At 42.9% G+C, this 139,561-nt stretch overlaps 8 protein-coding genes and 1 long non-coding RNA gene across 9 annotated transcripts in view; all 9 read right to left on the bottom strand.

Annotated features, from left to right (window-relative positions):
- Positions 1-4,599: 4,599 nt before the first annotated feature.
- Positions 4,600-8,932, bottom strand: LOC5518815 (TIP41-like protein). Its single transcript, XM_001638691.2, has 7 exons — positions 8,699-8,932; positions 7,720-7,899; positions 6,987-7,089; positions 6,718-6,849; positions 6,367-6,462; positions 5,883-5,945; positions 4,600-5,606 (listed from the first exon to the last, which is right to left on the bottom strand). The coding sequence occupies exons 1-7, from the start codon at positions 8,782-8,784 to the stop codon at positions 5,469-5,471; spliced, it is 798 nt and encodes a 265-aa protein (XP_001638741.1). The 5' UTR covers positions 8,785-8,932; the 3' UTR covers positions 4,600-5,468.
- A 6,321-nt stretch (positions 8,933-15,253) lies between these two features.
- On the bottom strand, positions 15,254-25,504 carry LOC116602254 (cartilage matrix protein). The gene is made up of 8 exons (XM_032363582.2): positions 25,366-25,504; positions 24,920-24,981; positions 21,935-22,112; positions 18,297-18,532; positions 17,783-17,986; positions 17,141-17,364; positions 16,502-16,690; positions 15,254-15,633 (listed from the first exon to the last, which is right to left on the bottom strand). The coding sequence occupies exons 2-8, from the start codon at positions 24,969-24,971 to the stop codon at positions 15,463-15,465; spliced, it is 1,254 nt and encodes a 417-aa protein (XP_032219473.1). The 5' UTR covers positions 24,972-24,981; positions 25,366-25,504; the 3' UTR covers positions 15,254-15,462.
- A 2,555-nt stretch (positions 25,505-28,059) lies between these two features.
- Positions 28,060-30,947, bottom strand: LOC116602267. Its single transcript, XR_007306597.1, has 3 exons — positions 30,243-30,947; positions 29,325-29,373; positions 28,060-28,158 (listed from the first exon to the last, which is right to left on the bottom strand). It is a non-coding gene; the product is annotated as an uncharacterized LOC116602267 (long non-coding RNA).
- Positions 30,948-34,014: 3,067 nt separating this feature from the next.
- LOC125559924 (contactin-associated protein-like 2) lies at positions 34,015-37,334 on the bottom strand. Its single transcript, XM_048722210.1, has 3 exons — positions 36,722-37,334; positions 35,803-35,851; positions 34,015-34,949 (listed from the first exon to the last, which is right to left on the bottom strand). The coding sequence occupies exons 1-3, from the start codon at positions 37,070-37,072 to the stop codon at positions 34,345-34,347; spliced, it is 1,005 nt and encodes a 334-aa protein (XP_048578167.1). The 5' UTR covers positions 37,073-37,334; the 3' UTR covers positions 34,015-34,344.
- A 7,778-nt stretch (positions 37,335-45,112) lies between these two features.
- LOC5518813 lies at positions 45,113-63,185 on the bottom strand. The gene is made up of 3 exons (XM_048722064.1): positions 62,826-63,185; positions 58,806-58,854; positions 45,113-46,011 (listed from the first exon to the last, which is right to left on the bottom strand). The coding sequence occupies exons 1-3, from the start codon at positions 63,174-63,176 to the stop codon at positions 45,722-45,724; spliced, it is 690 nt and encodes a 229-aa protein (XP_048578021.1). The 5' UTR covers positions 63,177-63,185; the 3' UTR covers positions 45,113-45,721.
- Positions 63,186-69,421: 6,236 nt separating this feature from the next.
- Positions 69,422-73,289, bottom strand: LOC5518812 (contactin-associated protein-like 2). The gene is made up of 3 exons (XM_032363614.2): positions 72,541-73,289; positions 71,455-71,503; positions 69,422-70,367 (listed from the first exon to the last, which is right to left on the bottom strand). The coding sequence occupies exons 1-3, from the start codon at positions 72,889-72,891 to the stop codon at positions 69,763-69,765; spliced, it is 1,005 nt and encodes a 334-aa protein (XP_032219505.2). The 5' UTR covers positions 72,892-73,289; the 3' UTR covers positions 69,422-69,762.
- Positions 73,290-79,462: 6,173 nt separating this feature from the next.
- LOC5518811 (contactin-associated protein-like 2) lies at positions 79,463-102,848 on the bottom strand. Its single transcript, XM_032363613.2, has 3 exons — positions 102,498-102,848; positions 95,933-95,981; positions 79,463-80,518 (listed from the first exon to the last, which is right to left on the bottom strand). The coding sequence occupies exons 1-3, from the start codon at positions 102,846-102,848 to the stop codon at positions 79,914-79,916; spliced, it is 1,005 nt and encodes a 334-aa protein (XP_032219504.1). The 3' UTR covers positions 79,463-79,913.
- Positions 102,849-108,006: 5,158 nt separating this feature from the next.
- LOC5518857 (contactin-associated protein-like 2) lies at positions 108,007-124,355 on the bottom strand. Its single transcript, XM_032363504.2, has 3 exons — positions 124,005-124,355; positions 120,934-120,982; positions 108,007-109,439 (listed from the first exon to the last, which is right to left on the bottom strand). Exons 1-3 carry the CDS (start codon positions 124,353-124,355, stop codon positions 108,835-108,837), a joined length of 1,005 nt encoding a protein of 334 aa, XP_032219395.2. The 3' UTR covers positions 108,007-108,834.
- Positions 124,356-138,946: 14,591 nt separating this feature from the next.
- LOC116602214 overlaps positions 138,947-139,561 on the bottom strand; it is a 5,766-nt gene continuing 5,151 nt past the window's right edge. Inside the window, exon 6 of the mRNA XM_032363478.2 lies at positions 138,947-139,442. The gene's annotated coding sequence lies outside the window, so the exon portion shown is untranslated. The remainder of the gene's footprint in view (positions 139,443-139,561) is intronic.

Genomic DNA, 139,561 nt, shown 5'->3' with positions numbered 1-139,561 from the left:
TTACCTGGGATTCGGATCGGGTTCGTGTGGTTGGAAATAGTTGTGACGTCATAGGAAACTCCCTCAGACCCCTATCTGCCTCTCGGCTCATCTCCAAGGACAGGAAACCCGGTAAAACCCCGGTGAGACTAGACTTGACACAGGAAACCCGTTAAAACTACGGTGGAAACTAGGCTGAACACAGGAAAGCCGGTAAAACACCGGTGGAAACAGGGCTGAACACAGGAAACCCAGGAAAACCCGGTGAGACTAGACTTGACACAGGAAACCCGTTAAAACTCCGGTGGAAACAGGGCTGAACACAGGAAACCCGGTAAAACCCCGGTGAGACTAGAATTCGAAACAGGAAACCCGTTAAAACTCCCTCCCGTTAAAAAAAAGTGGTGACGTCACAAGAAACTCCCTCAGACCCCAATCTGCCTCACGGCTCTTCTCCAAGGCCAAAAACCCGGTAAAACACCGGTGGAAATAGGGCTGAACACAGGAAACCCTGGAAAACCCCTGGTGAGACAAGGCTAAACACAGGAAACCCGGTAAAACCCCGGTGAGAGACAAGGCTAAACACAGGAAACCCGGGAAAACCCTGAGGAGACTAGACTAAACACGGGAGGCAATTTCCCACGGACGTAGGTTGAGGCCGAGTCCGCGGACTCCCAGCGGTCATACCCAACCTGTCAGTCGGAATCTTCTGAACAACATCTTCGGAAAGTGCGAGATGGTCGGAGCAATCCAAGATGGCGATCCGATAAAAACTTTATATGCTAAGAGGTACAAATTAAAATAAGTAAAATTTTTACTTACTCAATAAATTAAGCTTACTTTAATACTTATTTTAGTATAATAGAACAAAGGGAAAAAAAGGTAAAAGCAGCGGTCAGTGTCATGGTTCTAAAGTTTTAAAGATACATTATCTGAAAATTTAAATTAAAAATGGTTGGAAAATTCATTCAGCATACAACAAAGGCAGGACTTGTCCCGCTAATGCTCGTATGGGTACATAAGAGAGAGACGTAACTCTTTCGTTGTATGGCTTCCATTTTGTTTTATGATGCTCGTTACCGAAGATGTTTATTCGGAAATCTCCGAGGGAGAGGTTGGGTATGACCGCTGGGAGGCCGCGGACTCGGCCTCAATCTACGTCCTTGGGAAATTTCCCCACTAAACACAGGAAACCCGGTAAAACTCCGGTGGAGACTAGGCTAAACACAGGAAACCCGGTAAACCCCGGTAAGACTAGACTATACACAGGAAACCCGGTAAAACTTCAGTTAGGCCTGGTGCACACTGGCGATATAACGACATAACAACATAAGAATTTGACATAATGGCATAAGGAAAAAAACATGTTTTTTTCTTTTATGTCGTTATCTCCACGTTATTATGTCGACGTTATTGCCATAAGTCGCACCCTTCACACTTGAAAATAAGGACATAAGAATGCGCGCGCCTATCTTGTTATGTCATTATATTGCCAGTGTGCATCAGGCTTAAGACTAGACTATACACAGGAAACCCAGTAAAACTTCGGTTAGACTAGGCTAAACACAGGAAACCCGGTAAAACTCCGGTGAGACTAGTCTAGCACAGGAAGTCCGGTAAAACCCCGGTGAGACATCCGGTAATTTAACCCCTGTGAGACTCCCCCCGGTAAGACTAGGCTAAACACAGAAAACCCGTTAAAACCCCGGAGAAAGCCGTAACGTGTTCTTGCGTGATGTACTGTTTCGTATTTTTTGATAATATTTCAACAACAGTTTTTCTTGTGGTTTTTATATTATCACGAAATCATAGAATTCTTAAAGAAAAGGACGAGTTGTTTTTATCGCGAAAAAGTACATTGGTTCCCTGCTAGCAGAGGCTTCTTTTCTCTGTATTTCGCTGTGCTTGCGTTCGCGAGGAAAAGAGACCTCTGCCATGGGTCGAAACTGTTTTCGTTGCGCATGCGTGTGCGTTTCTAAGCGACCGCGCTTGAAGTGCCAAAACCCGTACCATCGCGCGAAAGCTGTCAATATGCTTTGCATGGGGTTAGTCGCAAATTATGAATCAAACTCCGGTTAGTTCTGCTCTTCGAAAAATGAAAACAACTGTTTAATATCAATCACCTAAAACCTCACAGAAAAAATTGAACAGCATACGCAGCAAAGACGCGTTTTGTCTTGTTTGTGGGATAAATTTCAAGACATCTGGGCAGGCGAGTTTCAATGTAAATATCGCCCAGTTGGACTCGAAAAAAATGTTACAAAATTTTTTGGTAAACTTAGATCAGCTAATTCCAGAAAAATATGCAAAACCTGTAAACGGAAGATTGACTCGTTGGTCAAAAGAGAGAAAATTCTGAATGAAGATAAGGCATTGAATGACTTCTTTTATAATTCGTCGTTTCGAATGCGGGCTTATTATCCCGCAGCGGATATACGCTTCACGCATGCGCTAGTCATTGTGGGCTCAAATAGTGGCCAGTAATTCATTAACGGAGCATGCGCTCTTGATCTCCCGTCCACGATCGTGGACGGCGGTTTGATCAAACGAACTTGCAATCCATGGCAGAGGTCTCTTTTCCTCGCGAACTCCAGCCCAGCGAAATACAGAGAAAAGAAGCCTCTGCTAGCAGGGAAGTACATTGGCAAATGAAGTTCAACTTCTTTAAAAAAAAAAAAAAAAAATACCACTGAAGGTACAAATGCAGTAATTTTCTCTAAGCGCGGAAAAGGTCGTGGATGGATTTGGAGTGGCAAGGTATGCGCCATTAAAAAAAAAACATCGAAGCGAAAAGACGAGACGAGAGAGCATTCGTCCATTAAAGAATGTCGGCCAACCACTCCTTTGTTTACTATATAAAATACAGGGCTTTTTCGCAAGGAAAATTCAAAATAACAATTTACGAAAAAAAGTCTAAATATGTTATTGACGATATTTGATTAAAAATATCTTATCGTTACATGCTTTTAAAATAAGCCAATGGAAAATATGCAAAACCTGTAAACGGAAGATTGACTCGTTGGTCAAAAGAGAGAAAATTCTGAATGAAGATAAGGCATTGAATGACTTCTTTTATAATTCGTCGTTTCGAATGCGGGCTTATTATCCCGCAGCGGATATACGCTTCACGCATGCGCTAGTCATTGTGGGCTCAAATAGTGGCCAGTAATTCATTAACGGAGCATGCGCTCTTGATCTCCCGTCCACGATCGTGGACGGCGGTTTGATCAAACGAACTTGCAATCCATGGCAGAGGTCTCTTTTCCTCGCGAACTCCAGCCCAGCGAAATACAGAGAAAAGAAGCCTCTGCTAGCAGGGAAGTACATTGGCAAATGAAGTTCAACTTAAAAAAAAAAAAAAAAAAATACCACTGAAGGTACAAATGCAGTAATTTTCTCTAAGCGCGGAAAAGGTCGTGGATGGATTTGGAGTGGCAAGGTATGCGCCATTAAAAAAAAAACATCGAAGCGAAAAGACGAGACGAGAGAGCATTCGTCCATTAAAGAATGTCGGCCAACCACTCCTTTGTTTACTATATAAAATACAGGGCTTTTTCGCAAGGAAAATTCAAAATAACAATTTACGAAAAAAAGTCTAAATATGTTATTGACGATATTTGATTAAAAATATCTTATCGTTACATGCTTTTAAAATAAGCCAATGGAAATGGATTCTTTGAGTCACTCACAAACCGGGGCATAAAATGTCGGCGCGGTTGGCCGCGAATAACGACATTCCGTTACACTCTTCTTGACACTGTGACATATTTCGTGACGCATCGATGACAAATACACAAAGTGTTTACCCAGTAGACGCGCAATACTCAATTTCTTAACGGCTTGACCGCCATAATATCCATAACGTTCGCAATTTCAAATAGTTCATCTACGCTGCTACGATGCCTTTTTTCACCGAAGTTGGCCTCACCATGGGGATAATTGGCGTTGTAATTATTCTATTTGTGATGGGAGCTATTCTTCAACTCAGATACTCCGACTAAAATCTGAACGGATCATACTAAAAGCTGAGCAGCCGGCGCGCCGAGGTCTGACTGAGACATCGACAACCAAGAATATGGTCGAGGAAATTAGTAGGAAAAGCTGCACAACGTTCGCAGGACAATCGGCGATTAGAACCGAAGAATTCCGAGGGCTGTTCTGGTGACAATTAGACATACAAAACATGCGAATCATTAAAGTTACGGCAAACAGTGAAATAACTAGATGACTAACCATGGCAAGGAGCAAGGAGTGCTGGAAAAAATTGAACAATTTGAATATACAGTCGAACCCCGAAAAATAAAACGCTTGAACGGACAGCTAATTCATGATTTGTTTTCCCGATTTAAATTTGAGGACCGATATATTGCCCCGTTTCCTTACTATACTATATACCCTGAGATGCTGTAAGTAGTTTTTCACAACGTGAACTCGAGATGATTTAAAACAACCAATCAGTCAAGCAAGCAAGCAATTTTTCTTTAACTCTTGATACCTATGTAGGCTGAGTAGAAGAAGGTTGAGGTATTTTCTTGATAACCACGACATACGATACGTGCTAGAACCAAGCCATGTGGGGTGACTTCTCATAAACTTTGTCACCATCATGACAAAGGAGAAAGCACTGTGCGACATTTATTTTACGTATACAAAAAGAATAATAAAATATATGTATTTGAGCCCTCAGGAATTTCCCTGCTAGCAGATGCCTTTTTTCCTTTGTATTTCGCTGAACGCCAGCCCAGCGAAATACAAAGAAAAGAGGCCTCTGCTAGCAGGGAATTAGGAATGAGCTACGGAGTGTATAAAAAATACTACAATTTATTCAGTGAAGGGGGGAGAGGGGATTTGAAGGGGAGCGAAGAGAGGGCAGAGGAGGTAGTGTGAGGGGATACATCTCAATTTGGGAGATGCTAGTCGTATTTTTTAGGATAGAATTAATATATTTCATTGGTGCTAGGAAATAAGTTACAAAACGAGTTCAGTCAGTCGAGTGGAAAATTTAACCGGCAAACTTGTCTAAGCACCTACTTAAACTTCCATTGTTATCAGAGGCCAGTCGGAGATAAATCAGTAAAAGATCAGAAAAATTAATCTACAAAACTAGTTTAAAATGTATTTGTTTTTTTTTTCCACACACACACACACACACACTTTTGGGTGTACTCGATGGCCCGTGAGGCATTTTATTGCAAAGCTGTTTTCGACTAAAAGATAAAGTGACATTTAATTGCATTTCACTTTCACACACCACGTTTGTCCCTTTATTCTAAGCGCGTACATTGGGGGTTGCACAGACCCCCCTTCTTTCCTCTCCCCTCCTTTCTTTAACGTGTTTCCTGACGACGTTTTACTCTCCCTATTCATTTGACTTATTTTTGACATCTTCCCTTCTTTCCTCAGATTGTTTCTTTTTACTGTAACAAAAAAAGACTGACCTGACTAAACTTAATTATCCCTGACGCTCAGGTGTCTGGTCAGGTGTCTGGTCATGTAGACGCTACTGCCCGTGCGCTCGTTTTTACCCCATTTGTGCAATCTACACCCTCAGGAAATTCCAGCTTCTCAAACAACTCCAGTTTAGTGTCTAAATGTTCGTTTAGCTCCGAGGGGTCTACGAGAGAGCACTGAAAGACACAAAAAGAAATATCAGGGTGGAGAAGACTTTTTGTGAAAAAATGAAATTTCAGGGTGATGGGGTCCGATATTCAGTGAGATTTCCAGGAGATTTCTTGAAAACGTTATAATCTGGTTTTATATTGGGGACTGTAAATTCTCGGATGAGGATGTACAGCCGAAATTTCCGTCTTTCATAGCATTTTTTTAACTTGTATTGGGGGTAAAAAAAACATTGGGAATGCTGGCCTGTGTCACCATCTTCAAAAGACCACTTATGTACACACCTTTAGTTTTGAAACTTCTTTCTCTTTTGAGGAGTATTCTCTAAGTAAGTACGATGTGCCAGCCTGAGGAAGAAAGAAAATACACTCTCTCTTTCAAGATCTAGGAATGGACTGTTTTGTAATATAAAACACAAACAACATCCAGGTGCATACGAGTGTAGGTTTTGCAAGTTGGGGAGCACTGTTTTGGAAATTTGGTCCACCATATAGAAATGACCAGCTTTTTGGTAGGGGTGGGGTCCTAGTTTCCTCCTCTGCATCCCTCTAGCTACTACATGCTTGACAGTCAACTCTTGCTAATCTGTATACACCAACTGGGTTGTGTATTTTAGTGCCGCAATCATGAGTCTGTAATATTTGTACAAGTCTTTGTACAATGCACCAATGTAGTAATCCCTACTAGCAAGGTGTCTGAATATAATGTGAGAGTTGACTAGAATTATTAAAAAAACTTGAAAAATCAATATATCTTAAATGCACAAACCTCATGATACAGCCTAGTATCATTAATTCTGACCATGACATTGTCAACTCTTAGAAAAAAGCGAAGCAACAGGAACAGAGAGCTTTGCATCACACGCTGTAAAACAAGAACTTATATCATTTCCGAATCATTAAACTATACAAAACTATAATACACAGGTATAATTTGTTGTATAATCCTGGGATGATGGTAGAGAAGCAAAATAAAAGTTTTCACAACAAGTTTCCTTGTGTGAATATTTCATTGTTTATACAAATGTAAACAATAACATAAAAGTGCCCGATCAACACTCTTTAACAAATATTTTGTAGGACCCATTTGGGTAGACACAAGCCAGCATTAGCCTCTTACCATTTTGACATTCAGTTTTGCTGTTCCATTATCTGCAAGCTCATCCTCAAACAGTACTAAATCCTCATAAAAATATATCTTTTCTTTCACTTTTAATTTTTCAATATCAATTCTATCAGTTGTTGGCTGGATCTGAAAATAAAATCAGGTTTTAATAACACTTTTTTTACCTTCAATAATCTCAAAAATTAAGAAGTGAGAGTTGAAATATGAATGAAAAGAAATTAAACAATTTGGCTATTATAATACAGAGTACAGTATTATCTTACCCTAAGGGAATTATCTGCCTCTCCAATCAGTGTTCCTTTGTAATCTGTGGTGTAGGTCCAATCAAATGGCTTAATCACTTCCTTAATGAATTCAGAACCCTGTCTGAGGAAAATACACACTTTATATAACATAGAATCCTGTCTAAGGAAAAAACAAACTCTTTATATACCACTATCTAAAAAAATCATTATCAGTGTAAGTGGCAAAAAAGCAATAAAACTGACTGCTGCTTATGAGTTCCACTTACTTAATAAGGTAAAAAATAGAAGTAAATCAATGGCATGATTTATCATATATATTTTCCAGAATACCATTAAAATAACCCCATAAAATAAACCCATAATGTTCTTCTGTATACAGTATAGTAGAACAGAACCCACAGCCAGAGGAGTCCACAAGAACCACCCCATTAGCATGGAGGGTCTGCCCAAATGAAAGAAAATTGAGTACCACTGTGAGGTAGGAGGATATATCTAGGAGAAAATTTTCCACTAAATGGCCAAACAGCACCATATCCACCCCCCCCCCCCCCCCTCACCCCTCCTCAGGTACAGATCCAGTGCAGTACATAGTCTATTAGAAGTATCTTTGAGGACGTGACTGATTAGAGCGGATGACCTATTTTATAGCGCAGATTTCAATATATTCTTTTGTCTAATGGATTCTTTTGTCTTTTGACATTTGAGGTTTGTGGCTTTAATAATTAGTGTTATTTATTTCAACTTACTGTACCTTTCTCTTTGCCATTGGTCAGCCACTGCTACCTTCATCAGGTCGTGTTTATTGTCAACTAACTTTATTGCATCAATGGCATTAAACTGGATACCAAACCCAGACGCATGCTGAATCTTTAAACAGTTATCCCCAAACGTCATTTCTGGTAGGGCCGGTAAGGAGAGTTCAGCAGAGAGCCTAAGAAACAAGTATTAAACCAGGAATGAATAAGGAAAAATAACCCTGTTTAAATATCCAGTCACTTAGAGTTCCCAGTTTGAGGTACAGTACAATTAAAAGGCCACCCATTGGACAATGCTACATACAGTATGTACACTTAATAGTATGCTTAATATAGTTTGGCCCCTTGATAAAAGTTGAAAAAAAGCAATGAAACTGAAAATATGGTAGTATGTATGAGTAAGGCATGGTCCATACATCGCGCTCGTGCAGTGACAAATAAATTTTTTTTTATCTGGCACATGGACAGTTCAGCATCTGAATCAATTAAGTTCAGCAAAGCAGAATTAAGTTCGGCATTGCACAAAGCACGGCTTCACCAGTTGTTCTGCAAGGCCAAAAAGCACAACACAACACAACACTGCAATCATTTGTGTGCGACTAATTTAGAGCAACGTCTGAATAAGCGTTGAGCCAATATACTTTTGTAGATACAAATAGACATTTAGATTCTAATTATGATACAGAAGGCTACTGTATGAAAATAAATTTCTAAAAAATAGATTCATCATAGATTTTCACAAAAAAGTTAAGTTAAGTATGGCAAATTCACAACCTATTGTAAGCACTGTTCTCGACCATAAGCAATCAATGTGCAGATCTCATTTGTATATCATAGCTGTCAACTCAACCGCATTAAGCAAGTGTCACATTTTGGACCTCATCGCAACTCTTATTTTTGTGAGAATGTTCATACATTCTCTGTATTCCGCCGCATAAACTCTCTTGGTGTTTTTCACATACTATATAACGTTACCTTTCTGTGTCATTTGCTTTGAGTATCGATCCCTTGACAGATGAAACCGACCAAGGACCAAACTGAAATCTCTCCGTCTTTTTCATTCTCTCTACACAGAATTACAACGCACAAACCTTGAAAATAAACAAGGTGGATGCTATCTTACCATGCTGGAGACACAAATAAGTACAGCTTGCCTTTTCGATCAAGTACTGTCGAAAGAGACAAACTATGTACTGTGGGCTCAAGGGCAATAAGCGGTGTGTTTGATTACACAGGAATCCCGCTTAAACCGTTTTCCACAAACAATGAAAAATTATTAAAAAGTGCGCAAAGTTTGTCGCGGTGCATCTCCGACACAGGAATCCCGGTAAAAACGCCTTGGACTAGGCTGACTGGCTCTCATTTTGGAATATCTCGAATCCTATGGGGTGAGGGTGCAATCACCTCGGTCTTGCGCTCGCCACAGAAATCCCAATATTCGAAAACAAACATTTCCGAATAACCCCGACTGAGAGCCGGCTAGGTATAAATCAACACAAAGTTGAAAAGGTATGTTAAATGCCTTTGTGAAAAAGTAGTTGCGCTGACGTTTCGAGCGTTCAAGGGCACAAAAGGGGCGTAGCCGTGGGGTGGCCTTGCCCCCCCCCCCCTTTTACCAGCCAAAAATACAGTAAATGTATGAGACATTATCTAAAATAAATTTTTTCAAGTAACTTTTAAAATGGATATTTTCGGCATCAGAACATATTCGAACGACGAAATATGCCATTTTTAACGTGTTTCGGGAAGGGGAGGGGGCGTTGTGTTCCCTCAAGCGTTAGCCCTTCGTCGGGGCATGTCCACACACCACTCCAACGCAGACCATCTAGCTTTTTTTCTAATGCTCTGTAGTCTTTCTAGTTATAGCATGAGAGCCGGCTAGCTGGCTATGCGCAAGTAAAAGACGTAACTTTATTAGAGATCAAACATATTACACAAAATGAGAAAAAAAAATGAAGCTACAGGCTTGACCGAGATTCGAACTCGTCAAGGTATTATATTAAGATTAATTGAATTGAGAAAAAAATAGACCATACTTCCAGACATGTGCTGAATAACCGTATGGCTAGGCAGGAGATTTCGGTCAGCACCTCTATCTAGCGAACTGTACAATACAAAACCACTTGAGGTACACGCGTATTAATAGGGAGGCAATAGCCAGGATCCCAGGCCTGTCTTAGTCCGTTACGCAACGCACAGCTCGCTAAAGATGTAGAGTTCAAAATATTGGAGTCCTTTTCACGCTTATGTCTCTGGGAGCTTGTGGGATTTCTATGACGATGTAGTGATATCGTCATCACGCTTAGATATGCTGTGACCCCTACACGGCAAGAAAAATTTTGCCAGGACTAATTTTCCCCGGCACTTCAGACGATTACGCCACCACTCCTCGCTATGACTTTAGCTCCACCAGCGTGACCATCGCCATGTGGGTCAAAGTGTTCAAGTAGACTAACATGCATTTTTACTCGCACGTTTTCTTCCTACGGATGCGAAATGATGGACAACTTGAATTTTTTTTTTTAGGACGGTTTTAAATTGAGTGGAGGGTACTACCCTGCGTACCAGGGGGTGGGTTTTATTATTTTTTCGTTGCGTTATGCTATTTTTCGTTGCGTTATGTTTTTTTTTTGTTCTTTTTTTCAGCCCTAGTTTCGCGCTGCATAAAACACAAACAAACCGCCGCTACGCAGGTTAGGAGGGTGCGTAAATAAAAAGCCTACGTTAAGCCACTGACTCGATAAAAAAAAACTTGTAGCTACGAGTAGGCTTGTAAATAAATTGTTACGCTCTTTATCTGTTAGTTAGAAAGGGGTATTGTTGGTGATTTCGGTCTCAAACTAGAAAGGGAAAGATTTGATGCGATGATAGGATGAGGGCCTGGAAAAGGGCACCTTAAAATAGCGGGGCTGGGTTGGGGGTGCCCTCGGAGAGGGACAGTTTTAAATAATCAGAATGGGGTCTGAATCTCGTTTATTATCACCAAAACCATTTCTACAATTATTGTCTATTGTCATCTGTTGCTGTTAGATCTTCGCACATAGTCTGCAATGCACTTGTACTGCGGAGGGCTTTTATTATTGTAATCGTTATCATCATAATAATCACTATTATTATTATCATTAAAATTATTATCTTTATTATTATCAATATTACAGGTCAATCAACATAAATAGGTGGCATTTCATAGTTGGAGTGTGGGAGAGGTATAGGGGAACAGCAAAAATAATGCAGGACGGCGACAAGGTTGCTATAAATCAGAGCACTGATATAAAACCAATGGCTATAAGCACTGGTGTTCCAAACTACTTCATCGGGCTGAAGAAAGACGTTGAGGTGCCTATACATGCCTGTCTGTCGCATCTGATGGTGTTCGACAAGAAGCTTGAAGGAAATGAAGTGCGCTCTATTCAACGTGAGTGTATACATTAGATGAGATTAATGTCAATGTACTTATAATACTAGACCGGGGTCGTAGCGAGGAAAGGGGAGAGGTGGGTACACTGGGGTATATGCCCCCACCACCCCCCCCCCCCCTAAAAATGATAATATTAATAACTAGTGGGAGCAGTGTCTGCTACCCCTCCCCTGAAAAATAGTTTGTAGCATGAAAGGGAAAGAAACATTAGCCGCTATAAAAATAAACCGTCACATCTAAGCGGGATTGCGTTTGCTAATCCAATTTTCTTTATATCTTTCATAATGCAGAAGCTACCGTCCTTGGGAAAGAGACGTGGATTGGACTCAATGACCAGGTAACCAAAGGGGAATTCCGTTGGTCAAATTCAGCCCCCGTGAGCTATCTAAACTTAGTTCAAGGCTATAGGGGATGGCTTAGACTGCCTAGGTGATGGCTTAGACTGCGTGGTTGCGAGAGGGTGTGACTGGGGCAAGTGGGAAGACAAAAAATGATACCCTCGAGAAGCGGCCGTACATCTGTATAAAGCCAGCGTGAGCCTTACCATTGTATGACACTGTCATGACGATTGCGTGACGAACGATAGCTAGCTTCCAAAATTTCCTGCATGTTGAGATGATAATGTTAGAAGATAGCACGTTTATCACCCATAGATGTAATAACCCCAAGAAATGTAATTACACCCATCAGTGCAGCACATTACCATTTTTGGTAATATCGATTTACCTACTTATAATGCAAATATTCAAAATGGACGTCGCATCGCAAAAAGTGACCAAAACAGCAAAATATCCTGCTTTATACCAAGTTTGATATTTGATTTATAAATTCCTGTGTTCGAAAGTAGTATCGTTTGGGAAACCTTTTCAAATTGAGCGCTTTTATTTCAGACTGCCGTAAAATCGATCAACTCTTTTCGTAATGTTTAAGTTTAGAAAAAGAGGAATATTAGTGTGATGGACCAAATTCTACGGCTTCGAACCTTGACAGGATTAAACTAGGATAAATGAGGATCATGGCATACTAAAACAATTTTCACCACAAGCCGAAATGAGTGCCCACAAGGTATGGTGAAAGTTGAGGAGAGCGGAGGTTGAATTGTGAGAACGAAAGTGCGAGTCAAGGCCCAACGTCTATACTTCAACAGGTAAAAATCGCGGAAGAACAGGTATGAAAATCCGTGTAAACATTTAGCCGAAAACCATTTTACCTTTCCCTTGTCTCTGGGGTTCACTTCTCGTTCTTTGCCAAAATGTCTTGCCCTTCGACCACCACAACAACAAACTCCACCAAGAATAGATAGTCCCCCCCTTCCCCCCAAAAAGTAACCCTTACCCGAGTTCTACTCCTAAAACATACAATAGCTTGAAACTTGCCAGCCCCGTAAAAAATACTATAGTTGAAGCTTCAGAAGGAAAATTTGCTTATCAAATTTAATTTATTTATTCCCTTTTATAAAAAAAACTCTATCCTCCTCACCTCCAAGGCCCTGCGTCAGCACACCACATGTGACATGCCCTCAGTTATCACAATCTAACTCCCCTTACCATACATTTCTCAACCTTTAATTTTACACCCCTTGCCTTTTTCCAATTGACTGCACACACCATAAAATATCCCTCATTGAGTAAGCGCATTACATAGCCACTCAAACCAGTGCCTCCCTCTAAAATCTAATGCTAGAGGTGCATAATATGTTCAAATAAGCATTTGCGATAAGAACTTTTTGATAAATTAGCCCCCCCTCCCTGCTCATCCCCGAAAATACCCAAACCTGAGTTCTATACATAAAATATACCAAGCTTAGAAACTTACCTCCCAAACAAATACCCAAACCTAAATTCTATAGCCCAGGCATACAAAATCTTGCTATAAGGGAGCTTCAACTCTCAGATTTTATTCCATTTTTTTAAAAAAAAGACAACAAACAAACTAAAAAAAAAAATGGGCCTGAAGTATCACCAAATATAAATATTTATATTCCATACAGTATGATATCTATGACTGCACCCCATACTCCTAGAATCTTCAAGGCCTAGTAATCAAACCTGGTACAAGAGGGGTAAAAAGAAGGGCATAATATGCTAAAATAAGCATTTGCGAAAAAAATACCCAAAAAAATACCCAAACCTGAGTTCTATACATAAAATATATCAAGCATAGAAACTTACCTCCCAAACGAATACCCAAACCTAATTCTATACCCCAAACATATAAATTCTTAATATCACTATAGTTTTAAAAGGGAGCTTCAACACTCAGACTTGCCGATCAAATCAAATTGATTTAATTCCTTTTTTATAAAAAAAACTTTTTTAGAAAAAAGAAATGGGCCTGAAGTATCACCAAATATGAAAAAAATGATATTTTCTATATGATATCTGCTTTAGTGCAGCTTGGAGCCTCTGGTACCCAGGGTATGACTACACTCCCATTCTCCTATAATCTCCAAGGCCTAGTAATCAAACCTGGTACAAGTCTACTTTGTCTTCACAACCTGTGTCAGCACACCCCATGTGACATACCTTAGTCACCACCGCTTTGCCCTTACCATGCCTTTTCCTCGCCCTAGTTTACACTCTTTGCCTTTTTTCCATTTTCCTGCACACACAATGAAATACCCCCTCAATGGCTCTACCTTGGTGTTAGAACGGGTCAGTACGCAGCTCTTACAAGCTGCAATTTGATCGCACCTCGACACAAAGAACGAGAAGAATAAAGACAAAAGGACTCCTTTGTAGAGCAAAGATAATAGGAGACAAAGCAGCTGCGTACTTACTCGTTAGGACCTTTGTATTGTGCACGATTTGTGTCACAAAACTTGCTTTGTTTGATAAAAAGAATCATGATGAAAACAGAATTGAATACAATGAAGTCCTTTGGGGATGGTTCTAACACCGATGTTTACATACACCCCTCATTGAATAATCACATTAGCCTCTCAAACAAGTTCCCCTCTCTAGAATCCATTTTTAAAAAGCCATAATGTGAGCATTTGTGGTAATGACTTTTTTTACATCGACTAATAGCAAACTAGTGCAGCAATGTATAATGACTGCCATCCCTGAGATTTACTAATCATAGCAAATCTATTGATTCCAGGATCAAATATAAACGTTTAAACATAGTAGTTTCATCTAAGAAGAACAGGTATGAAAATCCGACGGAACCGCCATTTTGTTTTCCTACTCTGAGTTGTGGCGTGTCCGCGTGAGACTGGGCATAGTAATACTCATCTCCGATTGGTTAATCAGATTGTTTATCAAATATAACCAACAATGGTAATGTTCCGCACTGCCCATAGACCTGTAACAGTCTCTATACCGTTCATTTCTCGCATACTTTCACAGAAACACCTCCCAAGACACCCATTGGTTAGTTTTACATTTATTAGTTATGATGTTTTGGGCGTTATTTCATATATGGCTGTTATTATTCCATTATGGGCGTTATTATTCCATTTATTGGCGTTATAATTTCATTTATGGGCGTTATTATTCCATTTATGGGCTTTTTTTCCATATATGGCTGCTACTATTCCATGTATGGCTTTTACTATTCTATTTATGGGCGTTATTGTTCCATTTATGGGCGTTGTTCCAAATATGGCTGTTATTATTCCATGTATGGCTGTTAGTATTCCATTTATGAGCATTTTCATTCCATTTATGGGCGGTATTCCATATATGGTTGGTATTATTCCATTTATGGGCGGTATTCCATATATGGTTGTTATTATTCCATTTATGGGCGTTAGATTCCATTTATGGGTGTTATAACATGGATATTGTTAGCATTGTTAGAATGACATATTACATTTCTGATGGGGTATTTATTGGCATTTATGGGCTTTGGGAAATGCCTGCTATAACATTTAGGGCGATTTGCTATTACATTTATTGGTTAATATTATTTTTATGAGCATTATTACATTTATTGGTTGACGTGTAAACTTGGTCTGGGTAAAGAGTTAGTAAAAATCAGGGGGATTTAGCGTTAAGTGACTGGTATTTGTGTCTTGCTTTCAAAATTTGTTATATTTTTTTAAGGGAGTATCAAACCATTGGCTGAGCTTCTCCCACCACAATAAACAACAAATCATCAAGCAAGAATTGCGGAGAATCGTTTAATCATCTTTTTAACTAAAATTACTACAATTCTGATACCATCCTTAAAGCCCAATCTATCAGACACAAGGCCTAAGCCTACCGGACACCGGACACAAGGTCCTAACTTATAACGGACACCTGGTGTTACCCGCATTCTAAATTAACATCAGTAGCACAAAAATAGTATGTTAAACCACATATCAAACATCTGCTTAGAATCTGGCCATACAGAAGGCTTGCATGATAGAGTTTAGCCGCTTTACGAGGTCATCGAATGAGTCAATTTTGAAGACATTGTCGTCGTGTTGAAGAGCGATGATCTTGAGTTCGTCTTCGCCGATGGAGTATCCGACACCAACTGCAACAATCTTGATGCCTTTGTCCTATGACAGATTTAAAGGGCTTATGTCAGCCGCAGGTTGAGGGCTCAGAGGCCACATAAATAGGAAAATACCGTTTGGACAAAGAATCTTATCTTCTGATTTATCATTTAACGATTTTAACATTTTCGATATAATTTTATGTGAAGTGTAAAACTTCAGATGTGATCTGTTATCCAATAAGGAGTAATAAAAACAATAACAAAAGTGTGACTGCGAAAGTGGGTTTGTGGCTGTACCCCCAATATTTTCTTAATGTCTCTGCCCCCCCCCTCTAAATTCTTTTATAGGCTGTGGAGTATAACTACAATATCCCGAGTGAAGATCAAAAGTTTTATCACAGAAATAGAGAAAAATATTTTTGTTTCATTGAAAAAAAAGAAAAAAATCGTTTCGTTTTTTTTTTTTGAAAGTCAGCTCAGTCAGTCGGTTTAGACAGTCAGTAGTGTGTTCATTTATTTTTCGAGGTGACAACCAGTAGTGTGTTCATTTATTGGTCGAGGTGACAACCATTATGCCGTCCATGGCAGAGGCGTAGCCAGAGGCGTGACCGAGGGGGCCCGGGCCCCGCCTTCTAGCAGCCAAAAATACAGTAAATGTATGAGACTTTATCTAAAATACAGGAGAAAATGCCTTGAAAGAGCCTTTTGGGACCCCTCCTTTTAAACATCCTGGCTACGCCACTCTATGGATCGAGATAGACGTCCAGTCAGCCGTCTGTCGGTCGATAATCGTTTTGTAAAAGTTTGTATTTGGCTAATTGGAAGTCAAGTAATCGGGCACAAAGTGGTCGGAAAGCCGTCGCCCCATCTCTCCAAGCCCACCATTGTTTTCCATGTTTCTACAATGTGTTTATATTCACCGAGATTACCTGAAGGGGTTTTAGGACTTGGCTGTATGGCTTGCTATTTTGACTGGTCTTGCCGTCAGTGATTACCAGCAGTACATGCGGGACGCTGCTCCTCACTCCACCCTCCTGGCTGAAAAGTTCACTGTTGGCCACTTCAAGGGCGACATCAGTTCGTGTTCCGCCGGGCTTGAACTCGATCTTGTAGATAGACTAAAAAACACACGCAACAAAATGAGTTCGATTTCCGCAGTTGCGTACACAAGGGGGAGGGAGGGGGAGTTGGGCGCAAACTCTCACCTTTTTGGCGGCCAAAATACTTGGTCATATAAGAAAAGGAATCTTCAAAAACTATGCTTTTACCATACGATACAAAAGACTGCGCACACCCCCTCAGCCAATCCTTGGTACGCACCTGTCTCGAGGCGTAAGATAAAGTGGTAGAGGGCTTAGGAGGCGAGCGAACCGTGGACACTTCAAGGGCGACATCAGTCCCTTTAGAACCATATGTACAATATTATACAGGGATGGAGAGGAGCAAGGGGGGTGGGGTTGGGGATGGAAGGAGATGCAAGGGGACGGGGGGGCTTAAGATGCATGTGGCCCCTCTTGAACACCTAAAGTAGAGACGTTAGATTCTCGTAGAATCCACAAAGTACTTACGTCTAACAGAGCATTCAGGTCTTTGTTCTCTGCACCGTTGAAATCCCAGAGTTTGTTAGCCACGTGACTATAGCGCACCAATCCCACGTGAGTCTTGGCGGCTCCAATCTCGAGCTTGCTAACAAGGTCAGCAAGGAAGGTCTTGACCTTGGCGAAGTTTTCACGACGAACGGAAGCCGAGGAATCCACGACGATACCGACATCCAGTGCGCGCGTGCATTTTGCTAAAAAAGGATAGTTTTATTTGAATAGTGCTATTTTCCCTTGCGATATACTTGCGGTATCCCAAAATTGCAAAACTCTTCTTCTAAAATTTGGAGGCTGTAAATCAATCGGCAATTTGTTAACGTTTCACATCAGACTTCAATAGTGTAAAACAGGAACCGCTGGGGACGCTGGAACGTGGTTCCCAGTTAATCTGAGATTACATACACTAACTCACACAAAAAACAGTCCGTATCTATCCCAATAAACATAGTTACCAATCAGATATTGCGTATTTTTTTACAAGGCATTGAGAGTTTAAAGTTCAACTGTTTGTAGACAATTAAAAGCCTACAAATAAGCACTGACTTCAGACATGCGCAGTACCATTCTTTTTACCTTTCTTTTTATATACAAAATTGTTTTAAATGAACTCACATGGACAGTTGGCCAAGTGACATTGCGCAGACTCAATGGGTTCGCCCAAGCGTGGGTTGCAGGGGCGACCGTTTCCCTTGGGGGTGGGGTTTGTGCATGTTCGCTCGCGACTCTTTTCTCCGAGGCCGCATGTCTTGCTGCACACTGACCAGTCCGACCACTTGGTGTATCCACCATCGATGTCGGGACTCTGAGGCTCGGGAGCTGAAAAAATAAGTACCGCCGAACACATTTTCAAAATTCGAGTATGACTAACCCAACCATGATGGGAACGTCTTGAGATCTAGCAAACTACAAGTGTACTTTAAACACCTCAGATGAAATCCTCCAAAAAATGTACCTAGCCTATCGTCCGGCATAATGGCTATTTTTTTTCTGGACATCATTAAAAATGGCGGCTAATTCTCATTAAACATTCATGACTACATGATTGAAATGTGATTTGCTAAGTTTAATAACTGCTTGAATTTGAGCTCCCGTAGGTAGTATATAATTTCAAAATAGATAAACTCACTGTTGTCGGTCAGCATGTAGACATAGTTAGTTTCTTTGCCTCCGACGCATTCGCTTAATGGATCGCTCTTCACGCATCCGTAGGGGGCGGTTAACTGCTGGAAGCAGTGGTCTGAAGGCCCGTCCTTGCTGTATCTAAGCGCGGCACTCGGCCCAGACCAGCATTCACCGTAAAACTGCAGACCAAACATCCGGTATCCGCGGGCGCGGGCCTTCTCGGCGCATCGACAGGCAAGGCTAAAGACAACGACAAAAAGAAAGAAAATATTTGCTTGCGAATAGACTTTTTATGCTTTCCCACGGGTTATTCATATTAATGCTATAATATTATGATGGGAACCCTGTGCAGTATAATTCATTGATGGGGACCCTGTGTTATTGTTATATAACAACTGTCCACACGTGACTCCTGTACATTGCATTGACCCCTATCTATTAGCACTAGGCTAGGGAAACACTCGTGCACGGTGTCATTTGCTGCCAGTCGCCGAAGGATCCGTTAAAGATTTTATGCCATCATTGATAGAAATCCCTTTAGGGAAAGAAAGATGATGTATAAGCCTAAATTCACCGGGTGTTTTATTAGGTACAACCCCCAACAGAGATTGAAACCCTTAGACAGATAAGCAAAAATGGCTGGTTCATGCCCAGAAAGTAAATGGAAAAAACGTTCACTTTTTACCGGGGTTGGGAGATTGGGGCCTGGCATGTTCAGATTATCCTCCTGGATGTTGCCGTTGGGGACGAAAACATTTAGTGGCAGGGTGGCTACCAGCACTGCAGAGATAACATGCATGCTTGAAGTCGCAACCCGAACATGCCTTGCCACTGTGGAAACGGTAACAGAAACCTTTTGGGATAGCCTGGTGTGATTTGTTTGGAATTCTTCCGGTACTGGCAGGTTTAGTTACCAAAACATGTAACCGAAGCCACAATTCGGAATGGATATTGGCCCATGGGAACAGGGAGGGGTTTACCTGGCGCAGCGTACGGAATGTTTCATCATAATAAGGCCAATTGTGGCCACGATTAGCCAAATCATGGATCGTTTTCCCATATTTCATGAGGGCTGGGGCCTCATTGGGATATTTCTGGGTATAAACCGCCACAAAAATTCTGAAGGCTGATACCCACATATCCATAGTCAGATTCCGATTAGGCCGAGTAGTGGGCTCTAGACAAATTGAGGGCTGCCGGCCCCCACTACCTGATGAGACACTTAACTTTAACGGATCCTTGGTGACGAATGGTGCTATGGGCAATGGCCCGATACATGGGTAGGAAAGAATATTGCTATTCTGGAATTCTATCCCATTGTCCTTAGTGTACATTTATGGGGGCATAGAATGACCAACCAGTGCATTTTATTTTTTACTGATAACGAAGCATTGGTTTACGTGATCAATAAACAGAGCTGCCGGGATAAATCTCTAATGTTATTTGTCCGCCACTTGGTCGCCTTTTGTTTCAAACATAATATTCTTTTCATACAAAGCATATACCAGGTGTGCATAACATTTTAGCAGACTCTTTATCTCGTCTTCAGCTTCAGGTTTTCAAAGACAAGGCCCCAGCAACCATGCATTCCAACCCGACGGAAATTCCGTTGTCTCTGTTGCCACAACATTTGGGCCTATAGTTGAAACACTCATCCATCCCTACCTATAGACGGGCTTGGCGTTTATTTAACCAGTTCCTCAGCGCTACCTTCCAGAATTGTGTTGTACAGCTGCCCATATCGCCAAGTATGGTAGCTCTTTTTATTGCATACTTATTCGATCATCACTATGCCCCTTCAACTGTTCACACTTATGTTTCTGCGCTGGGCTATTCACATCGTTTATCCAATCTTCCTGGTCCAACTAAGGTTTTTTATGTGATCCAGATACTCAAAGACTATAGCAAAATTGGTTTTAAACTCGATACTCGGCTCCCCATCACCTTGCCAATACTACAACGTTTGGTTACAGCAGCTCCTGTTATTTGTTCCACGAAATTTGAATCATGTCTTTTTCAATCAATGTGCTGTTTTGCCTTTTATGCTTTCTTACGAGTTGGGGAAATGACTCAATCCAGCCACACTCAGAATACAGGAAGTCTGTTAACAATTTTTCAACTATCCCAACTCAAAGAGGAGACCGGTGTGGTTAAAGCTCTGAAACTGACGTTCCATAATTTTAAACACAGCTACAATCAGCCCTTGCCCAGTTAATTTACTGCTGCAGTTCTTAGTTTTGAGGGGTACACATGCTGGCCCCCTATTTTTGGACAGTTTTGGTAATGCTGTTACTAGAGATAAATTCACTAACTTGCTGTCACTTGCTATAAGACATTCAGGTCTTAATCCATCATTTTATAAAGGGCACAGCTTTCGGATTGGAGCTGCATCTCATGCAGCAGCGCAAGGGTTATCTGATGCACAGATCAGGATTATGGGACGCTGGAAATCTAATGCCTTTCAGAAGTACATACGGGTCAATAGCCTTGTGAATTAGTACAATTTTTTGCCTTTTAGAACCGGCCGATTGCTGGGGAATCCATTGGTTCTCGAAGGCATATGATGGTATACTGTATACAATCCACTACTTGCAAGGGCGGTAGATTGAATGTGTGCAGTACATCTCATATGTAGCAACTTGCATAGTAGTGTATTTCTTGCACATCCTTGAGTTTAGTACAGCTACAATCCAGACAAGGCAACTGCTTACAAGGGTAGCAGTTTGCTTAAATCCATTTAACTTAAATTGTTCTCTTTTCTTGCATAGTACTGGCAATCACTTGCATGGGCGGTGTCTTTGCGGTACAATTGCTTTGTTAATAGCTTGTTTATAAGGGCGAAAGTCTGCCACCTTTATCAAATTTGCATTTGCTTTTCTCCTGTCACAATACAGGAAACATTTGCATGGGCTGTGTCCTTGTTGTGTTGTGATTGGATAACTGACAAAGCATTTTGTTTTTGTTTTAAGTATCAACACTATGCGAAGGTATGATTGTAGCTTATATGTGCTATCGTTCTCGAGTGCTTTTTTTCCCCTTGGGTGCGGCTGCATTGTGGGTAATCACCCACCATGCATTTGGCATTGTTTGCCCTCACCTTTACTGGGCAATTTTTAGATTTATCAGAGCAAATTATATATTTTGACAAATTTTATTAATAAAGCGGCTTTGGGATAACAGCCCATCGCCATTATGATTCAAACACTGTCTTGTTTTGTATCCATGCTCAGTAAACAAAGCGCGGGTTAAAGCAGCTCTCGTTCTATGGAAGCTATGTGGGGAAGGCATAAACGAATTCAATTATAAGTGCAAATGGAATGGGTAGTTTTCTAGGCAATGGGGGTCCTGTGGAATTCGTGAACGACAGCGAGGCAATAATATGAATGATTACAAAACCGTAGCCCCCCCCCCCCCCCCCCCCCCACCCAACCTACTCTTTAATGGCTTGTTTTGTTGCTGAACTTGCCTTTATTAGATTCGGGATTCCTGCGCTAACGCCGGAGACTGGTACCTATTCTTTGCCCCCTCCCCTACCCCCCCCCTTCCCTCCTTATTTTTCTCCTGTGTTCGCAACAGGAAGCCCGCATTAAAAAAAAACCAAAACCGATAACTTACACTGATGCTGGTGATGACTTTACCCACCTGTGCATTGACTGTTCCCATTTGTGCCAGTCGAGTAGATGGCCATCGTTATTTTTGCTGTACACGTCACGGTCGTTGAGGAGCTCGTACGGGAAGGGCCTGGGACTGAGGGAGTCATGGAAACAGCCTACCTTGACCCACTTCCGAGAGCAGGTCACGTGGGGCTTGGGGATGAATGCTGCAATAAGGAAAGAGAACGGGAACATATATAAAGCTTCCTCTCTCGCTCAGTTAATTCCTTATTAGGAGATTTATACTTTATCTGGAAAAACCGCCGCATTCATATTTTCCATTTAATTACCTTAGGACTGTGTAATTCGAAAATTTGCAGGAGTTTGTGTTGACGATGTTTTGCTGGCCGCCATCTTGAAGAATGGCTCTAACATCTTAATAGATTATCACAGGCTTTCAAGCGGCTGCATATTAACAATATTTTTATTTATATATAGTTAATGCCGCTATAATACATTGGAATCCCACTTACACAGTAGAGGCAGAAAACAGTGAAACAATAAGCAGGAGAAAAAACGAGAGTTAAACGACACCGCACTCAAACTTAAAAAGCCCGGCAAAATCTATATGCAAGACTGATGGCTTCTTTTATAAATCGAGAGAATAAAATTTGTAACAGTTCCTCGTTTATAGCATATCACGAAAATTGGTATTCTTGGTTCCTCTTTTTCTTCATATAAGCATATATTTAAATTATCCATATTTGGATGAGGTGTAAAAAAATATATATTAATCGGGCGAGCACGCCAAATGAAAAAGATCAAAGAAAAGTAAAAAGAAAAGAAAAGAAAAGAAAAGAAAAGAAAAGAAAAGAAAAGAAAAGCTGTCTCGCAGAGATTGAATTAAAAAATTTGAATCTAAAAGTTACCCAACTTTCTTAACCTTTCCACAGCCGATTCCATTGCGATATGACGGAAGTTATACGACATACGAGTTTTACTGTCGTGTAAACCTCCTTCTTACGACACATGACCCTGTGCACAGAGTTGGTGCCCAATCGCGTAACACAGCTTTTCGCGAGGCGTTTTTCGGTGCGTTTGTTGCGATGCTATTTTCGAGGCGTTTTGCGAGGCGATTTTCGAGGCGTTTTGCGAGGCGATTTCCGTTTTAACTAGAAAATACACACATTTAAAGCAATTTTATTTTTTGTGTACCTCTAGCGGGAGTACAATTTGGACATTGTTCTCACGCCAGATTTTATATATTTTAATGTGGTAGTTGATAATAAAGCAGAAAATGAATTATTGTAGAACAATCTATAGCTCATGTGCACCCGATTCTATGTTTCCTTTTTTTGAAACGGAAACGGGATCATTTTAATATCTATGTGAATTGAATTTAGATATGGAAAACTGGGCACCAACATCGCGTACAGTGCCATATTCTTTCACCACGGCACTTCAATCAATGTAACTAGGCGTAAATTTGTCATCTGTGGATATCAAGTGCAAAGTAGCGCATTTATTTGTTGCTTTTGCTCTTATGTGTAATTTCCGTCTGTGGCAATAGTATGTTTACACGCGGTCATATCCATGACAGTTTTAAGAGTTTCATTCCGGTTCCTATCTTATCCCAATTTTTGAATATTTCCTTTGTCATAATTAGTCAGTATATCAAAATGGTTGCTAAGAAATTTTAATTATTGAAAAAGAAGAAGGAAAATGTATTAAAAAGTATGCGTTTTAGTTTTCTTTTATATTTCCTTTTCCATTTTTCATTTTAATTTTGTAAATAATTTAGTCTTATGAACTTTTTAAATTGCTGTTTTATATATACATAAACGAGAAAGAAAAAAACTGAAAATAGCCGACGATTCGTTAGCTGTTGGTGAAAAATATGGCTGACAATTTACTATGCTGTGATAACTCGTTTCCCAAACCCCCAGTTCGAGTATACAGTTAACCCTTTATGGTTTCGATGACTCGAGCAACCGAGTTACCGCGAGAGTTCACACTACATAACTGATAATCCTTTTTTGATAAACGTCAAATGCGTGCCTCAATATGACTAAAAGAGGCAATGGTGAGAGCAAAAAATCAAGGGCATACGACTGGGATAAAAAAAAAGTCGGGGACCAAAAATACAACCGCGGCACAGCCGGGTTTTAATTCGGAGTAGCACTTTTCACTGAATCGTCAAGGTCGGTAAACCAACCACAATCTCACACACGCATCAAGAGGTAGCACTGAACTACGATAGCTGTTTTCAAATAACTTGCTGGCCATTTTTTTTTACAACGGCTGTTTTTTTACGTTTTCGGTATTCCCTTTCACGCTTCAACTTCTGCGATCGTGTTTCGGTTTGAACAGTCGTCACAGGTGTATAATGCAAAATACTGAAATAATATCGATTTGCCGAAAACACCCAAAAATAAATTAAAATATGATGTTTTCGACAACTCACGTAGAAAAGATATTTGTAATATATAAAGGCGCTGGCTTTTTAAAAGGGTAATATAGGTATTTAGGAATGATATACTGGCAATCCTTTTAAAGTAAATTGAATTACCCGATTCCTCTATCAAGATACAAGGAGTAAAGTTATCATTATATATATATGGATAAGAAAGGCATCATTACAATATATAAAAGAAATATTTACATCAGGGCTTAGCATTTTACCTATCATAACGTTTTCGAGTCTCCTGCTATAAGTTTCTTGGTAAAATCATGCACAGCAGTGTTTGAAGATAAAGTTTACTTATGACAGCAATAAACAATTACTAAGTAAAGTACATTATAACACTTATTTCCAATAGTAATTTACCGAGCGGATAGCCACTCTTTAAAGAAAATATATGATAGCACAAAAACAACAACAACAAGATCAACAACAACAGATATTTTAAATCTGGAGTTTTAACGTTATTGCACAGTTTTGAAAATAAAGAAAATACAGTACGACGATCACTTGGCCTGGCACTGGGAGGGCTGTTTTAAAACTCTTATCATTTTCCATAAATGACATAAATACCTTGCGTGAAGCTGACGTAGCAAACGAGAGCGGTAGCTATTAAAAGCCTCATGTTGTCCTTCCTGGAAATCAGAGAAGAGAATAAAAAAGCTAATGTATCAAGCAATGCAATGCAAAGTATGCTTTTCTGTACACGTTAGGCGCATTGCCTGTTAGCAAAGGCAAATCCATCGTGGAAATTGATTTGCGAGGCAAAGACAACGCTCAAGTTGGCAAAAATACGTTTGAATTTTATTTACAGTTAAACGCGCGTCATTCTTAACAAAGTTCGCGCCTTTCTAGTTACTCGGGGTAGCGTAAAAAAGACGTAAATTCAATGTATGAAATCAATAATCTGAAAAAAAAACATAGGACATTTTTTTCTTTAAGAACAGATTTCGATACTACGCATTTAAAGATGCTCTTAAAAGAGGAATCCAAGAAAAACCACAAGTCCTTCATCGTACCTTGTTCGTCGCTGCGTTAGTCTCCGATGGTTGATCGTAGGCCGAGGCGAAACGAGCTGGCATTATATATATATACGAATCACTTCCGTTTATTCAGTATCGGAAGTGTTTTGTGCCAGTCCCCCTGCTCACTGTTTATTCTACCTAAATTTCCCGTTTCCAAAAAAAAAAGGAAATGAAGAAAAACGCGCACACTCTAGGTCTTAGAAAGAGCTATAATTATTACTTTTTTGTAGTAATAAAACTAGAATGGTTTGTAATTTAAGCATTTATATTTTCTGAACCAATTTGTGATAACAATTGGTCGCTTGTTTGATATTTGCTCAGGATATAAATATGTGCAAAGCTGTTTGCTTCAGTCAACTTATGTCATAGTCATATTTGATTTTGTAGAAGAACTAGTTTGATTCTTATACTATCATTACCTATCTTCTTTAGCATCCAGAAGTATCAAAGAAAATGAAGACGCGTTACAAACATAAAACCAAGAAAAGAAATTTAACTTTCTTTTTTAACATTGCATAAACGAATGAATGACGTTGATTGATCTATTTAAGTCAGTTTGTATTTGCTATTTTGAATGATCAAAGCGAACAATAACGAAGAGAACTCCGTTTATCAAGAAAAATATCGAAACCTACCCTACCCTACCCCACCTAGGCCTTTGAAACAAAATTTCATTCACTTTTACAAAAATGGACAATGGAAAATACTTCCAAAAGACTCAATTTTTAATTAGACAAGATCGCATTGTCATGCCCCACGCTTCAACCCATTTATCTTGATGGTAAATTCAATCTCTTAGCGACATGAATACGACAGCTCTTCACTGCCAATTAACCAGAAAAAACACGACCATCGTTTTGTTCCCTCCATGAAAGTAGCTTGGTTAAGGTACTATTTGCTTATGTGCTGTCCCACCGGAAAAAGAAGTGCTAATTACGAAAATCGCTTCCTTTAATTTGATTCAAATGTCCAAAAAGAGAAGTAATTGGTGTTTACACGCATTTATTAACACTTTATCAAATGTTTGCCTAGGGACAATAAAAACCCTTTGTTAAAATTTCTGAATGGATAGCCACGCCAATAGTGAACGTGATTCACTATTAAATAGTACTCAGTCCTTGCATTCAGCTGTTTTCCTATTATGCTCATCCCGCTCCCCCCTCCCCCTCCCCCCCAAAAAAAAAAAAAAAAGAGCATTATTTTAGCAGCTCTAAGCCCGTGGGGGCTCGGGAGTGTTTTGGAGTTGGGGATGTTTGAGTAGGGGTCGGAGTGGATTGTCCGATCAAATGCTTGGCCTGCCGGTGACTTAGTGACGAATGATCGACCATATGATGACCAATGATTTCAATGATTTCGAGCATTCGACGCAAAAAATGGAACCGAGCGTGGCTAAAAAAATATTAACACTTGTACAGGCTTATCATTTGGAGCACTTTCGACTCTAAGGAATACATTCACTGGACCCTAAATTCTGGACTGGCTTATCATAATAAGCTTAATGCTTAAACTGGCATCCCTTAAAGGGTCGAACGTATCACAAGTATTGGAGTCTCATAGAGCATAAAATAAGAATTAACAGTGGGAGTCCAATACTATAACTGGAACGCTATGACTCGAACACCCCGCTAGCTCGAACTGGCATCAGATTTACAAGAGATTTATTTCCAACCATTTCTCCTTGCTCGACTGGCGTTTGGATAATTGGTAAACCGTGACTACACTCATGAAAACCCCTTTTGCTTTAACCCTTTACTATTGGAAGGGAAATATGAATTTAGGATAGACAATCATCCCTTCTTCTTATTATCTTTGTTTTTTCGAGGTTCTAATGCATAGCAATGCATGCATATTTGGCGCCTTTGGTGTCTTACCTGGAATAGGAATGTAAATAGCTGGACTATGTGGAATTTAATAAATCAACCATTATCGACGCCAAGCGCACTAGGCAAAGCAAATAAAAGTCACCTTTAATATAACACCAAAATCAAACGAACAAAGGACGGGCTTTTCTACGGACAATGGAAAAGCGCCTTCGGCTTGCCATAGGAAATCAAATTTTCAATTTAGCCGTTCGCTGCAAATCTGTGCTGGATACAAGTGAAAGTCAGTCAAAGGATCAAACAAACTAAAGAACTGCATTTGCCTAGATCTGGCTATAAGTTTTGTAAGTTGCGAAAAAACTTTGATTAATAATCAAGTCGAATAATGACAAGTACGATTTGGACACATCAACTAGAAAAATTACAAAAAAGCATGAAAAAAAAAACGCATTGGCTATATGCCCGACAGTCGGGACAGGTCTTGGCCATGTGCCATCATTGCTCGAGCAGTTGCATCGGTAGGCGGGATTGGCGCACGTGCCCGTCACCCTGCATGCTCACTTGTTGCTGCCAGTCGGAGCACCACCCCATGATGTCATCTTGTGCCCGTCACGTGACACCCACCAATTGAACCAATTGCCTCCTGGGTAATAATACAAAGATGACCCTTTGCACTCGTATTTGATAAACTGTTCTCAGTAGTTTGACCTAGTTGTCAATTCTTTCAACTGCGTGACACTTGTGAAGTCGTACGTGACGTCACGCGAGAAGGACCCAGCACCTTTATAACCATTGACGTGGGTTCGTGCCTCGCTATCATGACCAACCACGGTCACGCCAATACCGTTGTGTGACATCATGTCACAAACTACAGGAAAAGGTGGTTCTCCAAGATCACCTGAGGGGTCGATGACGTAATATCCGCTGGGGGCTGGCGGGTGACTGAGTTTAATGTCACGACACGTGCCTAAAAAATAACAAGAAATTTGAAAAAAAAAGTCGATACAAATATTTTATAGAACAATGTTTCGGTTGTTCAGTACCTGTTTTCTTCAGGTTACAAATGAGTTAACAGGGGCATGTTACAGGTAGACTGTACAAAGTTCATTTATGAACTAGCTAACTGATTATCCAATCATTGTTATGCACACGATATGATTTGAGCCTTGACGAGTTCTGAGAATTTTGTGCTCTCTGGCTGGTACCAATTATGAAAAAAAGTTTTTTTTAAAAAGGTTCCGAGAAAAAAGATCCTTCTCTTTAGCTTGAAGTTAAAAGTTGTAACATATCAAACATATTTCTTAAGGATAGTGTCCTTCGTTTGCATTTCCTTATATGGTCATTGATGCCCATATTTAGAAAAGCTGAAGTTTTCCCGCTCCCTGATCTACAGAAAATATGGTGAAAAATGCCGATTCCTGTCAATTTGAGACTCGCGGCAAGAATTTGTCAAAAAAAACTGACAGCTTGGTCAAATTTGTATCTCACTAATCTTGAAAAGCCCTTAGACCCAGGCCTCCCAGAGATTGACCGAGCGGGTTTGAAGGTCACCCAAATATTGATATGTTAAAGTGCCCTTTCAGTCACACCTTTTTTTATTATTTTCATTTAATAATACTTTATTCAACAAATTCAAATAAAAAGTATCGCTTTAGTTTTTCCACAAGACAAACCAGCCGATGGAAATGGATGCTTTTTCACATTTTGGTATTTTGCTAGGATCGACATGACGGATAAACCTGGAAAACGCGCAATTCGAGATAGAGAGAGAAGACACATTTACTTACAATGGCTATAGGATCCTTGTTGTACGGACTAATTTTCAAAACACAAATAACGTGAGGCCAAAGTGCACATAACCAGATTTTGGCTTTTCAAGATAATTTTTCCTTGATCATCATTGCCCTGTACAAAAGTTCTGTGACGAAAAGCTCAAATTTCAATGACACTTTACAAAAAGTGCATCAATTAAAAAAAGTCGCGCTTGATATTTTGTTTGCTATAAGCTACTAAGTACTCAGATAAATTTCCGCCTTATTCGATGTAAAATGGGCGTACTTGAAGCGTCACGTCATGTTTTTCCGTCATGTCGCTAGGATTACAAATAGGCGGCCTGACTAAGGCGAAACTTACCCACACAGAAGTCCTATGCATCTCGACCATTGTCTGCATAGCAGTGGAACTATTAGAAAAGGAAGCATAAAATTTGTATTTCTTTTAATTCAATGCCGTAGCATTAAATTAGGGATAACGGCTGGAAAACACTAGCTTGATGGACAGAAAATATATCTGAAATACACTTATTTCAATTTACCGCGAATCGATAGAGGGAAGAGGGAAGAGGGAAGGGAAGGGAAGGGAAGGGAAGGGAAGGGAAGGGAAGGGAAGGGAAGGGAAGGGAAGGGAAGGGAAGGGAAGGGAAGGGAAGGGAATAAAGCAAGCACAAACAACTACGCTGATCGTTGTCAATGTTGTCATAAGACCCCGTGACAATTCATCAAAACCTGTTTTCGCCAGAAGGTGTTTATTTACTAAATGAACGCATCACTGGGATAAACCATAATATATTTGCATTTCTTTTGTCAAACGCGCGCATCTAGCACTAGAGAGCAATCTAAACTCCCAAATTAACTTTTCTGTCCCACCGATTAGTTCTACAATTTCGTGAATGTTTTGATGATTGTGTCACTGATTATGGCAGCGATGGTTAGCTTGGGTAGGTCTTTGGCGTTTCACTCATAGGCAAGATTATAAAAAAGGTTGACAAGCTAATGCACAAGTCAAGAGTGTGTCATCAATATTTCAAAATATCAGTATTTGCAAAGCAAGGGGTTTTTACTGCTTTGTTTTATGCCATGACAAGCCAGCTTTTTTTAGGGCTACTGCGGGAAAATATTAGTTTCGTCGAATCTCTGGTAATCTAGTAAAATGGCCGGGACCAATTTAATGTGTTAACGAATGATGTCCTAAAAATATGAATAACTTCAAGCTAAATTCTTAAATTAGATGGTCCTGTAAAACAATGCAACTGATCTAATTTACTTGATTTACCTTAGTACTGAAGTGGTCAAAGGTGTCGTTCTTCACCAGCTCTGCGCCAAGATCACCAATTCGAATAGATAGCAACTCGCAAATGTAGCGAAGCCCTGGCGATGGTTTCCGTGCCATGTTATAGGAAGCACACAGATCTTCTTGCAAGCACGATAACCCACACTCCATCGCATCTTTAACATGCAACTCGTGAAAAACGGTACCGTTAAGAAACGATTTGTTAACTTTGTTGAACTTTTTCGTGGGTCTCTCTTTTGGGGCGGATTTAACTGAGCAAGTTTGAGAAGATACTTCGAAGGAAAAGAAAATCATTAAGATATGCAGACGAAGGATTAAGCTTGCTATCCCCATAATTGCCGATACGATATGACAAACCCCCAATGCGGGGTTTTTAAATATTTAAATATTATTCTTTTCAGGCCTACACAGTTTTATATATGTACAAAAGCAGGGGCAGCCCCTGAAATATCCCATATTCTCTCATTGATTTCTGAATCTCTACCTCTCCCAAACCTGGGTACCACAGACTCCAGACTTTTCTCGTTCAGTGACATTTTGGCTGAGCGACACGAGAGTCTGGAGGTTCTGGTACCCAGGGTACCTCTACCATTAAATGTTAGACATTTTCTCTCTCCTGCATGTCGAATTTGTAATAGCGGATCCTCCTTGTCCTCCAGTTTCTCTCTCATTCCTTAAAAACCCGCGCCCCCCAACCCTTCACGTACTGTAGAATGTAGTTTATAATGAATGAAAACCTGAAGATCGCTCGTTGCTGGCCAACATTCAAAATGCCAAACACTTGAAGTGAAAATATATAAAGTCTTTCAATAGCATGATTCCTTTGTTATGTTGCCCAACAATAGGCCGCACACAGGGTTCGTAAGTTAGCAACCTTGACCATTGAATTAGATCAATTCAAGTTATCTGCATGGGAGCGTGTGTGAGGAATGTTTAATTTTTAGACGTTTTGCTTGATGTGTAATCTTGCAATGCGCACCCCTATCAGCAAATTCTGCTGGGAGATGAGAAACGAAGCATATCACTGCAGGTTGGTGAGTTCAATTCCAAAAATAGAAATGAAAATGAAAAAAAAATTTGTGCGATTTTTTTCAAAATACACACTACCCCCCTCTATGAGTTTATTATTATTATTTCCACCAATTTCCACCAGTTATACTGGTGCGGAAGGTACAACAGAGTTAGGCTCCAAATCAAGGACCCCCTTGAGTGTATTAAGGAAGACTTCAGGGGGGGGGGGGTTGTTTTAGGATTGACACATCGTATTGCCCTGACTATATATACCTTATTCACACCAGCAATTAAACCAGTTTTAAGGTTGTTTAATTAAACTTGTTTAAATATCAATTTCCCAAGAGTGGACAGAACGAAGAACAAAACTGGATAGACTATGTTGTTTTTGTTAGTAAGTGATCATTTAGTTAGTAAGATTTCAACACAATGAGAAACTTGGCAAGTTATCAGAAGAAGAAAAAAAGATATAAGCTTAGACTCTTTTGTTTTCTGAGGGACAATTACTAACGAAATTCCCTCGAAAACAATAGATAGTTCTAAATTTCCCTCATGCATTAATAGTAAGGGAAATTTACAAAAAGGTAAAAGAATCGTTTGTCTTCTTCATTTCCCTCTACATCAGTGCATGAGAGAAATTTAGAACCAAGAAGCTTCTATAGTTTCCACCAGGGGAACAAATAGAAGGCAGCTTCCTGATTTTCGCAGGAATGGACCCTGTGCCAAGATACCAGAGTATTTGATCTCGTGATACCTAAACAACGTTAGACGAGATCCATGTGGGATGATTTTGATTGCTGTAGGCATGCGTGCTAATGACGTCAAAGAACTAAGCTGTAGATATGTAGAGCAACTATGCAAATCAACTATGTTTGATTTGAGAATTGTTCGTTCAAATTTGGTGGTCTCTAGAGGGGTAAAATGAACAAAGCTTATGCAATAATCCATTTAACCGTGTTTACTCATGCAACCTAATATTACTCGTAGTTGCGAGTTTATTTCCTCGTTGATCATGCTATTTATAACTTATAATAACACATCAGTTCTCCAAGTGTACGATACAGATTGTGTTCAGTAACACATCAGTTCGCCTAGTGTACAGTACAAATTATGTTCAGTAACACATCAGTTCTCCAAGTGTAAGGTACAGATTATGTTCAGTAACACATCAGTTCTCCAAGTGTACAATACAGATTGTGTTCAGTAACACATCAGTTCTCCAAGTGTACGGTACAGATTATGTTCAGTAACACATCTGTTCTCCAAGGTTATGGTATAGATTATGTTCAGTAACGCATAAGTTCTCTGAGTGTACAGTACAGATTGTGTTCAGTAACACATCAGTTCTCCAAGTGTACAGTACAGATTGTGTTCAGTAACGCATCAGTTCTCCAAGTGTACAGTACAGATTGTGTTCAGTAACACATCAGTTCTCCAAGTGTACGGTACAGATTATGTTCAGTAACACATCAGTTCGCCGAGTGTACAGTACAGATTGTGTTCAGTAACACATCAGTTCGCCAAGTGTACAGTACAGATTGTGTTCAGTAACACATCAGTTCAACAAGTGTACAGTACAGATTGTGTTCAGTAACACATCAGTTCGCCAAGTGTACAGTACAGATTGTGTTCAGTAACACATCAGTTCGCCAAGTGTACAGTACAGAATGTGTTCAGTAACACATCTGTTCTCCAAGTGTACGATACAGATTGTGTTCAGTAACACATCAGTTCTCCAAGTGTATGGTATAATTATGTTCAGTAACACATCAGTTCTCCAAGTGTACAGTACAGATTATGTTCAGTAACACATCAGTTCGCCAAGTGTACGGTAGCGTAGGTACAGATTATGTTCAGTAACACATCAGTTCTCCAAGTGTACGATACAGATTATGTTTATTAACACATCAGTTCGACAAGTGTACGCTACAGATTATGTTCAGTAACACATCAGTTCGCCAAGTGTACAGTACAGATTATGTTCAGTAACACATCAGTTCTCCAAGTGTACGGTACAGATTGTGTTCAGTGACACATCTGTTCTCCAAGTGTATGGTACAGATTATGTTTAGTAACACAACAGTTCTCCAAGTGTATGGTACAGATTATGTTTAGTAACACAACAGTTCGCCAAGTGTATGGTACAGATTATGTTCAGTAACACATCAGTTCTCCAAGTGTACAGTACAGATTATGTTTAGTAACACAACAGTTCTCCAAGTGTATGGTACAATTATGTTTATTAACACATCTTTTTTTCAAAGTGTACAGTGCAGATTATGTTCAGTAACACATCAGTTCGCCAAGTGTACGATACAGATTATGTTCAGTAACACATCAGTTCGCCAAGTGTTTAGTACAGATTATGTTCAGTAACACATCAGTTCTCCAAGTGTATGGTACAATTATGTTTATTAACACATCTTTTTTCCAAGTGTACATTGCTGATTATGTTCAGTAACACTTCAGTTCGCCAAGTGTACGATACAGATTATGTTCAGTAACACATCAGTTCTCCAAGTGTACGGTAGCGTATGTACAGATTATGTTCAGTAACACATCAGTTCGCCAAGTGTACAGTACAGATTATGTTCAGTAACACATCAGTTCGCCAAGTGCACGGTACAGATTATGTTCAGTACACATCAGTTCTCCAAGTGTACAGTACAGATTATGTTCAGTAACACATCTGTTCTCCAAGTGTACAGTACAGATTACGTTCAGTAACACATCAGTTCGCCAAGTGTACGATACAGATTATGTTCAGTAACGCATCAGTTCGCCAAGTGTACAGTACAGATTATGTTCAGTAACACATCAGTTCGCCAAGTGCACGGTACAGATTATGTTCACTACACATCAGTTCGCCAAGTGTACGGTACAGATTATGCTCAGTAACACATCAGTTCGCCAAGTGTACGATACAGATTGTGTTCAGTAACACATCACTTCTCCAATTGTACGGTGCAGATTATGTTCAGTAACACATCAGTTTGGCAAGTGTACCGTAGTGTACAGTACAGATTGTGTCCAGTAACACATCAGTTCTCCAAGTGTACGGTACATATTATGTTTAGTAACACATCAGCTTGCCTAAAGTGAGGTACCCTTCCTCCGTACTTCCATCAGTATCCCCTGCCCTCAGCTGAATGACAGGCAGTGTGTCCTTATCGGTGAGTAAGCCACTATCTTCTCGCCATGTGCCATCATTACTCGAGCAGTTGCATCGGTAGGCGGGATTGGCGCACGTGCCCGTCACCCCGCATGCGCACTTGTTGCTGCCAGTAGGAGCACCACCCCATGACGTCATCTTTTGCCCGTCACGTGACACCCACCAATTGTACCAACTGCTTCCTTGGTAATAATACAAAGCTGACCTTTTGCATTCGTATTTGATGAACTGTACGCAGTAGCTTGACCTAGTTGTCAATTCTTTCAACTGCGTGACACTTGTGAAGTTGTACGTGATGTCACGCGAGTATGACCCAGCACCTTTATAACCATTGACGTGGGTCCGTGCCTCGCTATCATGACCAACCACGGTCACGCCAATACCGTTGTGTGACATCATGTCACAAAATACGGGAAAAGGTGGCTCTCCAAGATCACCTGAGGGGTCGATGACGTAATATCCGCTGGGGGCTGGCGGGTGACTGAGTTTAATGTCACGACACGTGCCTAAAAAATAACAAGAAATTTGAAAGAAAAAGTCGATACAAATATTTTATAGAACAATGTTTCGGTTGTTCAGTACCTGTTTTCTTCAGGTTACAAATGAGTTAACAGGGGCATGTTACAGGTAGACTGTACAAAGTTCATTTATGAACTAGCTAACTGATTATCCAATCATTATTATGCACACGATATGATTTGAGCCTTGACGAGTTCTGAGAATTTTGTGCTCTCTGGCTGGTACCAATTATGAAAAAAAGTTTTTTTTGAAAAGGTTCCGAGAAAAAAGATCCTTCTCTTTAGCTTGAAGTTAAAAGTTGTAGTTAAAGTGCCCTTTCAGTCACACCTTTTTTTTATTATTTTCATTTAATAATACTTTATTTACCAAATTCAAATAAAAAGTATCGCTTTAGTTTTTCCACAAGACAAACCAGCCGATGGAAATGGATGCTTTTTCACATTTTGGTATTTTGCTAGGATCGACATGACGGAAAAACCTGGAAAACGCACAATTCGAGATAGAGAGAGAAGACACATTTACTTACAATGGCTATAGGATCCTTGTTGTACGGGCTGATTTTCAAAACACAAATAACGTGAGGCCGAAGTGCACATAACCAGATTTTGGCTTTTTAAGATAATTTTTCCTTGATTATCATTGCCCTGTACAACAGTTCTGTGACGAAAAGCTCAAATTTCAATGACACTTTACAAAAAGTGCATCAATTAAAAAAAAGTCGCGCTTGATATTTTGTTTGCTATAAGCTACTAAGTACTCAGAGAAATTTCCGCCTTATTCGATGTAAAATGGGCGTACTTGAAGCGTCACGTCATGTTTTTCCGTCAAGGCGAAACTTACCCACACAGAAGTCCGATGCATCTCGACCATTGTCTGCATAGCAGTGGAACTATTAGAAAAGGAAGCATAAAATTTGTATTTCTGTTAATTCAATGCCGTAGCATTGAATTAGGCATAACGGCTGGAAAACACTAGCTTGATGGACAGAACATATATCTGAAATACACTTATTTCATATTAACGCGAATCGATGTATCGTAACCTGCAGAAGAGAGGGAAGGGAAGGGAAGGGAAAGAAAGGGAAGGGAAAGGAAGGGAATAAAGCAAGCACAAACAACTACGCTGATCGTTGGCAATGATGTCATAAAACCCCGTGACAATTCATCAAAACCTGTTTTCGCCAGAAGGTGTTTATTTACTAAATGAACGCATCACTGGGATAAACCATGATAGATTTGCATTTCTTTTGTCAAACGCGCGCATCTAGCACTAGAGAGCAATCTAAACTCCCAAATCATGCATTTACTTTTCTGTCCCACCGCTTAGTTCTACAATTTCATCAATCTTTTGATGATTGTGTCACTGATTATGGCAGCGATGGTTAGCTTGGGTAGGTCTTTGGCGTTTCACTCATAGGCAAGATTATAAAAAAGGTTGACAAGCTAATGCACAAGTCAAGAGTGTGTCATCAATATTTCAAAATATCAGTATTTGCAAAGCAAGGGGTTTTTACTGCTTTGTTTTATGCCATGACAAGCCAGCTTTTTTAATATGCTAAAACGGACGAGAATTCTATGTTTTACAGGGCTACTGCGGGAAAATATTAGTTTCGTCGAATCTCTGGTAATCTAGTAAAATGGCCGGGACCAATTTAATGTGTTAACGAATGATGTCCTAAAAATATGAATAACTTCAAGCTAAATTCTTAAATTAGATGGTCCTGTAAAACAATGCAACTGATCTAATTTACTTGATTTACCTTAGTACTGAAGTGGTCAAAGGTGTCGTTCTTCACCAGCTCTGCGCCAAGATCACCAATTCGAATAGATAGCAACTCGCAAATGTAGCGAAGCCCTGGCGATGGTTTCCGTGCCATGTTATAGGAAGCACACAGATCTTCTTGCAAGCACGATAACCCACACTCCATCGCATCTTTAACATGCAACTCGTGAAAAACGGTACCGTTAAGAAACGATTTGTTAACTTTGTTGAACTTTTTCGTGGGTCTCTCTTTTGGGGCGGATTTAACTGAGCAAGTTTGAGAAGATACTTCAAAGGAAAAGAAAATCATTAAGATATGCAGACGAAGGATTAAGCTTGCTATCCCCATAATTGCCGATACGATATGACAAACCCCCAATGCGGGGTTTTTAAATATTAAAGTTTGTTATTCTTTTCAGGCCTACACAGTTTTATATATGTACAAAAGCAGGGACAGCCCCTGAAATATCCCATATTCTCTCATTGATTTCTGAATCTCTACCTCTCCCAAACCTGGGTACCACAGACTCCAGACTTTCTCGTCCAGTGACATTTTGGCTGAGCGACACGAGAGTCTGGAGGTTCTGGTACCCAGGGTACCTCTACCATTAAATGTTAGACATTTTCTCTCTCCTGCATGTCGAATTTGTAATAGCGGATCCTCCTTGTCCTCCAGTTTCTCTCTCATTCCTTAAAAACCCGCGCCCCCCAACCCTTTACGAACTGTAGAATGTAGTTTATAATGAATGAAAACCTTAAGATCGCTCGTTGCTGGCCAACATTCAAAATGCCAAACACTTGAAGTGAAAATATATAAAGTCTTGCAATAGCATGATTCCTTTGTTATGTTGCCCAACAATAGGCCGCACACAGGGTTCGTAAGTTAGCAACCTTGACCATTGAATTAGATCAATTCAAGTTATCTGCATGGGAGCGTGTGTGAGGAATGTTTAGTTTTTAGACGTTTTGCTTGATGTGTAATCTTGCAATGCGCACCCCTATCAGCAAATTCTGCTGGGAGATGAGAAACGAAGCATATCACTGCAGGTTGGTGAGTTCAATTCCAAAAATAGAAATGAAAATGAAAAAAAAAATTTGTGCGATTTTTTTCAAAATACACACTACCGCCCTCTATGAGTTTTTTATTATTATTTTTTTATTTCTTTATTCAATTTCCACCAGTTATACTGGTGCGGAAGGTACAACAGAGTTAGGCTCCAAATCAAGTACCCCCTTGAGTGTATTAAGGAAGACTTCGGGAGGGGGGGGGGGGGGAGTTGTTTTAGGATTGACACATCGTATTGCCCTGACTATACGTATACCTTATTCACACCAGCAATTAAACCAGTTTTAAGTGGTTTAATTAAACTTGTTTAAATATCAATTTCCCAAGAGTGGACAGAACGAAGAACAAAACTGAATAGACTATGTTGTTTTTGTTAGTAAGTGATCATTTAGTTAGTAAGATTTCAACACAATGAGAAACTTGGCAAGTTATCAGAAGAAGAAAAAAAGATATAAGCTTAGATTCTTTTGTTTTCTGAGGGACAATTACTAGCGAAATTCCCTCGAAAACAATAGATAGTTCTAAATTTCCCTAATGCATTAATAGTGAGGGAAATTTACAAAAAGGTAAAATAATCTTTTGTCTTCTTCATTTCCCTCTACATCAGAAATTTAGAACCAAGGAGCTTCTATAGTTTCCACTAGGGAAACAAATAGAAGGCAGCTTCCTGATTTTTGCAGGAATGGACCCTGCGCCAAGATACCAGAGTAATTGATCTCGTGATACCTAAACAACGTCAGACGAGATCCATGTGGGATGATTTTGATTGCTGTAGGCATGCGTGCTAATGACGTCGAAGAACTAAGTTGTAGATATGTAGAGCAACTATGCAAATCAACTATGTTTGATTTGAGAATTGTTCGTTCAAATTTGGTGGTCTCTAGAGGGGTTAAATGAGCAAAGCTTATGCAATAATCCATTTAACCGTGTTTACTCATGCAACCTAATATTACTCGTAGTTGCGAGTTTATTTCCTCGTTGATCATGCTATTTATAACTTATAATAACACATCAGTTCTCTAGGTGTACGGTACAGATTGTGTTCAGTAACACATCAGTTCTCTAGGTGTACGGTACAGATTGTGTTCAGTAACACATCAGTTCTCTAGGTGTACGGTACAGATTGTGTTCAGTAATACATCAGTTCACCAAGTGTACGGTGCAGATTATTTTCAGTAACGTATCAGTTCTGTACAGGACCCGAAATGATCCCAGGAACCGAAACGATCACAGGACCCGAAATGATCCCCAAAAGTACCCCAACTGATCCTCGGAACCAAAGCGATACCGAGGAGTCCCCGAAATCAACCCCAAGGAATAGCGGTATTGGACAAAGGAAAAGCAGAAGAAATACTTGCAACTCTTGAAGCATAATTAAGGGTTAACAGCGACTCGATTTCTAAACAACGTGACTTAAAAATATTAAATTCCAACACAATACTTTTATTTATTACATTGCCCGGCGTTAAACCCATAAACAAAGTCCAAAACAAATACACAACTTTAAATCGCTACTGAAAGGAATTATACAGCATAAACATAGCACACCTTTGCTCAGATCAACCAAACTTTTGACCTTCCATCACACATTTTGCGGTTCCGACACATGACTCTGACACTATAAATCTCATTTCCGGTAAACACCACCCCTAAAATTAATATTCATTTGACAACCAAACATGTATTTCACCACGAAATCCTTGTTCACACGAGCGAATATTTACCGACACATTTTAGGCAGCCGGTTTGGCCGAGAAGATGGAATAACAAAAGCACACCGAGTAATACACTCGAACAACCCTTCTACTACCGATGCAAAATATTAAGAGGATGTGCCTTTTCTTGAAAGCAATATATGTGAGTTTTGTATTTCCTCAAAGTCGTGAGTACATCCCGGCATGATCTCATGATATGATAGGTCTTTCATTCACCGAAAACAAACCTGCCAAAAAATAGCTTAAAAACATTTCGCATCCTATGAAAAGCAGCATGTCCTATCTGTAAAGACTTTCTTTTATGGCTTGTTATGTAAAAATGATTTATCCACGCCGGGTTCTTCAAATTACTATCACAGGAATTGTTAGTTGACCCCAATTTCTGACTCAACAACTGTATTTCCCCCGCAGTCGTATATTAAAATTAAAATACTATAGTTTTAGTTGGTGTAAATTTCCTTTTAATAACACAAACAAAGCTAAATGTTTCATATGTTTTTAAAACTGAAAGCCAATCCTTACACATTCCTTTAGTTGTCCATTACTGTAATTCCTTGGGGTTCATTTCGGGGACTCTTGGGGATCGTTTCGGGTCCCGGGATCAGTTGGGGAACTTTTGGGGATCATTTCGGGTCCTGGGATTATTTCGGGTCCTGTACAGTTCGCCAAGTGAAAGGTAGCGTATACGGTACAGATTGTGTTAAGTAACACATCTGTTTTCCAAGTGTATGGTACAATTATGTTTATTAACACATCTGTTCTCCAAGTGTACGGTGCAGATTATGTTCAGTAACACATCAGTTCGGCAAGTGTACCGTAGTGTATGGTACAGATTGTGTTCAGTAACACATCTGTTCTCCAAGTGTACGGCACATATTATGTTCAATAACACATCAGTTCGCCAAGTGTACGGTACAGATTATATTCAGTAACACATCAGTTCTCCAAGTGTACGGTACAGATTATATTCAGTAACACATCAGTTCGCCAAGTGTACGATACAGATTGTGTTCAGTAACACATCTGTTCTCCATGTGTACGATACAGCTTATGTTCAGTAACACATCAGTTCTCCAAGTGTACAGTACAGATTATGTTCAGTAACACATCAGTTCGCCAAGTGTACGATACAGATTATGTTCAGTAACACATCCGTTCTCCAAGTGTACGATACAGATGGTGTTCAGTAACACATCAGTTCTCCAAGTGTACAGTACAGATTATGTTCAGTAACACATCTGTTCGCCAAGTGTACAGTACAGATTATGTTCATTAACACATCAGTTCTCCAAGTGTACGGTACAGATTATGTTCAGTGACACATCAGTTCTCCAAGTGTACGATACAAATTGTGTTCAGTAACACATCAGTTCGCCAAGTGTACGATACAGATTATGTTCAGTAACACATCAGTTCTCCAAGAGTACGATACAGATTGTGTTTAGTAACACATCAGTTCTCCAAGTTTACAGTACAGATTGTGTTCAGTAACACATCACTTCTCCAAGTGTACAATACAGATTTTGTTCAGTAACACATCAGTTCTCCAAGTGTACAGTACAGATTATGTTCAGTAACACATCAGTTCGCCAAGTGTACGGTACAGATTATGTTCAGTAACACATCAGTTCTCCAAGTGTTCAGTACAGATTATGTTCAGTAACACATCAGTTCGCCAAGTGTACGATACAGATTATGTTCAGTAACACATCAGTTCTCCAAGAGTACGATACAGATTGTGTTTAGTAACACATCAGTTCTCCAAGTTTACAGTACAGATTGTGTTCACTAACACATCACTTCTCCAAGTGTACAATACAGATTTTGTTCAGTAACACATCAGTTCTCCAAGTGTACAGTACAGATTATGTTCAGTAACACATCAGTTCGCCAAGTGTACGGTACAGATTATGTTCAGTAACACATCAGTTCTCCAAGTGTACAGTACAGATTATGTTCAGTAACACATCAGTTCGCCAAGTGTACAGTGCAGATTATATTCAGTAACACATCAGTTCGCCTAGTGTACGATACAGATTATGTTCAGTAACACATAAGTTCTCCAAGTGTGCGATACAGATTGTGTTCAGTAACACATCAGTTCTCCAAGTTTTCAGTACAGATTATGTTCACTAACACATCAGATCGCCAATTGTACAGTACAGATTGTGTTCAGTAACACATCAGTTCGCCATTTGTATAGTACAGATTGTGTTCAGTAACACAGCAGTTCTCCAAGTGTACAGTACAGATTATGTTCACTAACACATCAGTTCGCCAATTGTACAGTACATATTATGTTCAGTAACACATCGGTTCGCCAATTGTACAGTACAGATTGTGTTCAGTAAAACCAGTTCTCCAAGTGTACGGTGCAGATTATGTTCAGTAACACATCAGTTCGGCGAGTGTACCGTAGTGTAAAGTACAGATTATAGTCAGTAACACATCAGTTCGCCAAGTGTACAGTACAGATTATGTTCAATAACACATCAGTTCGCCAAGTGTACAGTACAGATTGTGTTCAGTAACACATCAGTTCGCCAAGTGTACAGTACAGATTATGTTCAGTAACACATCAGTTCTCCAAGTGTACGGTACAGATTGTGTTCAGTAACACATCAGTTCTCCAAGTGTACGGTACAGATTATGTTCAGTAACACATCAGTTCTCCAAGTGTACAGTACAGATTATGTTCAATAACACATCAGTTCTCCAAGTGTACGGTACAGATTATGTTCAGTAACACATCAGTTCGTCAAGTGTACAGTACAGATTATGTTCAGTAACACATCAGTTCTTTAAGTGTACGGTACAGATTGTGTTCAGTAACACATCAGTTCGCCAAGTGTACAGTACAGATTATGTTCAATAACACATCAGTTCACCAAGTGTACAGTGCAGATTATATTCAGTAACACATCAGTTCGCCAAGTGTACAGTACAGATTATGTTCAGTAACACATCAGTTCTCCAAGTGTACGATACAGATTATGTTCAGTAACACATTAGTTCTCCAAGTGTACAGTACAGATTGTGTTCAGTAACACATCAGTTCGCCAAGTGTACGATACAGATTGTGTTCAGTAATACATCAGTTTTCCAAGTGTACGATACAGATTATGTTCAGTAACACATCAGTTCGCCAAGTCTACAGTATAGATTATGTTCAGTAACACATCAGTTCTCCAAGTGTACAGTACAGATTATGTTCAGTAACACATCAGTTCTATGTTCAATAACACATCAGTTCGCCAAGTCTACAGTACAGATTGTGTTCAGTTACACATCTGTTCTCAAAGTGTATGGTACAATTATGTTTATTACCACATCTTTTTTCCAAGTGTACGGTGCAGATAATATTCATTAACACATCAGTTCGGCAAGTGTACGATACATATTATGTTCAGTAACACATCAGTTCGCCAAGTGTACTGTACAGATTATGTTCAGTAACACATCAGTTCTCCAAGTGTGCTGTACAGATAATGTTCAGTAACACATCAGTTCGCCAAGTGTACAGTACAGATTGTGTTCAGTAACACATCAGTTCTCCAAGTCTGCTGTACAGATTATGTTCAGTAACACATCAGTTCGCCAAGTGTACAGTGCAGATTATATTCAGTAACACATCAGTTCGCCTAGTGTACGATACAGATTATGTTCAGTAACACATCAGTTCTCCAAGTGTGCGATACAGATTGTGTTCAGTAACACATCAGTTCTCCAAGTTTTCAGTACAGATTATGTTCACTAACACATCAGTTCGCCAATTGTACAGTACAGATTGTGTTCAGTAACACATCAGTTCGCCATTTGTATAGTACAGATTGTGTTCAGTAACACAACAGTTCTCCAAGTGTACAGTACAGATTATGTTCACTAACACATCAGTTCGCCAATTGTACAGTACATATTATGTTCAGTAACACATCAGTTCGCCAATTGTACAGTACAGATTGTGTTCAGTAAAACCAGTTCTCCAAGTGTACGGTGCAGATTATGTTCAGTAACACATCAGTTCGGCAAGTGTACCGTAGTGTAAAGTACAGATTATAGTCAGTAACACATCAGTTCGCCAAGTGTACAGTACAGATTATGTTCAATAACACATCAGTTCGCCAAGTGTACAGTACAGATTGTGTTCAGTAACACATCAGTTCGCCAAGTGTACAGTACAGATTATGTTCAGTAACACATCAGTTCTCCAAGTGTACGGTACAGATTGTGTTCAGTAACACATCAGTTCTCCAAGTGTACGGTACAGATTGTGTTCAGTAACACATCAGTTCTCCAAGTGTACGGTACAGATTATGTTCAGTAACACATCAGTTCTCCAAGTGTACAGTAAGATTATGTTCAATAACACATCAGTTCTCCAAGTGTACGGTACAGATTATGTTCAGTAACACATCAGTTCGTCAAGTGTACAGTACAGATTATGTTCAGTAACACATCAGTTCTTTAAGTGTACGGTACAGATTGTGTTCAGTAACACATCAGTTCGCCAAGTGTACAGTACAGATTATGTTCAATAACACATCAGTTCACCAAGTGTACAGTGCAGATTATATTCAGTAACACATCAGTTCGCCAAGTGTACAGTACAGATTATGTTCAGTAACACATCAGTTCTCCAAGTGTACGATACAGATTATGTTCAGTAACACATTAGTTCTCCAAGTGTACAGTACAGATTGTGTTCAGTAACACATCAGTTCGCCAAGTGTACGATACAGATTGTGTTCAGTAATACATCAGTTCTCCAAGTGTACAGTACATATTATATTCAATAACACATCAGTTCTCCAAGTGTACGGTACAGATTGTGTTCAGTAACACATCAGCTCGCCAAGTGTACAGTACAGATTATGTTCAATAACACATCAGTTCTCCAAGTGTACGATACAGATTATGTTCAGTAACACATCAGTTCGCCAAGTCTACAGTATAGATTATGTTCAGTAACACATCAGTTCTCCAAGTGTACAGTACAGATTATGTTCAGTAACACATCAGTTCTATGTTCAATAACACATCAGTTCGCCAAGTCTACAGTACAGATTGTGTTCAGTTACACATCTGTTCTCAAAGTGTATGGTACAATTATGTTTATTACCACATCTTTTTTCCAAGTGTACGGTGCAGATTATGTTCAGTAACACATCAGCTCGCCAAGTGTACAGTACAGATTATGTTCAATAACACATCAGTTCGCCAAGTGTACGATACAGATTGTGTTCAGTAACACATCAGTTCGCCAAGTGTACTGTACAGATTATGTTCAGTAACACATCAGTTCTCCAAGTGTACGGTACAGATTGTGTTCAGTAACACATCAGCTCGCCAAGTGTACAGTACAGATTATGTTCAATAACACATCAGTTCGCCAAGTGTACGATACAGATTGTGTTCAGTAACACATCAGTTCGCCAAGTGTACTGTACAGATTATGTTCAGTAACACATCAGTTCACCAAGTGTACGATACAGATTATGTTCAGTAACACATCAGTTCGCCAAGTCTACAGTACAGATTATGTTCAGTAACACATCAGTTCTCCAAGTGTACTGTACAGATTATGTTCAGTAACACATCAGTTCTCCAATTGTACAGAACAGATTATGTTCAGTAACACATCAGTTCTCCAAGTGTGCTGTACAGATTATGTTCAGTAACACATCAGTTCGCCAAGTGTACGGTAGCGTACGGTACAGATTGTGTTCAGTAACACATCTGTTCTCAAAGTGTATGGGACAATTATGTTTATTAACACATCAGTTCTCCAATTGTACGGTGCAGATTATGTTCAGTAACACATCCGTTCGGCAAGTGTACCGTAGTGTACAGTACAGATTATATTCAGTAACACATCAGGTCTCCAAGTGTACGGTACATATTATGTTTAGTAACACATTAGCTTGCCTAAAGTGAGGTACCCATCCTCCGTACTTCCATCAGTATCCCCTGCCCTCAGCTGAATGACAGGCAGTGTGTCCTTATCGGTGAGTAAGCCACTATCTTCTCGCCATGTGCCATCATTACTCGAGCAGTTGCATTGGTAGGCGGGATTGGCGCACGAGCCCGTCACCCCGCATGCGCACTTGCTGCTGCCAGTCGGAGCACCACCCCATGACGTCATCTTGTGCCCGTCACGTGACACCCACCAATTGAACCAATATCCTCCTGGGTAATACAAAGATGACCCTTTGCACTCCTATTTGATGAACTGCTCGCAGTAGTTTGACCTAGTTGTCAATTCTTTCAACTGCGTGACACTTGTGAAGTTGTACGTGATGTCACGCGAGTATGACCCAGGATCATTATAACCATTGACGTGGGTTCGTGCCTCGCTATCATGACCAACCACGGTCACGCCAATACCGTTGTGTGACATCATGTCACAAAATACGGGAAAAGGTGGCTCTCCAAGATCACCTGAGGGGTCGATGACGTAATATCCGCTGGGGGCTGGCGGGTGCCTGAGTTTAATGTCACGACACGTGCCTAAAAAATAATAAGACATTGAAAAATAGTTAACGCTATCAATTTTTTTTATAGAACAATATTTCGGTTGTTCAGTACCAGTCTTCTTCAGGTTACAAATAAGTTACAGTGGCATGGATAGAGTGTACAAAGTTCATAAATGACTTAATAATAATAGTAGTAAAAGAGAGGGGTATTGATAGTTAGGGGTAGCGATGGGTAAATCCGAGACTTGCCGAGGCGCCGAGACCCGAGTTTCAGAATCCGAGCCCAGAGACCTTCTGTCAAATTTCGGAATCCGAGCTTTTCCGGTCTCTTAACAACCAAGCCCGAGCTTTTTTTCCCGAGCTTGTTTTTGGATACTTTGCTCGAGGTATGTCATAAACATCAGTCGAAAAAACAAGTAGAGTTACAATACATTCTTGCTACACTACGAAAAAGAAGGGGAAACCCGTAGCATGGTAACAACATAAAACAGACCGCGTTTAAAAATCCGAGAATCCGAAACCGTGGTAAAAAAGCGAGTCCCTGAGACCCCTAATTTTTTTTGGGGGGAAAAAACGAGATTTCGACACATGCGTAAAAAAACATCCGAAATTTCGAGACTCTTCGAAATTTTTGCTAGACTTTCAAAATTTCAAGGTACCATTGCTACCCCTTGAGAACACCGGGTTCTTAAGTGTTATCGTAAGCTAATCAGTGTAGCTTGTATACGAAAATAAAATACCCACAATGAAGTATTGGTGTCATTCTCGTGATCGGAAGCCTTTTTGAACAAACGTGTAAGCACGCAAACGATTTTTAGTTTCTTTATTTTCACAATCTCGCGCGTATGGTCAAACTGAAATCAATGATAATATAATGGTACAGTTACTAAGCTATTGTTACAATGCGTATTACGATAATCAAAGGCACTAAATTACATGGGGGGGACTGGGGGGTTTCAGTGAAACGGCCTGGGAGGCGCAGATCGCCCCTCCGGGCCTCTCAGCCCCGTCTCTATATATCAGGCAGATAATGCTTCACGTACATAAACAATCGGCAAAAGCTAATGTAGGCCAAAACGGTTTCACGTACATAAACAATCGGCAGAAGCTAATGTAGGCCAAATAGATTTCGCGTACATGAATAATCAATTAGTGCTGCAGGTGTTTCGCGTGCATGAATAATTAATAAGGGCGGCATACATGAATAATAAGGGGGTGTAGGCCGGGCGCGTGCAAGCCAAAGGACTTGCGCGTACACGATTTTTTGGGGCAAATAGCGATGGGGCCGCGAAAACGAGGAGTGCCGCCAACCTACGGGGTGCGGAATAACCGTTTTTCGGCCGTAAATTCAAATCCGCTGGACCTTAGTTCTACTCGAACGCCTCGCTCCCGAACTCCTCGCGAATTTTTCGCACTCTCTTTTTCGCCTTTTCGCGTGCCTTTAGGGAGGGCCCTTTCCCGCTTTTTTCATCACGCGGTGCGGGTCCGCGTCGGGCTCTGATAGCGTCCTTGAGCGTGTTGTATCTCCCTTGTTCCTGAAGTATTAGCCGAAACTCTTCGTCTAAGATACGCTCGTCTTGCAGAGCCTTAGAGACCAGCTCGCTGATCGAGTTTTTCTTACTCTCCGCTAAAACCACCGTGTCTTCGTGTTTAGCCACCTTGCTCGTAAGACCCCTAGAGACCGCCCCCGCGCCCGCGCCCACGACACCGACCAGCCCAGCGACCCCTGCCAGCGGAGCGCCGATCAGAGCCCCTATCCCACTCAAAGAGACTCCCAGCCCGGCGCTGGAAAGCGCCCCTGCAGCGATGCCGGATGCCACAGACACAGCATGGGTAACAGCGAAGGCGCGCTTATACTTCTCCCGTACCTGTCGATAATGCGTTCTCATTGTCTAGAACCGCCTGAGTGTCACGTATTACCCGGAGTCGGAAACTTTGCGCGTCGCCGCCGATGCCTGCCGGAGCGGTAGGCGTTTGCGGGGGGCAGACGCTGGGAAGCGGGGGGTATATGCCACCGCCGCTAACGTCGCTGTTTGCCATGCTTGTTATGTCGGACCTAGGTTAGCTCTAATACGAGGCGAACAGGCTTGTCCTTAAAGTCCACCCGTCGTGGACGTTTGCCGCGTAAGCCGGACTTCCGATGGAAAGGCGGGCGGAACCACGGGCTAGGCGACGTGTTTGTGTTCTACCCGGGGGAGGGGTATCGCAACGTGCACGTGATCCGTGGCTACGACACGGCGGCGGACGAGTACCCGAGCCACCTCAATCTGTTTAGAGACGAAGGTGGGACGTACAATAGTGGGAAGCATGTGGGTTACATACGCAACGACGACCACGGGGGCGTGCAATATAGCTGGTTTGCGCCTCCCAAAGGTGAGGGGCTGACAAAAGCAGGGCTAGGGAGACTCGATCGCTCGGTCGAGGCGTTCGTTTACACAGTGCTTGGCGCGCAGGTAAACGTCTATTCCTCCATCGCAGGGGCCGGTGGGCCGGCCATGGAGGCGCAGGCGGAGTTCACGGAGCTGATCGAAGACGCGATCATAGAAAACGACATCGCTCAAAGCGTGCAAAGGTACCAGTTAGCCGTGCAGGAGGCCAAGGTGAGACTGAGTCTTGCGGTTGCACCAGGAGTGTGGCTGATGCCGAGCGATCTGGTGATAAACACGCAAAGCGTCGTGGGCTACAACAATAAGCTGCAGAAAGCCACGGACTCCATGACGCTCGGCGCAAACGCGATCAACACCGAGACAAAGCCAGTCGGTGGTCATAACATGGCCGGTGGGCATCCTAGGGTGCAACACGGGATCGACCGCGCGCCGTCCCGGCGGCAAAGCGCCCCTGCGAAAGTGCGCGCAGAGGGCGCGGCCCCTGCCCTGTTGGGCGAAAAGAGTGACCACACCACCCTCAAGGCGGGGTTGTCGGCGCTCGCGGTGGCCGCGGCGTATTACTTGTTCCGATGACTGCTTTGCATTCGACGAACCAAGAACGCGGCTACGGCTAGAATGAGCAGCCATGCATTTTCGCCAAGGAATTTCACCGCTTCCCCTGCAGCCTTAAACACGAAGTTCGCGTTGCTGCCTACTAGCCCGGGGAGAAGCTCGCCCAGCTTTTTCCCGATTGCCTTAAGCCCGTTACCGACCCCTCTGGCCACGGAGGAGAGCGACTTGCCGAGCGACGTCACAATGGACGCGATCGTCGTCGCTACGGCCAACCCGATAGAGGTGACGGTAAAGCCGTACTTTTTGAAGATGGCTTTGATGCGCTCTCTTAGCGGCTTTTGGTTCTCGAGCTCTCGGTTTTCGCGTTCTAGTTCGTCGATCTCGGACAGCCTCTCCTCGTTGCGCTCACGGGCCTCATGGCGGCGACTCTCCGACGTGTTAGGGTCGTCGATGGTCTCCCTGTCTGCGGCTACCACCCCTTGCAGCTCTTGGACTCGTTCTGTGTTCTCCTGGATGACCGCGTCTACTTCTGCCACGGGCCCCATCGCCAGCTTGAAGCCACTCAGCTTTGCAACGTCCTGTCGGACGCCCCCGTTCTCGTTGAACAGCCGTCTTGGTTTAGTCCAACCTCCGTTTTTGAGGTCGCGAACCTGTATTAGCGTCTTTCCCCTCCAGTCTGACTGGAACCGTATCAAATTCTCGTTAAGGTCTGGGTATTCCTTCCTGAGGGACAGGAGACCGAGTCTTGTCGCTGCATGCCCTGTGGTGAACGAGGTTTCAGCGCTTGCCGTTCCGGCGGTTTGCGTTGCGCTTCGCGTAGCCATGCTATGCGCAGCATGCATACGCGATGACGTGCCCGTCATTGGAATCGACTCCCCATCGTCGGGGTCGAACGGGATAAGGGGCGTCGTCTCGTCGTCCCCCGCCCCGCGATCGGCGGACGCGCCCGGCAAGGTATCGTCAATGTCAACGTCAACGTCACCCATGATGCGTGCGCATAACTCGTGCTATGCTATATTAGACATGTCTAACAGTCCGCACCATAGCCGCGCGACTTCGTACTTTATGTGCATATATATACATATATGTATACGATGTCAGTCATCGATAAACTCGACCCCCAGCGAACACCCAGAATTCCTCTGGGGTTGAAAGCCGAGAGAACTGTTCACCGGGTCACTCTCAACCCGTCGACGGCCTCCCCAGGCGAGACGCTATATGTGGCGGTCCCAAAGCTATCGGAAGGCGTCACGCTCGTGCCTGGCTCTTTGAGGGTCAGTCTAGATCTCTCCGTCTCAGGCCATGCGAATAATACCGTCGTGAACAACGTCGGCCGAAATCTCGAGAGCCGCCTGAAAAACACGTTTGCAGGAGAAACGCTCCAGGACACCAACCGCTACGACGTCTTTAAGACGTACGAGGAGCTCTACCTGTCCAAGGTCGAGAGAGAGGACCGCCTAGAGCAGGGTATACAGTCAGAAAACATGCGCAAGCTTCGCCAAGGAGGTGGCTCTAAGCGCCGCCCACGGGGCGAGGTACACCATCCCGCTAGACCATTCTCTGCTGACGGACCACGGCGTGCTGTACCCAAGGGCGCTCTCCGAGGCGCTGCTCTTCGAGATCACGTTCGCAGCGGTTGACCAGGTAGTGGTCGGAAGCGATGCTACCAAATTATCCTATGCCATCAAAAATCTAGAGCTGGAGTACGAAAGCCTGAGGGACGACAACCTCGCCCGGTCTGCAGCCGCCGCCTACCAAAACGGCACAACGTTCTTCTACGAGCAAGTGAACCTTCACAAGACCTTCCATATTAGCAAAGGGACGGACAGCATAATCAACGAGAGTGTCAACCTGCCGCGAAGGTCTATGAGTGGTCTGTTGCTCCTCTTTGTGGAGCCATACACGGCAGGGGCTCGCGACTCTGAGACGTTCGTGTACCCCGACATCAAGAGCGTTCGCGTTACAACCGACGGCATGCCAAACAAAGTCTTCAGCCAGGGCCTGCGCACCACGGATTTCTGGAGGGAGGCGGAAAAGCGGTTCGTCCGCCCCACCCCGGGGGGGGGGGGGGGGGGGGGGGGGCACAGCGGAGCGCCCGCCGCCCCGGCAATCGGCCCCGAGTCGTTCTATGGCGATAACAAGTTTGCTCTGTGGATCGACCTTCGAACAACGGACGACAGTGCTATCCACTGGTCAATACCCGCGACGGTGTGCACCTTGAGATAAAACGCACGGCAGGCGGCTCAGGTAGCGTAAACTGTCACGTGTTTAAGGTGGCGGACGCCCAAATGAACCTTATGAACGGACAGCTAGAGTCCATACAATACTGGGCACATGCGCCGGAGCGGTATGGGCCCGAAAAACATCCCATTCAACGCTCTCATCGTGGGCCCGACGTCATGCGGGAAGACCCAATTCGTAGTGGACCGACTGCGCGGCCCTTTCGGGGCAAGTTTGACTACATCGTACTCGTGTGCCCTACCTTTGTCTACAACAAAACATACGACGGCTTCGGCGAGGGCGACAATCGTCTGTTTGTCATCGCACCTGAGGCGGGTCAGATCGACATACTGCTGAGGTTTGTCTCCGCTCTCTTCGAAGGCACTAATACGCTAATCATACTCGACGACTGTGCGGCCTCGAAAGACGTAAAGAGGCGCTCTGACCAGCTCGTCAACTTGGCGTTCAGCGCGCGCCACGTGGGTATCAGCGTATGGGTGATCACGCAGCAGCTCACCAGCATCACGAAGCCGTTCCGCGAGAACATCGCGGCCCTGGTGGTCTTCTATACCCCGAGCAGGGCGGACATGAAAGCTATCCTGCATGACTAGGGCGCGGAGCTCTCAGAAGAGAAGATGAAAGAGTACATGAAGGCCCTCAAGACGAAAAAGTTCTCGAAGTTAGAGTTTTGCTTGCGTCACCCTTATACCATCGTCCTGGTTGAACGGTAACCACAGCCCTGGGCATAACGTATATGCACCTTAGCCACGGCATGATGAGCGACGAATACTTTGAGAGTCTTCTTGAGGGGGACGCCGCGGGCCTCCCGGCCGTCGAGTCGTTGGACTGCTCGACGCATCCTGCCGGGACGGCAACCGGAGGTGAGCGAACTGAGATAGCAGACGCGAGGGAGAAACTCGCGATTCTCGTAGCCTCGGAGAAGTCGAGAGAAATGGTAGGCAAGGCGCTGACTCACGACGACGTCAAACGCATGAGCGCCGAGGAGGTGAGGAAGTACGAGAGGCGATACGAGACCGCTATAGCCAGCCGGACTACAGAAGCCCTGGCAGACAGCTTTCCGAAGCTTACGACCAAGCTGGTAGGCATGGCGCTGCCGATAGACAGTGTGGTCGATCTTCACAATGACCTAGTGTCCGACTACATCGTCAACAACGAGCTCCGCACATTGTGCGGAAGCCTGGCTCTACGCTGCGGTCGTTTGATGGCTTTAGCCGCCTGGGCGTTACACATAGCACGTCATGTGAACACCGCCGGAACGGCAACGCTGACGCACGGTGTCAACAAGAGGTAGCAGCCGCGGACTCCGCGCGTCAGCCGGAACGGCACGCGGACAGTGGCGGGTCTGCCATCCCAGAGTAGACGTTCATTTGAAAGCTCGCCACTTCTTCTACCACTTGGTACCAAGTAGTTGACGCCGCGTGTGTGTTGATGGAGAAACCTCAAGGAAGTACTAGTGCCCACCCTGCCGGAACGTCAGCGGAACCTGCTCAAGAACCTGCTTGTACGCCTTCGTCGTTGGCGGAGAGAATCACGAGCCCCGAACCACCCGCGGTCCAACCTAAACACTCTGGACGAGTCGAGGCCGGAAGGCGCTTGGCAGAGTGGAACCGAATTAACAGAGCGGAGAAAGAGGCACTTTGTGTCGCGCAGTCGCCGGTGGCCCCGGGGCCGAGCGAGCCGCAGGGCTCGCGCGCGCGCGCCGACGATGCCTTCGGCATCACACACACACCAGCCCCGGAAAGCAACTCTGCTTGGTCGGCTAGCTCGGTTATCGGGGTCGCTGGTCTTCTAGTGTCGTTGATCGGCCTCTACACACGTAGGCAGGAGCTGGCTGCCGCGTTCTCTCGTACACCAGCTAATAACCAGCGAGCCACCGATCCGCATGCCACCGAAGGTGCCGACGACGTGACTCCGCCCGCAAGGCCACCGCTGGCGGCCGCACAGCAGACCAAGAATCGCGTTCCGGCGACAGCGCTTCGCGCTCGGCTGTTATCCATGGAGTAAGCAGACATTTAGACACGAGGGCCCCACCCATATCCGCACGTGCATATACGCGTGTACATGTATATGCGTACACGCATATATAATGTCGACGACGCAGCAGAGCAAGATTACAAAGACCATTACCGACGCCGCAGTCATAACCGGCCTCGTCGCTGGTATCGGCTGGGTTGGGCGCAAGGTCTTACGCGAGGACTTCACCAAAGACCCCTCCGCGAACGCCGTTGCAGGTGCTGTCGCTTTGAAGGGTTACATTGAGGACCAGAAGATCCTGCCCATGTAGGCCGTGTATTAGACTCGTGCGCGCTTTGCGCATACACACAGCACGCGAAGTGTGCTTCGCACAAACATGGCCTCTATCGCGATTTTGGTTGGCGGCGCCGTCCTAAACGCGACTGCATTCGTTGGTGGCAACTACCTCGCAAAGTTTCAGTCGAACGATGAGAGTCCCGCCTTAGCCGAGAAGGAGAGGCACGACAAGGCCCTAGAGAAATACCAACAAGACTATGGACGCTACCAACAGCGGCGACAAAAAATCCTCGATTGGCAAGCTCAAAGTCGCGAGAGAGGGTCCCTCGCAAAGCAGAACTTCACCGACACCGACTACGCGCTCAAACTCTACAACCAGACCTCCCTGGGCCCCCGAGCTGTCCGACTACTACATCCCCAGCAAAACGCAGAAGAACGCCGAGTTGGCGTACATTGGCGCCGGCGCTCTCACCATCGGCTACACAGCCAGCCGCTTGCTGTGATGCAGCTGCCGTTGAAACGTGTTTCTGCGCTGCGCCTAGGCGGCCTTTTTCCATGCTGCGCGTATACCTACGCCGAAGGCGTAGCAGACGGCATCCGAATGTTGGAGACTGATACACCCGTCGCGATACGCACGTAATGACCCGCCGGAACGGCAAGCGCATGTCCGACGAAGAACTCGATGCGTTCCTTCGTCCTATATACTACGCCAAAGGTGGCTTCCAGGGAGTGACCGCTCTGCATGCCAAACTTCCCAAGGGCTCAGCCTCCATAGATCGAGTGCGCAGGTGGGTAAGCTCGCAGCCCGCCGGGGGCTACACACAGACGCCCCCTCCTCCGACTACCTACGCCCACTTCTCGGAACAGATACCAAACCGTATCCACCAGTCGGACCTGCTATTCTTGGCAACCGACTGCGGGTACAAGTATGCCCTGACTGTCGTTGACGTTGCTTCACGATATAAAGCCGCCCGCCCACTGAGGACTAAGAGCGCGGCCGTCGTCTCCCGCGAACTCGCTGGCATCTATGCAGAGGGACCTCTCACATGGCCTAAAGTCCTCATGGTTGATGACGGCACGGAGTTCAAGGGTGCTACCACGAAGCTCCTAACAGACGACGGGGTGGAGGTCCGACGGGCTGAGCCAGGGCACCACAGGAGCCAAGCTTTCGCCGAGTCTTTACACCGCTGGCTGGCGCAGCGCCTATTTCGTGCGCAGTACTCGAAGGAGCTTGCGTCCGGCAAGACAAACCGCGAGTGGGTTACTGCTTTGCCAATCATCATCTCGGACATGAACGCAACGAAGACTCGCATGACTAGCCTTGCGCCTGAGGACGCCATAAAGCTGAGGCGCGTGCCTCTCAAAGCCGAAAAGCCCCCCTTAGAGGTCCCCTTAGAGGTCGGAACGGAGGTGTACATCGCCGTAAACGAGGAAGACCTTCAGGACAAGGGCCGACGGCGAGCGACGGACCCGTGGTGGACAAGCAAGGCGTACCCAATACTAAAGATGGTCATGGAGCCCGGACAGCCAGTGTTGTATTACACGGCGTACTCTAAGCACGGCTTCACACATTCGCAGTTGCGTAGCGCGACGCCAGCGCCACGCTAGGCGCCACCCTAGCGTGATCAGCGCTTGTGCCTTCTATTGCAGCTGAGGCACGTAAGTCTGACATTCCACTTGTAGTGACCCTGACTGTCGTCCCGCCGGTCGATACTGAAGCATTGGGGATGACTCTTGGTGTACCCATGAAACAGAAGCTGAGTTCCACAGAGCGTGCACTTCTTTTCAGCGTCAGCGATCATGCCGAGCACATGGTCTACCGTCAGAACGTGGTACGGCCCCGTGTACTTTGTGCGACCCTTTTGCCTGTCGTCTATAGCGTATCGCTTGATTCGCGCTATAATGAGCTCTTCACTGGGCGTAGCCTGCAGCCCTGTGGGAACCAAGGCACCTGGGGTGTCATCGGGGGGGATCACGCGGACTATCTGGTCGGCGAGCCGCGCGCGGGAGATGCCGGTGTATACAGCATTCGTGATCCAGCCCTCTAAGCTGCGGTCTATGATAAACAGACGCCTTGGAGTCTGGATAGTCTTGCCCTGCACCCGGTGGACTGTCCCCCAGCCCGCGTATTTTCACTCGAGGGGAAGCCCGTTAAGGACCACGCCGAGAGGGACCTCGACTACCGTGCCTTTGTACGCGTCGACCTTCTCGCCCCTTTTGCCTGGCACGGGCACCGGCCGCCCTTGCTTGCGATAACGATGCGCGACGCTAGGATCGGGGTCGAAGCGGATGGTTGCTGGCAGTCGGGGGTAGTTTTTCCTGTGGTGCTCTTCCAATCGCTGCTAAACAAGGGCCCCCATCTTGTTGGTCGAGCACTCCCACATATCGCTTGGGTGGGCCCGCTCGATCGCCGCGTCGAACGCCACCCCATCCCACTCCTCTCGGAACACCTCAAGCTGTTGGGAGTCTGGCTGACACCAAATCCGGCCCTTTATGTCGTGGAGCCTGGAGGAGGGGGCGGCAGAGCCGCAGTCTGTACTGTACGGCTTTCCGCAGTATTCACACAGGCAGCGGTAGTCGGACTCGAACCAGCGGATGTTCCCTTGTGCCCACTCCTTGAGCATATCGTGAGGCCCCTCTTTATCTCCCCAGGGCGGGACCTGCCCATAGTCGCCACAACACACTACCTGACACGGCCGCGTGGCGAGATACCCTAGGATGACGCGTAGAACTTTAGTCAGATCACTTCTGCGAGACGGTCGAAGGTCTCCACTCGTCTATCGGCTTCTCCGCTGGTATGCAGAGGTAGCGGTGGTAGGTTTGAGCCTTCACCGCGAGGCGCGGGTTGTTGCGATGGTCGTGGGCGAGGTCGTTCGCGGGGGTGAGCACCACAACGTTACGGCCACGGAACATGCTCACCGCCCACTCGGTCTTCCCCGATCCTCCCTGGCCGGCTAGATACATCCTCGCAGAGGCTGCGGCCACCAGATCGCACGGCAGGCTCGGCGCAGTGCTTGGCTCCCTAGCCAAGCACCCCGACCTCTTCGGACCCCAAGCCGCTTCGGGCCGCCACTCGTACCCAGGCCTCTTGTGGCGCCACTCTCCATACCTCGGATTTCGCTCCACGAGCTTCACACCACTGGGCACCGCCTTTAGTATATGGCATCTGTGCACACCCGGATGACGTCTTCGCGAGGGGTCCGCCTCAACATGCGTCGCAGCGCTATGTTTGTGTACGCCAAGACGAAGGCCCTGATATGGTACCATTGTGAGCGCCGGACTCCGTCTTTGTATTGGATCAGATGAGCCCCGTCGGCATGCTCGAAGTTAAATAAGTGGTCGGTACCCGCAAGGAGGTTTGTCAGATACGCGGCTTCTTCACGGTCGCGGACTACGACCGAGAACTCGTCGCCATGGCGAGCGCACTTGCCTACGAAACGGACAGCGAGATCTCGACCCTGCGAGTCTTCGCCGCCGGGGACGGAGTGGGGGAACTTGATGAGTCCTTTTTTCCGACGCTATACAACACCTCCCTCGCCGCGGCCATGGCGAGGTCACCCGAGTCTAGCAGGTCCTTGAGCTCTGGCGTGGTGATCCAGCCCTCGTTTTGTTCCAAGTGCTGCCCTACCCTCCCGGAAGTGTAGGGGTGGCAGGCCTCAGAGAACCCCCACTCGGTCAACTGAATGGCCCCGGTCAGTTGAAGAACCTCGCTCAATGGCCGTCCCGCAACATCCGCGATACGATACACGTTCGTAGGGAAGCCGTATTTCCGTACCAGATCAATGGCGTCCGAGGAGCCGCCGAAGACACTGTCCTCGCATCCTAGGTACGCCGCACGCATGTCGATGTGCACATGAGGCTGCGCCCCTAAGTTTTCCTTGCTATTCCACTCTTTGGACTTTTCCTGCGCCGCTCGCCAGACGTCCCTGTATCTAAGAGGCGTTGGCCTGATGTTTTCTCTTTGGGTCCACTTCTTGAAGCGATACCCTATTGCGCCGCCTATCGAGTGCGTAGCTTCGGTGTACTCTTGGTAGGCTGGGTGATCATCAGGGAGCCATTGAGGATCATGTCCAGTCTCGTCTGTAAACGCCCTGTCGATAGCCCATCCGTCTTGTCCCGATCGGTACAGTTTGCCTTCGTGCGTGACTATAACACGCCCACACAGCCAGACCCTCGTGCTTCTGGGGATCGCCCTGTTTATAAAGCGGATGAGCACCTCTCGCACCTTCGTCTCGTGCGTCTTTGCGGGGGCACTGGTAGCGCGAGGCGCTGCCTCTCCCTGACATAACGAACAAAGCTCCCTCTCAGCCTCGAAGTCTAGGCCGTGGACGCTCGCGATCGCAGGTGGTTCAGTCGGAAGTAAGTAAGTAATTATTAACTATTCTTTGTTTTAGTCACTGATAAGTACTATAACCTGTAATCAAAACTCTAGGTTAACAACCATGAAGCGAGAAGTCGAGGAAAATATATGCCGAACACATAGAAAGTATATAGTACATATTTCTCTTCTATGTTTTGCAAATTCAACTCACGGCAAAACTTCTACAAGTTGTTTGTTCCTCTTGCATTTTCAGGGTTGCATCGAGGTTCACCTTTGAATCGAACCTCATATTTTTATTCCCTCTATTTGTTAATGAGTGGCTAAGAGTCTGAAAACTTTGACTTCCAGGAAATCTAAACAAAAATTCCTTTGTAGTCTTTGTGATTGTTATCGCGCAATGCGTGCAAGATTCCCTATAGGCAAGAAACTGGCGTCGACACTAACGCAAAAAAAAAGCAAAAGATTGTTCTTATCTTGTATTAAATATACTCATAAAATGCAAAAGGAATTCTGTATTGTTCTTGGACGTCAGTAAACGATTAATACAAGATTCACGAACCTTTTTTACATACTTCCATTTCCTTGACCTTTCGGCCTTCGGCTCGAGGTGGTAAAACCACTTTCATATGACATCGCATAAATGCCAGCATATAGATAAATCTTAGAATTATTTGCCAGGTATTGTTGTAAAACGATAAAGTAATAGCTATTTAACACTTTGAGCCGCATTTCGACGATTTTAACGCGATTTTAACAACGATAGAAAAGGTTTCTTAAAAGTTTGAACACAGTGGATAACTTTTTATTTTAGCGCAGCGCTAAAATAGAGCCTCTAATGTAGGCTTGTTCGCTTATGGGCCTTTAAAATTATTTTAGTGCCCTTGACAGCCACACCTTTGTATCTGTGCTAAAATCTCAAAATATTTTTCTTTAAAAGTTTAATACTTTATTTACAAAATTGAATAGAAAATACCGCATTGGCTTTCTCAAATCAGCTGATGGAAATGGATGCTTTTCGACATTTGGTACTTTGCTAGGTTGTAACAGAGGCTAATTTGAAGCTCTATAAGAACTTACCCACACAGAAATCCGATGCATCTCGACCATTGTCAGCATAGCAGTGGAACTGTTAAAAACGTACCAATGCCTTAGTAACGTTATTAGTAACACTAGCAGCTTGGCCCGCCCGCCCGCCCGCCTGTCCGTCCTTCCGTCCTTCCGTCCTTCCGTCCTTCCGTCCTTCCGTCCTTCCGTCCTTCCGTCCGTCCGTCCGTCTGTCTATCTCTTGTTCTGTCTGTCCGTCCGTCTGTTTGTCTATATGAAGTCCATTTCGCACTCTCGCAGTAGGCTACAAGCTTGCAGGTGTGCCAAGCGTGGCTAACCTCACGCGAACTAGGACACATTATCATGAATCCAATGAAGATGACTAATTAGTGTGGAAAATAATCTAATAACGCCCGGACAGAATAACGCGAAATGTCTCTTGTTTCAGCGAAATCCTTTCGTTTTCTAATGAAATACGTTTTGTCAAACGCAATCTGAACTCCCAAATCATGCAATATCTTTTTAACCATACGTTAATAACCAACGTCTTAATTTCAAATCTAGCTTGAGGTTATATATATCTTCACTTCGGTAACACGTTCCATTATCGTCTATACATTTGTGACCCGACAAGGGAAAACGTACACTAGAGAAAAAGCGTTCGGGCTATGAACGAAAAAAACGTACGACGGATTATGCAGAACGCTTTTACGATATTCAGAACGATATCAGGTTTCAACGAAAACGATCTCCGATTTTCAAGATCGTTTCTCCGAAGGCAATATCGTTTTCCGAACACAAGATCGTTCTTCCTGTTTTTAAAATCGTTCATCGCCGAGGTTAACACTCGAAGGCGAGAACGTTTTTTTCGATTTTCAAGATCTTTCTCCCGAAGAAAAGATCGGCTTCACGAGGACAAGAACTTCTTTTCGGGATTTGAAAAACGTTCGTCAGTGCGAGAAAAACACCACGTCAGGAGAAAATGCCGTTTTGCCGTTTGGGGTATTTTATTTAAAATTGGCGAAAATGGAATGACATTAGCTCTATTTTAGCCGAAATCAAGGGATTTTTCTGTTATACTATAAGTAACGAATTTGAAATTGCCAATATTAGACAATTTCTGCAATCACAGCCTTTGTGCAGACGTACAGATATTACACAATTTGAGCGTCGGATCCTTTCATAATGGATTTCGTTACTTTTTCACATGTCCGTAACTTACCCCTTTGAGAGCCCTTCAGTTATTTTAATTTCCTCTACTTTTACAAAAATTTGATATTCGACCCTTACCATTCATAACAAAATGGCCATACTCGATCCTTCAACGATTCAGTTCCTAAAGATACAGTAAAAATAACACTAAAGCACGATTAAGTAAAGATACTCCCGCATTTCAAGGACACTTAGACACATTTTGTGTTCCTAAGGCTTTTCTTGGCGGGAGTCCTAAATTTTGAGGAGACTTTGGATTTTTTGGGCCTTTTTACATATAAAAAGGAGCGGAAAAAAAATGTTTATAAAAGAGTAAAAATACCCTTTAGTTCCAGGAAAGGTATAAATTCATACAATCCCAAACAGTCCCGGAGTTCGGTATAAATTTATACATTCAACAATTGTTGTTTCGCTCCTTTTTAAATGTAACAGATGCTGACAAATAAAAGATTTTGACATATCTTCCGGTTAACATGGACATTTTTATCGGTTATATAGCTAAAACACTCATTGCTTTCTTTTATGAAACACGTCATTCGAGGTAATTTCTATTTCGCTTCTTTATAAATACAATAAATGATAAGAAATGGGTGTTTTAGACATTCCATCCCGGAACACATAATCATTTGTGCCACGAATCGTAAAATTCATATTTAGTGAAATTAGCAAATTTTTAAGGCGAGTCTTGAGAAAATCGCATAATCTTGCCATTTCTTGCTAAACGGCAAAACGGCATTTTCTCCTGACGTGCTGTTAAAATCCCGATGGAAAAAACGTTCTTCCGATTTTGATAATCGTTACAAGAAATACAACATCGCTTTCTCGAGAAATGCTTGGTTTGTTAATTTTAATTTTGAGCTATATTTCAGTTTAATGCAGGGAAGTTAAACAAGTTGTTGTTTTGCAAAAACAATAAAGTTTAAAAGCTGACTCGCTTTCTTAGTTTGCATACGGCTCATAAAAGTTGAACACTATTTACCTATCGCGTTGATCGTTATGGCAAATTAAAGCTTAGATATAGGAGGTTCTTTTTTAGGTCTTATTGATGCGCAAGTTAAATAGCAAGCGCAAAGTCGTTATAGTAAAGTTGTGTTCTCCATTTACATTTCGTTGTTTTGAAAAGGCAAGGAAAGATAAACAGCCGACTCGCTTTCTTAATTTGCATATGGCTCAAACAAATCAATTGTCACATAGTTAACTGTAAAATATTTCATTCTTTCTCTCGATAAAACACTAACAATATATCACTAACTCAGATGATTTAACATGTTGTTGTTTTGAATAATGTCAAGTAATCATGCAAGCAATAATAACAAATGTCGATTCAGTTTCCATACGCCTCAAAGTAATCGAGACAAGCTTTACGGATCGAGACAAAGAGACTTTCATAACTGCAAACGAAAGCTGAGATATAGAGGACTGTTTTAAGAGAGGTCTGTTTGATGCGCGAGTTTAGTAACAAGCGAGAACCGTCATGTAGCTGTCGCCCCAACATGTCGTTGTATTGCAAAAAGACGATTTTCCGAATAATTAGAATGTTCTTCCCGAACTTCAAGAGAACGATCTTCCAAATTTTAAGAGAACGATCTTCCGAACTTTCCGGATTTTAGGGAACGGTCTTCCCAACTTCCGAATAAAAAAAACGTTCTTCCGATTGTGCCCCGGGAACAAGATCGTTTATGAACGATATAACGAAGCAACATCGTTCCCTCATTATCAACAACATCGTTCCCTCATTATAGAAAAAACGTTCCTTGATCTTCCAGATTTGCCCCGAAACGTTTTTCGCTAGTGTACGTTTTCCCTTGCCGGGTCACATTTTACTAAACCACCACAATGCTAAAGGTTCCACGAAACTAATATCTTCCCACACATAGCCCTGTAACAGGGTGGTGAAGAGTATTTTCGTGATTCGTGATTGACCCTAAATTAAACCCGTGATTCGTGAAAAGCCTAAAAATAAACCCGTGATTCGTGATTGAGTACTCTATCGTGATCCGTGATTGGGGTATTTTTACTTTCGTGACTAGTGATTTCGCATGGCTAAATTCGTGAAACGTGACCGTTGACGCCGACAATAATTAAAACACGAATACATGTAAGAGATTTCCGAATAAACATGACCTTTGTTTAGATTGTTGACCTCTTGCTGTGCTAGTTTAATATCCGATGTATCAAGTGTCTTAGTTTGTGTGATACTACTCCACAAATACTTGACAGCGACTATGAAAAGCAAAAGTTAAAACCGTGATTCGTGAAAGCTTCTTTTTTAAATTCGTGATTCGTGAAAGTCTGAAAAATAACTTCGTGATTCGTGAAGCCCCCCCCCCCCCCCCCCCCTCTTCACCACCCAACAGAATTTCCTTCCGTTCTAACAATGATTAACACATTACAAAGCTTGGTTGTCATGGTTTAAAAATAAAAAGTGTAGACCACTTGCTGTACGAATGATATTTTGAAATATAAACGATACACTCTGTGGTTTGTTTGGTAAAAAAGACCTTTTAAGAAGAGCATGTTCTTATTCTTAGAATTTGGTTAGATCTAAAAATATTTTTATCAAAAAAGGTTTCTTTTAAAATAAGTCAAAAGAGTATCATCAATGTTTCAAAATACGAGTATTTGCACAGCAAGGGGTTCGAGCCAGCTAAAACAGATGTTTTACAGGGCTACTGCGGGAAAATATTAGTTTCGTCGAATATCTGGTAATCTAGTAAAATGGCCGGGCGCAATTTAATGTGTCACCGAATGATGTCCTAAAAATATAAATAACTTCAAGCTAAGTTCTTAAATTAGATGGTCCTGTAAAGCAATGCATATGATCTAATCTACTTGATTTACCTTAGTACTGAAGTGGTCAAAGGTGTCGTTTTTCACCAGCTCTGTGCCAAGATCGCCAATTCGCATAGATAGAAACGCGCAAATGTAGCGAAGCCCTGGTGATGGTTTCCGCGCCATGTTATAGGAAGCACACAGATCTTCTTGCAAGCACGATAACCCACACTCCATCGCATCTTTAACATGCAACTCGTGAAAAACGGTACCGTTTAGAAACGATTTTTCAAATTTGTTGAACTTTTTGGTGGGTCTCTCTTGTGGGGTGGATTTAACTGAGCAAGTTTGAGAAGATACTTCAAAAGAAAAGAAAATCATAAAGATATGCAGACGAAGGATTAAGCTTGCTATCCCCATAATTGCCGATACGATATGACTACAAACGGTCAATGCGGGGGTTTAAATTATTAAAGTTGTTATTTTTGCCTAGTTATAAAGATGGGACAGCCTTCCGTTATCAGGAAAAAATAAAATTATATAATTATGCAAACTTTTTAAAAAAAAGACAGTAAAAATGGAAACAATCTTTGTAGCTGTTGTCAATACTGTAAATCATGGAGTAATCAAATTAATTAATCAATAACCCTATCAAATTCCTCGTGATCAAAGTGCAAAGTCCATCTTCTTGTGGGTCTGTGTAGGGAGGGGGATTTTATTTTTAGTTGTGAAAGAGTTGGGGGAAGGGTTCCCTGCTAGCAGAGGCCTCTTTTCTCTGTATTTCGCTGGGCTGGAGTTCGCGAGGAAAAGAGACCTCTGCCATGGGTAGCAAGTTCGTTTGATCAAACCGCCGTCCACGTTAGTGGACGGGAGATCCAGAGCGTATGCTCCGTTCATTAATTACTGGCCACTATTTGAGCCCACAATGAATAGCGCATGCGTGAAGCTATATCCGCTGGGATAATAAGCCCGCATTCGAAACGGCGTCCTCCGTAGAAATATCACGCGACGAATTATAAAAGACGCCATTCAATGCCTTGTCTTCATTAGGAATTTTTCTCTCTTTTGACTAACGAGTCAGTCTACCGTTTACAGCTAATTCCAGAAGAATATGCAAAAGCTGTAAACGGTAGACTGACTCGTTAGTCAAAAGTTTTGTAACATTTTCTTCGAATCCAATTGTGCGATATTTACATAAGGCGCGATATCGAACTTTTCTGGCACTTTGATATTTATATGATATTTATCATCTCATCTAAAATCGGATATAAATCAGATATTTTAGATTTTGTAGTCGAATATCCGATAATATCGAGTCCAGCAGAGAATACGAAGGAATCTCTATAGACATCTAGTAGATTCTGATAAGATAATTTCAGATAATATCACAATATCGAGGGGTAGAGCAGATCTAAATAGACATCTAGTAGATTCTAATAAGATAATTTCAGATAGTATCACAATATCGAGGGGTAGAGCAGATGGAAGGAGGGTATCTAAATAGACATCTAGTAGATTCTAATAAGATAATTTCAGATAATATCACAATATCGAGGGGTAGAGCAGATGGAAGGAGGGTATCTAAATAGACATCTAGTAGATTCTAATAAGATAATTTCAGATAATATCACAATATCGAGGGGTAGAGCAGATGGAAGGAGAGGATGTAGATAGACATCTAGTAGACGATAATAAGATAATCTCCGATAATATCACAATATCGAGGGTCCAGCATAGGTAAGGGGAATATCTTAATAGACATCTAGTAGATTCTAACGAGATAATATCCGATAATATCACAATATCGAGGGGTAGGGCAGAGGGAACAAGGGTATCTAAATAGACATCTAGTAGATGATGATAAGATAATCTCAGATAATATCACAATATCGAGGGGTAGAGCAGGGGGAAGGAGGGTATCTAAATAGACATCTAGTAGATTAAATAAAATAATCTCCGATAATATCACAATATCGAGGGTTGAGGAAAGAAGAGGAAAGGGGTCTGACCACTATCTAACAGCATATAATTAGAGGAAAACAATGATAATATCCTATTGTCAATATTAGATATCAGTGATAATGTTCAATATCGCGCCTATCTCAATCGTTCGCACGGATTTTGTTAGCCAAATCTATCGTTCTCAAAGAAGCAAAGTAACATGCAAAATATTCGAGTTAATCCATCTAAAAAACCCTTTGTGGCATCCTTGTCACCTAGCAGATGTTATGTGATCTAGTAAAGGTTATTTTTGTACCATTTTTGACCTCCTGAAATGAAGTATTTTGAGATGAGAGCAACCATGTAAATTCACACGTGGTCATATTTTTTAATTTCCCGTCATTTTTGAACAAAACGATCCTCTCACGGGCTGTAATTATCCTCTCTAGAGCTATCATGTCAGGTTTTCTAATTATCTTCCTTTACCAAGCCTTAAAAGCAAGAAAATAATAGAAATATTGTGATTTTTAAGCGCTATCGGGTCTCTAAGAAATCAACATGACGGTCGCGCGAGACAAGTGATTTCACTACAAGACATTGTTCTATTGTTCGGTTGCTAGGAGATGTGCAAAAGAGCTCATTTGATTGGTCAATTCTTTGTCACGCTACAGCTGAATTTTCAAAAGCTTTACTCCCCGGGGAGAGGAGCTAGAGGTTTTTTTTTTTTGCGCGCGCGAAAGCCAGGCGGTACAGGGCGGTATAGGGAAATATGACAGTTTTTCCGCTGGGCGTTTCAGGGCAGTATGGGAGCGAATAGGTTAATCAATTCTAGAGTCAATGACTCTGACCATTACCAAATGAATATTTCTGAATTACAGGATTCTGGGGGTACCCCTGTTCTAACTTTTGAGCAGCACAGCAAACTGAAGGCCATTCGGTCAATCGAAGAATGGTCAGCAGCCTTTAAGTTATTTGTAGCTAAGTAGCAAAGTATCCACATGAGGCTCCAGCCCTTATGAAATACAGTAATACCATACATAATTTGGCTACCAGAGGGGCAGATTGGAAGTTTTATGATGAGAACTTCCATTATTTGTGACAGGCTAACCCAGCCCAGCATGCCCAGGATAGCACACACTGGGAGCTTTGGCTCCGTTGCCACCCCTCGCCCCAACTGCAGAAACCACGCCCTGTTAATAACAAGACACAATCCTATAGGGCCTTACCAGGGTACCAAGGGTAGATAGGTTACGGCATTTATTATTAGGCTATGATGGCTCTAAGGCCATCTTGCTTGTTACTGGCTTTTCATTTGGTTTCCGTGGGTCTAGACAGTTTTCCGAAGCCCAAAATTTATCAGCTCGAGAAAACCCTCAGGCTGTTTAACTAAAGCTGAACAGGAGCTCATCTGTTCGACTCCTTGATTTCAGAGTTTCCCCCTTAGGCCTTGTACCTAAAAAGGCAGGAGGGGAATGCTGTCTGATACACCATCTGTCTTTCCCAAAGGGCTCTTCTGTCAATGACCAGATACCAACAAAGCATACTAGTGTCCACTATGCGCGGATTGACGATGCCATGGCCTTAATACAGAGCACAGAAATTGGGTGCTACTTAGCTAAAACTGACATTAAAAATGCTTTTCGGGTAATCCCTATTCATTCTGATGATTACAATCTGTTAGGCATGAGTGGATGGGGCAATATTATTTCGATCGGGCAATGCCTATGGGGTGTTCTAGTTCGTGTAGAACTTCTGAAGAATTTAGCTCTGCTATTCAGTGGATTGCCCAATACAAGTGCGGGATAAACAACATTCTGCATATCTTGGATGATTTTCTGATTATTGAACCTTCGCTCCTTGCATGTCAGTCGAGCTTGGGATCTTTCCTGGGTATGTGTCATTTTCTAGGCGTACCCATCGCTCCCGAAAAAACTACAGGTTCAGCTCAGATCCTTTTATTTTCTGGCATCGAGTTTGATACCGTACGCTCCATTGGTGTCTCCCTTAAGACAAGCTGACCAAATGTAAAGCACTTATTGACTCTTTCTTGGGTCCCAAACGGGCTACCAAGCAGGAATTGTAGTCTTTGATAGGGTTTCTGAACTTTGCATGTACGGTGATAGTCCCTGGCAGAGCATTCCTTCGGCGGCCCATTGATTTAACCATAGGACTCGAATAGCCTTATTATGAAGCCAAGCTTACTACTGAAGTGAAGAATGACCTTCGCACTTGGCGTGATTTTCTGCAGTCTTACAATGGTCGTTCCTTTTTCCTTGATCGTAGATGGCAAACCAGCGAGAGCTTGTGTCTCTATACAGATGCATCGGATGCTATCGGTTTTGGAGCTTTATTTGGTAAGCATTGGTGTCATGGTGGTTGGCCAACAGACTGGCAACGAAAAACATTGCTGCATTGGAATTTTACCCCATAGTTTTAAGTCTGTTGTTGTGGGGCTCTTGCATGGCCAATCAATGTATCACCTTTTTTACAGACAATATTTCATTAGTGCATATAATCAACCAATGCTCTTGCCGAGATAAGGAATTAATGAATTTTGTATAGAAATTAGTGTCTGTCTGCCTTCACTATAACATTCTGTTCAAGGCTTGCCATGTGCCAGAAATCCACTTGAACTTGCGGATGCTTTATCTCGTCTGCAGATTCAGCGCTTCCGTCGCTTGGCTCCAGCAACAGTAGACCCTTACCCAACACCAATCCCACCTCGGTTACCTCAGAACTGGCACAGGTAGTTAGAAATATGCTTGCCTCCAGTTTACAAAGCTCATCTTAGCCTACTTACAGGCGTGCTTGGCGGCATTATAGTTATAGTCTATTCAACAACTATCTCTTTGGCGTGGGGCCTATTTTAATAGGCCTAAAATAATAATAATAGGCTTAAAAGCTTCCAACTAACTAGCCTTGCCTTGTTTATAGCCTATCTTTTTAAGCTAGGTTATGCAGCTTCAACTGTATCGACAGATGTTTCCGCTTTAGGATATTACCACAGACTAGCCGGTTTTGCTGACCCTACAAAATGCAATTTTATCATTCAAATGCTAAGGGGATATACTAAAATCGGTCAATCTTTGGACTTACGCCTACCTATTACAATACGCCGAAAATCCGAAGCGTTTAGGAAATATTTTAGAGTTCCATGTTTGACTAGCTGCATATAGCCGCTCCCCTAGGAGTGTAAAGGGATCACTTGCAGGTGCAGTGACTCCCCTTTGTTCGTAGAAGTTGGTTGCCTATTGAGTCCTTTTTACAACAGGTTTTTATTTTTGCAGGAGCAATAATGCCATGTTTATTGGGACATTCTTTAGTTGTCCTCTCTCCCAAAGGTATATACTTGCAGGAGCGGATTACCAAGGGAACAGTTACTGGTGGTGCTGATTTTAATTTAAAACTTTGGTGTCCCATTTTACATCATTTTGGTCGGTTTTCAATCTAAATTTGCCCTGTCATATGAGCAATTGACTCTTATTTGTAGGGTGGGGCGGCCTTCTTTTCAAGCAGGCTTTGGCGATAGGGTGCTCTCACCTTCGTTGGGCAACATGTTAAAGTCACTTGTAAAAGTGTATTGTTTATATTCATTAAGCCGGCTATCGTGCCCCTGCGGCACGATTTTAAATCCGAGTCTGTGTTCTATTGCCCTTGCAAACAAGCTCGCCAAATCGCTTCTATTGCTCATGTGTAAAGCAAGAAGGGGAGAGGAAGGCACAAATAAACTGTAGATATGTAGATCAACTGTGTAAATCAACTATGTTTGATTTGAGAATTGTTCACTCAAATTTGGTGGTCTCTAGAGTGGTAAAAAGAATAAAGCTTATGCAATGCCCTAACCATTTAACCGTGTTTACTCATCTAATCTAATATTACTCGTAGTTGCGAGTTTATTTCCTCGTTGATCATGCTATTTATAACTTATAATAACACATCAGTTCTCCAAGTGTACGGTACAGATTGTGTTCAGTAACACATCAGTTCTCCAAGTGTACAGTACAGATTGTGTTCAGTAACACATCAGTTCTTTAAGTGTACGGTACAGATTGTGTTCAGTAACACATCAGTTCTTCAAGTGTACGGTACAGATTATATTCAGTAACACATCAGTTCGCCAAGTGTATTGTACAGATCGTGTTCAGTAACAAATCAGTTCGCCAAGTGTACGATACAGAATATGTTCAGTAACACATCAGTTCTCCAAGTGTACAGTACAGATTATGTTCAGTAACACATCAGTTCTCCAAGTGTACAGTACAGATTATGTTCAGTAACACATCAGTTCTCCAAGTGAACGGTACAGATTGTGTTCAGTAAAACATCAGTTCTCCAAGTGTACGATACAGATTATGTTCAGTAACACATCAGTACGCCAAGTGTACGATACAGATTATGTTCAGTAACACATCAGTTCACCAAGTGTACAGTACAGATTATGTTCAGTAACACATCAGTTCTCCAAGTGTACGATACAGATTATGTTCAGTAACACATCAGTTCGCCAAGTGTACGATACAGATTATATTTAGTAACACATCAGTTCGCCAAGTGTACGGTACAGATTATGCTCAGTAACACATCTGTTCTCCAAGTGTAGAGTACAGATTATGTTCAGTAATACATCAGTTCTCCAAGTGTACAGTACAGATTATGTTCAGTAACACATCAGTTCGCCAAGTGTACGGTACAGATTATGTTCAGTAACACATCAGTTCGGCAAGTGTACGATACAGATTATGTTCAGTAACACATCAGTTCTTAAAGTGTACGGTGCAGATTATGTTCAGTAACACATCAGTTCTCCAAGTGTACGGTGCAGATTATGTTCAGTAACACATCAGTTCGGCAAGTGTACCGTAGTGTACGGTACAGATTGTGGTCAGTAACACATCTGTTCTCCAAGTGTACGGCACATATTATGTTCAGTAACACATCAGTTCGGCAAATGTACCGTAGTGTACAGTACAGATTGTGTTCGGTTACACATCAGTTCTCAAAAATGTACGGCATATATTATGTTAAGTAACACATCAGCTTGCCAAGTGTGTAGTAAAGTTAGTGTTCAGTAACACTTCATCTTGCCTAAAGTGAGGTACCCATCCTCCGTACTTCCTTCAGTATCCCCTGCCCTCAGCTGAATGACAGGCAGTGTGTCCTTATCGGTGAGTAAGCCACTATCTTCTCGCCATGTGTCATCATTGCTCGAGCAGTTGCATCGGTAGGCGGGATTGGCGCACGTGCCCGTCACCCCGCATGCGCACTTGTTGCTGCCAGTCGGAGCACCACCCCATGACGTCATCTTGTGCCCGTCACGTGACACCCACCAATTGAACCAATTGCCTCCTGGGTAATAATACAAAGACGACGCTTTGCACTCGTATTTGATGAACTGCTCGCAGTAGTTTGACCTAGTTGTCAATTCTTTCAACTGCGTGACACTTGTGAAGTCGTACGTGACGTCACGCGAGAAGGACCCAGCAGATCTATAACCTTTGGCGTTGATTCGTCCCTCGCTATCATGACCAACCACGGTCACGCCAATACCGTTATGTGACATCATGTCACAAAATACAGGAAAAGGTGGTTCTCCAAGATCACCTGAGGGGTCGATGACATAATATCCGCTGGGGGCTGGCGGGTGACTGAGTTTAATGTCACGACACGTGCCTAAAAAATAACAAGAAATTTGAAAGAAAAAGTCGATACAAATATTTTATAGAACAATGTTTCGGTTGTTCAGTACCTGTTTTCTTCAGGTTACAAATGAGTTAACAGGGGCATGTTACAGGTAGACTGTACAAAGTTCATTTATGAACTAGCTAACAAAGGATAATAATAAGAAATATAGAGTGTGGATAATGCTAAATGGAGGAGTATTGATTGCTAAACGGTTTCTTCTCACCGGTTGAGGCCGTTTCTAAACAGCCAGCCATGCACGTGGCCCGTGCTGGCCACATATATACAATAATATTATGCCCAATGATATATATATTGAAAAAGAATTACAGGAATTCCGATAAATGATGATGATTATCCAATCATTATTATGCACACGATATGATTTGAGCTTTGACGAGTTCTGAGAATTTTGTGCTCTCTGGCTGGTACCAATTATAAAAAAAGTGTTTTTTTGAAAAGGTTCCTAGAAAAAGATCCTTGTCTTAAGCTTGAAGTTAAAAGTTGTAATTAAAGTGCCCTTTTAGTCACACCATTTTTTATTATTTTCATTTAATAATACTTTATTTACCAAATTCAAATAAAAAGTATCGCTTTGGTTTTCCCACAAGACAAACCAACCGATCAAAATGGATGCTTTTTCACATTTTGGTATTTTGCTAGGATCGACATGACGGAAAAACCTGGAAAACGCGCAATTCGGGATAGAGAGAGAAGACACATTTACTTACAATGGCTATAGGATCCTTGTTGTACGGACTGATTTTCAAAACACAAATAACGTGAGGCCGAAGTGCACATAACCAGATTGTGGCTTTTTAAGATAATTTTTCCTTGATCATCATTGCCCTGTACAACAGTCCTGTGACGAAAAGCTCAAATTTCAAAGACACTTTACAGAAAGTGCATCAATTAAAAAAACGTCGCACTTGATATTTTGTTTGCTATAAGTTACTAAGTACTCAGAGAAACTCCCGCCTTATTCGATGTAAAATAGGCGTACTTGAAGCGTTACGTCATGTTTTTCCGTCATGTCGCAAGGATTACAAATAGGCGGCCTGACTAAAGCGAAACTTACCCACACAGAAGTCCGATGCATCCCGACCATTGTCTGCATAGCAGTGGAACTATTAGAAAAGGAAGCATAAAATTTGTGTTTCTGTATAATAACGGCTGGAAAACACTAGCTTGATATCTGAAATACACTTATTTCAATTTACCGCGAATCGATGTATCGTAACCTGCAGAAGAGAAGAGAGGGAAGGGAAGGGAAGGGAAGGGAAGGGAAGGGAAGGGAAGGGAAGGGAAGGGAAGGGAAGGGAAGGGAAGGGAAGGGAAGGGAAGGGAAGGGAAGGGAAGGGAAGGGAAGGGAAGGGAAGGGAAGGGAAGGGAAGGGAAGGGAAGGGAAGGGAAGGGAAGGGAAGGGAAGGGAAGGGAAGGGAAGGGAAGGGAAGGGAAGGGAAGGGAAGGGAAGGGAAGGGAAGGGAAGGGAAGGGAAGGGAATAAAGCAAGCACAAACAACTACGCTGATCGTTGTCAATGTTGTCATAAGACCCCGTGACAATTCATCAAAACCTGTTTTCGCCAGAAGGTGTTTATTTACTAAATGAACGCATCACTGGGATAAACCATGGTATATTTGCATTTCTTTTGTCAAACGCGCCAATCTAGCACTAGAGAGCAATCTAAACTCCCAAATCATGCATTAACTTTTCTGTCCCACCGATTAGTTCTACAATTTCGTCAATGTTTTGATGATTGTGTCACTGATTATGGCAGCGATGGTTAGCTTGGATAGGTCTTTGGCGTTTCACTCATAGGGAAGATTATATAAAAAGGTTGACAAGCTAATGCACAAGTCAAGAGTGTGTCATCAATATTTCAAAATATCAGTATTTGCACAGCAAGGGGTTTTTACTGCTTTGTTTTATGCCATGACAAGCCAGCTTTTTTAATATGCTAAAACGGACGAGAATTCTATGTTTTACAGGGCTACTGCGGGAAAATATTAGTTTCGTCGAATCTCTGGTAATCTAGTAAAATGGCCGGGACCAATTTAATGTGTCACCGAATGATGTCCTAAAAATATAAATAACTTCAAGCTAAGTTCTTAAATTAGATGGTTCTGTAAAACAATGCAACTGATCTAATTTACTTGATTGACCTTAGTACTGAAGTGGTCAAAGGTGTCGTTCTTCACCAGCTCTGCGCCAAGATCACCAATTCGAATAGATAGCAACTCGCAAATGTAGCGAAGCCCTGGCGATGGTTTCCGTGCCATGTTATAGGAAGCACACAGATCTTCTTGCAAGCACGATAACCCACACTCCATCGCATCTTTAACATGCAACTCGTGAAAAACGGTACCGTTAAGAAACGATTTGTTAACTTTGTTGAACTTTTTCGTGGGTCTCTCTTTTGGGGCGGATTTAACTGAGCAAGTTTGAGAAGATACTTCAAAGGAAAAGAAAATCATTAAGATATGCAGACGAAGGATTAAGCTTGCTATCCCCATAATTGCCGATACGATATGACAAACCCCCAATGCGGGGTTTTTAAATATTAAAGTTTGTTATTCTTTTCAGGCCTACACAGTTTTATATATGTACAAAAGCAGGGACAGCCCCTGAAATATCCCATATTCTCTCATTGATTTCTGAATCTCTACCTCTCCCAAACCTGGGTATCACAGACTCCAGACTTTTCTCGTCCAGTGACATTTTGGCTGAGCGACACGAGAGTCTGGAGGTTCTGGTACCCAGGGTACCTCTACCATTAAATGTTAGACATTTTCTCTCTCCTGCATGTCGAATTTGTAATAGCGGATTCTCCTTGTCCTCCAGTTTCTCTCTCATTCCTTAAAAACCCGCGCCCCCCAACCCCTCACGTACTGTAGAATGTAGTTTATAATGAATGAAAACCTGAAGATCGCTCGTTGCTGGCCAACATTCAAAATGCCAAACACTTGAAGTGAAAATATATAAAGTCTTTCAATAGCATGATTCCTTTGTTATGTTGCCCAACAATAGGCCGCACACAGGGTTCGTAAGTTAGCAACCTTGACCATTGAATTAGATCAATTCAAGTTATCTACATGGGAGCGTGTGTGAGGAATGTTTAATTTTTAGACGTTTTGCTTGATGTGTAATCTTGCAATGCGCACAGCAAATTCTGCGGAAGATGGAAAACGAGGCATATAACTTCAGGTTGGTGAGTCCGCTTCCAAAAATAGAAATGAAAATGAAAAAAAAAATTGTGCGATTTTTTTCAAAATACACACTACCGCCCTCCATGAGTTTATTATTATTATTTTTTTATTTCTTTATTCAATTTCCACCAGTTATACTGGTGCGGAAGGTACAACAGAGTTAGGCTCCAAATCAAGTACCCCCTTGAGTGTATTAAGGAAGACTTCTGGGGGGGGGGTTGTTTTAGGATTGACACATCGTATTGCCCTGACTATACGCATACCTTATTCACACCAGCAATTAAACCAGTTTTAAGGTGGTTTAATTAAACTCGTTTAAATATCAATTTCCCAAGAGTGGACAGAACGAAGAACAAAACTGAATAGACTATCTTGTTTTTGTTAGTAAGTGATCATTTAGTTAGTAAGATTTCAACACAATGAGAAACTTGGCAAGTTATCAAAAGAAGAAAAAAAGATATAAGCTTAGACTGTTTTGTTTTCAGAGGGACAATTACTAGCGAAATTCCCTCGAAAACAATAGATAGTTCTAAATTTCCCTCATGCATTAATAGTAAGGGAAATTTACAAAAAGGTAAAATAATCTTTTGTCTTCTTCATTTCCCTCTACATCAGAAATTTAGAACCAAGAAGCTTCTATAGTTTCCACCAGGGAAACAAATAGAAGGCACCTTCCTGATTTTTGCAGGAATGGACCCTGCGCCAAGAGACCAGAGTATTTGATCTCGTGATACCTAAACAACGTCAGACGAGATCTGTACAGGACCCGAAATGATCCCAGGACCCGAAACTATCCCAGGACCCGAAATGATCCCCAAAAGTACCCCAACTGATCCCGGGACCCGAAACGATACCGAGGAGTCCCCGAAATCAGCCCCACGGAATTGCGGTAATGGACAAAGGGAAAGCAGAAGAAAGCAATTCCATTTAAAGCATAATTAAGGGTTGACAGCGAATCTATTTCTAAATAACATGACTTAAAAAACTTAAATTCCAATACAATACTTCTATTTATTACATTGCCCCGGCGGTAAACCCATAAAGTCCAAAACAAATACACAACTTTTAATTGCTACTGAAAGGAGTACAACATAAACATAGCACAGCCTTGCTCAGAACAACCAAACTTTTGACCTTCGAAACATTTGCAGTTCCAACACTCTGACACTATAAATCTCGTTTCCGGTAAACATCACCCCTAAAAATCTATATTCATTTGACAACCAAACAGTGTTTTTCACCACGAAATCCATGTTCACACGAGCAAATATTTACCGACAGCCGGTTTGGCCGAGAAAATGGAATGACAAAACTGAGTAATGCACTCGAACAACCCTTTTACTTGCAAAATATTAAGAGATGTGGCTTTTGTTGAAAGCAATATGTGAGTTTTGAATTTCCTTATGTAGTAGTGCGTACACCACTGCATGATTTCTCTCTTTATGATAGGTCTTTCATTCACCGAACACAAACAAAAATTTTCCTACGGGAAAGCAGAGGCATGTCTAATCTGTGGAGACATTCGTTTATGGCTTGTTATGTATAAATTATTTATTCACGCCTGGTTCTTCAAATTACCATCACGGGAATTTTTATTTAACCCCAATTGCTGACTCAACCAAGCTGTCGAAAGCTGTATTTCCCGCGCAGTCGTATATAAAAATCTTAATAATATGGTTTTAGTTAATTCAAATTTATGGATAGTGACAAAAATGACGCTTAAAATGTTTCATATGTTTTTAAAACTGAAAGCCAATCCTTCCACATTCCTTTTGTTTGTCCATTACTGCAATTCCTTGGGGTTCATTTCGGGGACTCTTGGGGATCGTTTCGGGTCCCGGGATCAGTTGGGGTACTTTTGGGGATCATTTCGGGTCCTGGGATCGTTTCGGGTCCTGGGATCATTTCGGGTCCTGTACAGATCCATGTGGGATGATTTTGATTGCTGTAGGCATGCGTGCTAATGACGTCAAAGAACTAAGCTGTAGATATGTAGAGCAACTATGCAAATCAACTATGTTTGATTTGAGAATTGTTCGTTCAAATTTGGTGGTCTCTAGAGGGGTAAAATGAGCAAAGCTTATGCAATAATCCATTTAACCGTGTTTACTCATGCAACCTAATATTACTCGTAGTTGCAAGTTTATTTTCTCGTTGATCATGCTATTTATAACTTATAATAACACATCAGTTCTCTAGGTGTGCGGTACAGATTGTGTTCAGTAACACATCAGTTCTCTAGTTGTACGGTACAGATTGTGTTCAGTAACACATCTGTTCGCCAAGTGAACGATACAGATTATATTCAGAAACACATCAGTTCACCAAGTGTACGGTGCAGATTATTTTCAGTAACATATCAGTTCTGTACAGGACCCGAAATGATCCCAGGAACCGAAACGATCCCAGGACCCGAAATGATCCCCAAAAGTACCCAAACTGATCCTCGGAACCAAAGCGATACCGAGGAGTCCCCGAAATCAACCCCAAGGAATTGCGGTAATGGACAAAGGAAAAGCAGAAGAAATACTTGCAATTCTTGAAGCGACTCGATTTCTAAACAACGTGACTTAAAAATATTAAATTCCAACACAATACTTTTATTTATTACATTGCCCGGCGTTAAACCCATAAACAGAGTCCAAAACAAATACACAACTTTAAATCGCTACTGAAAGGAATTATACAGCATAAACGTAGCACACCTTTGCTCAGATCAACCAAACTTTTGACCTTCCATCACACATTTTGCGGTTCCGACACATGACTCTGACACTATAAATCTCATTTCCGGTAAACATCACCCCTAAAATTAATATTCATTTGACAACCAAACATGTATTTCACCACGAAATCCTTGTTCACAGGAGCGAATATTTACCGACACATTTTAGGCAGCCGGTTTGGCCGAGAAGATGGAATAACAAAAGCACACCGAGTAATACACTCGAACAACCCTTCTACTACCGATGCAAAATATTAAGAGGATGTGGCTTTTCTTGAAAGCAATATATGTGAGTTTTGTATTTCCTCAAAGTCGTGAGTACATCCCGGCATGATCTCATGATATGATAGGTCTTTCATTCACCGAAAACAAACATGCCAAAAAATAGCTTAAAAACATTTCGCATCCTATGAAAAGCGGCATGTCCTATCTGTAAAGACTTTCTTTTATGGCTTGTTATGTAAAAATGATTTATCCACGCCGGGTTCTTCAAATTACTATCACAGGAATTGTTAGTTGACCCCAATTTCTGACTCAACAACTGTATTTCCCCCGCAGTCGTATATTAAAATTAAAATACTATAGTTTTAGTTGGTGTAAATTTCCTTTTAATAACACAAACAAAGCTAAATGTTTCATATGTTTTTAAAACTGAAAGCCAATCCTTACACATTCCTTTAGTTGTCCATTACTGTAATTCCTTGGGGTTCATTTCGGGGACTCTTGAGGATCGTTTCGGGTCCCGGGATCAGTTGGGGAACTTTTGGGGATCGTTTCGGGTCCTGGGATTATTTCGGGTCCTGTAAAGTTCGCCAAGTGAAAGGTAGCGTACGGTACAGATTGTGTTAAGTAACACATCTGTTTTCCAAGTGTATGGTACAATTATGTTTATTAACACATCTGTTCTCCAAGTGTACGGTGCAGATTATGTTCAGTAACACATCAGTTCGGCAAGTGTACCGTAGTGTATGGTACAGATTGTGTTCAGTAACACATCTGTTCTCCAAGTGTACGGCACATATTATGTTCAATAACACATCAGTTCGCCAAGTGTACGGTACAGATTATATTCAGTAACACATCAGTTCTCCAAGTGTACGGTACAGATTATATTCAGTAACACATCAGTTCGCCAAGTGTACGATACAGATTGTGTTCAGTAACACATCTGTTCTCCATGTGTACGATACAGCTTATGTTCAGTAACACATCAGTTCTCCAAGTGTACAGTACAGATTATGTTCAGTAACACATCAGTTCTTTAAGTGTACTGTACAGATTGTGTTCAGTAACACATCAGTTCGCCAAGTGTACTCCAAGTTTACAGTACAGATTGTGTTCAGTAACACATCACTTCTCCAAGTGTACGATACAGATTTTGTTCAGTAACACATCAGTTCTCCAAGTGTACAGTACAGATTATGTTCAGTAACACATCAGTTCGCCAAGTGTACGGTACAGATTATGTTCAGTAACACATCAGTTCTCCAAGTGTACGGTACAGATTGTATTCCGTAACACATCAGTTCTCCAAGTGTACAGTACAGATTATGTTCAGTAACACATCAGTTCGCCAAGTGTACAGTGCAGATTATATTCAGTAACACATCAGTTCGCCTAGTGTACGATACAGATTATGTTCAGTAACACATCAGTTCTCCAAGTGTGCGATACAGATTGTGTTCAGTAACACATCAGTTCTCCAAGTTTTCAGTACAGATTATGTTCACTAACACATCAGTTCGCCAATTGTACAGTACAGATTGTGTTCAGTAACACATCAGTTCGCCATTTGTATAGTACAGATTGTGTTCAGTAACACATCAGTTCTCCAAGTGTACAGTACAGATTATGCTCACTAACACATCAGTTCGCCAATTGTACAGTACATATTATGTTCAGTAACACATCAGTTCGCCAATTGTACAGTACAGATTGTGTTCAGTAAAACCAGTTCTCCAAGTGTACGGTGCAGATTATGTTCAGTAACACATCAGTTCGGCGAGTGTACCGTAGTATAAAGTACAGATTATAGTCAGTAACACATCAGTTCGCCAAGTGTACAGTACAGATTATGTTCAATAACACATCAGTTCGCCAAGTGTACAGTACAGATTGTGTTCAGTAACACATCAGTTCGCCAAGTGTACAGTACAGATTGTGTTCAGTAACACATAAGTTCGCCAAGTGTACAGTACAGATTATGTTCAGTAACACATCAGTTCTCCAAGTGTACAGTACAGATTATGTTCAGTAACACATCAGTTCTTTAAGTGTACTGTACAGATTGTGTTCAGTAACACATCAGTTCGCCAAGTGTACAGTACAGATTATGTTCAATAACACATCAGTTCGCCAAGTGTACAGTACAGATTATGTTCAGTAACACATCAGTTCTCCAAGTGTACGATACAGATTATGTTCAGTAACACATTAGTTCGCCAAGTGTACAGTACAGATTGTGTTCAGTAACACATCAGTTCGCCAAGTGTACGATACAGATTGTGTTCAATAACACATCAGTTCTCCAAGTGTACGATACAGATTATGTTCAGTAACACATCAGTTCGCCAAGTCTACAGTACAGATTATATTCAGTAACACATCAGTTCTCCAAGTGTACAGTACAGATTATGTTCAGTAACACATCAGTTCTATGTTCAATAACACATCAGTTCGCCAAGTCTACAGCACATATTATGTTCAGTAACACATCAGTTCTCCATGTGTACAGTACATATTGTGTTCAGTAACACATTAGTTCGCCAAGTGTACAGTACAGATTGTGTTCAGTAACACATCAGTTCGCCAAGTGTACGATACAGATTGTGTTCAGTAATACATCAGTTCTCCAAGTGTACGGTACAGATTGTGTTCAGTAACACATCAGCTCGCCAAGTGTACAGTACAGATTATGTTCAATAACACATCAGTTCTCCAAGTGTACGATACAGATTATGTTCAGTAACACATCAGTTCGCCAAGTCTACAGTACAGATTATGTTCAGTAACACATCAGTTCTCCAAGTGTACAGTACAGATTATGTTTAGTAACACATCAGTTCTATGTTCAATAACACATCAGTTCGCCAAGTCTACAGTACAGATTATGTTCAGTAACACATCAGTTCTCCATGTGTACAGTACAGATTGTGTTCAGTAACACATCAGTTCGCCAAGTGTACGATACAGATTGTGTTCAGTAACACATCAGTTCGCCAAGTGTACAGTACAGATTATGTTCAATAACACATTAGTTCGCCAAGTCTACAGTACAGATTATGTTCAATAACACATCAGTTCGCCAAGTCTACAGTACAGGTTATGTTCAGTAACACATCAGTTCGCCAAGTGTACGATACAGATTATGTTTAGTAACACATCAGCTCTCCAAGTGTACGGTAGCGTACGGTGCAGATTGTGTTCAGTATTACATCTGTTTTCAAAGTGTATGGTACAATTATGTTTATTAACACATCTGTTCTCCAAGTGTACGGTGCAAATTATGTTCAGTAACACATCAGTTAGGCAAGTGTACCGTAGTGTACAGTACAGATTGTGTTCAGTAACACATCAGTTCTTCAAGTGTATGGCACAATTATGTTCAGTAACACATCAGCTTGCCTAAAGTGATGTACCCATCCTCCGTACTTGCATCAGTATCCCCTGCCCTCAGCTGAATGACAGGCAGTGTGTCCTTATCGGTGAGTAAGCCACTATCTTCTCGCCATGTGCCATCATTGCTCGAGCAGTTGCATCGGTAGGCGGGATTGGCGCACGTGCCCGTCACCCCGCATGCGCACTTGTTGCTGCCAGTCGGAGCACCACCCCATGACGTCATCTTGTGCCCGTCACGTGACACCCACCAATTGAACCAATTGCCTCCTGGGTAATAATACAAAGATGACCCTTTGCACTCGTATTTGATGAACTGCTCGCAGTAGTTTGACCTAGTTGTCAATTCTTTCAACTGCGTGACACTTGTGAAGTTGTACGTGATGTCACGCGAGTATGACCCAGGATCTTTATAACCATTGACGTGGGTTCGTGCCTCGCTATCATGACCAACCACGGTCACGCCAATACCGTTGTGTGACATCATGTCACAAAATACGGGAAAAGGTGGCTCTCCAAGATCACCTGAGGGGTCGATGACGTAATATCCGCTGGGGGCTGGCGGGTGCCTGAGTTTAATGTCACGACACGTGCCTAAAAAATAATAAGACATTGAAAAATAGTTAACGCTAACAATTTTTTTTATAGAACAATATTTCGGTTGTTCAGTACCTGTCTTCTTCAGGTTACAAATAGGTTACAGTGGCATGGATAGAGTGTACAAAGTTCATAAATGACTTAATAATAATAGTAGTAAAAGAGAGGGGTATTGATAGTTAGGGGTAGCGATGGGTAAATCCGAGACTTGCCGAGGCGCCGAGACACGAGTTTCAGAATCCGAGCCCAGAGACCTTCTGTCAAATTTCGGAATCCGAGCTTTTCCGGTCTCTTAACAACCAAGCCCGAGCTTTTTTTCCCGAGCTTGTTTTTGGGTACTTTGCTCGAGGTATGTCATAAACATCAGTCGAAAAAAAAAAGTAGAGTTACAATACATTCTTGCTACACTACGAAAAAGAAGGGGAAACCCGTAGCATGGTAACAACATAAAACAGACCGCGTTTAAAAATCCGAGAATCCGAAACCGTGGTAAAAAAGCGAGTCTCTGAGACCCCTAAATTTTTTGGGGGGGACAAAACGAGATTTCGACACATGCGTAAAAAAACATCCGAAATTTCAAGACTCTTCGAAATTTTTGCTAGACTTTCAAAATTTCAAGGTACCATTGCTACCCCTTGAGAACACCGGGTTCTTAAGTGTTATCGTAAGCTTATCAGTGTAGCTTGTATACGAAAATAAAATACCCACAATGAAGTATTGGTGTCATTCTCGTGATCGGAAGCCTTTTTGAACAAACGTGTAAGCACGCATACGATTTTTAGTTTCTTTATTTTCACAATCTCGCGCGTATGGTCAAACTGAAATCAATGATAATATAATGGTACAGTTACTAAGCTATTGTTACAATGCGTATTACGATAATCAAAGGCACTAAATTACATGGGGGGGGGAACTGGGGGGTTTCAGTGAAACTGCCTGGGAGGCGCGGATCGCCCCTCCGGGCCTCCCATCCCCGTCTCTATATATCAGGCAGATAATGCTTCACGTACATAAACAATCGGCAAAAGCTAATGTAGGCCAAAACGGTTTCACGTACATAAACAAACGGCAGAAGCTAATGTAGGCCAAATCGATTTCGCGTACATGAATAATCAATTAGTGCTGCAGGTGTTTCGCGAGCATGAATAATTAATTAGGGCTGCATACATGAATAATTAGGGTGTAGGCCGGGCGCGTGCAAGCCCAAGGACTTGCGCGTACACGATTTTTTGGGGCAAATAGCGATGGGGCCGCGAAAACGAGGAGTGCCGCCAACCTACGGGGTGCGGAATAACCGTTTTTCGGCCGTAAATTCAAATCCGCTGGACCTGAGTTCTACTCGAACGCCTCGCTCCCGAACTCCTCGCGAATTTTTCGCACTCTCTTTTTCGCCTTTTCGCGTGCCTTTAGGGAGGGCCCTTTCCCGCTTTTTTCATCACGCGGTGCGGGGCCGTGTCGGGCTCTGATAGCGTCCTTGAGCGTGTTGTATCTCCCTTGTTCCTGAAGTATTAGCCGAAACTCTTCGTCTAAGATACGCTCGTCTTGCAGAGCCTTAGAGACCAGCTCGCTGATCGAGTTTTTCTTACTCTCCGCTAAAACCACCGTGTCTTCGTGTTTAGCCACCTTGCTCGTAAGACCCCTAGAGACCGCCCCCGCGCCCGCGCCCACGACACCGACCAGCCCAGCGACCCCTGCCAGCGGAGCGCCGATCAGAGCCCCTATCCCACTCAAAGAGACTCCCAGCCCGGCGCTGGAAAGCGCCCCTGCAGCGATGCCGGATGCCACAGACACAGCATGGGTAACAGCGAAGGCGCGCTTATACTTCTCCCGTACCTGTCGATAATGCGTTATCTCATTGTCTAGAACCGCCTGAGTGTCACGTATTACCTGGAGTCGGAAACTTTGCGCGTCGCCGCCGATGCCTGCCGGAGCGGTAGGCGTTTGCGGGGGGCAGACGCTGGGAAGCGGGGGGTATATGCCACCGCCGCTAACGTCGCTGTTTGCCATGCTTGTTATGTCGGACCTAGGTTAGCTCTAATACGAGGCGAACAGGCTTGTCCTTAAAGTCCACCCGTCTACCGCGGTCATCCCTGATCCATATTCGGATACTCGAGACAAACTCAGAGGAAGACGCTGCGACAAAAACGGGGATGTCGGGCCCATAGACGACTTTCTCGTGCGGCCTCCCGCGAGTTTCTAGTCTCGTCTAAAGCGTCGCACTGCGAGCGGTCTACGGTGTCGCAGAAGATGTAGATGGCCTCTATTTTCGGCAAAGTAACCTTAAGTGGGGGAGCCCCCAAGGGCAGTGCGAGGCCCCGCATACCCATCCGATCGTCTTTAGCCTCCAGGCCAAATAGTGCGCAAAGCTCGGCCTTCAGGAACACAATGCCACCGGACACGAGCACGATCTTCCCGGTGAGGGGATCCAGCTTGGCGGTCAGGATATCGCTCTTAGCGCGGTTGATCGTCTCCACGATGGACTCGGCCGTGTGGTGCCCGGCTGGCAGAGTAGCGATGGGCTGGAGGGGGGATATGGTCGTGATCTGATGCTCCCGCTCGAGCATCAGGGGATTTCTAAGGTTTCACGTCTACTTTACCACCCGGAGGATACTCTACGAGCTCTTCGCCCCACTGCCTGGCGACAGCCCGTTCACGAAAAAAGGTAACCTCTACAAGAAAGCCGCTTTCGAGAGTCTTTGTATAGAGTTCGGTTTGCCGCGTAAGCCGGACTTCCGATGGAAAGGCGGGCGGAACCACGGGCTAGGCGACGTGTTTGTGTTCTACCCGGGGGAGGGGTATCGCAACGTGCACGTGATCCGTGGCTACGACACGGCGGCGGACGAGTACCCGAGCCACCTCAATCTGTTTAGAGACGAATGTGGGACGTACAATAGTGGGAAGCATGTGGGTTACATACGCAACGACGACCACGGGGGCGTGCAATATAGCTGGTTTGCGCCTCCCAAAGGTGAGGGGCTGACAAAAGCAGGGCTAGGGAGACTCGATCGCTCGGTCGAGGCGTTCGTCTACACAGTGCTTGGCGCGCAGGTAAACGTCTATTCCTCCATCGCAGGGGCCGGTGGGCCGGCCATGGAGGCGCAGGCGGAGTTCACGGAGCTGATCGAAGACGCGATCATAGAAAACGACATCGCTCAAAGCGTGCAAAGGTACCAGTTAGCCGTGCAGGAGGCCAAGGTGAGACTGAGTCTTGCGGTTGCACCAGGAGTGTGGCTGATGCCGAGCGATCTGGTGATAAACACGCAAAGCGTCGTGGGCTACAACAATAAGCTGCAGAAAGCCACGGACTCCATGACGCTCGGCGCAAACGCGATCAACACCGAGACAAAGCCAGTCGGTGGTCATAACATGGCCGGTGGGCATCCTAGGGTGCAACACGGGATCGACCGCGCGCCGTCCCGGCGGCAAAGCACCCCTGCGAAAGTGCGCGCAGAGGGCGCGGCCCCTGCCCTGTCGGGCGAAAAGAGTGACCACACCACCCTCAAGGCGGGGTTGTCGGCGCTCGCGGTGGCCGCGGCGTATTACTTGTTCCGATGACTGCTTTGCATTCGACGAACCAAGAACGCGGCTACGGCTAGAATGAGCAGCCACGCATTTTCGCCAAGGAATTTCACCGCTTCCCCTGCAGCCTTAAACACGAAGTTCGCGTTGCTGCCTACTAGCCCGGGGAGAAGCTCGCCCAGCTTTTTCCCGATTGCCTTAAGCCCGTTACCGACCCCTCTGGCCACGGAGGAGAGCGACTTGCCGAGCGACGTCACAATGGACGCGATCGTCGTCGCTAAGGCCAACCCGATAGAGGTGACGGTAAAGCCGTACTTTTTGAAGATGGCTTTGATGCGCTCTCTTAGCGGCTTTTGGTTCTCGAGCTCTCGGTTTTCGCGTTCTAGTTCGTCGATCTCGGACAGCCTCTCCTCGTTGCGCTCACGGGCCTCATGGCGGCGACTCTCCGACGTGTTAGGGTCGTCGATGGTCTCCCTGTCTGCGGCTACCACCCCTTGCAGCTCTTGGACTCGTTCTGTGTTCTCCTGGATGACCGCGTCTACCTCTGCCACGGGCCCCATCTCCAGCTTGAAGCCACTCAGCTTTGCAACGTCCTGCCGGACGCCCCCGTCCTCGTTGAACAGCCGTCTTGGTTTAGTCCAACCTCCGTTTTTGAGGTCGCGAACCTGTATTAGCGTCTTTCCCCTCCAGTCTGACTGGAACCGTATCAAATTCTCGTTAAGGTCTGGGTATTCCTTCCTGAGGGACAGGAGACCGAGTCTTGTCGCTGCATGCCCTGTGGTGAACGAGGTTTCAGCGCTTGCCGTTCCGGCGGTTTGCGTTGCGCTTCGCGTAGCCATGCTATGCGCAGCATGCATACGCGATGACGTGCCCGTCATTGGGATCGACTCCCCATCGTCGGGGTCGAACGGGATAAGGGGCGTCGTCTCGTCGTCCCCCGCCCCGCGATCGGCGGATGCGCCCGGCAAGGTATCGTCAATGTCAACGTCAACGTCACCCATGATGCGTGAGCATAACTCGTGCTATGCTATATTAGACATGTCTAACAGTCCGCACCATAGCCGCGCGACTTCGTACTTTATGTGCATATATATACATATATGTATACGATGTCAGTCATCGATAAACTCGACCCCCAGCGAACACCCAGAATTCCTCTTGGGTTGAAAGCCGAGAGAACTGTTCACCGGGTCACTCTCAACCCGTCGACGGCCTCCCCAGGCGAGACGCTATATGTGGCGGTCCCAAAGCTATCGGAAGGCGTCACGCTCGTGCCTGGCTCTTTGAGGGTCGGTCTCGATCTCTCCGTCTCAGGCCATGCGAATAATACCGTCGTGAACAACGTCGGCCGAAATCTCGTGAGCCGCCTGAAAACCACGTTTGCAGGAGAAACGCTCCAGGACACCAACCGCTACGACGTCTTTAAGACGTACGAGGAGCTCTACCTGTCCAAGGTCGAGAGAGAGGACCGCCTAGAGCAGGGTATACAGTCAGAAAACATGCGCAAGCTTCGCCAAGGAGGTGGCTCTAAGCGCCGCCCACGGGGCGAGGTACACCATCCCGCTAGACCATTCTCTGCTGACGGACCACGGCGTGCTGTACCCAAGGGCGCTCTCCGAGGCGCTGCTCTTCGAGATCACGTTCGCAGCGGTTGACCAGGTAGTGGTCGGAAGCGATGCTACCAAATTATCCTATGCCATCAAAAATCTAGAGCTGGAGTACGAAAGCCTGAGGGACGACAACCTCGCCCGGTCTGCAGCCGCCGCCTACCAAAACGGCACAACGTTCTTCTACGAGCAAGTGAACCTTCACAAGACCTTCCATATTAGCAAAGGGACGGACAGCATAATCAACGAGAGTGTCAACCTGCCGCGAAGGTCTATGAGTGGTCTGTTGCTCCTCTTTGTGGAGCCATACACGGCAGGGGCTCGCGACTCTGAGACGTTCGTGTACCCCGACATCAAGAGCGTGAGCGTTCGCGTTACAACCGACGGCATGCCAAACAAAGTCTTCAGCCAGGGCCTGCGCCCCACGGATTTCTGGAGGGAGGCGAAAAGGCGGTTCGTCCGCCCCACCCCGGAGGGGGGGGGGGGCACAGCGGAGCGTCCGCCGCCCCGGCAATCGGCCCCGAGTCGTTCTATGGCGATAACAAGTTTGCTCTGTGGATCGACCTTCGAACGACGGACGACAGTGCTATCCATGGGGGTGGTCTCCGATTGGTCAATACCCGCGACGGTGTGCACCTCGAGATAAAACGCACGGCAGGCGGCTCAGGTAGCGTAAACTGTCACGTGTTTAAGGTGGCCGACGCCCAAATGAACCTTATGAACGGACAGCTAGAGTCCATACAATACTGGGCACATGCGCCGGAGCGGTATGGACCCGAAAAACATCCCATTCAACGCTCTCATCGTGGGCCCGACGTCATGCGGGAAGACCCAATTCGTAGTGGACCGACTGCGCGGCCCTTTCGGGGCAAGTTTGGCTACATCGTACTCGTGTGCCCTACCTTTGTCTACAACAAAACATACGACGGCTTCGGCGAGGGCGACAATCGTCTAATTGTCATCGCACCTGAAGCGGGTCAGATCGACATGCTGCTGAGGTTTGTCTCCGCTCTCTTCGAAGGCACTAATACGCTAATCATACTCGACGACTGTGCGGCCTCGAAAGACGTAAAGAGGCGCTCTGACCAGCTCGTCAACTTGGCGTTCAGCGCGCGCCACGTGGGTATCAGCGTATGGGTGATCACGCAGCAGCTCACCAGCATCACGAAGCCGTTCCGCGAGAACATCGCGGCCCTGGTGGTCTTCTATACCCCGAGCAGGGCGGACATGAAAGCTATCCTGCATGACTACGGCGCGGAGCTCTCAGAAGAGAAGATGAAAGAGTACATGAAGTACCCTCAAGACGAAAAAGTTCTCGAAGTTAGAGTTTTTCTTGCGTCACCCTTATACCATCGTCCTGGTTGAACGGTAACCACAGCCCTGGGCATAACGTATATGCACCTTAGCCACGGCATGATGAGCGACCAATACTTTGAGAGTCTTCTTGAGGGGGACGCCGCGGGCCTCCCGGCCGTCGAGTCGTTGGACTGCTCGACGCATCCTGCCGGGACGGCAACCGGAGGTGAGCGAACTGAGATAGCAGACGCGAGGGAGAAACTCGCGATTCTCGTAGCCTCGGGGAAGTCGAGAGAAATGGTAGGCAAGGCGCTGACTCACGACGACGTCAAACGCATGAGCGCCGAGGAGGTGAGGAAGTACGAGAGGCGATACGAGACCGCTATAGCCAGCCGGACTACAGACGCCCTGGCAGACAGCTTTCCGAAACTTACGACCAAGCTGGTAGGCATGGCGCTGCCGATAGACAGTGTGGTCGATCTTCACAATGACCTAGTGTCCGACTACATCGTCAACAACGAGCTCCGCACATTGTGCGGAAGCCTGGCTCTACGCTGCGGTCGTTTGATGGCTTTAGCCGCTGGGGCGTTACACATAGCACGTCATGTGAACACCGCCGGAACGGCAAGCGCTGACGCACGGTGTCAACAAGAGGTAGCAGCCGCGGACTCCGCGCGTCAGCCTGAACGGCACGCGGACAGTGGCGAGTCTGCCATCCCAGAGTAGACGTTCATTTGAAAGCTCGCCACTTCTTCTACCACTTGGTACCAAGTAGTTCACGCCGCGTGTGTGTTGATGGAGGAACCTCAAGGAAGTACTAGTGCCCAGCCTGCCGGAACGTCAGCGGAACCTGCTCAAGAACCTGCTTGTACGCCTTCGTCGTTGGCGGAGAGCATCACGAGCCCCGAACCACCCGCGGTCCGACCTTAACACTCTGGACGAGTCGAAGCCGGAAGGCGCTTGGCAGAGTGGAACCGAATTAACAGAGCGGAGAAAGAGGCACTTTGTGTCGCGCAGTCGCCGGTGGCCCCGGGGCCGAGCGAGCCGCAGGGCTCGCGCGCGCGCGCCGACGATGCCTTCGGCATCACACACACACCAGCCCCGGAAAGCAACTCTGCTTGGTCGGCTAGCTCGGTTATCGGGGTCGCTGGTCTTCTAGTGTCGTTGATCGGCCTCTACACACGTAGGCAGGAGCTGGCTGCCGCGTTCTCTCGTACACCAGCTGTTAACCAGCGAGCCACCGATCCGCATGCCACCGAAGGTGCCGACGACGTGACTCCGCCCGCAAGGCCACCGCTGGCGGCCGCACAGCAGACCAAGAATCGCGTTCCGGCGACAGCGCTTCGCGCTCGGGTGTTATCCATGGAGTAAGCAGACATTTAGACACGAGGGCCCCACCCATATCCGCATGTGCATATACGCGTGTACATGTATATGCGTACACGCATATATAATGTCGACGACGCAGCAGAGCAAGATTACAAAGACCATTACCGACGCCGCAGTCATAACCGGCCTCGTCGCCGGTATCGGCTGGGTTGGGCGCAAGGTCTTACGCGAGGACTTCACCAAAGACCCCTCCGCGAACGCCATGAACTACGCAAAAATGATTGCCGCCGTTGCAGGTGCTGTCGCTTTGAAGGGTTACCTTGAGGAGCAGAAGATCCTGCCCATGTAGGCCGTGTATTAGACTCGTGCGCGCTTTGCGCATACACACAGCACGCGAAGTGTGCTTCGCACAAACATGGCCTCTATCGCGATTTTGGTTGGCGGTGCCGTCCTAAACGCGACTGCATTCGTTGGTGGCAACTACCTCGCAAAGTTTCAGTCGAACGATGAGAGTCCCGCCTTAGCCGAGAAGGAGAGGCACGACAAGGCCCTAGAGAAATACCAACAAGACTATGGACGCTACCAACAGCGGCGACAAAAAATCCTCGATTGGCAAGCTCAAAGTCGCGAGAGAGGGTACCTCGCAAAGCAGAACTTCACCGACACCGACTACGCGCTCAAACTCTACAACCAGACCTCCCTGGGCCCCCGGGCTGTCCGACTACTACATCCCCAGCAAAACGCAGAAGAACGCCGAGTTGGCGTACATTGGCGCCGGCGCTCTCGCCATCGGCTACACAGCCAGCCGCTTGCTGTGATGCAGCTGCCGTTGAAACGTGTTTCTGCGCTGCGCCTAGGCGGCCTTTTTCCATGCTGCGCGTATACCTACGCCGAAGGCGTAGCAGACGGCATCCGAATGTTGGAGACTGATACACCCGTCGCGATACGCACGTAATGACCCGCCGGAACGGCAAGCGCATGTCCGACGAAGAACTCGATGCGTTCCTTCGTCCTATATACTACCCCAAAGGTGGCTTCCAGGGAGTGACCGCTCTGCATGCCAAACTTCCCAAGGGCTCAGCCTCCATAGATCGAGTGCGCGGGTGGGTAAGTTTGCAGCCCGCCGGGGGCTACACACAGACGCCCCCTCCTCCGACTACCTACGCCCACTTCTCGGAGCAGATACCAAACCGTATCCACCAGTCGGACCTGCTATTCTTGCCAACCGACTGCGGGTACAAGTATGCCCTGACTGTCGTTGACGTTGCTTCACGATATAAAGCCGCCCGCCCACTGAGGACTAAGAGCGCGGCCGTCGTCTCCCGCGAACTCGCTGGCATCTATGCAGAGGGACCTCTCACATGGCCTAAAGTCCTCATGGTTGATGACGGCACGGAGTTCAAGGGTGCTACCACGAAGCTCCTAACAGACGACGGGGTGGAGGTCCGACGGGCTGAGCCAGGGCACCACAGGAGCCAAGCTTTCGCCGAGTCTTTACACCGCTGGCTGGCGCAACGCCTATTTCGTGCGCAGTACTCGAAGGAGCTTGCGTCCGGCAAGACAAACCGCGAGTGGGTTACTGCTTTGCCAATCATCATCTCGGACATGAACGCAACGAAGACTCGCATGACTGGCCTTGCGCCTGAGGACGCCATAAAGCTGAGGCGCGTGCCTCTCAAAGCCGAAAAGCCCCCCTTAGAGGTCGGAACGGAGGTGTACATCGCCGTAAACGAGGAAGACCTTCAGGACAAGGGCCGACGGCGAGCGACGGACCCGTGGTGGACAAGCAAGGCGTACCCAATACTAAAGATGGTCATGGAGCCCGGACAGCCAGTGTTGTATTACACGGCGTACTCTAAGCACGGCTTCACACATTCGCAGTTGCGTAGCGCGACGCCAGCGCCACGCTAGGCGCCACCCTAGCGTGATCAGCGCTTGTGCCTTCTATTGCAGCTGAGGCACGTGAGTCTGACATTCCACTTGTAGTGACCATGACTGTCGTCCCGCCGGTCGATACTGAAGCATTGGGGATGACTCTTGGTGTACCCATGAAACAGAAGCTGAGTTCCACAGAGCGTGCACTTCTTTTCAGCGTCAGCGATCATGCCGAGCACATGGTCTACCGTCAGAACGTGGTGCGGCCCCGTGTACTTTGTGCGACCCTTTTGCCTGTCGTCTATAGCGTATCGCTTGATTCGCGCTATAATGAGCTCTTCACTGGGCGTAGCCTGCAGCCCTGTGGGAACCAAGGCACCTGGGGTGTCATCGGGGGGGATCACGCGGACTATCTGGTCGGCGAGACGCGCGCGGGAGATGCCGGTGTATACAGCATTCGTGATCCAGCCCTCTAAGCTGTGGTCTATGATAAACAAACGTCTTGGAGTCTGAATAGTCTTGCCCTGCACCCCGTGGACTGTCCCCACGCCCGCGTATTTTCACTCGAGGGGAAGCCCGTTAAGGACCACGCCGAGAGGGACCTCGACTACCGTGCCTTTGTACGCGTCGACCTTCTCGCCCCTTTTGCCTGGCACGGGCACCGGCCGCCCTTGCTTGCGATAACGATGCGCGACGCTAGGATCGGGGTCGAAGCGGATGGTTGCTGGCAGTCGGGGGTAGTTTTTCCTGTGGTGCTCTTCCAATCGCTGCTAAACAAGGGCCCCCATCTTGTTGGTCGAGCACTCCCACATATCGCTTGGGTGGGCCCGCTCGATCGCCGCGTCGAACGCCACCCCATCCCACTCCTCTCGAAACACCTCAAGCTGTTGGGAGTCTGGCTGACACCAAATCCGGCCCTTTATGTCGTGGAGCCTGGAGGAGGGGGCAGAGCCGCAGTCTGTACTGTACGGCTTTCCGCAGTATTCACACAGGCAGCGGTAGTCGGACTCGAACCAGCGGATGTTCCCTTGTGCCCACTCCTTGAGCATATCGTGAGGCCCCTCTTTATCTCCCCAGGGCGGGACCTGCCCATAGTCGCCACACCACACTACCTGACACGGCCGCGTGGCGAGATACCCTAGGATGACGCGTAGAACTTTAGTCAGATCACTTCTGCGAGACGGTCGAGTTTGTGCCCAAGCTCGGAAGGTCTCCACTCGTCTATCGGCTTCTCCGCTGGTATGCAGAGGTAGCGGTGGTAGGTTTGAGCCTTCACCGCGAGGCGCGGGTTGTTGCGATGGTCGTGGGCGAGGTCGTTCGCGGGGGTGAGCACCACAACGTTACGGCCACGGAACATGCTCACCGCCCACTCGGTCTTCCCCGATCCTCCCTGGCCGGCTAGATACATCCTCGCAGAGGCTGCGGCCACCAGATCGCACGGCAGGCTCGGCGCAGTGCTTGGCTCCCTAGCCAAGCACCCCGACCTCTTCGGACCCCAAGCCGCTTCGGGCCACCACTCGTACCCAGGCCTCTTGTGGCGCCACTCTCCATACCTCGGATTTCGCTCCACGAGCTTCACACCACTGGGCACCGCCTTTGCGTATATGGCATCTGTGCACACCCGGATGACGTCTTCGCGAGGGGTCCGCCTCAACATGCGTCGCAGCGCTATGTTTGTGTACGCCAAGACGAAGGCCCTGATATGGTACCATTGTGAGCGCCGGACTCCGTCTTTGTATTGGATCAGATGAGCCCCGTCGGCATGCTCGAAGTTAAATAAGTGGTCGGTGCCCGCAAGGAGGTTTGTCAGATACGCGGCTTCTTCACGGTCGCGGACTACGACCGAGAACTCGTCGCCATGGCGAGCGCACTTGCCTACGAAACGGACAGCGAGATCTCGACCCTGCGAGTCTTCGCCGCCGGGGACGGAGTGGGGGAACTTGATGAGTCCTTTTTTCCGACGCTATACAACACCTCCCTCGCCGCGGCCATGGCGAGGTCACCCGAGTCTAGCAGGTCCTTGAGCTCTGGCGTGGTGATCCAGCCCCCGTTTTGTTCCAAGTGCTGCCCTACCCTCCCGGAAGTGTAGGGGTGGCAGGCCTCAGAGAACCCCCACTCGGTCAACTGAATGGCCCCGGTCAGTTGAAGAACCTCGCTCAATGGCCGTCCCGCAACATTCGCGATACGATACACGTTCGTAGGGAAGCCGTATTTCCGTACCAGATCAATGGCGTCCGAGGCGCCGCCGAAGACACTGTCCTCGCATCCTAGTTACGCCGCACGCATGTCGATGTGCACATGAGGCTGCGCCCCTAAGTTTTCCTTGCTATTCCACACTTTGGACTTTTCCTGCGACGCTCGCCAGACGTCCCTGTATCTAAGAGGCGTTGGCCTGATGTTTTCTCTTTGGGTCCACTTCTTGAAGCGATACCCTATTGCGCCGCCCATCGAGTGCGTAGCTTCGGTGTACTCTTGGTAGGCTGGGTGATCATCAGAGAGCCATTGAGGATCATGTCCAGCCTCGTCTGTAAACGCCCTGTCGATAGCCCATCCGTCTTGTCCCGATCGGTACAGTTTGCCTTCGTGCGTGACTATAACACGCCCACACAGCCAGACCCTCGTGCTTCTGGGGATCGCCCTGTTTATAAAGCGGATGAGCACCTCTCGCACTTTCGTCTCGTGCGTCTTTGCGGGGGCACTGGTAGCGCGAGGCGCTGCCTCTCCCTGACATAACGAACGGAGCTCCCTCTCAGCCTCGAAGTCTAGGCCGTGGACGCTCGCGATCGCAGGTGGTTCAGTCGGAAGCTCCGCCCAGGCGTGGTTTTTGTGGCAAGGGATGCGGATTTGTGTGTACCCCCTCTTGTACTTCCCCGAGTCCCACAGGACATTGCCCAGGGCGTCCACGGCTACCAGCTTTATCCCGAGCTTCTTTTCCATCTCAAAGAGGTCTTCTTTGGTGCATCCCGTAGTGGTCAGCTTCTTGTCGCATCGCTCGAGGATCTTGCCTCGTGTCTTGGTTAGACCAAGGGAGCACGAGGTGCCGCGGTTCCTCAAGAAGTCGGCAACGTAGCTCACAACTTAACGAAGGCGTCACTCCCCTCTCGCACAAACATTGGCCCAGGCTCACCATTTTGCTCAGGTAAATGGCGAAGCTCGTATCTCACGTAGACGAGGTACTCTCGCCCTTTCTTCCAAATACCCGCATCGATGCCTTCCAGGGCGCCGACTGCGATTTGGCCCCCCCTTTTGACTAACGACCCACCGATCTTGTGCTCCGAGTGCCCTTCCCCCTCTGTGATTGGCGCCAATGGCTCTGCGGGGGCCTTACCAACGACCGTGAAGAGTCTGTAACGCCGGTCGGGGTCTACCATCTCGAGCACCAGCGGAAGCACTGCGTTTGCCCGCAGAGACTCTCGCTCGTGCGAGACCCACCACACCGAGCCGTCGTCATTAATATCAGGCCCCCGCACAACCGGCTTTAGAGCAATGACACCTGTTCCACCAAGATCTCGTATCTCCTGGTAAACACTGGCGCTTATGTCTTGGCCCCGTAAAGTGGCATCCACGCTTGGGAACCGAAGATGGGCGCCGCCGACGAAGAGAGAGTAGTACTGCTTGGGGTCTAAGCTCTCTGGGCCCTCTTGCCGCCGTCCCGGCAGCAGAGGGTCGAACTCGCGCCAGACCTCATCCGTCCACACCTTCTCCGGTACGAGCGGCTTAAGCAGCCTTTGCTTGACATCGTCGGGGATGTCCTCGTCCAGGATGTTCTGGACCAGCCCTGCCAGTACGGCGGGCGCCTCTTTGTCACGCATGCTATCGAGAATCTCCTCTATGTGGGCGTCCATGTTTGAGCACACCTTGAGCCACCCAGTCTCTAACTGAGAGTTTGGGTATGCCCTGCGCCACCCAGTCTCTAATTGACCGCACCGCGGGCTGCGATGTCAGACAGGACGAGTGCGAACCATTTCCGAGCGCGCCTCCCGATGCCACGCATCCTCTGCCCTTTACGATTCGCTCCGCAGGGGCGGCACAGCCGCGTCTCCGACTGAGTCCCTATGCCGCAGACCATACACGGCACGGGGAGGGGGCTACCCTTACGGAGCCTTTGGAGGTGCACCTTGCAGTAGGTGTCCATGCACCTCCGGCCGCACGTGTTTGCGTGGCCGATCTTTAGCCACCCGCAGTAATCTTTTCCGCACTTCATCCTTCGAACGCTCGGTATACCACAGGACAGACGGATGTCTAATTGCAAGTCGAACGCCTAATTAATTATTCATGCACGCGAAACACCTGCAGCCCTAATTAATTATTCATGCACGCGAAACACCTGCAGCCCTAATTGATTATTCATGTACGCGAAATCTATTTGGCCTACATTAGCTTCTGCCGATTGTTTATGTACGTGAAACCGTTTTGGCCTACATTAGCTTTTGCCGATTGTTTATGTACGTGAAGCATTATCTGCCTGATATATAGAGACGGGGCTGGGAGGCCCGGAGGGGCGATCCGCGCCTCCCAGGCCGTTTCACTGAAACCCCCCAGTCCACCCCTACATGTCTAAATTGAAAACAATTCCGGTAGAGTTCTGTTACTATTAAGTACTAGTTATAACAAACAAAAAGGTTTCACTCGCCAACGTTGGCGGGTCTCTAGAAAGGCTTCTAGTCTTGATTCCTCTGTGTCACAGTTATCTCACGTTCTTCTAGTTGGTAATTAGTTCTTATAGTAATTTGATATTCTATGGCAGATAAACTAGGTACAGCACGGGCTAAGTAAGTAATTATTAACTATTCTTTGTTTTAGTCACTGATAAGTACTATAACCTGTAATTAAAACTCTAGGTTAACAACCATGAAGCGAGAAGTCGAGGAAAATATATGCCGAACACATAGAAAGTATATAGTACATATTTCTCTTCTATGTTTTGCAAATTCAACTCACGGCAAAACTTCTACAAGTTGTTTGTTCCTCTTGCATTTTCAGGGTTGCATCGAGGTTCACCTTTGAATCGAACCTCATGTTTTTATTCCCTCTATTTGTTAATGAGTGGCTAAGAAATCTAAACCCAAATTCCTTTGTAGTCTTTGTGATTGTTATCACGCAATGCGTGCAAGATTCCCTATAGGCAAGAAACTGGCGTCGACACTAACGCAAAAAAAAAACAAAAGATTGTTCTTATCTTGTATTAAATATACTCATAAAATGCAAAAGGAATTCTGTATTGTTCTTGGACGTCAGTAAACGATTAATACAAGATTCACGAACCTTTTTTACATACTTCAATTTCCTTGACCTTTCGGCCTTCGGCTCGAGGTGGTAAAACCACTTTCATATGACATCGCATAAATGCCAGCATATAGATAAATCTTAGAATTATTTGCCAGGTATTGTTGTAAAACGATAAAGTAATAGCTATTTAACACTTTGAGCCGCATTTCGACGATTTTAACGCGATTTTAACAACGATAGAAAAGGTTTCTTAAAAGTTTGAACACAGTGGATAACTTTTTATTTTAGCGCAGCGCTAAAATAGAGCCTCTAATGTAGGCTTGTTCGCTTATGGGCCTTTAAAATTATTTTAGTGCCCTTGACAGCCACACCTTTTTGTATCTGTGCTAAAATCTAAAAATATTTTTCTTTAAAAGTTTAATACTTTATTTACAAAATTGAATAGAAAATACCGCATTGGCTTTCTCAAATCAGCTGATGAAAATGGATGCTTTTCCACATTTGGTACTTTGCTAGGTTGTAACAGAGGCTAATTTGAAGCTCTATAAGAACTTACCCACACAGAAATCCGATGCATCTCGACCATTGTCAGCATAGCAGTGGAACTGTTAAAAACGTACCAATGCCTTAGTAACGTTATTAGTAACACTAGCAGCTTGGCCCGCCCGCCCGCCCGCCCGCCTGTCCGTCCTTCCGTCCGTCCGTCCGTCCGTCTGTCTGTCTCTCGTTCTGTCTGTCCGTCCGTCTGTTTGTCTATATGAAGTCCATTTCGCACTCTCGCAGTAGGCTACAAGCTTGCAGGTGTGCCAAGCGTGGCTAACCTCACGCGAACTAGGACACATTATCATGAATCCAATGAAGATGACTAATTAGTGTGGAAAATAATCTAATAACGCCCAGACAGAATAACGCGAAATGTCTCTTGTTTCAGCGAAATCCTTTCGTTTTCTCATGAAATACGTTTTGTCAAACGCAATCTGAACTCCCAAATCATGCAATATCTTTTTAACCATACGTTAATAACCAACGTCTTAATTTTAAAGCTAGCTTGAGGTTATTTATATCTTCACTTCGGTAACACGTTCCATTATCGTCTATACATTTGTGACCCGACAAGGGAAAACGTACACTAGAGAAAAAGCGTTCGGGCTATGAACGAAAAATATCGTACGACGGATTATGCAGAACGCTTTTACGATATTCAGAACGACATCAGGTTTCAACGAGAAACGATTTCCGATTTTCAAGATCGTTTCTCCGAAGGCAATATCGTTTTCCGAACACAAGATCGTTCTTCCTGTTTTTAAAATCGTTCATCGCCGAGGTTAACACTCGAAGGCGAGAACGTTTTTTTCGATTTTCAAGATCGTTCTCCCAAAGAAAAGATCAACTTCACGAGGACAAGAACTTCTTTTCGGGATTTGAAAAACGTTCATCAGTGCGAGAAAAACACCACGTCAGGAGAAAATGCCGTTTTGCCGTTTGGGGTATTTTATTTAAAATTGGCGAAAATGGATTGACATTAGCTCTATTTTAGCCGAAATCAAGGGATTTTTCTGTTATACTATAAGTAACGAATTTGAAATTGACAATATTAGACAATTTCTGCAATCACAGCCTTTGTGCAGACGTACAGATATTACACAATTTGAGCGTCGGATCCTTTTCAACATAATGAATTTTGTTACTTTTTCACATGTCCGTAACTTACTCCTTTGAGAGCCCTTCAGTTATTTCAATTTCCTCTACTTTTACAAAAATTTGATATTCGACCCTTACCATTCATAACAAAATGGCCATACTCGATCCTTCAACGATTCAGTTCCTAAAGATACAGTAAAAATAACACTAAAGCACGATTAAGTAAAGATACTCCCGCATTTCAAGGACACTTAGACACATTTTGTGTTCCTAAGGCTTTTCTTAGCGGGAGTCCTAAATTTTGAGGAGACTTTGGATTTTTTGGGCCTTTTTACATGTAAAAAGGAGCGGAAAAAAAATGTCTATAAAAGAGTAAAAATACCCTTTAGTTCCAGGGAAGGTATAAATTCATACAATCCCAAACAGTCCCGGAGTTCCGTATGAATTTATACATTTAACAATTGTTGTTTCGCTCCTTTTTAAATGTAACAGATGCTGACAAATAAAAGATTTTGACATATCTTCCGGTTAACATGGACATTTTAGCGGAGCCAAGCGCGGCCGCAGGCCGCGCGCGTAGCTCCATAGGCATAGAAATATGGTATAGGTATGCGACTTGGTTTTTGTGGTCATTGCGCGGGTACCCTGTGGTGTCAATCGCCAGCCAGCCAGCCAGTCAGCCAGCCAGCCAGTCAGCCGCGCGACTCCCAGGCCCCACCCGGCCCCGAAATGGCGACTAAATACAAGCACGGAGAAAGGGAAAAAGTTCTTGTCGATTATGCGATGATTATTTATTTTGCCTCAAATTTTGTGACTTAAGGATAAAGTCAACTAGAGGAGATCTACTGACATTCATTTACGCCAAGATTTATCTGGTTTTAGCTAGTAAATTTAAGCAAGTAGCAGTTCACATAAAAAAGCGAGCACAACCACAAGAAAGCAAAAAAAAAAAAGAAAATGCAAGGTGAGTTTCGGACGACGATTTGTATTGTCTATTGATGATATGACAGTTATTGGGCTCTTGTTGTCCTTTTTGTTTGCTTTAAGAATGCGAGTACTTATTTAGTAATCAAATTTTTTTAGCATAACAGCTTTTGTTTTGGCATTCTTCGTCTATATTCTTGGTTGTGTTGAATAAAATACAATACACCAAAAACTGGGATTCGACTCGACAAATTTTTGACTTTAATAAGACTTCTTCAGGGCAGATTGTTGTGTTGGGATATTTCATAAAAGGCTAACCAATATCGTGTTGCATTTGTCAAATACGGCTAAAGAAGACCATTCTTGTCTTTATATCCTGTGCTCTTAGTCCTAAGAAGATACATATCCTTAGAAGATACAGCAACTTATTCAACTTACAAGAGAAATTTTCCTTACCAAGGATAAATAAAAAATCAGCCCCTATTGTCAATATGTATTGTTGTTATTGTCTGCATCTTGCATCTCATGTGTTTATTTATTTTTGAATAGTTGTGGAAAATTAGTTAGATTATAAATGGCTTGATGAAAAGATTGTTTTGAAAGATATAATAAATAATTGTTTTCACTCTTTCATGTACCAGGAACTACTTGAGGGCCAAGATGAATGCTAAAGACTGGAAGACATGGGAATTAAAAACCATGTCTTGAAGAGAACAGAAGGGAGTTCTTATTCACTAGTCATTTGGTACCCCCACATCCATGGTCCCAGGAAAGGGTGGGGGATTAGACTTTTTTAAAAGCATGTTTCCAAGTTAAGAGTAAAAAACAGTCAATACCACCACCCCTCTTGACATATTCTGGTTAAAAAGTGGTCTAAAACCCCACATTAACCCGCTTCCATGGGACCATGAGGGAGGGGGCTTAAATGACTAGTTCATTACTATGTGATTCAGCAGTACACACTCAATATGTTTTTTTTAGAACAAGATACTTATATAATATAAAACTAAAAACAAACTTTTGCTTTTTAAATAATAAATCTGTAACAAAAACAGTTTTTTATCAACCTAAAGATAATGGGAATATTTTAGGAATGTACTGAATATAATTATCATATAATTATTATTGTTATATTTCTTTTCAAACATTTAAAGAAGAGTCATATTTCTTCCTTTTACTTCTCCTACTTCTCCTATTTTTATGCAATTGAAGCTATTTGCTATTTCCCCTCTACACAAAAAAATTAATAAACAAATTTGATTTTTAAATTAGAAATTTTCATTAAGTACTTTCACTTATATCTTTTTTTAGGATTTCCTTTCCAAGTCAGTCTCTTTCCCATTACATTTATTTTAGAGGTTTAGTTTTATTTTACTGGAATGGTTGGATCCAGGGTTTCTAAAAACACCAAAATATAATGCTTTACTGGATGTATATTTGTAGATGATATTAATTCCCATGAGGATGGGAAATCACCGCATGGTAACTTCAGTATTGCATCTCATCTAAAACTGTGTCTGACACTATATAATATCTTTGGAATCCTGTTTAATCCATTACTTCTTCTTTGTAAGGACAAAGCTTGTCAGAATGTAGCTTTACATATGTACATTAATGGGACTTTTATGAGGGGAAGGGTTTTTTTAGGACAAGATACTTAAACTATATAACACTAAGCAACAACCATGTTCTTTTTCAATAATAGAATTTGAAGCTATGTTCACATAGCTTGGATAGCATAGGCTTGGCCTCTTTAGAGGCCTGTGGTTGTGGAAGGGTTAAGATAATGGGAAAGGGGAAATGTCAATAAATGCCCTTTCAAATTATTTTCAATATTCTCATATTTTCTTTCACCAAACCTTTCAAGTTGAGTCGATTTCCTTTATTTCTCCTCTCCCGTCGACTGTTTTTTTAGTCAATTGATATTCTTTGCTGTTTCCTCTCTACCCCAAACATAGATCAATGAAAGGGTTTGGTTTGAAATTAGAAGTTAGCATTTTAGCTCTGTCAGTGATGTCTTAGATGTATTTTTTTAGGGTTTGCTTCCAAAATCAATCGGTTTTTTCTCTATTGCATTCATTTTGGAGTAGACCAACAACAACAAGGCCACTATATGGTAAAGGCACCAATATGCTCCAATATGTAATGCATTGAAGGAGATACATTTGTGGATTTTAATTTCCAGACATTTTTCTGCAGTCCAATAAAGGAGAGAATCACCACTAAATTGATACCTTCAAATTACAGTATGGCATTTAAACAGTCTAAATATATTATTTGGAATCTTTGAAATGCTGTTACATCCATGACATGTTCTGCACAAGGGCAAAGCTTGTCGGAGTTTTGTTTTGATTATAAGAATATTCATAATGGGACTTCTATGGTGGGGAAATAAGAATTTACCATTAGACTCTTGACAACTTTGACAGCCATATTTACACCAGGAATTGTGTTTGTTAACTTTGATGTACTGCATAATTTAAATTATTGAATAAGGCCTGCATCCATTTGGTTGGTCCAATAAATCTCAGTAAAGAGCAGGATCCTAGATCCCCCAAAAATACAAAAGGTGTTCAATGCTGGCTCCGCTTTTAGGCAGTGCCTAAATCTATATATTATCGGTTATATAGCTAAAACACTCATTGCTTTCTTTTATGAAACACGTCATTCGAGGTAATTTCTATTTCGCTTCTTTATAAATACAATAAATGATAAGAAATGGATGTTTTAGACATTCCATCCCGGAATAATCATAATCATTTGTGCCACGAATCGTAAAATTATCGATTGACTTCTTAACGTAAAAGGACGGGGGATTCATATTTAGTGAAATTAGCAAATTTTTAAGGCAAGTCTTGAGAAAATCGTATAATCTTGCCATTTCTTGCTAAACGGCAAAACGGCATTTTCTCCTGACGTGCTGTTAAAATCCCGATGGAAAAAACGTTCTTCCGATTTTGATAATCGTTACAAGAAATAAAAAAATCGCTTTCTCGAGAAATGCTTGGTTTGTTAATTTTAATTTTGAGCTATGTTTCAGCTTAATGCAGGGAAGTTAAACAAGTTGTTGTTTTGCAAAGACAGTAAAGTTTAAAAGCTGACTCGCTTTCTTAGTTTGAATACGGCTCATAAAAATTTGAACACTATTTACCTATCGCGTTGATCGTTATGGCAAATTAAAGCTTAGATATAGGAGGTTCTTTTTCAGGTCTTATTGATGCGCAAGTTAAATAGCAAGCGCAAAGTCGTTATAGTAAAGTTGTGTTCCCCATTTACATTTCGTTGTTTTGAAAAGGCAAGGAAAGATAAACAGCCGACTCGCTTTCTTAATTAGCATATGGCTCAAACAAATCAATTGTCACATAGTTAACTGTAAAATATTTCATTTTTTCTCTCGATAAAACACTAACAATATATCACTAACTCAGATGATTTAACATGTTGTTGTTTTGAATAATGTCAAGTAATCATGCAAGCAATAATAACAAATGTCGATTCAGTTTCCATACGCCTCAAAGTAATCGAGACGAGCTTTACGGATCGAGACAAAGAGACTTTCATAACTGCAAACGAAAGCTGAGATATAGAGGACTGTTTTAAGAGAGGTCTGTTTGATGCGCGAGTTTAGTAACAAGCGAGAACCGTCATGTAGCTGTCGTCCCCAACATGTCGTTGTATTGCAAAGAGACGATTTTCCGAATAATTAGAATGTTCTTCCCGAACTTCAAGAGAACGATCTTCCGAATTTTAAGAGAACGATCTTCCGAACTTTCCGAATTTTAGGGAACGATCTTCCCAACTTCCGAATAAAAAAAACGTTCTTCCGATTGTGCCCCGGGAACAAGATCGTTTATGAACGACATAACGAAGCAACATCGTTCCCTCATTATCAACAACATCGTTCCCTCATTATAGAAAAAACGTTCGTTGATCTTCCAGATTTGCCCCAAAACGTTTTTCGCTAGTGCACGTTTTCCCTTGCCGGGTCACATTTTACTAAACCACCACAATGCTAAAGGTTCCACGAAACTAATATTTTCCCACACATAGCCCTATAACTGCAAAACAGAATTTCCTTCCGTTCTAACAATAATTAACACATTACAAAGCTGGGTTATCATGGTTTAAAAATAAAAAGTGTAGACCTCTTGCTGTACAAATGATATTTTGAAATATAAACGATACACTCTGTGGTTTGTTTGGTAAAAAAGACCTTTTATGAAGAGCATGTTCTTATTCTTAGAATTTGGTTTGATCTCAAAATATTTTTATCAAAAAAGGTTTCTTTTAAAATGACAAGTCAAAAGAGTATCATCAATGTTTCAAAATACGAGTATTTGCACAGCAAGGGGTTCGAGCCAGCTAAAACAGATGTTTTACAGGGCTACTGCGGGAAAATATTAGTTTCGTCGAATATCTGGTAATCTAGTAAAATGGCCGGGCGCAATTCAATGTGTTACCAAATGATGTCCTAAAAATATAAATAACTTCAAGCTAAATTCTTAAATTAGATGGTCCTGTAAAGCAATGCAATTGATCTAATCTACTTGATTTACCTTAGTACTGAAGTGGTCAAAGGTGTCGTTCTTCACCAGCTCTGCGCCAAGATCGCCAATTCGCATAGATAGCAACGCGCAAATGTAGCGAAGCCCTGGCGATGGTTTCCGCGCCATGTTATAGGAAGCACACAGATCTTCTTGCAAGCAGGATAACCCACACTCCATCGCATCTTTAACATGCAACTCGTGAAAAACGGTACCGTTAAGAAACGATTTGTTAACTTTGTTGAACTTTTTCGTGGGTCTCTCTTTTGGGGCGGATTTAACTGAGCAAGTTTGAGAAGATACTTCAAAAGAAAAGAAAATCATAAAGATATGCAGACAAAGGATTAAGCTTGCTATCCCCATAATTGCCGATGCGATATGACTACAAACGGTCAATGCGGGGGTTTAAATAATTAAAGTTGTTATTTTTGCCTAGTTATGAAGATGGGACAGCCTTCCGTTATCAGGAAAAAATGAAATTATATAATAATGCAAACTTTTTAAAAAAGAAAAACAGTAAAAATGAAAACAAGCTTTGCAGCTGTGGGCAATACTGTAAATCATGGAGTAATCAAATTAATTAATCAATAACCCTATCAAATTCCTCGTGATCAAAGTGCAAAGTCCATCTTCTTGTGGGTCTGTGTAGGGAGGGGGATTTTATTTTTAGTTGTGAAAGAGTTGGGGGAAGGTTTCCCTGCTAGCAGAGGCCTCTTTTCTCTGTATTTCGCTGGGCTGGCGTTTGCGAGGAAAAGAGACCTCTGCCATGGGTCGCAAGTTCGTTTGATCAAACCGCCGTCCACGTTAGTGGACGGGAGATCCAGAGCGTATGCTCCGTTTATTAATTTACGTTTATTAACGTTTATTAATTGGCCACTATTTGAGCCCACAATGAATAGCGCATGCGTGAAGCTATATCCGCTGGGATAATAAGCCCGCATTCGAAACGGCGTCCTCCGTAGAAATATCACGCGACGGATTATAAAAGTAGCCATTCAATGCCTTGTCATCATTAAGAATTTTTCTCTCTTTTGACTAACGAGTCAGTCTACCGTTTACAGCTAATTCCAGAAGAATATGCAAAAGCTGTAAACGGTAGACTGACTCGTTAGTCAAAAGTTTTGTAACATTTTCTTCGAATCCAATTGTGCGATATTTACATAAGGCGCGATATCGAACTTTTCTGGCATTTTGATATTTATATGATATTTACCACCTCATCTAAAATCGGATATAAATCAGATATTTTAGATTTTGTAGTCGAATATCCGATAATATCGAGTCCAGCAGAGAGTACCAAGGAATCTCTATAGATATCTAGTAGATTCTAATAAGATAATTTCAGATAATATCACAATATCGAGGGGTAGAGCAGATGGAAGGAGAGGATCTAAATAGACATCTAGTAGATTCTAATAAGATAATCTCTGATAATATCACAATATCGAGGGGTAAAGCAGAAGAAAGAGGAGGATCTAAATAGACATCTAGTAGACGATAATAAGATAATCTCCGATAATATCACAATATCGAGGGTCCAGCATAGGTAAGGGGAATATCTTAATAGACATCTAGTAGATTCTAACAAGATAATCTCCGATAATATCACAATATCGAGGGGTAGAGCAGATGGAAGGAGAGGATCTAAATAGACATCTAGTAGATTAAATAAGATAATCTCCGATAATATCACAATATCGAGGGTTGAGGAAAGAAGAGGAAAGGGGTCTGACCACTATCTAACAGCATATAATTAGAGGAAAACAATGATAATATCCTATTGTCAATATTAGATATCAGTGATAATGTTCAATATCGCGCCTATCTCAATCGTTCGCACGGATTTTGTTAGTCAAATCTATCGTTCTCAAAGAAGCAAAGTAACATGCAAAATATTCGAGTTAATCCATCTAAAAAAACCCTTTGTGGCATCCTTGTCACCTAGCAGATGTTATGTGATCTAGTAAAGGTTATTTTTGTACCATTTTTGACCTCCTGAAATGAAGTATTTTGAGATGAGAGCAACCATGTAAATTCACACGTGGTCATATTTTTTAATTTCCCGTCATTTTTGAACATTACGATCCTCTCACGGGCTGTAATTATCCTCTCTAGAGCTATCATGTCAGGTTTTCTAATTATCTTCCTTTACCAAGCCTTAAAAGCAAGAAAATAATAGAAATATTGCGATTTTTAAGCGCTATCGGGTCTCCAAGAAATCAACATGAGGGTCGCGCGAGACAAGTGATTTCACTACAAGACATTGTTCTATTGTTCGGTTGCTAGGAGATGTGCAAAAGAGCTCATTTGATTGGTCAATTCTTTGTCACGCTACAGCTGAATTTTCAAAAGCTTTACTCCCCGGGGAGAGGAGCTAGAGGTTTTTTTTTTTTTTTTTTTTTCATATCAATATTTAGGTGACCTTCAAACCCGCTCGGTCAATCTCTGGGAGGCCTGGGTATAAGGTCTTTTCAAGATTAGTGAGATACAAATTTGACCAAGCTGTCAGGTTTTTTGACAAATTCTTGTCGCGAGTCTCAAATTGACAGGAATCAGCTTTTTTCACCATATTTTTTTGGAGATCATTGAGCGGGAAAACTTTAGCTTTTCTAAATATGGGCATCAATGACCATATAAGGAAATGCAAACGAAGGACACTATCCTTAAGGAATATGTTTGATATGTTTTTGCGCGCGCGAAAGCCAGGCGGTACAGGGCGGTATAGGGAAATATGACAGTTTTTCCGCCGGGCGTTTCAGGGCAGTATGGGAGCGAATAGGTTAATCAATTCTAGAGTCAATTACTCTGACCATTACCAACTGAATATTTCTGAATTTCAGGATTCTGGGGGGACCCCTGTTCTAACTTTTGAGCAGCACAGCAAACTGAAGGCCATTCGGTCAATCGAAGAATGGTCAGCAGCCTTTAGGTTATTTGTAGCTAAGTAGCAAAGTATCCACATGAGGCTCCAGCCCTTATGAAATACAGTAATACCATACATAATTTGGCTACCAGAGGGGCAGATTGGAAGTTTTATGATGAGAACTTTCGTTATTTGAGACAGGCTAACCCAGCCCAGCATGCCCAGGATAACACACACTGGGAGCTTTGGCTCCGTTGCCACCCCTCGCCCCAACTGCAGAAACCACGCCCTGTTAATAACAAGGCAAAATCCTATATCCTATTTTGTACGGAAATTAGTGTCTGCCTGCCTTCACTATAACATTCTGTTCAAGGCTTGGCATGTGCCAGGAATCCACAATGAACTTGCGGATGCTTTATCTCTTCTGCAGATTCAGCGCTTCCGTAGCTTGGCTCCAGCAACTGTAGACTCTTACCCAACACCAATTCCACCTCGGTTACCTCAGAACTGGCACAGGTAGTTAGAAATATGCTTGCCTCCAGTTTACAAAGCTCATCTTAGCCTACTTACAGGCGTGCTTGGCGGCATTATAGTTATAGTCTATTCAACAACTATCTCTTTGGCGTGGGGCCTATTAAGCTTCCAACTAACTAGCCTTGCCTTGTTTATAGCCTTTTTTTTCAAGCAAGGTTATGCAGCTTCAACTGTATCGACATATGTTTCCGCTTTAAGATATTACCACAGACTAGCCGGTTTTGCTGACCCTACAAAATGCAATTTTATCATTCAAATGCTATGGGGATATAATAAAATCGGTCAATCTTTGGACTCACACCTACCTATTACAATACGCCGGAAATCCGAAGCGTTTAAGAAATATATTAGAGAGTTCCATGTTTGACTAGCTGCATATAGCCGCTCCCCTAGGAGTGTATAGGGATCACTTGCAGGTGCAGTGACTCCCCTTTGTTCGTAGAAGTTGGTTGCCTATTGAGTCCTTTTTACAACAGGTTTTTATTTTTACAGGAGCAATAATGCCATGTTTATGGGGACATTCTTTAGTTGTCTTCTCTCCTAAAGGTATATACTTGCAGGAGCGGTATTACCAAGGGAACAGTTACTGGTGGTGCTGATTTTAATTTAAAACTTTGGTGTCCCATTTTACATCATTTTGGTCGGTTTTCCATCTTAATTTGCCCTGTCATATGAGCAATTGACTCTTATTTGTAGGTGTGGGGCGGCCTTCTTTTCAAGCAGGCTTTGGCGATAGGGTGCCCTCACCTTCGTTGGGCAACATGTTAAAGTCACTTGTAAAAGTGTATTGTTTATATTCATTAAACCGGCTATCGTGCCCCTGCGGCACGTACGACACATAGCCATTTTAAATCCCAGTCTGTGTTCTATTGCCCTTGTGAACAAGCTCGCCAAATCGCTTCTATTGCTCATGTGTAAAGCAAGCAGGGGAGAGTAAGGCACAAATAAACTGTAGATATGTAGATCAACTGTGTAAATCAACTATGTTTGATTTGAGAATTGTTCGCTCAAATTTGGTGTTCTCTAGAGTGGTAAAAAGAACAAAGCTTATGCAATGCCATAATCCATTTAACCGTGTTTACTCATCTAATCTAATATTAATCGTAGTTGCGAGTTTCCTCGTTGATCATGCTATTTATAACTTATAATAACACATCAGTTCTCCAAGTGCACAGTACAGATTGTGTTCAGTAACACATCAGTTCGCCAAGTGTACGATACAGATTATGTTCAGTAACACATCAGTTCGCCAAGTGTACAGTACAGATTATGTTCAGTAACACATCAGTTCGCCAAGTGTAAAGTACAGATTGTGTTCAGTAACACATCTGTTCTCCAAGTGTACAGTACAGATTATGTTCAGTAACACATCAGTTCGCCAAGTGTACGGTACAGATTGTGTTCAGTAACACATCAGTTCGCCAAGTGTGCGGTACAGATTATGTTCAGTAACACATCAGTTCGCCGAGTGTACAGTACAGATTATGTTCAGTAACACATCAGTTCGCCAAGTGTACAATACAGATTATGTTCAGTAACACATCAGTTCGCCAAGTGTACAGTACAGATTGTGTTCAGTAACACATCATTTCGCCAAGTGTACAGTACAGATTGTGTTCAGTAACACATCAGTTCTTCAAGTGTACAGTACAGATTATGTTCAGTAACACATCAGTTCGCCAAGTGTACAGTACAGATTATGTTCAGTAACACATCAGTTCGCCAAGTGTACAGTACAGATTATATTCAGTAACACATCAGTTCTCCAAGTGTACAGTACAGATTATATTCAGTAACACATCAGTTCTCCAAGTGTACGGTACAGATTATGTTCAGTAACACATCAGTTCGCCAAGTGTACAGTACAGATTATGTTCAGTAACACATCAGTTCGCCAAGTGTACAGTACAGATTATGTTTAGTAACACATCAGTTCGCCAAGTGTACGGTAGCGTAGGTACAGATTGTGTTCAGTAACACATCTGTTCTCCAAGTGTATGGTACAATTATGTTCACTTACACATCAGTTCGCCAAGTGTACGGTACAGATTATGTTCAGTAACACATCAGTTCTCCAAGTGTACAGTACAGATTATGTTTAGTAACACATCAGTTCGCCAAGTGTAAGGTACAATTATGTTTATTAACACATCTTTTTTCCAAGTGTACGGTGAAGATTATGTTCATTGACACATTAGTTCGGCAAGTGTACCGTAGTGTACAGTACAGATTGTGTTCAGTAACACATCAGTTCTCTAAGTGTACGATACAGATTATGTTCAGTAACACATCAGTTCGCCAAGTGTACGGTACAGATTGTGTTCAGTAACACATCTGTTCGCCAAGTGTACAGTACAGATTATGTTAAGTAACACATCAGTTCTCCAAGTGTACTGTACAGATTATGCTCAGATACACATCAGTTCGCCAAGTGTACGATACAGATTATGTTCAGTAACACATCAGTTCGCCAAGTGTACGGTAGCGTACGGTACAGATTGTGTTCAGTAACACATCTGTTCTCAAAGTGTATGGTACAATTATGTTTATTAACACATCTTTTTTCCAAGTGTACGGTGCAGATAATATTCATTAACACATCAGTTCGGCAAGTGTACGATACATATTATGTTCAGTAACACATCAGTTCGCCAAGTGTACGGTACAGATTATGTTCAGTAACACATCAGTTCTCCAAGTGTGCTGTACAGATTATGTTCAGTAACACATCAGTTCGCCAAGTGTACGGTAGCGTACGGTACAGATTGTGTTCAGTAACACATCTGTTCTCAAAGTGTATGGGACAATTATGTTTATTAACACATCAGTTCTCCAATTGTACGGTGCAGATTATGTTCAGTAACACATCCGTTCGGCAAGTGTACCGTAGTGTACAGTACAGATTATGTTCAGTAACACATCAGGTCTCCAAGTGTACGGTACATATTATGTTTAGTAACACATTAGCTTGCCTAAAGTGAGGTACCCATCCTCCGTACTTCCATCAGTATCCCCTGCCCTCAGCTGAATGACAGGCAGTGTGTCCTTATCGGTGAGTAAGCCACTATCTTCTCGCCATGTGTCATCATTACTCGAGCAGTTGCATCGATAGGCGGGATTGGCGCACGTGCCCGTCATCCCGCATGCGCACTTGTTGCTGCCAGTCGGAGCACCACCCCATGACGTCATCTTTTGGCCGTCACGTGACACCCACCAATTGCACCAAGTGCTCCATGGGTAAAAATACAAAGCTGAGTTTTTGCACTCGTATTTGATGAACTGTCCGCAGTAGCTCGACCTAGTTGTCAATTCTTTTAACTGTGTGACACTTGTGAAGTCGTACGTGATGTCACGCGAGTATGACCCAGCACCTTTATAACCATTGACGTGGGTTCGTCCCTCGCTATCATGACCAACCACGGTCACGCCAATACCGTTGTGTGACATCATGTCACAAAATACGGGAAAAGGTGGCTCTCCAAGATCACCTGAGGGGTCGATGACGTAATATCCGCTGGGGGCTGGCGGGTGCCTGAGTTTAATGTCACGACACGTGCCTAAAAAATAATAAGACATTGAAAAGAAGCAGACGCTAACAAATGTTGTTTTTTTATAGAACAATATTTCGGTTGTTCAGTACCTGTCTTCTTCTGGTTACAAATAAGTTACAGTGGCATGGATAGAGTGTACAAAGTTCATTTATGACTTAATAATAATAAAGAGGGGTATTGATAGTTAGGGGTAGCGATGGGTAAATACGAGACTTGCCGAGGCGCCTAGACCCGAGTTTCAGAATCCAAGCCCGAGACCTTCTGTCAAATTTCGGAATCCGAGCTTTTCCGGTCTCTTAACAACCAAGCCCGGGCTTTTTTTCCGAGCTTGTTTTTGGATAACTTGCTTGAGGTATGTCATAAACATTAGTCGAAAAAAGGTAGAGTTACAATACATTCTTGCTACACTACGAAAAAGAAGGGGAAACCCGTAGCATGGTAACAACATAAAACAGACCGCGTTTAAAAATCCGAGACACCAAAACCGTGGTAAAAAAGCGAGGCTCTGAGACGCCAAAAATTTTTTGGGGAAAAATCGAGACTTCGACACATGCGTAAAAAAACGTCCGAGATTTCGAGACTTTTCGAAATTTTTGCGAGACTTTCAAAATTTCAAATTATTCATTGCTTCCCCTATTATTTTAAGCAATTTCTTCTCACCAGTTGAGACCACCGGCCATCGTTAGCTTATCAGTGTATTGGCTTGTATACAAAAATACCCACAATGAAGTATTGGTGTAATTCTCGTGATCGAAAGCCTTTTTGAACAAGCGTGTAAGTACGCATACGGTTTTTAGTTTCTATATTTTTACAATCTCGTACGTATGGTCAAACTGAAATCAATGATAATAAAATGGGAACAGTTACTAAGCTATTGTTACAATGCGTGTTACGATAATCAAAGGCACTAAATTACATGTCTAAATTAGTAACAATTCCGGTAGAGTTCTGTTACTATTGAGTACTAGTTATAACAAACAGAAAGGTTTCATTCGCCAAGGTTGGCGGGTCTCTAGAAAGGCTTCTAGTCTTGATTCCTCAATGTCACAGTTATCTCACGTTCTTCTAGTTGGTAATTAGTTCTTACAGTAATTCGATATTCTATGGCAGATCAACTAGGTACAGCACGGGCTAAAGTATTTAACTGTTGAAATCAATCGATAACATTTTATGAACGGATAACTGAAAGCCGTTACAATTGGAAAATAATTGCATTTGTCTTTAGCTTGAAGTTAAAGCCCCACTGGCAACCAAAGCGATTGTTGTTGTTTTGAAATAGCGCCATTGTCTTCGAGCGATTTGATTGGAGGACTATAATACGCATAATTATTCACTACCGACACTCGATGTGCGTGTTTCATCTTGTTTTCGCCGCTGAAGAAAGCCAGTATTTAGGAAGACAAGATCGCCCCATGACAGGTAATCCGGAATCCGGAATCCATGAAAAAATGAGATATGGGATCCGGAATCCATGAAAAAATAAGATATGGAATCCGGAATCCATGAAAAAATAAGATATGGAATACGGAATCCATGAAAAAATAAGATATGGAATCCGGAATCCATGCTGCTGGAATCCGGAATCCACGAGAAAAAACCCACATGGAATCCGGAATCCACACACTAGGATCCGGAATCCAGAACCCTATTGGAGAACCTGTCATGGGGCGAACAAGAACATAACGAAACAAAGAAGTGACCAAAGCAATGCGTGCTTCAGGATAAGGATCATTGACAAATAAAGATTGATGTCATCGGGAAAGATGTTGGTTTATTCCACGTGATCACTCAAACTCAAAACTATTCTTTGTTTTAGTCACTGATAAGTACTATAACCCGTAGCTAAAACTCTAGGTTAACAGGGTTAAAGAAGGAGCGTCATGCCTTCTCAAGCCTTCCGAAACGGATAGCCCGGATCGATCTCTGAGAAGGGAGAAAAATGCCGTTGATTTCTTCGAAATTCTCTTTGTTTTACTGCCCATCCGAAAAAAGTCGAGTAATCCCAGATATACTCCCGAGGGCAGATTTAAGTAAGATTCGAAATCTTCCTCTGTCTTCCTTGCGTCTTCCCCCTAGGGGTAAACATTCCCGTGTCTTTCCTAAGTATTCTCCGAATATACTCAAGACTATACATTACAACAAGTAATGCCCTAATATACACCGTGTGAAGACACGCGGAAGATGCGAGTATGCATCTCATTTACACCACATGGAAGACAAGGTGCATACTAAGTGTCTACCTCAAATAATCCACGGGTGTAAATTCGTGTTTTACACAAGTCTTCCCCGATGGTAAGACATGAAGTCGACTCCGCGTCTACTCGAATATTCTACAGTGTAAGATCTGGAATATTCCCCATGTATTACGCGCATATTCGCTTGTCTTCATTACCCCCTTTGGTAACCCCCCTTTTGTTCGTATTCGCATGTCTTCCCCTAATAATCCACGGCTGTAAACTCGTGTATTCTACAAGTCTTTCCCGGTGGTAGGACATGAGGTCGACTAACTTCTGGAAATGTTTCAGTCAGTAATTGCTTATTTCTTCGTAAGACTAAGTCTTTTAAGACTTAAAAGAAAGTCTTACGAAATGTTACAGTCAGTAATTGCTTATTATATAAATAAGCAATTACTGACTGAAACATTTCCAGAAGTCACTTATCTTGTTTAACCAGGTTTTCTATCGCTTCTTGATTCTCGTTCAAGTATTCCGCCATTTTTATTTATTTTTTTTTCAAGAAAAAAGGCGGGAATCAGTACACCGCAAAGGGTGATGGTTATACTAAGTAGCCCGCCTGTGATTGCAGAAGATGAATAGAAGCTTGAAATAAATAAACCTTGTTTGTTGAATTGCCAGAAATTGATTTAATTACTAATTTACTGTTGATGAAAATAATCAGAAATGTCGTATAATAAAATGGTATAGGAATATTCAAAATGGCTGCATCCAAATGTGAAATGGAAGAGGCAGGAAATATCAATTTTAAAATAAAAATTGACAATATTTCCTAAAAAAGCATAGGGATTTTTCTATTTCAAAGTGAAAATGACAAGTTTATATTTAGAAATAACCTTTTTTTCGTCAACGAAAAAATTAATTAAATGCCAAAAGTAGAATTGCCGGAAATTCGCCCTGACTTATTTTCTGTTGATGAAGTGAACAGAAATATCAAATAATGGTAGGTATATTCAAAATGGCTATACCAAATGTGAAATGGAAGTTCTTTTAAATTTATAATTTTCAATTGAATAAAGGTAGAAAATATCAATTTTAAAATGAAAATTAACAATATAGAAAAAGCATAGGAATTTTTCTAATTCAAAGTCAAAATAACAAGTTAAAATTTGGAAATAACCTTTTTTTCGTCAACAAAAAATTGCCAAAAGTAGAATTGCCTGAAATTCTCACTGATTTTAGTACTTTGCATTTGCGAGTTTGTACTTTGCGTTTGCGAGTTTGTACTTTGCTTTTGCGAGTTTGTACTTCGCATTTGCGAGTTTGTTGATACTGGCAGGGGTATTCTTTGTGATGGTAGGTAAGTGCCAGTATCAACAAACGCTTATCTACACTATCATCAGACAAAGAAACCTTCGACCAAGCCGCCCTGCCATACCAGAAAGCACTCGACGAAAGTGGATATAACTACACGCTACACTACGAACCAAACACCACAAACAAACGCAAGAACCGCCAGCGCAACAACATCATCTGGTACAACCCCCTTTTAGCAAGAACACAAGCACCAACATCGGCCACAGATTCCTCTCACTCATAGACAAGCACTTCCCTAAAGACCACAAACTCAGAAAAATCTTCAACCGGAACACAATCAAAATCAGTTATAGCTGCATGAGCAACACCAAGCAGATAATTGACAGCCACAACAAACGCATAATCGCCTCATCAATAACAACCGAAGACGCCCCTACCTCCCCCGCCACCAATAACAAAACATGCAACTGCAGACAAAAGAAAGCGTGCCCCCTTGACGGAAACTGCCTCCAATCATCTGTTATCTACCAAGCTACTGTAACAAGAAAGGACAACAACACCTCCGAAAACTACGTAGTACTAACCGAGAACGAATTCAAGACAAGATATAGAAACCACACCGCCTCATTCCGACACGCTAAACACAGAAACTCGACCGAACTAAGCAAGTACATGTGGAGCCTTAAAGACAACGACATAGAACACTTTATTTCATGGAAAATCCTGTCATCTCACTCCGCCTACAACAGCTCTAGCAAAAGATGTAATCTCTGCCTCAAAGAAAAACTTATCATTATCCGCCAACCCAAGCTATCAACTTTAAACAAGCGTAACGAGCTAGTGTCTTCGTGCCGCCACAGGAACAAAGCCTTGTTATGCAACAGCTAAACTATTCAATTTCATCATAACAGCCATTAAAATTTCGCGCCCTATTTTTATGTTAATTTTATACATAGATAGTATATGTATAATATATAAGTGATGGTAGTAATATATTCTTAATAATGTCTTTCTCTCCGTTCGAGTATTGCTTTTTTCTATCTCTTTCTTATCTCCTCTTTATCTCGGATATTTTTGCTATTTGTGGTCTCTGTTTATTACTAGTCACAGTCACAGTCATCACCTTGGAAGAATAACCGGCAAATAGAATATTTTGTTAGTAGAGGGAAGTGTAATTCAGCCACGCGAAGCTCCGAAGCGTAACTCTGGAATTGACAACGAAATAAACATCGAATACGAACCACAGCATTGCCTTAGAGTCTTCGATACGGCCTCCAGGGACCTCTTCAAGCGCTGAAAACATATAGACGCTTATTTCATCAAGAAATAAGAGATTTTTCAGGGGGTTTGAGTCAAAACAAACAGTACGATTAACTAGCGCGATTCTCTTGCAATCTTTGTTACACGATACTATCGTATAATGGACATCTCTGATTGGCTATTTTGAAAAATAGTACACAGGCTTCCCGTCTTGGGAGCTACCGTGACGCTCCTCCTTTTAACAACCATGAAGCGAGAAGTCGAGGAAAATATATGCCGAACACATAGAAAGTATATAGTATATATTTCGCTGCAGCTATGTTTTGCAAATTCAACTCACGGCAAAACTTCTACATATTATTTGTTCCTCTTGCATTTCCAGGGTTGCATCCACAGGTAGCCCAGGCTCATGAGGCCGTGCCAAATTCTACCAGCCGGGGACACGTACATTAGTTGTGTGTAATTCAGTTTTCTTTGTCCCACTGCCTCTTGAATACGCACTGTCACCAAACTCCGATGACTTCAACCTTACACGGCGAACCCTTGAAACGACTTTGTCGTGTTTATTGCGAAAAATTAAGAAAATCCACAGGTCCTTCTTTATCATCGTTTAACTATTCTACAAAAAGTTAATTTCTCTTGGAAAATTTTTCGATAGACGTCAGTAATGACTCTCTCGACATACACCCAACTTCATTTTGCCATCATATGAAGAAAACGTTGTCGTTTTAGGGGTCTGGTACTGAGCATTTTTAGTTGCTTTTCAGAGGCTTTCTCCATTGACTAAAGATGTGGACTTTAAAAGCACACTAGCATACACATATTGGCACCAGTCGGGCCAAGACGGGACGCTAGCACAGTCTATTACCGCAAGGATAGTTTGGCTATCCGACGGAGTTTTAGACTAGCAAAGGTCGCATGCGTGATCCGCACAATTGGCATCACGCTAGCCCGGTCGCAGCTCTAGATCCCACATGGATCTAAGCTGTGGTTTAAAGCACTTCGTTCGAGTCGAAGTCGCCCTGCAGCTTTTTTTTGCCGATGAAGTTTAACTGAGGCAAACCGGCTATGCCATGCTGACGAGTCCTAATAAAGACGAAACAGCTGTCCATGGTTGCCGAACTGCACGGACTGCACGTCCCGTCTTGGCCCGACTGGTGCCAATGTGTGTATGCTAGTGTGCTTTTAAAGTCCACATTTATGACTAAAGATGGTCACAGTCCCTGTTTTTCTCTTTTGAATATAATTTATAGTTTGCGAAGCACCTGCGGTACGGCAGCCTTAAAAATGTCAAGAATCATGCAGGGTTTCCAAATAAGGAATATATTAGTTTCCTTATATGGAAGTGACCGCGGCTGGGAAATACGACAAGTTTTGGCTAAATTTTCTTGATATGGCATGTTATGTGCACCCAAACCGCCGGGGACTTTTGAAAGCGGAATGGAAAGCCCAACAAATGCTGCTTCGACATTACTTAATTGTAAATCCCGCAAATAGGGCGATAATTTAGGCACTGCCCACGGGAATTAGGATACTTTGTCAGCGATTTCTTAATAAAATAACCAAAAATGCATTCCAAATTTGTATTGAATATTGTATTCAGCGAATAAAATATCTCTAACCTTTGTGCTAAATGTCCCCTGCCTCCCGATTCAGCGAAATCCTTTCTCTATTTCTCTTGTCTAAAAACCCACGCGATCGTTGTTTTCAACTCTCGAAACATTTGAACAGTACTGAGTAACCATAGCCTCTTGAGTGTTCGTGACTAGCCCGAGCCCTCTCCGAACCTAACTTCGTATTTAGGTTCTATATAAAATAGGAAGGGAGTGGAGCAACGCTTGATTCCATTGCTCGAAAACCTGCCTAGTTACGGCCAATGTTGTGATGTTGGTATGAGACATGATTGATGAGTGACAGCTCACTTTGTCTTTGAACTTATCGCACCGCCGACACATGCCCGGGCATGCGACAAGAGCAGGGATCAGGGCTAATTTTGTCTAGGCGGGAAAAAGAAGTGTTTTCCCGCTCAAATATCGAAAGATGTCATATAACTACCACAAGAATTTGAATTTTTACCCGGAACAACAGAAAATTCTGCAAGTTATCGTCAGAGGGCAAAATGTTTTATTTTTAATGGAGAAGTGAAGGGGGATAGAGCAAATAAAATTATTATCTAGTCATCGGATGCCATTTAACTTTTTGGATAAAGAAATGCAACGGTCCGTACAAGCATTTTTAAAAATAAACCCCGATCCCTGCACTTGTCGCATGCCCGGGGGTGGTGGGCTAGTCACGAACATGTATGCATATATTTAATGTGTGAGTGAAGCCGTTCATAGAAAAGTGCTTGATGGACAGGTGTAGAGTGGAATATGTGTGTATGTATATTTTTATTTTTGTTTAACCCGGAAAAACTTGTTGGGTGTATATGGAGGTATAATCCAATAGGGAACATTGAAGAATTATTGAAAACGAATTATAGTTTTTTTGCAGTAAAATGGGTGCTTTTATATTCTCTTTAACATTTAAAACCATATCAGCACACAACGCGTTTCTATACATTAGCATATCGTTTTTGCCGGTAAATGTGCTCATCCATACTTGCCTACACTGTCCAAATTCCCTTTTTTCCTTTCACATTGCACTACTACTAGATTTTCTTGATTTTTATAATTTTCTCTCAGTTGAAGGGTAATAAAAGTTATTTGGTAGAAATTACAAATATTGGATAAACAGTTTTATCAACCTTCTTTAGTGTCAAATCATAGAGGCTAATACTCTATGATTTGACACTTTGTCTTGTGTGGATCATACAAAACACTGACCCTCGATGAGGAGGTCCATGAACCCACTACACCCCCATATTAAAGCATCATGGTTTCAAGGGTATGTACACCTGGTATTTTTGTGTTAAAACATAAAATAGGGCTTGGTGTGGCATAACAGAAAGATGCAAATTGTAAAAAAAAGGTAGCTATATTTTCATTTCACATCACTTCCATATACAGTGCTAAATTATCTTTGAAATAATTGCATGAAAGGTTAAATGGTACATTGCTGTTGATTTTCGCAATATCATCTCAGATTTTTAAGTATTGAGCTGTATTCATATCAGCTATTTGAAAAGTAGATTGCTCACAAAACCCTGTGTAGTTAATTAGTTCAAATTGAAACCATACTTTTTTTACTAGAAAACCCATTTAGTCCATTTGCAATAAGGGCCAATGTTTGGTCAGTGTTTTGTACCAGCCAGTTTGTCAAAGGGTGAATGAAATAAACCACTCTCACTTGTTTCTGACTACTTTTAGTTTATTTTATTAGCCTGGTTCATTTTTATATAAACAAGTTTTCATTTGTAACTATTATCTATCTTTTTTGTTACTTAGCTGTATTAATGAATGCAATGATGCCCTAGCATCATGCCTTTAAAGCTGGCAGCTTGCTTGAGTTTAGATTCGCCTGAAAAAAATTGGAGAACAGTGACAAAACGCTACGGAAGAATACTAAAGATATAAATGTTATGCTGCAGAAAACCTAATTGATAAACCTAAAATTGAAAATAATTCCAAGTAACCTTTAAAATAGAACCTTGAACAGAAAATTAATATATGAAGTCTGCTTTTAGGGGCTAATGAGCAAGAGGTTGAATTGCCTTTTGACCTTTTTCTTAGGAAAAGCTGTAGAGAAAAACTATAGGTATCGAACTAAATGCTCCCAACAAAAAGCCGTCTTTAGCTTTCTATGAAAATTGAAGAGATGGGAGTTTTGAGATGTTGTATGAAAATGTTGAGCTGGGGTATTTAAGATATGCATAAAGAGAACTGTGTAGGTAAAGCAGATCTTTTTAGAACATATTACCCTTCATGAACCTTTTTAAACCAGAATTCATTTTAAATTTTAAATTTTCTTCGAACTCACAAAATATAAACTAAAACCGTTCCTCGCTCGATATCTTTCTTTATAAAAGAGCCGACAGAACTTAAATGTGATGAAGAATCTCCAGATAAGAAATTGTTCTTTATTTACAGTTTAAAAGTTATCCCATAAAAAGCTTAAGATTAGTTTACTTCTTGAATGAATTAAAAGCAAAGAAATAACAACATTTTCTAAAACAAACGCGACGTTTGTTTACGAACAATGAATCGCACAATTTTTATCCTTTATATGGGATAATGTATGAACAAACTAGCTGAATTACTAGTTAGAAACTAGGTATAATGAAACATCAACATCCCATCATGGCTTAAACTGTTTGAGTGCTAGAAATATATCAACACAAGAGTTTTTTATAGCTACGTCGAAGTTTATAAAATTGACGTCTTACTTACCTTCTTTTTCCAAACCCATCCTTTGTCCTTCCATCCATCGTTTTGTGCGTCTTTTTATTATAAAAGTGTTAAGATGTGTCGAATTTCTTTCTTGGCTTTAGCCACGACGGAAATAATGCAAAAACTTTATCAATTCACGGTGTCGGCCGCGAGTTAGAAGAGCAAAACGCGTGGGAATTTTAGACGCAGGGTTCCCGTGATTGTAATTACAGAAACACTAGAAACTAAATAATTGTAAGTTTTGATGCAACTTTCGGGGCTTTATTAAATATGTAGCATTCTCGGATAGTGCTAAAATATATTCTTGTATAATTATTTCACTGAGGTGGCGTTTTGCTAAGTTATTGCAAATTGTGCTGGCTCCACAGGCAGGCGGGCGACACCACAGGGTACCCGCGCAATGACCAAAAAAACTGAGTCGCATAGTTATAGACAGGGCTCATAAGTAGAGGCAATCATCTGGGGCCGGTTGCACAAAGCCTGGATAAGTCTTATCCACCAGTTAAATCCTTATCCAGCGGATAAAAGTTATCCGAGTTGCGTGATTCGGTTGCACAAAGCCCGAATAAAAGTTATCCAGCGGTTAAACCGGATGATAGAGGTCGGATAAAATCTTATCCACCGAATAAATGTGATGAAAAAACAAAATGGCGTCTTGCTTTCAAAAATTTTTGTCACAATTTAGATTAATTTTAGACGCAGTGAAAGTTGAAACACAATGCAAACGACGAATTTTACTGTTGGTTAATTTACAATAAACTACGGACTTACATGCATCTTTGGCAGGACTGGAATCAAACTATATCCGTTCTATCGAGAGATGTGACTCCCAAAGACAGGAAGAAGCTAAACACTATCTCCTGTGATCATTCAATGATTTACATGCACTTTGCCTCGATAAACTGTTTGTTTTCTGGCACTTTTAGTAGCTTTTTCAACGGTCTCCATTTTGTTTGAAGGAAAACCAGCGCGCGCTTTGCATATTTACCATGGAAACGGGAAGCCATTTAGTGGTAAATGATGGCGATTCAGCGGATAGTTATCCAGCCTTCTATCCACGCTTTGTGCAACGCTATTTTATACGCCGGATAACTATTCGCTGGATAGGGATTTTATCCGGCAGTTAGCGCCTATCCGACGGATAACTTATCCAGGCTTTGTGCAACCGGCCCCTGTATTATATAAGTGTTAACGGCGTTTTCGAGGATCAGGCTATTTTTAGACGCGCTCACGAACGGGCCAATCAGCTACGTTGACGTTGGCTGCACGCGCAAATTGCAGTTATAAAGAATATTTTTTTGTCCATCGTCCGTCGGTTTTGTTTGTTTTCCAAAAGAATTGCAAGCTAGAATTGAAAGTCGTAGGTAGGGTTGGATTCATATAAAAGAATAGAGCAACAAAAGTCAAAGTACCGAAAAGAGAACATAGCTTTTTGTCTGAGACTGCGCGTGCAGTTGGGCTCAAAATAAAATACGGCAGTATGATTGGTTGGAAGACAATGCAGGTCCCTACAAGTCGAAATTTCAGCTAATACTTTGATAAGGGTAACCTTGGTCAGCGACGCTGAGCTAGTGGGGAGTACCGCGGGCACGGATAAAACTAAATGTCACCTCCGAAATGGCCGTGAAACTTATGCTATATTAAAGGTACCATGCCAATCAATGACGTCACAGGTGTCACATATTGTTGTCATAGAAACAGTGTCACTAATAATATATGTCTACTGTAAGATTATCGAAAAAAGACATACAGAAATACACATCTAACAAAAACAGAAATATTGCTCGTTTCTGCTCACTTAAGTGACGTCATCGTAACGTAACAAAGCCAAATTTTTTTTAAAAATATCGGTCGTTTTTTGAAAACGAACTGATTATTATAACTTTTTTTGATTTTGGATGTTCTATGCAAAGGTTTCGAAAGGTAGGCTATTTATAACCATGTGTCCTCAAATGACGTCATATTGTGTTGCTATGGCAACACAATATATCATTTTGTTCTTCTTTGTCAGATAATGATTCTTTGAAAATTTGGTCATAATAGCTCAAATGGTTCAAAAGTTACGGATGGGGGGCCGAAAGAGCCCCCCCCCCCCCCCCCCCTCCGTCTCAGGAAGCCTCAAAAAGCCCGGTCCGAATAGGGTTAGCGCAGCGCTAAAATAGAGCCTCAATCTGATTTAGGCTTGGTTGCTTATGGGCCGTTAAATTTATTTTTAGTGCCCTTGACAGTCACACCTTTGTATCTGTGCTAAAATCTCAAAATATTTTTCTTTAAAAGTTTAATACTTTATTTACAAAATTGAAAAGAAAATACCGCATTGGCTTTCCCAAATCAGCTGATGGAAATGGATGCTTTTCCACATTTGGTACTTAGTTTGCTAGGTTGTAACAGAGGCTAATTTTAAGCTCTATAAGAACTTACCCCCACAGAAATCCGATGCATTTCGACCATTGTCAGCATAGCAGTGGAACTGTTAAAAACGTACCAATGCCTTAGTAACGTTATGGATAACAATAGCAGCTTGGAGGAAAATACATCAGGGACGTACCAATGTTACGTTATGGATAACACTAGCAGCTTGGCGGAAAATACGTCAGGGACGTACCAATGCCTTAGTAACGTTATGGATAACACTAGCAGCTTGGAGGAAAATACATCAGGGACGTACCAATGCCTTAGTAACGTTATGGATAACAATAGCAGCTTGGAGGAAAATACGTCAGGGACGTACCAATGCCTTAGTAACGTTATGGATAACAATAGCAGCTTGGCAAAATATACATCAGGGACGTACCAATGCCTTAGTAACGTTATGGATAACACTAGCAGCTTGGAGGAAAATACGTCAGGGACGTACCAATGCCTTAGTAACGTTATTAGTAACACAAGCAGCTTGGCCTGCCCAACCACCCGCCCGTCCGTCCGTCCGTCCGTCTGTCTGTCTCTCGTTCTGTCCGTCCGTCCGTCTGTCTAAAAGAAGTCCATTTCGCACTCTCGCAGTAGGTTACAAGCTTGCAGGGCTTGCAGGTGTGCCAAGCGTGGCTAACTTCGAACTAGGACACATTATCGTGAATCCAATGAAGATGACTAATTAGTGTGAAAAATAACCTAATAACGCCCAGACCGAATAAAGCGAAATGTCTCTTGTTTCAGCGAAATCCTTTCGTTTTCTCATGAAATATGTTTTGACAAACGCAATCTGAACTTCCAAATCATGCAATATCTTTTTAATTCTTTTTAACCATACGTTAATAACTAACGTCTTAATTTTAAATCTAGCTTGAGGTTATTTATATCTTCACTCGGTAACACGTTCAGTCATCGTCTATACATTTTACTAGACCACCACAATGCTAAAGGTTCCACGAAACTAATATTTTCCCACACATAGCCCTGTAACTGCAAAACAGAATTTCCTTCCGTTCTAACAATAATTAACACATTACAAAGCTGGGTTGTCATGGCTTAAAAATAAAAAGTGTAGACCACTTGTTGTACAAATGATATTTTGAAATATAAACGATACACTCTGTGGTTTGTTTGGTAAAAAAAGAACTTTTAAGAAGAGCATGTTCTTATTCTTAGAATTTGGTTAGATTTTAAGGTTGAAGTCAAAAGTGTATCATCAATGTTTCAAAACACCAGTATTTGCACAGCAAGGGATTTATACTGCTTTATTGCATGATTGACACGGTTTCCATTGTTTTCTGTAGGCTTTATTTCACGTACAAACCTCATTAATATGCAAGTAGCTAAGAGCCCGGGGAGGGATTTGATATTCAGCAGGGAAGAGCGGGGCTGATTAACTGAATTGAATTGCTCATTATAAATGCAAGGATGTATATAGATACATCCCGGGGAAGCTCGTATACATCCCTTGCATTTATAATGAGCAATTAAATCAATCCACTACCTGCACTCGACCATGCTGAATATCGAAACCCAACCATTTGGCACTTAACTCTACAATTTTCCAAAATCTATTGGACCATTAAAATGACAAACTTCGACTATTAATTTCTTACATATTCTGCAGGTCTTTTTAGGGGTTTATTGCCACTTTCGCCCTGGCTCTTTATGACTTTATCAACCTTACAGACATCCTCTCTCATTACTCCATACACACTACAATCGAACACCTTTGATACACAATCGAACACCTTTGATACACAATCGAACACCTTTGATACACAATCGAACACCTTTGAAACTTACGAAACTATCCGATCCTGCCACAGCTCTGGTTCTAATTCCTCTCTTCTGCCCATTCTTGCCAAGTACGAACAGCCCACACCGTGTTGGTTTTTGTTTTTCTCCAGAATCCTGTCGTCCTTTCTCTTCTCAACTTATTCTTTACTTAGAATCGTAATATTACGGCTTGTTGTGATAAAACACATAACTGCGGTTTACTTATACCGAGGTTGGGTTTCGCAATTATGTTTTTGACATAACTGCGAAATGGAAAGTTTACCTATATACCGAGGTTGGGTTTTGCAATTATGTTTTTAACATAACTGCGAAATGGAAGGTTTACCTATATACCGAGGTCGGGTTTTGCAATTATGTTTTTGACATAACTGCGAAATTGAGAGCTCGTTCTATGTGCGGAGGTAGATTTTTTTTTTTTGTTTGGATCGGGTATTCCACTTTAGGGGCCTAAAGTGGTGTGGTAGTGAGGTGGGTGTGATCATATGGTGTGGTGATGTTGGAGGGTGATGGTGAAGGATGGCTAGTAAGGTAATGTAGAGTGGAGATGGTAGTAATGTAATTACGGTGAAAAGGTGGATAGGCTAGACTAGTAGGTGGTGGAGGGTGGTGAAAAGATAAAGTGGGACTATAGAAAAGGTTGTGGTAGTGTGTGGTGGGTAGGTGAAAAAAAAAGAAAAAAAAGAATATGGTGTGGTATGGATGGCTAATGGCTGTGTTGATGGGGAAAAATGGTATTGTGTTTAGGTTAGAGTGGTGGTGAGGGAGATGTGGTTTATATGAGGCTAATAATTTAGCGTGATTGGTGTGTGTGTGTGTTAAAACCTCCGCAAAAACCAACCTCGGAATATAGGTTAACCTTCTATTCCGCAGATATGTCAAAAACATAATTGCAAAACCCAACCTAGGTAAATAGGTAAACCTTAGATTTCGCAGTTATGTCAAAAACATAATTGCATAACCCAACCTCGGTATATAGGTAAACCTTCCACTTTGCAGTTATGTCAAAAACATAATTGCAAAACCCAACCTCGGTATAAGGGTAAACCTTCCACTTTGCAGTTATGTTAAAAACATAATTGCAAAACCCCTGCGGCCTCGGGATGTATATCGCTTATTGCCTTGGCTCTCGGTAATTAACTCTTACTTGTTTAAGCCATGACGAGCCAGCTAAAACGGATGTTTTACAGGGCTACTGCGGGAAAATATTAGTTTCGTCGAAAGCTAAATTCTTAAATTAGATGGTCCTGTAAAGCAATGCAATTGATCTAATCTACTTGATTTACCTTATTACTGAAGTGGTCAAAGGTGTCGCTCTTCACCAGCTCTGCGCCAAGATTGCCAATTCGCATAGATAGCAACGCGCAAATGTAGCGAAGCCCTGGCGATGGTTTCCGCGCCATGTTATAGGAAGCACACAGATCTTCTTGCAAGCACGATAACCCACACTCCATCGCATCTTTAACATGCAACTCGTGAACAACGGTACCGTTAAGAAACGATTTTTCAAATTTGTTGAACTTTTTGGTGGGTCTCTCTTTTGGGGTGGATTTAACTGAGCAAGTTTGAGAAGATACTTCAAACGAAAAGAAAATCATAAAGATATGCAGACGAAGGATTAAGCTTGCTATCCCCATAATTGCCGATACGATATGACTACTAACGGTAAATGCGGGGGTTTAAATTATTAAAGGTGTTATTGTCGGGGAATATTCTTAGGGTATTTGTAATAATTAAAAGATCTTGATTGAGGGAAATTATATCTAGGAGGGAGTCATCCGAATCATGTTGTAATTAGCTATCGTGATCCAATTGTGTAAGCGCGTGATGGTTGTCATTGGATAAGCATAAGAAGGTCAATGACGTACCCGTGCGAAATGAAAAGTCACTTTTTGCGATAATAGTCGAGTTTCTGTAATATCCTGGAATATCTCAATAAGAAGTCACGTGACTTCTTAGTTCATGTGTAATTTTTCAAAAAGTATCATAAATTGCACGAGCCCGTAGGGCGAATTTGAGACTCTATTTAAAGCACACAAGCGCAATTACGAATCGTATGATCACTTATAAATAACACACAAATTAGTAAAGTCAAGTTTTTCTTTGAAACACAGTAAAACAGCGCGCTTTTTTCAAAAACTGGTGTTATTCGTCCGTGGAATTGGACATTGAATCTCAAAATGATCATAATATGTTTTTTTTTTAAACGCGATCAGGGTAGCCATAGAATTGCTCTGTCATATTTTTTTTGCTAATTAACACCCGAGTTATTAAATTATTAAGAAACTCATAAATAATCATATAGAACCAAATTAATTCCGGCCCGCTGTAGACTTTGTGTAAGGGTTTGATTCAACATTGTGAATCAAGCCCTTAAATGATACAAACTTTCGCATTTTGCTTTTATTGTTGTCATTTTTCTGACAGGTATTGGGATTACAGTTAAAGCTCTCGTAAGCGACCACCTTGGGAACTGAGAATTGTGGTCGTTAACGGAGCTGGTCTCTTACGAGAGCTTGCTCTCATAAGCGACCACTGGGCGCCAAAAACTTGAACAATAGGTGTTGGTCGCTTACGAGAGCTTAATTAAAATGGAATCTAAAAGTTATCGTGATAATAACAACGCTGTAATATTTTGGTTTATTGCTTGATTTTAAAAGGTATTTGACTTATCATGAGAGTGACTTCTTTTATTTAATAGCAATTGAATCTACGCATAGCTCGTTATTGCTCGTTTATATCGACGACTTGAGCTTTTCGTCATTAGAATATATTCTGCGTCTACGACGATCACATGGCGTCTTTTGTTAGCCGATTTCTAAAGCGTGCAACAATCAAGTGGATGGCTATTGTAACTGGAAAAAGGATAAATCGTGGAGCTGGCAATGGACTAGAGATTCCTTGCATTTACACATTTTCTGGAGACAAAGAAATGTCAATCCCATGGTTGAAATTGAAGTTAGAAAATTGAAATTATGAAATTCTTTAATGGTTGCCTACTGGAAAGGCAACTTTTGTGAAACACTACAACATTTCCGCTTTATATGTGATTTCAGCATGCATTGGATTTGATGTTTATCAGGTGTTGACTAATGTTGTAAAGCCAAAAATCCTTGTGGTCGCTTAAGAGAGCTTAAAAATAAAAGGAAATCTCAGTTGGTGTTTTGGAATAGTGGTCGTTAACGGAACTGGTCGCACCGATAAGTTGGTCGCTTACAAGAGCTTAGAATTACAAAGTTTGTGTGACAATTCCATCGGTGATTCGTGATCGTGGTCGTTATCGGGGCTGGTCGCTTACGAGAGCGGTCGCTTCGACTGTAGTCGATCGAGGTGTTACCTGGAATGCCAATGGAAAATGGACCAGCTGATTAGAAATCAGCAAAAATCATTAAAAGACAAAACCAAAAAAGTCTTCAGTTAAGCTAAGTTAAATTGTTGGTGTAAAATGTCCGCTGAATCCTTTTTTGTTTGACATTCTGTTAAGATTCAGAGAGAATAGAATCGCACTAGTTGGAGATATCGAGAAGGCCTTTTTGAATGTCCTTGTAGATTAGGGGGATCGGGATTTTTTGCGGTTCCTCTGGATTGATGACCTAGACGATAAGGATCGTAAGATTTATAGATTTTGTCGGGTTGTGTTTGAATTGAACGCATCGCCGTTTCTGCTAAACGGAACGATCAGGCACCATTTGAACAGGTACGTTAACGAGGACCCGAGGTTTGTGGACAAAATGAAACACGGGTTTTATGTAGACGACTTTTTAACGGGAGAAAATACCGCAGAGGAGGCGTTTGAGCTCTATCAGAAGTTTATGTATCGAATGGCTGAGGGAGGATTCAGCTTACGTAAGTGGCAGACAAACAGCAAAGAGCTGAGAGACAGAATAGGTCGAGTAGAGAATGCTACAGTAAACAAAACACCAGAATCAGACGAGCAGACGTACGCGAAGGCGTCGTTATCAGGTGGGAACGGGCAAAAACACACACAAAAGGTTCTTGGGATTGCCTGGGGATTGCCTTGGGATTGTGATACAGACACTTTGCACCTTAATTTTGAGAGCATGGCTAAGAAAGCGAAAGAGAGCGAACCGAGCAAACGCCGCTCGCTTAGTGTTTATTCGAGTTTATTTGATCCTTTGGGACTGTGTAGTCCATTGATGGTAAGTATGAAGATGCTTTTTCAGGAATTGTGCGCGGCAAACCTAGATTCGGACGATCCACTTATATAGCGGCGAGCAAAGGGTTAGATGGGAGAAGTGGTTGTCAGAGCTTGAGAGTGCGAGAGAGGTCAAAGTAGAGCGGTGTCTTTACGACCATCCAGTGGAAGACGTGACAGAGTGCTATTTGCATGGATTCGGGGACGCGAGCGCTAAGGCTTTGCGCATTTGTGTACTTATTGTACGGGTCACGGCATGTTAGGCTCGTAGCCAGCAACACTAGAATAGCGCCTCCTAAAGAGCTCAGAATACCCAGACTAGAATTGATGTCCTCGCTTATATTAGCGCAGTTGGAAGAGATAGTCAAGAAAGCGCTGGGCGCGCAGGTGGAAATATGGGGAGTATCGTATCAGGCGGACAGCATGACGGCACTACTGGATACAAAACCAAGTGAGTGAAAGCAGTTTGTGAGGCATCGGGTTAACCAGATTCTTGATATCACGGGGCGGGCTGTCTGGAGACACTGCCCTGAAGAGGTAAACCCGGCAGACATAGGGTCCAGGGGGGGCGATTGTTTCGAGTTTTAAAGAGTCAGAACTCTGGTGAAATGGGCCGAAATGGCTGTCGCAACCAGAGAGTGAGTGGCCACCCGCCCTTGTAGGGGAAGCACAGACCCCTGAGAGTCTAGTAGAAGAGAAGAAGACCGCGACCGCCTTGAGCGTTGAGGTGAGTGAAGAGCCGAGTATGGCGAGAGGGTGATCAATCGGGACATCAATCGGTATAGTGAACTTAACAGGTTGGTGAAAGTAACTGCCTGGGTAAAGACGATTTGTAAGCAATCTCAGAGCAAAACGGGGGGAGCGTGTAGCGAGTGCTACATAGTAGACTGGGGGCGACGCTAGCAGAACTTAGGGCTAGGTACTGGGTACCGAGAGCGAGACAGGCAGTGAAGCGAATCATAGGGGGTTGCGTGACATGTAAAAAGACAATGGGGAGGTCTTAAAGCACACCCGCAGAGGCCGCTTTGCCAGAGGTCAGGGTGCAGGAAGCACCACCATTTTCCAAGGCTTCCAAGGTAGGTTTGGATTTTGCAGGTCCACTCTTTGTTACGTCCACTGGAGGCATGAGTAAGGTGTATATTACATTGTTTACCTGCTGTGTCACTAGGGCGGTACATTTAGGGCTGGTAGAAGACATGGATGCGTCAACTTTTAGACGATGCCTTAGGAAGTTTATTGCTAGACGTGGAGCGCCAAGCCTAATCCTCTCAGACAACGCTAAGACGTTTAAGGCAGCGAGGAAGGCGTTGATGAAACTTCTCAACCACCCAGAGGTAAGAGCACACCTGAGCGACCAACGAATCGACTGGAAGTTAAACCTAGAGAGGCCCCCATGGTTGGGAGGATTTTTTGAGCGAATGGTAGGGAATGTAAAGCAGAGTCTCAGGAAGGTTTTGGGAAATGCCAAGTAAACACATGACGAGCTAGTAACTATGTTGACAGAGGTTGAGGCAACACTGAATTGCCGTCCCTTGACTTACGAGTATTACGAGACAGATGAGGTGCTGACACCCTTACACCTAATATACGGGCGGCAAATAGTAAGTTTACCAGACGCAGTAATAGAGCCAGACGATGTGAGGGAGCAGCCGAGTTGTAATGCCAGGTTTAAGTATCTGAGTACTAAACTAACGCATTTTTGAGAGAGGTGGAGGAACGAGTACTGGCTAATCTAAGAGAGTTTCATCGCAGTAAACGCGGTAGACAGGGAGAAGTCACAGTTGAGGTAGGAGACGTGGTTACAGTATTCGAGGAAGGAAAAAAGAGAAACGAGTGGAAAATGGCAGTAGTAGAGAAGCTATTGAGAGGGAGAGATAACATTGTCCGCGGGGCGAAAGTGCGAGTTATCGTGAAGGGAAGACCTTTACACTTGAGCCGTCCTGTACAAAAACTTTATCCCATTGAGGTAAGAAGCGACGGGGAAGCTGAGCGCCCGCTGATTGTTAATAATGAAGGGGCGTGCAATGCTGAAACAAGGGTTTTAACAAGGCGCAATGTTGCATTAGATGAATGGAAAACCCGCTCGATGCTTGACTCGTAAACGGGTCAAGGGGGGGAGAGTGTCGGGGAATATTCTTAGGGTATTTGTAATAATTAAAAGATCTTGATTGATGGAAATTATATCTAAAAGGGAGTCACCCGAATCATGTTGTAATTAGCTATCGTGATCCAATTATGTAAGCGCGTGATGGTAATCAATATTGAGACCGGTGCCCACCGGTACCATTCGCGGATCCATAGATAAAAAGCAATTATTTTTTTTAAATCTGGTGTTGCGGGTACAATGTGGTAAGATTTTCATACCTTTTTATGAGACAAAAAAAGATCAAAACTCAAATATTTGAAAACGATTTATATCATTTAAGCTGTATTCTATCGCATTCCGAGCCAAAAAAATATATAAATAGCTATAAAAAGCTAACGGTACCGTTAAGAAACGATTTTTCAAATTTGTTGAACTTTTTGGTGGGTCTCTCTTTTGGGGTGGATTTAACTGAGCAAGTTTGAGAAGATACTTCAAACGAAAAGAAAATCATAAAGATATGCAGACGAAGGATTAAGCTTGCTATCCCCATAATTGCCGATACGATATGACTACTAACGGTAAATGCGGGGGTTTAAATTATTAAAGGTGTTATTGTCGGGGAATATTCTTAGGGTATTTGTAATAATTAAAAGATCTTGATTGAGGGAAATTATATCTAGGAGGGAGTCATCCGAATCATGTTGTAATTAGCTATCGTGATCCAATTGTGTAAGCGCGTGATGGTTGTAATTGGATAAGCCTAGGAAGGTCAATGACGTACCCGTGCGAAATGAAAAGTCACTTTTTGCGATAATAGTCGAGTTTCTGTAATATCCTGGAATATCTCAGAAAATCGCAATAAATCCAAATGAAGAAAAGAAAGGTGCGAAATCCCACTTTTTGAAATTCAAAGATATCTTTGAATATCACAACGACGCAAAAGACATGAATAGCTCGTTTTCGATGTTCTACGATTTTCCATGATATCCTATTAGGCGAGTTCATTCCGGCTTGAGCTTTTTTATTTTTTTATGATTTTCGTCGATTTGCGAGAAAAATAAACCAGTGCAAAAGAATTTGATACGCATGGGTCGAACTTTGTATATTCTGCGTTTTTTTTTTCAACATTTAAAATTAACTGTATTAAAATTATCCGAATTTGAAGCACTGTTAAGTTATGCATGACATTTCTAAAACTCATAGTTTGAAAGCGGCTTAGAAAACAAAAGAGATAAAACAAAAACAGAAAAAGGAATAAACAACATTTGACAAATTAAATAAATAAAACCCTTCTAAAAATATATATACAGTGGAACCCCGGACACCCTCGGGACTTTCATAAGTTTCCGTATTGTCGGGGTGTCCTTATTAAGCGGGCTTTTTTCGTTTTACTTCACAGTTAAACGACTCCGACTTCTGGAAGAGGCGACTTGAAATAAGAAGTCACGTGACTTCTTAGTTCATGTGTAATTTTTCAAAAAGTATCATAAATTGCACGAGCCCGTAGGGCGAATTTGAGACTCTATTTAAAGCACACAAGCGCAATTACGAATCGTATGATCACTTATAAATAACACACAAATTAGTAAAGTCAAGTTTTTCTTTGAAACACAGTAAAACAGCGCGCTTTTTTCAAAAACTGGTGTGATTCGTCCGTGGAATTGGACATTGTATCTCAAAATGATCATAATATGTTTTTTTTTTAAACGCGATCAGGGTAGCCATAGAATTGCTCTGTCATATTTTTTTTGCTAATTAACACCCGAGTTATTAAATTATTAAGAAACTCATAAATAATCATATAGAACCAAATTAATTCCGGCCCGCTGTAGACTTTGTGTAAGGGCTTGATTCAACATTGTGAATCAAGCCCTTAAATGATACAAACTTTCGCATTTTGCTTTTATTGTTGTCATTATTCTGACAGGTATTGGGATTACAGTTAAAGCTTTCGTAAGCGACCACCTTGGGAACTGAGAATTGTGGTCGTTAACGGAGCTGGTCTTTTACGAGAGCTTGCTCTTATAAGCGACTACTGGGCGCCAAAAACTTGAACAATAGGTGTTGGTCGCTTACGGGAGCTTAATTAAAATGGAATCTAAAAGTTATCGAATAACAACGCTGTAATATTTTCGTTTATTGCTTGATTTTAAAAGGTATTTGAATTATCATGAGAGTGACTTCTTTTATTTAATAGCAATTGAATCTACGCATAGCTCGTTATTGCTCGTTTATATCGACGACTTAAGCTTTTCGTCATTAGAATATATTCTGCGTCTACGACGATCACATGGCGTCTTTTGTTAGCCGATTTCTAAAGCGTGCAACAATCAAGTGGATGGCTATTGTAACTGGAAAAGGATAAATCGTGGAGCTGGCAATGGACTAGAGATTTCTTGCATTTACACATTTTCTGGAGACAAAGAAATGTCAATCCCATGGTTGAAATTGAAGTTAGAAAATTGAAATTATGAAATTCTTTAATGGTTACCTACTGGAAAGGCAACTTTTGTGAAACACTACAACATTTCCGCTTTATATGTGATTTCAGCATGCATTGGATTTGATGTTTATCAGGTGTTGACTAATGTTGTAAAGCCAAAAATCCTTGTGGTCGCTTAAGAGAGCTTAAAAATAAAAGAAAATCTCAGTTGGTGTTTTGGAATAGTGGTCGTTAACGGAACTGGTCGCACCGATAAGTTGGTCGCTTACAAGAGCTTAGAATTACAAAGTTTGTGTGACAATTCCATCGGTGATTCGTGATCGTGGTCGTTATCGGGGCTGGTCGCTTACGAGAGCGGTCGCTTCGACTGTAGTCGATCGAGGTGTTACCTGGAATGCCAATGGAAAATGGACCAGCTGATTAGAAATCAGCAAAAATCATTAAAAGACAAAACCAAAAAAGTCTTCAGTTAAGCTAAGTTAAATGTCCATTGTTGGTGTAAAATGTCCGCTGAATCCTTTTTTGTTTGACATTCTGTTAAGATTCAGAGAGAATAGAATCGCACTAGTTGGAGATATCGAGAAGGCCTTTTTGAATGTCCTTGTAGATTAGGGGGATCGGGATTTTTTGCGGTTCCTCTGGATTGATGACCTAGACGATAAGGATCGTAAGATTTATAGATTTTGTCGGGTTGTGTTTGAATTGAACGCATCGCCGTTTCTGCTAAACGGAACGATCAGGCACCATTTGAACAGGTACGTTAACGAGGACCCGAGGTTTGTGGACAAAATGAAACACGGGTTTTATGTAGACGACTTAGTAACGGGAGAAAATACCGCAGAGGAGGCGTTTGAGCTCTATCAGAAGTCTATGTATCGAATGGCTGAGGGAGGATTCAGCTTACGTAAGTGGCAGACAAACAGCAAAGAGCTGAGAGACAGAATAGGTCGAGTAGAGAATGCGACAGTAAACAAAACACCAGAATCAGACGAGCAGACGTACGCGAAGGCGTCGTTATCAGGTGGGAACGGGCAAAAACACACACAAAAGGTTCTTGGGATTGCCTGGGGATTGCCTTGGGATTGTGATACAGACACTTTGCACCTTAATTTTGAGAACCTTGCGTAAGAAAGCGAAAGAGAGCGAACCGAGCAAACGCCGCTCGCTTAGTGTTTATTCGAGTTTATTTGATCCTTTGGGACTGTGTAGTCCATTGATGGTAAGTATGAAGATGCTTTTTCAGGAATTGTGCGCGGCAAACCTAGATTCGGACGATCCACTTATATAGCGGCGAGCAAAGGGTTAGATGGGAGAAGTGGTTGTCAGAGCTTGAGAGTGCGAGAGAGGTCAAAGTAGAGCGGTGTCTTTACGACCATCCAGTGGAAGACGTGACAGAGTGCTATTTGCATGGATTCGGGGACGCGAGCGCTAAGGCTTTGCGCAGTTGTGTATTTTGCGCAGTTGTGTACGGGTCACGGCATGTTAGGCTCGTAGCCAGCAAGACTAGAATAGCGCCTCTGAAAGAGCTCAGCCAGACTAGAATTGATGTCCTCGCTTATATTAGCGCAGTTGGAAGAGATAGTCAAGAAAGCGCTGGGCGCGCAGGTGGAAATATGGGGAGTATCGTATTGGGCGGACAGCATGACGGCACTACTGGATACAAAACCAAGTGAGTGGAAGCAGTTTGTGAGGCATCGGGTTAACCAGATTCTTGATATCACGGGGCGGGCTGTCTGGAGACACTGCCCTGGAGAGGTAAACCCGGCAGACATAGGGTCCAGGGGGGGGCGATTGCGTCGAGTTTTAAAGAGTCAGAACTCTGGTGAAATGGGCCGAAATGGCTGTCGCAACCAGAGAGTGAGTGGCCACCCGCCCTTGTAGGGGAAGCACAGACCCCTGAGAGTCTAGTAGAAGAGAAGAAGACCGCGACCGCCTTGAGCGTTGAGGTGAGTGAAGAGCCGAGTATGGCGAGAGGGTGATCAATCGGGACATCAATCGGTATAGTGAGCTTAACAGGTTGGTGAAAGTAACTGCCTGGGTAAAGACGATTTGTAAGCAATCTCAGAGCAAAACGGGGGGAGGGTGTAGCGAGTGCTACATAGTGGACTGAGGGCGACGCTAGCAGAACTTAGGGCTAGGTACTGGGTACCGAGAGCGAGACAGGCAGTGAAGCGAATCATAGGGGGTTGCGTGACATGTAAAAAGACAATGGGGAGGTCTTTTAAGACCTTTAAAAAGCACACCCGCAGAGGCCGCTTTGCCAGAGGTCAGGGTGCAGGAAGCACCACCATTTTCCAAGGCTTCCAAGGTAGGTTTGGATTTTGCAGGTCCACTCTTTGTTACGTCCACTGGAGGCATGAGTAAGGTGTATATTACATTGTTTACCTGCTGTGTCACTAGGGCGGTACATTTAGGGCTGGTAGAAGACATGGAAGCGTCAACGTTTAGACGATGCCTTAGGAAGTTTATTGCTAGACGTGGAGCGCCAAGCCTAATCCTCTCAGACAACGCTAAGACGTTTAAGGCAGCGAGGAAGGCGTTGATGAAACTTCTCAACCACCCAGAGGTAAGAGCACACCTGAGCGACCAACGAATCGACTGGAAGTTAAACCTAGAGAGGCCCCCATGGTTGGGAGGATTTTTTGAGCGAATGGTAGGGAATGTAAAGCAGAGTCTCAGGAAGGTTTTGGGAAATGCCAAGTTAACACATGACGGGCTAGTAACTATGTTGACAGAGGTTGAGGCAACACTGAATTGCCGTCCCTTGACTTACGAGTATTACGAGACAGATGAGGTGCTGACACCCTTACACCTTATATACGGGCGGCAAATAGTAAGTTTACCTGACGCAGTAATAGAGCCAGACGATGTGAGGGAGCAGCCGAGTTGTAATGCCAGGTTTAAGTATCTGAGTACTAAACTAACGCATTTTTGAGAGAGGTGGAGGAAAGAGTACTGGCTAATCTAAGAGAGTTTCATCGCAGTAAACGCGGTAGACAGCGAGAAGTTACAGTTGAGGTAGGAGACGTGGTTACAGTATTCCAGGAAGGAAAAAAGAGAAACGAGTGGAAAATGGCAGTAGTAGAGAAGCTATTGAGAGGGAGAGATAACATTGTCCGCGGGGCGAAAGTGCGAGTTATCGTGAAGGGAAGACCTTTACACTTGAGCCGTCCTGTACAAAAACTTTATCCCATTGAGGTAAGAAGCGACGGGGAAGCTGAGCGCCCGCTGATTGTTAATAATGAAGGGGCGTGCAATGCTGAAACAAGGGTTTTAACAAGGCGCAATGTTGCATTAGATGAATGGAAAACCCGCTCGATGCTTGACTCGTAAACGGGTCAAGGGGGGGAGAGTGTCGGGGAATATTCTTAGGGTATTTGTAATAATTAAAAGATCTTGATTGATGGAAATTATATCTAAAAGGGAGTCACCCGAATCATGTTGTAATTAGCTATCGTGATCCAATTATGTAAGCGCGTGATGGTAATCAATATTGAGACCGGTGCCCACCGGTACCATTCGCGGATCCATAGATAAAAAGCAATTATTTTTTTTAAATCTGGTGTTGCGGGTACAATGTGGTAAGATTTTCATACCTTTTTATGAGACAAAAAAGATCAAAACTCAAATATTTGAAAACGATTTATATCATTTAAGCTGTATTCTATCGCATTCCGAGCCAAAAAAATATATAAATAGCTATAAAAAGCTACATTTGAAGAAGAAGGAAAGCCTACTGGAACCCAGGTCCCACGCGGCTTTTTTTTACATCCCTCTTGCTAACATGCAAATATGACTGATTTTCGTTCATCAAATAAGCAAAAAATAGGTGGTGCACATAAATTTTCCTAGAAATTTTCTTTCAATGAGTTCTCTAAGTATTATATTAAGGGCTACAGAGCTTAATTCAACCAGCGCGGCTGTAATTAATAGGCCCGTCAGCAGGAACAAAATCCGCTACCGATGAGGGAGATTTTTCATGGCCTGTTGTGCGTTGATAAAATATACCATGACAACTCAAATAATTTGTTTATCTTTTTGTTAAGGCCCTATGTTATTTTTAAAATAAGTAGCCGAAAACCCTAGCTAATAGCGTTCCATGATTAATATTTTCATTTTGTAGAATAAAAAATGAATTTCAAACTAATATAGATCGGCATTGGTGGCTGGCGTCTAGAGATATGGCGCTCAAAACCTTCTGATCGTTAGAATAGTAGAATAATTCTTGCTTACGTCAGGTTTGGGGCTAAACGTGTCCTCTCCTAAGGTTGACGCGTGTACCGTCAACACTAGGATTTTTGTACACTTGCTTATAGCACCGTCGTTTTTTCAGCACCTCGAAGAAAACGTCCCTGAGAAAGTAAAAAAACCCTCTGTTTGAGAAAAGAAATCCCCGCGGACTCTGCGCACAAGCTAGCGTGCACGCATCATTCTGAAAAGGCTCTTTCAGTTTCTTTCAGAATAACTTTTTTCCCTACATTACAATAACGATCCGCCGATCACTGATCCGCGCCTTAGGAAAAGCCTCTAAAACTCTGTCCTTTAGTAGAAAACGTTTAAAGGTTTTCCCATTCCCAAAATCTCCCAAGCGTGTCTCATGTGCATTGTGGAGCTCGGACATCAGAAAAAAAAGGTACGCACCATTTTCAACAGCCTCCATTTATATATAATCTGTTAATATATTATATTCTATAAGCCTGGGAAAAGCTCTATAATTTTTTATCATCCTCTCTCGCTTCCTGGAGACCTTTCCTTTTCTTATGCTCCACAGCTTTTTCCATCCCTGAGGTCATCATTAAGACATCTTTAAGATAATAAAATAGTTCTCTATTTCTCGGCGATTCGTTGGAGGCTGGTTGCTATCCTGTTAAAAGCATGCGATACGTTCAACCTCATTACTATGATGCACACGTAGGCAGTTAAGTGCTTTCGAGCATTAATACCGCAAATTTGTGACAATTCCTGTGCCATTTTACGCTTTTTTCGACAGAGTTTCTAATGCTGAACATCTAAATTCTCTCATATTCTCAAGCATCACAATCTAATAACTTTGATTGAGGAGGCAGATCTAAAGCATCTCGTTGGTCCTTGGTGTCTAGTTGACAGACACTTACAAAGCCCCCTTATTAAATCCATCTCTACCGATTTTTATTAAGTCAACGTCAAAATACCCGATAATTGCGATTAATCGCAGATTTAGAAGAAATAAATTTAAAATCAAGACAAAGTTACATATTTAGTAGGTTATACACACTGTATAACCTACATCTTTGATACATCAAGAACGAGCTTGATACAGCAAGAATGAGCTTTTTTTACCTAAAATACGCGATTTTATAAGGTATTTACAGCGTATACTGTGCCAATATAGGCCCCCATCTCGGATAACCATGAGGGGGATTGGGTCTAGCTTTGAAAACTTGTTCTTTTAAATAAAGCGTTTTAATGCAGCCAACGACAGTTTTATCTTGAAATATTTAATAAATAGCGTTATATTTCCCCTACAAAATAAAACAATCAAATATTTCGCCTTAGTTTTGGAAATACAAGGTCTTTGAAATTTCACCACCGGTAGCCCACGACGGACGCTTTTTTCTGATTTTTATTCCGTTATTACACAAAATCCTCAAGTGGTACCGGTGGGCACCGGTCTCAATATTTATTAGCATCCTCTTGGCTATCTTTATGCCAAGTTTGGTGCTTTTATCCGCTATGTATAGATTGAAACACTAAGCGACCGGACTAATTCCCTGTGTCGTATCCCGCGGTAGGAACAAGGACCAGCATTCTACAGCTTTTGAAACCTGGTTTTGTATCATCCTCGGGGACCCAGGGCGTCGCGGAGATCGGGCACACAGGGAGCGCGCGAGAAAGAAAGAGCACTGAAAGACGCCCTGGGCAACGCTCCCTGTGTGCCCGAGGATGGTTTTGTATTTTATTGACGCTTTATCTGCTTATTAACTTAATACCCAAGAAGCCTTGCGGGCTACAAAACACAGATTCTCGGAGTGCAACCTTATTTGAAATAGGCGTATACCTTAAAAACAGAATAAGTCAATTTCCACTAGACACATTACTTTTTACAATTTTGAGAAAAATTTCGCGTTTATTTTCTGTTAAAAATCATCGGGAATTTTTACCTTATCGACCGGAAGAAAACGATAACGCGGCTTTAATGCTTCATTCACTTTTATTCAAAGACCATATTTTTTCTTTCTTTTTTTGTGTACACGGCTATTGTTGCCGGAAAACGCGTCATATAGCGTTGGTCTTTGCTTGGGTTTTCTCAATCTGCTTGGGAGGACTGCTAGCCAAGTTCTCTATATTGCTAACCGTCCTGTTGTTTGTATCCATTGGTTTCATGCAAAGCTTCATTATCATCATATGTTACGGGAAGTGTTGCTATACGACGTCATGGCCGGCAAATCATGTCAATGCACAGAAATAGCGACCATGAAGTATGGCCTGGTCGCAACAGTAAAAATAAACACAGAGCTTTCAGGAAGCTAAGCTGTGGTCATAATTCTATTTCCAGAACTAACCCTATCATTGACATTCAGCTCCACCTTGAAGATAATCCAGGATTTAAAAACAAAACCTGCCTTGGTAACCAGGTGAACTTTTGCGACCAAACTGAACGTGGTAACCAAACTAACCTTGACAACCAGCCAAACCTGGCAACCAAACTAGCCTTTGTAACCAGAATAGCCTTGGCAACCAAATTAACTTTTGCAACCAAACTAGCCTTGACAACCAGCCTAACCTTGGCAACCAAACTAACCTTGGAAACCAAACTAACCTTGGAAACCAGCCTAACCTTGGCAAACAAACTCAACTCGTCAAGCAGCGTGACTTTGGTAATCAAACAGCCATAGGAAATCAATCCTTCCAATCAAACTTTGGCAACAAATCCTACCTTACTGACCTTAAAACCCTTGGATGCCAACCCAATCAGCATACTTTATGCAACAAGCTTAACCTTGGCGACCAAATCAGCCTCGACAACGAGCCTAGCAACGTCAACAATCAGCCTAGCATTCAATCCAACTTTGGAAAACAGCTCGGCAGAGTGCATCGGCCTACTATTCGGAATCATTCAAATGTTAGTGAAGAAGGGGTCCCTAGAATCGAACCCGAAAATGGCATCGAGACCATAAGCAGCTCGTCAAACCTTGGCGGTGGCAGCGTTGTTCAAGATCATCTTGGCGCAGTGCCATCGTTGATAACCGCTATGTCAGGCGTCAACCTTATTAAATACAAGAAATTCTCTAGGACCCTGTACATTATTATCGTCCTATTGTTCGCGTTTTATTCCGTTAACGTACTCCTTGCACCAACTGTATACTTTTTTGTTGGGTACAATGCAGTCGTGAAGTTTATCAGCGATATTGGGACGACCCTGATACACCTCAACTCGGCGCCAAACCCCATCATCTATCTCGTGCGCATGCGCGAGGTAATGGCCGCTTTTTGGACACTTCTTAAAAAACTGAAATATTAGATTGATAAGTAAATCTGCAGCTAATCAGAACGATTCACTGACTGTCAGGCGTAGTTCTTTTATATAGGTAGCTTATTTTTCTTATTCTACAATCACCAGATAATGCAAACATATTCCAAGATCCTGGATGAAGACTTTGTTTTATATCCTCAAGGCTTCCCGCTACAGAAGGATCAGTCCATTGTCGGATATCCCAATCCAATTCTCTTGGTCCTGCTTCTCTCCCCGGATAATGTTTACATAATTGTTTGTTTTCTCACCCCAATTCTTCGCCCTTCCAAGATGGCGGCTGGAATGTTGTCAAATTTCGATGATTGCGATGGTTTCCGAAAACTCAACTTAATTTTACTCAACTTTTTAAAGCTTCGCTACGAAAGAGATCTAATAGAGAAGCGCCTTCGCCCTTAGTACTTCTTAAACGCTAACTGATTAAATAGATGATAGTCCACACGATTGCCATTTTACTTTGTCTCATTACTAGAATAACAAACTTGCGATGTTCTATAGATGACTTGTTGTCTTGTAATCAAGTACAAACCTGTGGAGAATAAATAAATTCAGTTAGCGAAGATGTTCCCAAATCAGTAACTAAAATTTGATTAACCATTGTTGGGTATATTAGGTTTTTTTCAACAGCCATCTTAGGGAACCCTTCGA

The sequence above is a fragment of the Nematostella vectensis genome, chromosome 14 (assembly GCF_932526225.1).
Source record: "Nematostella vectensis chromosome 14, jaNemVect1.1, whole genome shotgun sequence".
NCBI lineage: Eukaryota > Metazoa > Cnidaria > Anthozoa > Actiniaria > Edwardsiidae > Nematostella > Nematostella vectensis.
The sequence above is the reverse complement of the archived record's forward strand: the minus strand, read 5'-3'. Positions and strand labels throughout refer to the sequence as shown.

Bases quoted from the DNA above. Each gene is read 5' to 3' on its own strand.
- LOC5518811 (XM_032363613.2), bottom strand. From the start codon at position 102,848: ATGGGGATAGCAAGCTTAATCCTTTGTCTGCATATCTTTATGATTTTC. The intron at 95,982-102,497 runs GTAAATCAAGTA...CGTTTTTAACAG, and splicing joins TTGACCACTTCAGTACTAAG to TTCCACTGCTATGCTGACAA. The intron at 80,519-95,932 runs GTAAGTTCTTAT...ATTATTTTTTAG, and splicing joins TGCATCGGATTTCTGTGTGG to GCACGTGTCGTGACATTAAA.
- LOC5518812 (XM_032363614.2), bottom strand. From the start codon at position 72,891: ATGGGGATAGCAAGCTTAATCCTTCGTCTGCATATCTTAATGATTTTC. The intron at 71,504-72,540 runs GTCAATCAAGTA...CTTTTCTAATAG, and splicing joins TTGACCACTTCAGTACTAAG to TTCCACTGCTATGCAGACAA. The intron at 70,368-71,454 runs GTAAGTTTCGCT...GTTATTTTTTAG, and splicing joins TGCATCGGACTTCTGTGTGG to GCACGTGTCGTGACATTAAA.
- LOC5518813 (XM_048722064.1), bottom strand. From the start codon at position 63,176: ATGGGGATAGCAAGCTTAATCCTTCGTCTGCATATCTTTATGATTTTC. The intron at 58,855-62,825 runs GTAAATCAAGTA...CGTTTTTAACAG, and splicing joins TTGACCACTTCAGTACTAAG to TTCCACTGCTATGCTGACAA. The intron at 46,012-58,805 runs GTAAGTTCTTAT...ATTATTTTTTAG, and splicing joins TGCATCGGATTTCTGTGTGG to GCACGTGTCGTGACATTAAA.
- LOC125559924 (XM_048722210.1), bottom strand. From the start codon at position 37,072: ATGGGGATAGCAAGCTTAATCCTTCGTCTGCATATCTTAATGATTTTC. The intron at 35,852-36,721 runs GTAAATCAAGTA...CTTTTCTAATAG, and splicing joins TTGACCACTTCAGTACTAAG to TTCCACTGCTATGCAGACAA. The intron at 34,950-35,802 runs GTAAGTTTCGCC...GTTATTTTTTAG, and splicing joins TGCATCGGACTTCTGTGTGG to GCACGTGTCGTGACATTAAA.
- LOC5518815 (XM_001638691.2), bottom strand. From the start codon at position 8,784: ATGAAAAAGACGGAGAGATTTCAGTTTGGTCCTTGGTCGGTTTCATCT. The intron at 5,946-6,366 runs GTTTGTGCATTT...TTTCTTCCTCAG, and splicing joins ATACTAGGCTGTATCATGAG to GCTGGCACATCGTACTTACT. The intron at 5,607-5,882 runs GTGTGTACATAA...TGTGTCTTTCAG, and splicing joins AAGAAGTTTCAAAACTAAAG to TGCTCTCTCGTAGACCCCTC.
- LOC116602254 (XM_032363582.2), bottom strand. From the start codon at position 24,971: ATGAGGCTTTTAATAGCTACCGCTCTCGTTTGCTACGTCAGCTTCACG. The intron at 17,987-18,296 runs GTGAGTTTATCT...TTATTTTTTCAG, and splicing joins CTACATGCTGACCGACAACA to CTCCCGAGCCTCAGAGTCCC. The intron at 15,634-16,501 runs GTAATCTCGGTG...AATCTGTCATAG, and splicing joins AAGTCCTAAAACCCCTTCAG to GACAAAGGCATCAAGATTGT.
- LOC5518857 (XM_032363504.2), bottom strand. From the start codon at position 124,355: ATGGGGATAGCAAGCTTAATCCTTCGTCTGCATATCTTTATGATTTTC. The intron at 120,983-124,004 runs GTAAATCAAGTA...CGTTTTTAACAG, and splicing joins TTGACCACTTCAGTAATAAG to TTCCACTGCTATGCTGACAA. The intron at 109,440-120,933 runs GTAAGTTCTTAT...ATTATTTTTTAG, and splicing joins TGCATCGGATTTCTGTGGGG to GCACGTGTCGTGACATTAAA.